This window comes from Argiope bruennichi, chromosome 2, assembly GCF_947563725.1.
Source record: "Argiope bruennichi chromosome 2, qqArgBrue1.1, whole genome shotgun sequence".
NCBI lineage: Eukaryota > Metazoa > Arthropoda > Arachnida > Araneae > Araneidae > Argiope > Argiope bruennichi.
Window position 1 is genome coordinate 112549591 of NC_079152.1, and position 144179 is coordinate 112693769.

A 144179-nucleotide genomic window follows, 5' to 3' on the forward strand; every position below is an offset into this window, starting at 1 on the left:
TAGAAAAAAGTCATTATGTAAACAACCAAAAAAAAAAAAAAAAGGGTTTTAATTGAAATACATCATATCTGTTTTAAACCATCTAAGCTACCTTTTGTTTTTATAACTATTTAGTTAAATATTTTGTTTTGCTAAGGATATAAGATTTGACACTGTGCATATCAAAGTGACATTTTACATCAAATTTAAATAGGTTAACAACAAACAAACAAACAAAAAAAAAAAAACGTTTAGTAATGAAACCAGGTTTATTTATTTAAATAAATACATAAATACAAAATTTACATTACACTGCAAAGAAAATCAAGACTTTGAAATAAGACCTTCCTCCAACAGCAGGTCATAAATTTTACGTGTTTTGTTGACATCTATCTTAATAACACTTCTAGCATTAGCAAGACGTAGGCTCCCAAGTTTACGATATTCGTTTATAAGCGTAGATTTATATTGAAGAAAAGATGATGGTATTATCCTCAAACTTGAGCAGAGCTGAGGGTAAGAAACAAAATATAAAGATATTAAAAAATAGCAAAGAAACTTAATAACCCCCTTTAATAAATAAATAAATAAAATCCATAAAAATATATATAATAAAGGACAATTGTTGATTAAGCAAAAATTAAAGGTATTCTCGATCAATACTAACTGGGAATCAACACCAGGAATTTTCTTTAATTTCCCCCTTTGTAATTTATCAAAGCAATAAATTCCAATCCTTGTAATTAGCATCAATGTACCCAGGGTCTATTGACCTTGTCAGCAGCGGATTTGGATATTATGAAGTTTCTCTTTTAATAAAATGGTCAATTTGATTTAACATTACAGCATATTTTTAACACGTTAATAAACAAGTTAGGTTAATAATTTTTTTTTATTTTCATAGCATTATGAATATATATTTGTTTTTAATTATATTTTATGATTCTAGATTTCCGGCATCCACGTTTGTCCCCAATATTAACTGAATTGGCGATACAGTGCTAAGTGAACATAATGAAACATATAAGAATCTATCTCACTATCTTTGATAAAGTATGTGTTAATATTATCCTAATACCCTATTGATCATAAAATTTATAATGATTTAATAAAGAATTAATTATAATTTTTGCAAATTTATATTTTTGGCGATTAAGAAAATAAAACTTTTTATTTTTATTGAACTGCTTGTGGTCCCTTCTAAGCTTAGTGACCATAGGCAACTGCCTAGTAAGAAATCCGCTGTTGTTCGGTTTCGGGATTGAAGGCTTCGGATGGTCCAACAAGTATGTGCACTTGTATGTGCCCAACAAGTAGTGATGCATGTTACACTTGCTATCATAGATATAAAAAAAGATTATACCCCCCCCAAATGAAATTGAATCTTCGCATTAGATAATAGGCAGACTATCAATGAATATATTGAGACTAATGAGATTTTAAAATAACAGAAACCACACCACATGGTGGTTGAGGCTCGGTGTTACTATCAAAAGGTTTGCGACCCAGTTTCATAGAAGATGCATTGCACAAATGAGTTTGGTGCACATTAAATCTATAGTCTTTTCTTTAACATGGAAATTAGAAGTGGGGAGTATCATTCTTATTACCTGTTAATAGTTCAAAATTATAAAGACTGTCCTGTAATAATCCACATGTAATCTTGAAATTGCAAAATGGTAACCTCACTAATGCTTCCAACGCTGCTAATACATATTTTTATATATTTCTTTACAAATCAACAGAAGAATTACTACTTATTACAATTGAATATTGTTTTTGCCATTCCTTAAGTTCGTTGGCCACAGCTGAATTTTATTAAATCAAAATAAGAGTAGAAGAATAGTTAATATACTAAATGCAATTTAGTAATTTGAAGAAACTGAATAATTTTAAATCTCTTTAAAGTGAATTTGATATGCATAGCTAATGAAATATTTAATAAAAATTTTATAAACATTTAAAAAATTATTTTGAGGATTGTTCATTGCCATACACGCATACTAAAAATATATATATTACAAGAAATAGAAATATGAAATACTCACATCTCTTTCTTTACTTGTAAGCTTATCAAACCCAAGCATAGTAGCAATATTCAGAGGAGGAGCAGGTCGCCGACCTAAAATGAGAATTTGTAAACATCAAAAACATAAAACGTGTGCTCTAAAATATACTGGTGTTTAAATTTTACTATGGGTAGGGTATGGACTATTTACAAATTTGCTCTTTCTTCCTTTTTTTTACTGTGCCATAGAACAGATATAAAAAAATGGAAGGGGAAAAGTTAATGATGATGAAAATTAAACCAATCTATAAAAGAGAATTTCAGCATAGAGATATTGAATTATAAGAATTCATAAACTTTTAAAAATTGATTTATTTGTTCCGGTTATATAAATTATTCATTGTACAATAGAAAATAATCCAGTTCAATGAGCACAATTCTTCACGAAATAATAATGAAAACCAATCATAATAAGAAAAATCTGAATCATTAGATGAAAAAATATAACTGAAAATGTCTGCAAAAAAAGTGAGTTGATCGAAAAGTAGATGTTTTAATAAAAGAACATATATATTTTCATTGATATAAAAAATTTTTATAAAAAAACATACTGTTAATTTTCTTTGATTTCATTTTGTTGCCTTTTAAATAATTCAATGCTTCCATAGGCATAACCTATTGCCTTTTGTAACAAATTTTTTTTTAACAATAATTTAATTTTATAACTTTAAATGAGCAATTCATGTGTATATTATAAATGTAAATATACAATTACACACACACATATAAATATGGTATTTTACACACATATCCACACAAAATAAATTTTTTTTTATAACTAACTATTACAGCCTTTTTCTATTTGCTCTCGTGCTGATAATGTCATATAGCGCCATCTCGTTAATTTGGGTGGTACTTGCATTGTTATCATAGGATGATAATCTACTAATAGTTCAAAATTTTGTGAAATGGCACAGATGAATGTGAGGTGAGGAGTACAGAGAAATATTCATATGTAATCGGTATGCGATATGTATCGAAATATTTTCTCCAAGGGGGGGGGACCTGTGGAGTAAAGCTTGGTTTCTCAGATATTACTCTAGAAAGCTAGGAAGTCTCACGGATTCAATAGTTGACAGGGAATAAAACAAATGATAGGTGGCTGGTGATAGGTCTGAACAATACAACAGACTTGGAAACATTATTTCATCCAAGTTATACTAATTTCTTTATGGTGGATATGGATTTTGTACATGGTATAGCACTATTATGGAGACAGAAGTATGCTTTCTTCTCATGGCATGAATTTATTTCTCAGACTGATGGCAATATAACATGGATTAATGATTTAGTTCCTCCAAAGCAATACAAATTATATAATTTCCAGGGAAGGTTTTCTAAACAAACATCATAACTTTTTGCTGGGGAATAAATGTTTTTGAAATGCTTCAAATAGATTTGTTATGCTTGCTTCACAATTACCCATATTTCAAATTGTCATATATCAAGGATTTGGAAATAATGGATTTTTAGCAATGACTATATTGCTCTAAAGTAAATTTGCAAATGAAAATAAAATGAGCTCAGTTCAATTTATAAAATCTTTTTTTTAATGTAAGTCTCACAAAATTTTAATACATTAAGGACTGTTATTTATGCATAAAAATTACATATCATGCTTATGTATTATTGAAAAGGTACACCCTTTCAAGTAAAAGACATTTGTAGATAGAAATTTTTTTTCGCGAAACCGTATGGCCGTACTCGCACATGTTCAGCTTGCAATTTCACTATTTTTCTATTCTAGTCTACATTTTTGAGTGTGTGTGTGTGTGAAACCTTTTTCTAAGATGAGTTTCTTAAACATAAAGTTAGAAGTCAAATTAAAAATCCAGCTTCGAATTGAACATTAAAATGAAAATTTCTATTTTTACTATTTTATGCATGATATACAAATTTTTTCAAGAAATGTAAACTCGTCACTGAATTAACAAAATAATTTTTTTCATGGCCTTTTCTTGATAAAATTGTAAAATTAATGCAACCATTTTTGATTCTTTTATTAGAACAAAATTTATTATTTATGTATTATGTATTATTTATATATCTCAAATAATTTCTAAATAGTTGTTAAGGATAAGTTTGGTTCCATGTGTCTGTAAAGATCACAGATTTTTGGTACGATAATCCATATTCATTAAATACTAGATGCTTTAAAAAGAAGTAGTGTTTCACAAAAAGCAACATAATTGCAATATTTTTAAAGAGAATAATTTCCTTGAGATCTACTAGTGCTCAGGAAATTTTGCAAGTTTATGGACATAAACTTGCAAACACATCTAAGTTTATTTTTATTTCAGAATATTTAGCAGTCTTTCATGTTCAAAATTTATGCCTTTATTTTGCAATCAACAAGAGAAAGACTTAATTGAAATGTACGCTTTTCTTTTTTGAAATATTTATAATCAAATCAAGTATGATGCAAGCATAATTTTAAAACAGTTTCATGAAACATATCACACAACTTCTTAAGAGCATATTAGCAATATTTGTTTTTACTCTCTTTTAATCTGTCTTTACTAATAAAGATGAATGTATGCCTTGGGGCTCTACAGCTAGACCATTTGACTTGATATATATTGGATGATGAGAATGCACTTATAAAAGAGATTTTTTTTAAAAAAAATAATTTAAAATTAGAATTATTTAAAATAAAAGAAATGTTGGCCTTTTTTGCTAAACTTCCAAAAATATTACAGTGCTAAAATAATTTTTAAATTTTCTTAAAATTCAAAAAATTGTCTTTGCAAAGATAAGGATGATTTTTATTGTATAAGTTTTTCTCTATTTTTAATCAGCTTTTAAACATATTTTAAATGTATTTTATACAATATATTTCATTGTTGAAATAAAATTCATATCGTTTTCAATGTTGTTATTAATTCTGGTATACTAATATTTATCCTGGTATAATTCTAATATTTTATCCTAGAATTTTTTTTTCCATTGTTGATGACCAAATTATGAAGATTTGGTTCATTTTTTCAAGTTCAGAATATCTTAGTATGAGGCATGCTTGGTAAAATTTTTGAATATTTTAGCAGTTATAACTAAAGTTTAACTTTAGAAAAAAGAAATGATGGATATTTAATTTTTGTGCATTTTAAAACACTTTTAAATTGTTGCTCTTTTAGCTAGAGATTTTGCTTTCTTGTTGTAGTATTATATATGTGTGTGTGCTATTTTTTACAAATAGCTTTGATACAGCTATTTGTAAAACTGGATTAAATGAAGCTTAATTACTTTTTTTTTCAAACTGAAGTACACATTTTTTCAAGATTACAGAAAATTAAGGAATAGCACAGCACTATGGACAAAATGGTGTCCTAAAATAGTACAAGTTACATGACTATCAAAATTTGAAGTTAAAAAATACTTTGCTGGGAAAGTCATCAAGAATTATTTATATATAAACGATTCGATTACCTTTTTACGTACCCAATAATTCCAGGAAATTAGTTGGTCAACAAAGGTGGCTAGTGAGTAATAAAGTAAAATGTGATGAGCATATTTTTATGCTTTTATATTTAGAAATCTGAAATCATGTCATGTGAATGATGAAATCGTATGTTTTCTTTTTTGTGTACTGCTCTTATTGTGGATATACCAAACTACTAAAAAAATAAAACACATCACTTACATTTTAGCCAATCCAATTATATAATTTCATTATTTTTATCTATATGTTTAATTTAATAAATATTTAAAAATTTTGTAATAAAAAAGAGAAGTTTTTTTTTTTTAAACAAAATTATGCAGTGAAACATAATTTGCTTTTAAGCTCTCAATAACATTAGAAATTTTTGTATTATGCTCAGCCTAATTCTAGTTGCCTATCATTTCCTAAAACTTGTTTTCATCAATTTTACTTCGGTTATATACTATAGTGAATGCTGAAAATATAGCACTTATATTTTTTATAAAGGCCGCTTTTAACAATCATCTATTCACCCACCACCAATGTCTTTAAAATAACTGGCAAACCCCTCCAAAAGCATTTGGTTGCAACTCCTTCTCTACGCCATTCTCCATTTTAAAAAGAAATTAAAGAAAAAAAAAACTTTACTACTTTATAGTGAATTCTCTATAGGGAAAAATCTTGATAGAATCCAAACCCTTCCCTCCCCACCACAATCAATGTGCTGATTTTGCAAGTTTTTACTTTACATGCAAATTAATAATACCTAAATACATTACCAATGATTTCCTGTTTTTCACCTCCATTCCATTTTCGAAAGAAATCTCAAAAACTCTATTTCACAGTACATTCTCAGAAGAGAAAGCTTTTAAAAAATAGCATTATAGATCAAAAGTTATAAAATTGTTTTGTTGAAAAGATGCTATGTCCTACAACATATATTTCTTCTTTAAGTTTTTCAGACCCAAAATTTTTACTTACGAAATCTTTTTTATTTGATGCCACCGAAATCCTATTTTTAGAATAGAATTTTTTTAGACCCATAAATAACTTTTTTTTTTTTTTTTTTTTTTAAAATTTGGTGCAAATTTTGAAAATTTTTCAAGGATTTTTCATGGATTCAAAGCAAAAGCAAGCAATTTTCTGGGGGACTCGAGTGCAACAAAATAAAATTCATGAAATTTTCAAGGATCTTCAAGAACCATTAGAACCTTGTAAAACATTTTCATTCTAATTGCAAAATAATAAGAATCTAAAGGTGACACTGAAGTGCGAAGTATTGCCTGTTATAAAGTAAATATAATTGCTATTAAAATAACAGCATCATCAGAAAATTTCTAAATTTTCTGTTAATACTGTTATTTCTAATGTTAATTACAGATTAATGGTGTAATTTTTAATATTAACTACAGATCAATACTTTTATAATCAATAATTTCAACAAGATATAGTAATTTAGACTTTATAATTAAGATATTTAACTACTACCAAAACCAGAGTAAAGGTATAAATATTTAAATAAAGGCGACTGATAAATATATAGTATTTTAGTTTGACCTAAGTTAATTACATGGAAATAATTATTTTACCTGGTCCCCCTTCTATAGGTCCATCCTTTAAAACTTGTTTCCGAATCAAACTATGACAAGAGCCTTCATCCTGTTGGACATTGTTATTATTAATAAAGACAGATTCATATTTATTAAAATGAATACTATTATTATATTACTTTCTGTTTTAAATAGATATATGCTAATTTCATATTTGTTAAACAGGTTGCACTAAGAGTCCTCGACAAGTTTCAAAATAAAATATAAAATCAATTAGAATGAATATATAAAAGTAGGTTTGCATCACAGTTCTTTTGATATAAAATCCTCTCTGTAAATAAATTTTTATAAAATCAGTTCCGAATTTAGATGGTATAGTACATTAAAAAAAACAATGCAGAAATTAAAGGAGTTATTTCAACTGCAGCATATGATCCTGCTGTGTGCAGCTCTAGGAAAAGTCCTATGGCAGCAATTGGCAATATTTATATTAATTTTCCTTCTGTAAAAAGACCAAGAATTTCTCACTCTGTTGCCAGTCTGGTGGATTAAAGTTTTTCAGAATTATTTCTGTTTTGGCCTTAGACAGCTACAATGTGAAATTTTCAGTTTTTTTTGGAAAATAATTCATCAAAATTGTTAATTAAGTCAGACCCCATAGAAAGGCACATGCAACATAAATCCATTCAAGTTCTCTATTCCCCCCATAAATAATCAAAATATTATTTCATTATCAATAATTAGATCCTAACAATTAATAAATAATTATACAAAATTTCATGACGTTAGAGCTTTATGTTTATGTGCTTGTCTAAACTAGTTTCAATTAATTTTAATCTTTCCCTTAAACTTTTAAATTATATTTGTTACTTCAAATTATGATGTGGAAGTGTTCATGACCACTTTGTAATACTGCGGAACTCTAAAACATCACGCCATTGCCGTTACCGTATTTTAACTTCTGCACTTTTATTTATGTCCCAGAGACTCCTTGAACCACATTCAAACAATATTCCAGTCCAATCCACGTATTTGCTTGCAATGAAATGATTGTGGATGAGAATAGATTGTATTTGTAAATCAAGTAATCTTAGGATGTGCGGGGTCCTTTTGGAGACGATACAAGCCTGGTTTTCAGTAAACTCGCACAGCAGAATTTTCACCCCCATCTTTGCTTATTTCAAAAAAAAAAAAAAAAAAAAAAAAAAAATCTGAAACAGGAAAATAAAGTAGACTAAAAATTTCTTTTTATAGTTTTTAAATATCTTCTATTATAATCAGCCGATTTTCGTTTATCGTGATACAGTATTAAAAAAAAAGAAGAAACAATTAAAATAAAATTAAAAAAGAAATGACTAAGCTGACACAAGATTATTGTCGAATCTGATTCAGGTACACGAAAATCGATAAGCATAATTTCAGATTTAAGTGCTTCATTTATCTTGATTATTTTCTTGGCTTGCATATGTTTATAAAAATCCATAAATTTCATATTACTGAACTTTGTCATTAAATCTTAATCACACTTGAATATTAAATATCTTAATTTAATTTTAAAAAATGCATTCATTTTTCTGAATATGGATGCATTGTAAGAATTATTAATATGGATTATTACATGGATGCATTTAATTTACTGTCAAACACAAAATAAGAAAAGAAAAATATACTTTCAAACATTGTTTTACCTTGATCCGGCTCAATACTTCATCTAAAGCAGTTCGTTTATTTCTTCTTTTATTTTCGTCTTGTTTCCTTTTTAATCTCAAATAAGTAGATATGCTATGAGAACGAGTTATGCCAGCAGATCGGCATTCTTGTAGCAGCTGAATTCTTTGTTTTGCTTTATGCTCCCCTAAAATATATTTTTTTCAACCATTGCTTCATCTTTATAAATGAAATATGAAATGCATTTCATCTTTACAAATAAAATTTAAAATAATTAAGTTTAAATATACAAAAATAAATAATGAGAAGTTTAATACATAAAAATAATTAATATTCTTAATATACAAAGTAAGACCATATAAATAATAATAATATAAAAAAAAACTCACAAAGAATCCCTTCCATAAATTTGTAAAATTTATGAGGTTTAAATAAATGTATCAGTGGTTTCATGGTATCTAAAAAGGTACTTCCAAGAATTGCATATCTCTTTGAGTCTTCAAGATTGCGTTTCGTATTGAGTAATCCATATTCCTTTATTAACCACTTTCGACGACATCTCTCTTTCAAGCGAGATTGGTAAATATCTAATACAGCCATTTGCAAATCTACAATAAAAATATTTAAAATTCTTAAATGGCATTAAATTAAAGATATATGTAGCATAAATTGATTTAGAATAATTATTGATATTCATATTGAATAAAAAATATGCAAAAAAATATTAATGTCTTATAATGATAAAATATGAATAAATTTGCACCTATAATAAAATTTACGTTTCACAAATAAACATGTTTCATCAAGAATATACAGTGCCAAATAAAATATATAAAACATTTTTATGAACATATTTACAGTATTTGTTTGGATGTATACTGAGACAAGAACATTTTTTTCTTTATGTATTACAGCAAAATTGAAACAATTATTTCCCTATTTTAAGCAATGTTTATTAAAAAAAATATATAATTTCTAATTGAAAAATCTTTTGTCAACTGTTAATGAAATAGTTACTTGGAATATATATATATGTATAACCAAAGAAAAATTTTCTTCATAACCTATAGAAAAATTAAATAATCATTTTCCAACTTTAATTGACTTTCATTAGAAAAAATTAATTAATTGTTAATTAGTAACCTATTCCTATTTTTTTTTTGGCCAAGCCATTATTTGAATAGTTAAGAATTTTTGGATGAATAACTAACTTTAATTGCTTTTTCCCACTACCTTTCAAAGCTAATTTTAGACCATTAATAAAATACTAATGAGACAAATGGTACATAGAAGATATAAAGTAGACTCTATAAAAACTTTATTTCAATTGATTGATTCAATTTTTATAAAATCATTAATAAACCATATGTTCAAATGCTGTTAGAATTATAGTCAATGCTTTTTAGTGGTATCCGTTTTCCTCTCTTCTTTTCATTTGCTAGCTTTTATAAATCAAAGCTTAAAAATCTCACATCAATAATAATAATAATAATAATAAATATTTCCTAATTTTCTACTGGATTTTCAAAATCCAGCAGAAAATTAAGGAGGTATGGTATTCTTGAAAGGTCAGTCATCAACTAAATATCAAAAATGAATGAAGCTAAAAAAAAAAATAAGTGAAATTTTTTTTGAACCACCGATTAAACCCCCCCCCCCCCAAAAAAAAAGAAAATCAAACCCATGACAGTAAGAACTAAGAAAATTGTTATAAAATATAGCATAATGTAACAGGTAAATGGGAAAAGTAACTGAGAAATTTCTGTGTTATGAATGAATTTATGACCAAAATAAAAGATGGTAGAGTCAAAAACCTGGATTCAGCTATAATCACAAAGAATTCAAGTTGACAGTATACTGAAAGCTACAAATAATCCTGCCTACATGATGCAATCTTTATTTTCAAGTATATTAGGGCAATAAGAACTTTGTGTTATTTAACAACTTTTATTCTAAAAATGGGCAATGAAATGACATATAACCAATATACTGATTATTGATATTTAAAATTCAATTCTGTTAAAATATGTAACATTTATAAAATAATTCTACAGATATATCTTCTAGAAGTTGCAGTTATCAATAAATTTAAACTATTAGTATATTTTCATATTTAGTAAACTACTTGGAAATGTGCAGATAAAATCTCAGTTCTCAAGATTATGCTGATTGAAACAAAAAAATTTCAAAAATCAATATGACAACATTCATTTTCATGCAGTACTAATATATGAATAGAATGAAAATTTTTAAATGGAATTGAAATGATGACCCATTGCACAATATGCACTTAAGTCAATGACAAAAAGTGATAAATAATAAAGATAGAAAAACAATATTAAAGCAAAATTCTTTCATTAGCTTCATTATATGTCCATATAATGATACTTGATTGGCAGGAGATGATGGACAACAATGAATCAAGAACTGAGTGATGGATATTGAACATGCAAATTATATTGGGTTCAAAATAAAAATCACCAGACATACATTTTAACAACTATTTTTGCAAAGATTTGAACTTCATTATTGTCAAATTTCATTAACATTCAATATAGTTGTGCAAATAGGGGCCTATATGTTAGTAAGGTTATTTTATGGCTACTATGTATATCAATTACTTTGAAATTAATCATAACCATAATTAAAACCATTTAACAGGATATAACAACACAATTTGTGGCTTTCCCTGTTCTATCAATTTGAGTAATTCATATACATAAAAAAAAGAAAAGCTTATATTCTGGACACTCAAAAAGCTCTAGAATTTATTTTGGAAAAATGCATGCAAATAAATAGAAGCAAACAAAAAGCTTATTTCATTTGGTTCCGTTCAAAATAACTATCCTGTGCATATAAAGGTGTAAATATGATTTACAAGTCTGTTTTTACTACATTTTTGAGTATTATTGTTAAAATGTACTTTTTGGAAACTTCAGAATTATGCTCCTAATGGAAATTCATTCAAGGAAAAAGTCACATGGGAAGGGGGGATCACATGAGATGAGGAAATAAGCTGACAATGAAAGCACATAAAAATGTTTTGATAGATAGTCTGACTGCAAGATAGAATTGTGAACTGGCATCTTATCTTCATGGAATCATGACTGGAAGTTGAATACTTATAATTAAGAGCTATATGTGTATGTACCATATATATATTTGAGTAGGAAGAAAACTGTGCTGATTAGTCAGTCATGTGAAATTCTTTATTTGCTCCACAGATGGTGAAAGTTATATAAACACAGGAAATATTTTAAAAGTTCCAGAAATTTTAGAATGTAGTAGTATAAGAGAATAAATCTCTATATAATTGATATTCACCATTCCATAATGGATCATCATCTTCAAAAGCTAATTCTTTAATATCCAGTTCTGCAAAGTCATCATGCTCATATGAAAAGTCTCCACGAGATGGCATATAACCTGCCATTTCTTGATACATTGTGGATCCCACAACTGGTCGAGGAGGATCTTGAGAAAAATCTGAAAATGTAAATAAATTAATTAAATTTTGATTTAAAAAATATAATAAAATATAAATTAAAGAATTCTATTCACAAAAATCATTTGACAAAGAAAAGAGTAGAACCCTCCTCTTGAATTATAGACTTTGTGAAAGATATTTTGAATTTTTTAAAACTATTTTTAATTCACAATTGCATTGGTAGAATAGGTCCTAAACAGTGCAAAAGATGTCTTTTTTTAATAACATGAACATTTTATTTTCATGTTTCAACAAATTTTAAACTTATTAATGATTTATTTTAAGTTAATCTATTCTATTACTTCATGAAATTGCATATGTTTTCATTTATCTACTATGTTTCTAAACTGTTCATCATTGATATTTATAAACAATACTATTGAAGCATATATTTGATGTTAATAAAATACTATTAATAAAGTAAATGTAATGTAATACTATTAACAAAGGACAGGTAATACCCTATTTATTATACTGATAAACTGTTAATATTATTCTAAGAATTTATAACTCGTTGAATTTGTAATTTTTACAAATTTATTTATTTAGCAACTATGAAAATAAAGTATTTTAATGGACTTTCATGTGGCTCTGACTCAGCGTAATGATTCTGAGTAGCAGAAAATCAGAAATCAAACACTGCATAAATGCAATATTTTAGTTTTTTTGTAATACTTTCATCAGGTTCTGATGAAAGTACAGCAAAAAAATTAATGAAGAAATACAACATTAAATATTTAAATATTTTTGTCAGGATTAACAAATATTTTATAATAATCATATTTTAAAGTTAAATAGCATCCTAAAAGAGATTTATCAAAAAGTAATTTTCAAAATAGGATTCTGAAGTGATATAGAAGATATTAGTAAATTAATAATATAAAACAACAAGAAAATGCTGGATTTTAAAATGCAAAATCCAGCATATTCAATAATATATTGGGAAGAGGATTTATGACATGGACACATATCTTAAAAGGTGCCATTGGGGCAACAATTTAAAAAATTTCTTTTACATTTTTAACACCAGAAGTTGATGAAAGAGAGAGTGAGGAAACAAGATATAAATAAAAGTCATTGTACCGTTAACCTTTATTACATCACTAAACAATATAATGAATCATTTTCAAATCAATGATTTATAAATTCTCAAATTTTATTGTAATTACTCTCATTGCATTATTGAGTGAGATAGCATGACTTAGGACTATAGCATTGTTTAGGACAAAGCAATTTATAAATTTCAGATTTTCTAAGAACAATAATATAATAATTATTATTCTCTAAGTGCAATAATATACACACACACACACACATATATATATATTGAAATAAATATTAAGCTTGAGGATAAGTTTCAAGATGAACAATAGTAAAAATAAGCTTACTTGTACATGCTACAGGTGTTGGATGATAAATTTCACCAGATGGCTCTTCAAGTTGAATTTCTATTAAAAATATTTAGAATGAATTTAGGCAATTTATGTTCATACGAATTTTAATACAAAAATATTGAGCATAAGAGATTTGAAAGTAAAGTTATTATACTCTAAAAGATGATGCAAAATTAGAAGATAACCTGAACAATTACATTATTGGCATTATGATATCATGGGACCTATTTCAATTAGGATGGTTAGATTTCGGATTTTTCCACAAAAATTTCTAAAAAATAATTTTAAACAGAACTGATTTCTATAGCAATTTATATTATAAAAGAAAACTTTAATAAATGAAATTTCTTCCAAAATGTTGGCAATTTTTTTGCATACTTTTCAGCAATCGATTTCATTGTTGTGATGATGTTCAATCGTTCCATCAAATATTTAATCAGGAGATTTTCTTTTGTTTCTGAAAGCTAATGATTAAACATTCTGTTCATTATCTTCCCAATTTACAAGAGGAAACAAAAAGTTGAACTATTTTATTACAAAACACAATGTAAAATTTGATACATATCTCCAGACATTAATGTTTCCAATGGCACTATGATGTCATGGTGCCATTGAAAACACCATCCCACCAAAACACCCACCAGTACCCACTAAAATTACAACTCCATTTAGAAGTTATGTACATAATAAACAAAATAAGTGTAAAACTAAAACAACAACATTGCTTTAATTTTTATCACATTTTGATCCATAAAAGTACTCTTCTGAAGGAATCATGAAAATCATGGTATTAATAATAGATTTAACTGAATTTAAACATAATGAATTCTGAGCAGACAAGCTGATAGTGCAAAATGGCTAGTTATTAATATAATCTACTATTTAAATTTTGTTACGCATAAATTATGTCAGAAATGGATATACACCTTTCAAAATGAAAAATAATTATGAAAAAAAAAATCATTCCTTATGCAATAATCTAATAAATAATTATATCGAACCTGGTAATGGAGAAACAGGATTATAAATGTAATGCTGAAGATAGTGTTCTTCACATTCTATTTTATTTCTGGTACCAACATCCTTTGCAATTTCTGACCTGCAATAATAGTTTTATTATTAAAATGAGTAATAATTTGCATATACAAATACTGTTTTTAAATTTTGGTGTATGAATAATTAAATATTAATATCTAATACTCACCAATCATAGAATAACTTAAATAAAGAAGCACAAAATACAAAAAAAAATAAATTATATAGAGCTATTTAATTATCCTAAAAATGAGTACTCATTTTCAGTATATACTTAATATGAAAGAAAAGTGGACATAAACTGTGGGATAAGGAAATGCAACTTTATGCAGTGGGTCAGTAGAGTTAAGATAACAAAAATATTATCAAGGACAAACCACGATCTTTGTAATACAAGGCCTCACAACTCCCAACGCTTTCAGCCTGTGACGTCATGAGGTTGGATGAGTTCTGTAGAAAACGATAGTCGTTATCGTAGTGAAGAATGGGAAATGTGTTATTGGCTCTTTTGGTAGTTTTCTGATCTTTTTGCATATTAATTTTAATTTATCGTAATGAAGATGCCTAGTGCGTGCTGTGTTCCCAATTGTAAAAGTAATTACACAAAAAATAGCTCCAATGTTTCTGTATTTTCATTTCCAAATGATGAAAACACTAGAAGAGCATGGATCTCTGCAATAAAGCAGGACGATTTCGTACCAACAAAATATAGTAAGGCAAGTTTGATTTTTTTTGTACAATTTTCTGTTAATTAATTCTTTTGAAATACGAAACATTTAAAATTATGTATAACTTCCATTTATCTTCTGTCATTTTTGTTTGCTCTACATTTAGTTACTTATGCTTCCAATTACTTTGGTATTGTTTGCTTGAGCTAAATAAAAAACTTCTTTGTTTTATTGTTACTTTTCATAGTCTTTTGTTTATTTGTTCCTAATATTTAAAATGTTTTGTTTCTGTATCTTTTTAATTATACTTCATACATATTTTTTAAAATCTGATTCAGGCCTAATATTTGTTGCTAACATTTAGGTCTGTGCTAAACATTTTCAAGAAAATCAGTTTTTAACAGTTAGAGAAGCATTTAATACTAGTACAGGAGAACTTATTCAAGTACCACTAGAATGTAAAAGGCAATTTTTTTAGAAATTTTTAATAATTATCATCAAAATCTTACAAAATACTTAAGTGATTTATTATTATTATGCTCTTATAAAAAAAGTTTAAAATCCTCTAATGAATAATAAAACTTAATTTTTAATTATATATATCATGACTATAGATTGTAGCAGATTAAACTTATATTTTATCCTAAACTATTATGCAAAAAAGTTAGATATAGTTGTAAAAACAATATGAATTGCATGCTCATATATGTTTAGAAAATGTAGTTTTTATATGTTTATCTATAAATCATCAGATTTTATATAAAACAATTAGTATTTATTATTATTTTTAAATATCATTAGCTATGCACAATCTTTAATTATAAATGAAGGCAACTTTTACAAAATATCTGAAACTGTTTTTAAAAGTAATGAAAAGTTACTGTTTATAAATCCATTTTTCATACCGTGTAAAATCAATTGATTAATTCATGTAGAATATTGTATTACTTGAATGGTAGTATAAATAATTACTATAGATATTCCAACATAATATTGAACTAGGTATTTATTTTGGATGAATGAATGTTTCTGTTGATTTTAAATTTTATTTTTTAATACTCAATAAGATTTTATTTAATACTGTCCAACATGCGTTAGCTTATAGTTTATGTATTAAGAAAATATCTATACAGTTTTTGATTTTGTTTTAATAAATCACTAATTTTTTTTAATCTAAAGAATTCCACTTTTTTTTCTTTCTTTTTTTCTAGACTTGTATCTGATGCTGTACCTTCGATTTTCCCTAATTTACCCTCCTACTTTTCCTCAGAATCAAAAGAAAGAAGAGAAACTCCAATGGATAGGGCAACACATAAAAAAATGGGGAAAACTTAAAGGAGCTTTAAATAGCAGTCTCCAGGACATAGTAAAAAGAGAGGAGATAGAAAAAATCTACACTTTTTCTGATTTGATTTTAAAATTTAAAAACTTTAAATCAAATACATGGAGTATAATCAAAAAAGCAAACAAAATAATTTTTAATTGTCTAGGCACTTCTCAAGCTCCTAAAGTAAGTAATTCTTTTTTAATTTCTTCCAAATTAGAAGTAATTTGTAAGTTTGTATTTTAACTTTATTTAATATTATAATTATTTTCATTTGTCTGTGTGAAATTTATATTAAAGTTAGGAAACAAAATGTATTTTTTTATTGTCTCTCTGAAAATAAAATGTTATGATTCAAATAGTGTGTGATTTTTTTTGTGTGTGTTTTCTTTTACTGTTTCTACAGATTGAATTGAAATTAATTATAAATGCATTGAAATGTAAAATCAGATATATAATAAAAGCTAGTTTATTAAATTGTATGAATTACTAATATATTAAATGAAAACAATTCTTCATGTGAAAAAACAAGCTGTGAAAGTAATTCTTTTTTATCAACAGATTTAGTTTTAGTAAAATTTAAATTTTATATTAAATACATTAATATTTTATTTGAAAGTTCATAAGTAATTTGAGAAGTAAACAATTTTACGTTAACTTATAAAATACATGTATTACCTGTCACTACAATAAAAAAAATCACCAAAAGCTTTAAAAAGTATTAATTTAATTTTAAACTTTAAAAAATATTTTCAGGGAAAAAACAAAACGATTTTTAATAAAATAAAAACGAAAATCTCCATTAAAACAAGAAAAACTAACAATAATACCCCAATGTATATATCTAATAAATTTACATTGTGATTTAAATGTTATTAAATGAAGTTTGAATGTTATGAAATGATCAATAAGCTATAGAGGACCTTAAGATTTTCTTCCATGCAGTTTCTTTTATTCACACAGGGAAAAAATAAATAATTTTGAATTTTATGCAAGGTAAATGTCTTAATATTAATAATAAGTTATTTTTAAGTGGATTTAAAATATACCTAAACATCAAGGAAGAATGCGGGATTCTGCTCATGGCAGCCAATCATCCTACTCGTGTGACGTCACAAATAAGTTGTGAGGCCTTGTTTTACGAAGGTCGTGGACAAACTCATTGATTGTTTTATTGCCATTAGAAAGTAATATTTCATGAGCATTACATAACAAATAGTATGAAATGTGAAGTAAAAATCAAGCAACTTACACATCCCTTGCAAAATTATTGACAAGATATTAAAGAGTATTTTAGGAGTACTCATTTTCAGAGACTTTAATTCTAAGATTTTATCTCAGCTGCAAAGGAAGTGATATAATAGTTGAATTTTAATTTGAAAGAGTTTTATCATAATTTATACAAAAATAAAATATACAATATTAAGGAACTTATGTCTAAGAAAATAATTTGTCTCCTACCATTCAATAATTTTTAATCTATTTGAAAATGATAACTAATTTTATAAAGTACATTTTAAATGTTTTTCTTTTAGGTTTAGATTAATAAATAACTCATGGTTGAAAAATAAATGTCATCACCCTTTAAAAATTTATAGACATAAAAAAAAATTCTGATAAATATCTATATTTGATTTTCATAATCTTTTTATGATGAGCATTCAATTGAAATCTTCAGTCTTTAACAAAAATATATAGAACAAAAATTAGAGATATTAAAAACACAAAATAAAATAATAAGTGCATCATACCAGTTTCCAATTCCATGATCCGCAACAGCATTCAGTAATTTAATTTCTTCATATGCCAACCAATCAGAATCCAGAAGAGTAAAATTGTTCCTCTATAAAAAAACAGCAAAAGTATATTTTAACTTAAATCATAAATGTTTGTACTCAATACAAATTTCATATATAACAATAATCACAATTCCACATACCTAACAATTCTTAAATATTATGAAATAAATCAGAAATTATGCCACAAACGGATAATTCAAGTGAAGGATTTATTATGACTTTCACATACAGTTTTTGTTTTTTCTTATTAAAAAAAAAACCCTTCTAGAGAGAATTTTTAACTGCAGGCATTAATGACAGATAGAGATTATAAAGTATAAATACCCAGCATCCTATTTACAAGATATTTATATTTAACTTCAGTGAGTAAACCAAATGCATTTCAGTGCTCTTTCTTCCTTTTTTTTTCTTTGACTAACAAATTGATATATATTTCCAGATTCCAAAATAATTTTTAAATGGATTGCATTATCAATCAGAAAATTTTTTGAAACCAAAGTATCGCCATTTAAAATTTTTCACTATGATTTATTTTCACAATAAAGTAAGGAATCAAAAGATATTTTTTAATTTTTGAAACTTTTACTATATTTTAAATATCTTTTTATATATATCTATAAACAGTTTTATAGATATAGCTTAATTTTAGTATGATAAGTTTTTCCCAAAAATTTATTTTCAAAATTTAACTTTACATCACAATTTGCTTAATCTTTAAATTATTAACAAAATTTTTAAAAAACTTATTGAAATATTTATTTTGAAATAAATTGACTTTAATTAGTTAAAGTCATATATAATTAGAGAAGAAAAAAGTTTTCTGATAATTAACTTGGAAAATTATTAAATATTTTATGACATAATTTTAGAGTAAATTAATAGATATTATCCAAAGCAACAACAGAAAATTTAACAATAACAAAGAAAGATTTAGTTAAGATTAGAATTTTAACTTTTATGTTTTTCCTTATTATCTTTCTTAATTTCACTTCATTATTAATAACATAATGATTGCTAGAATAATAGATATCACTCTTTATATTAATTTCTTGTTTTATTATTTTTACAAAAATAAGATCAATATATTAAAGTCATTATATGGCCTATATTAAAGTCTTAATAGTCAACATTTATTTATACACAAATTCTGGTGCAATTTAACAGCCATATTATTGACCATACACATTTATTTCTAAGAAGCTGAAAGTTCTGCCAGACTATAGAAATAGTGTTTCCTGAGTTTTCTATAGTGTTTCCTAAGAGGTGTTTACTGCATTGATGCATCACATAATGCTCTTCATTAAGGGGGGAAAAATCAATGTTTACCATTACAGTATATGAATGATTATTCTTGTGATTTTCATATTCACGTCCTTTAGCAAAACATTGAAGACAAAAAGAGTGATGACATTCCACACATCGTATATACGGCTCTTGGAGGAAGATACCACAAATTGGACACACAATTGATTCTTCCATATTTTAATTCCAATTTTCTGACTAAAAAATAAATAATATATTATAAATATGCAAACAAATATAGTTCAATTATAAAATAGATAGCAATGCAAATAAGCTCAGTAATTCAGTAAGTTGCTATTTAAACTGAATACTTCAAGAAAATATATGGAATATTTTTATTTTCTAGGAAATAGAAAGACCTAACAGATGGATTGTTGATCTAGAAAGACTAAGAGGTTAATATTTAACTTTTCACAACAAAATTTAGTTTAAATAAATTTTTAAAAAATAAAACAATCATAATAAATATACAAGTTAAATAATTTTATTTAAAAAAATCACAGAGTATAATTTTGTAAATCAAATAAATTAACACTATTTGTTAGACATTTACTATTTTTTTCATTAATAACAAGCATTTTTGCCTTTTTGAAGTCCTCATTGCTCAGTTTAATATCATAAAAAAATTTCCATATTTATTAGCAACACCAGTGTTTTTATATTGTTAGAACGAGATTCTATTTGTTTTTCCTATCCATGCTAAAAACTCTTTCACAACCAGTATAGCTGTGTGCAAAGAGTTAGTAAGAGTGCCTTTTTGTGTTTTTTAAAAGTTTTCTGTATTTACATATTAAACTGTAGTTTTCCACATCTATAGCTCTGCAGTTTTCACTAGAAATTCTGTAGCTGTCGGAGGATATGCTGTTATAATAAAATCAAGACAAAAATATTGCGAAAATAAAAAAGTCATCAGTTCATGCCAAATTTCCACTAAACAAAAAGGCATGGGACTGATATCTATTTAGCTGTCACATATCAAGTGGTGATCCTGTTTTATAGAAAGCTTTAAACATTTTTGCTTTCCATTGATAAAATTGGGAAAAAAAGAAAAAAAAAAAAAATTGCACCAGTTTACAATTTGTAGGGTTTTGAAAATTTTTGACTGAATTTCAAGGGACACACAGCTTCTGAGTATGGATTTCAATACTGGTATACCGAATACCGGTATTTTGAGCTCTTTGTGCAATTTTGTAATACCGGTATTCACAAGTTTAAATACCGGTTTTTCGGTATTTACTAGAAATTTTTAAAAGTATCTCCACTATATGTTCAGGGATCTCCAACATAGCAAAATAGTATTCGTTTTTGTTTTTATGTCTCCCTAATGGGTGAAAATTAGCTAATTAATTGCTTAAATCTCAATTAGGAAAACATGGATTATCCTTGAAATATATTGTATACATAATGACTAATGGAGCAACAGTTATGAAAAAAGTTGGAAAGTTGTTTGGTGCAAATCAGCAATTGTGCTATGCTCATGGTATTGAATTAGGAGTAATTGATATATTATACCAAAAAAATAAAGAACATAAGAATCTAAATACTGTGGATATAGAAACTTCGGATTCTGACTTGGAAGAGAGTGATATTGACAATGAAGATAACGACAATGTAATTGTTGAAGACAATATTGCTAATAAGGATGAAATATTGACCCATCAAGAATTGCTTCCTATAATTTATAAAGTTTGAAAAATTGTTAAGATATTTAAACGTCCCTCTACAAAAAATGCCATATTACAAAAATATATACTAACTGAAAATAAAACAGAATATCTGTTAATATTAGATTCTAAAACACGTTGGAACAGTTTACTCCTAATGATGGAATGATTTTTGAAACTGAGAAATCCAATCCAAAAAACAATAATCGACATAAACCTTGAAATGAATTTTTCAGAGAGTGAATTCGACTTAATATCCAGAATTGTATCAGCTCTACTTCCAATAAAACTGACTACATTACAATTGAGAGATTCTAATTTATTAACAGCTAATGCAACAAATTTCATGCTGCAGTCACTGAAAGAACAGCACACATCACTATCTGTAGAATTATATATTACATTGAAAAATCGCACAGAAGAAAGGCATACCGAAATAGAAAATGTCTTATGGTATTTACATAATTATAATGATTTTAAAAATGAATATGGAAAATAAGAAAAGAAAATAACCAATTCAAATCTGATTACCTATCCACATTCAGAAGTGTTCAGTTCAGTTAACGAAGATTATGATGATACTAATGTCGATAATGAAAAGGAAATGCCTCTTGAACAAAAATTAGAATTAGCGATAAATAAAAAAAATTCAATGAACCAAAATACAGTACAGAAATCAGCTATATCCAAAATCATCCAACGAGAAATCGATTTATTTGAAGATGAGGGATTTAGGGGTAAATACTTGGAAAAAGTATATCGTGCATTGCTAAGAGTACCACCAACTAGCGTTGATGCTGAAAGAGCATTTTCGACAGCTGGTAATTTTTGCACAAAATTACTTTTCAGGTTTAATGACAGTACAATTGATGCATTATGTTTTTTAAGATCACTTTTTAAAAATTTGTCATAGTACCACAGACTGAATAGTGATATTTACACTTTTTTGTGATTTAAATAAATAAGATGTCCCTTTGCTTTTTTGTGATTCTTTATATACTGTTATAATTTATAGGCTGCAAATTATTTTTTTTTGTGATATTTACACTCTCTATTAAAACTGGCAAATAAAATGAAGAAACACCTGTGTTTTCTTTCTTTTTCTAAAATTTCTAATACCGGTATTAAGATCTAATAAATACCGAATACCGGTATTGAAATTTTGGTCCGATATTGCAATCCCTACTTCTGAGGTCCACATGAAATGTAGAGACAAATAAATGTAGTTTTGCTTTTTATTAAGAAGACAATTATTCTCAATCAATTTAAATCGTTGTTTTTTTTAAATTATTTAAAAAAAATTATTAATACTATATTTTTATATGTTCATAATTAAAAAATTATAATAATTTAACAAAAGAATTATGCAATAATAACAATAAAAATACAATAGTTTTAAAGTTGATGTTTACTGTTGACTTCCTTAAACAACATTGATGAATTATAATAAAATTATCTGTTCCATAGCAAAAAGAATATATAGATGTTTAAATTCTTCGAGAATAGAGCACATTAAAATGTCTATATATAAGAAATTACTAGAAATAATAATTTCTTATACAAAAAAAAATTTCATATACTAATTTCATAGAAAGAAGCTTTATCATAATATATATTTAACCCTTATTGTGGCAAAATTGCTTTTTTGAAGAAAAGAAAAAAAAAATGTATATAGGTAGCTTCTTTATGCTATAAAAAGATCAAAAAATAAATAACAAAAATCATGTAATAAAAATCGTTTAATAAAACTAAGTTAAAATTATTTTATAGTGGTAGTATATTTTTATAAAGTTGTATGTATGGTATACTATACAAAATGAACATAAGGGCTAAAAAAGAAAATTATTAAAAAAAAAATTGAATTTGTAATTTTAAATATCTTACCAATAAGAGTATGATTCTGAAAACAGTTTTTATAAAATTTATTTTATTTTCTTATAATTACTCAAATCTGCAAATTAGTTGGGTACTAGATCTATTCAAAATTATATCCAATTGCACTCTGAACATTTTAAAGCTAGTTCTGATTATTTGGAGGAGAGAAGGGAGAAAAAACATTTCATTAATTATTTTTTTAATTCTTGATTCTGAATCATTTAAGGGATAGTAAATTTTTATTTTATTTGTATAACCTTAGTTTTTAACCTACTGCTGTGTAAACTATGTTAAAAATGAACAAATATAAACAATTTAAAATATGAAGAAAAAACTGCATGCCAATATTTTTAGCTTCTGCGTTAGTATCATTCACAAAAACATTAGATTAAATGAAAACTATGGGGATGGCAAGCAAATCCTTTCCCCTAATAATATAAAAACAAATGATTTATTTTATACAAATTAATTTTAAAAAATTGCCCCTCCCTATTTTCTAAGCCATACTTTAAGACTGGGTACTGTTGATAATATGAAAGCAAATCAAAGCATATCAATATTTGGCCATTTTATTTTGCCAAGAAGATTGCAAGTCATACAAATTTCTTCAATATATAATGATAAATATTGACACATTCCAGACAGCTTGCAGTGAAACTAATGCTAAATTTCAGTTTTTTCATACTGTGAGTATCTTCTTTCAAATCAATGAAATGCAGTTATTTACATTTATAGCTGCATCAAAAGAACTTTAAATAGAAAAACTGACCATTTAGTACAAAGTATTTTTAAAATTCAAGCAAAGCATTTTCAGAATAAAATAATAATATTAGGGGGAAAAAATCTTAAAAATTATGAACACATTATAATATCCATATTAAAATATTCTTATCAAAAATATTTTCTTCTATCTATCATTTCCGATTTGATAATAACAATGGTATATTTTTAATATTCTAAAACAATTCAATTAAAAATTTAAAAAAATATCTTTTTCGTGCACTGTATACAATATAAAATATATATATATATACAATTGTAATCTTCATTTTATCGTTAGTGTACTCTGTCATATGCTATTCTTTACGCATTTAAAAAAATGAAATTATTAAAAAGTTTTAACAACTAACGAATAACTCCTTAGTCAAAAAATTTAAAAAATATATATTGGGAGTAGTATCAAAATAGGTAAGAATTATAAAAATCTACAATTAAATTTAAATAACTTATTTTAAAAGTCTAAGTATTATTCTGCAAAGAAATGTATGAGTTTAAAATGAAATAATGATTAAAAGCATTCTGCATGTTACCGTGAAATCAGTTTTTGTTACAGTGGAAACATAAATGATATGGTTTTATCATCCGGAAAATAGTTTACTAGCATATAAAATGAATTACAAGCGAAAGAAAAAAAAAATGACAGCAACTTGACTACGAAACCGGGTTTTTATTTATTTACATTGCAATCTAGTAAATATGATCTCTTCATTTCATATCTTAAATATAATAACCATCGATGCACTACTCATTAGTTTATTTATAGTTTTGAATAAACTGAACAAATTATTTAAATTTAATACTATACTATTATATCATTATTTATTTACCATAAAAATACATAATTAATCATTTAAAATATTCTTATGTTTTTAATTGAAATAGATGATAATCCATTAGAGGCGAAGTCGATTCTACTAATCCTGCATCGTGTAACGGATTAAACAAATATTTAGGACTATCTCATTTGTTTACTTTTCAAGTATAGGGCAAAATATTTGTTCGTGTTGTGTTTCAAGAAATATTGTTTCAGTTTTCATCCGTGGTGACCTTAAAAATTTTATATAAAAATTTCGTAGTGTAGTGCATTATACATAAGTGAAATATCTTAAGTAAGATTTGTATTTGAAATCATGTTCAGTTTACTGAATTGTTCTTGGATTTTTAGATAATAGGAAATAAAAGCAAACTAAGATTAAATATACCTTTTTAATGATTATTTATTGAATAACATTAAATAAAATAATTGAATAAAGATTAAAAAATAGCCTCATAAAACAAGTCTTTATGGGATTATTTTTTACTAGTTTAATATCTAATATAACATTTTGGGAAATAAAAATCCTACTCCGCATATGGGGCAGTGAAAAAAGATATTGAATTACTAGATGTATAATTTCTGTGTAAAGGAAGGAATAATTTCTGTTGTTTCATGTGTATATATTTAAAAAAAATTTGAGTCAAAAAAGTTTTACATTTTTATGACTATTTTTTATATGTCCAGTTATGTGGCTATTCAGTCATTTAAATATGGAATGAAAGAAAATGATATTGTATTTTATTATGTTGTGGATTTTTCTTAGTTTTTATATAGAATTTTAATTAATGTGATAATTACTTTGATATGTTAATATGAATGCTATTGTTATTACTTGATCAAATTTTAAACTCCCCTTCAGTATATATAATTAAAAGAAGTGAACAGTATAGCAAGATTAATTATACAATAAAATTATAAAGTAATTTCTAATGGAATAAAGAGATGGATGTTAAAATTTTGTTTTGTTTGCAGTTTATACTATGTCATTAGTATGTTATGGAAGCAGTGACAGTGAAGAAGAATCTGAAGAAATCAAATCCACTTCTGAATCTGACAAATTAAGTCTTCAATCATCTGAGGAGAAAAATATTTCCAAATATGAGGAGCAAAATTTTAATAAAGCTGGAGAAAGAAATATTCCAAATTTTGATTCCATTCCCAAGCCTGCTGCTAAAAAAGGAAGAGAAACTGTAAAAATTACTATTCCATCATTGGATCAGGTTTGTCTTTCTATTATATACTTTAAATTCTTAAAATTTTCATAATAGCAGCATAATTATTTTCAAAAACTGTTTATCTCTAATTGTTTATGGATATTGTCTCTAGGATAGTATTCTCTAATTGTCTTTTGATCAACTTATTTCTATAGCAAAAACATTTCTTGAACCCAACTGTGAATCAAAACCTAATACTTCACTTGAATATATTTAAAATAAAAGAGCAAAATATGAAAATTAAACTGTCATTAATAAAAAAATAGCTTAGTGAAATGTGTTAAATAAAGATGCTTTTTAAGTATATATATATATATATATATTAAAATCTGTTTTGAAAAAGAAATTTATTAGTGTTTTAATAAGTCCCAAATTGATTTGTGTGGTCTCTGTATAATAATATATAATTTAAATACTACTGGTTTAATCAATGTTTTCATAATTTAAACTAAAATAAAAGCATTGTACTTTCAAGACTTGAGATAAATATAGTTGTCATTAAGAAATTGTGCCTTATATATATATATGTAATGATATTTTAAAATTTAATTTAATCCTAGTTAATTTCCTAATTTTTTAGCCTAATGCAGTCCATGTCAAAGTCATTCTAAAATATTCTCTTATTTCCTGATCCCATTCCACTATTTCTTTTGAATTAATTTAACTGACACTTTGTAAAAATAATTGTGTCAGCAATTCCCACATGCCGAGTGAAGGCATAGAGAATCGCTGATGTAAACAAATTCTTGTAAAGGATCCCTCTGTTTCTCTTGTCAAGGTCGCAAATATGTGAGAAATTCCAATCAAATTGACATATGTCAGAAATCTCATATTATATAAGACAGGGATAATTTGTTTCTCACTCTTTTGCCTCTCTTCTTACCTAATATGTTGATGTGAATGAACGTGCCTTGTCTGCATCACCTCTTGTAAATAAATTATGCCTTCCCGGGATAGATTAAAGAGAATAATTTAAACTTAAAAATGCAAAGTGTCTTCTCTATCGTCTACTTTCAAAAAATTATGTTTACATATATATATATATAATCTTTTAACTAAAAATCTTGTTGATATAAGCTTATTTTGAGGTCTGCCTAGATTCATTTTTATATATTTCTGGTTCTGCAATAATCTGAATTAAAATGTTGGTACTTGTCAGTTTTAACAGTGACTCAAAAGTGGCAAGAAAATTTTTTACCAAATGATAAAAATATACTCAAGTGCATACATATATACATAATAAATATATGCATAAATATAGATCAAATCACATGCAGTCAATTGAAATCTCCAAATTGGCAAAAAAAAAAAAAAATTTCATGGTGCTTTTTGGTCACTTATAACCAACAAGTACCAAAATGTTAATATTAATAGTGCTATGGAATTTTTTATACTTATTTTATTTTATTTTAACTAAATAAAAAAATTGTGTTAAGAATTTTGATTATTTTGCATGGTAAATGGAACTATTTACATCAAATTTTTGAAGAAATTTAAATTTTGCTGTTGGGATTAAGCATATTTAAAAAATATCAATAGGAATGTAATGCTTATTGTTATTACTTGAAAGTAATAATAATATTTGATGGTTATTGAAGAATTATTTTGATTTTGTTTTTCAATATATTGCATTGTTTTATTAAGTTTCTTTCAAATGCAATTTTTTTTCTTGCAGACTTAAGTGAAAAAAAAATTTAAATTACAAATTAGCTTAATTCATAAAATATTCTAGTTTTTTTTTGTTTTTTTTTCCCCATGTTTAACTATACATTTAAGTATTCAGTACTTCTTATGGATCATGAATTTATATTGTTCATTATCTTTTTTTTTTTTTCTAGTTTTAATCAATTTTTTTTAAAGGATTTTGCAAGATATTATTATGAGCTAATTTCTGATGTAATATTTATATATATATATGAATTACTAAGTAATTATATCTATATATATATATTAATTACTTTACAAAATATATATCATCATTGAATCATATTTCATCACATAATTTAATATCCATATCAATTAATTTAATTTGTATTTTGTTTTTGTATATTTAATGATGAAGTGTAAATAACATTTTCTTGTCATCAAGTGATATTTCAATTTTACTTATTTTTATTTGGCATATTTAATATTTTAAAATCATATGAAAGCGACTAACAAATTTTTTAATAAAATGTCATTGAAGTGTAATGAATTTTAACTGTCCATTTTCTTGTCAACATAAAACCACACATACACAAAATAATAAATAACTAAATAAAATGTAATTTTGAGTTGTTTTTTTTGTTCTGTTCACAGTATAAACAGTAGTGTAAAGATGTATAGTTTTTATCTCACATACAATAATTAATATATATAGAGATGAAATTTTTATTTTTGTTATTAAATTTTTATATTCCATTTGAATGAAAATACTAAAGAGAAATAATATATATATATATATATATATATATACGACTTGTGATTAATTCATCTTTCTACCTTTTCTACCTGTCAGTTAGAATGGAATTTGATTTTTGTAGAGAAGATTCTTCTTTTGACATAAAAATACTGTAAATATATGTATAATGAACACATAGACTATTAATATATAAATCTTATATTATTATAAGATTTATATGTTAAAAACTAGCATTGTAGCAACATGATTACATGAATATTTTTATTTTGTATTGCATTTGATTAGTTAAAAAATCATTTTATTTCTGAAATAATCTATGCTCATAAGACTTATTTTAAATTTGAATTTCTTTTTTATTCTTTTAATCCATAGTTTAAAGATGAGGATATCAAAATAGAATCGAAGGCAAAGCCAGCATTTAAGGTTTGTATGTGATAGTAATATTTTTAGTTTTTAAGTGTAATTTTTAAAGTATAAATGTATGTGTAAGTTTTATATTCATTTGAAATTTAATGATTGATTCCTAAGAAATTGAATATTATTAGTTTAAAAATTGAAATTAAATTATTGCAAAATTTTCCTTATATTAAAGAAATATTTGAGATTAAATACAAAAAGGAATGCTTAAAAAATTATGAATTATAAAGCATTCAATGTAATGAAAATTATGTTGAATGATTAATACTACACATTTTTTGTACAATTATGTATTTTTTGCTGCTACCTAGAATATTTTAATCAGTGGCCTACTCTATACCATATCCGTTTGAGATAAAGAGTAAATAGAGAGTGGTTAAAATCTTTATAATGTTGAAGGCAAATTAATTTATTCAAAAATTGATGTAAAATAATTAAACAAGACTTAAGTTTATATGAGTAACTTATATTCATAATCTTTTAGGATACTCAAATAGCACTCCATGACCTTTTATGAAAATATTGAATTGTTTCAGTAATTTGGTTAGAAAAAGATTTATGTATGCTTATTTTTAAGAGTTCTTAATTCACAGGAACAATTAGTATTTCCTAAGAATAAATTTTAATTAAACATAAAAATTTAATTTTTTTTTATATTAAGGATTTTAAAAACTTTTAAGATTATAAAAAGTGATTCTAAATTTACTGTTTTTTGTTTTTTTTGAATTTGATAAAAGTGTGTCTACTTTTTAAATAGATTTTAATAGAGAATATTAGTTTTTATGCAATATGATGAATTTCTAAATGAATATATCTCTTCTGTGAAGTCTATTGTTATTATTCTGGCTCCTTTAACACATTGCGTACAACGCTCAATGCGCTCCCAAGGCCTGCATATTTTTGAATGCTCTAGAAGCATGTTTGGCAAGGAATAGATGCATATATGCACATTTTTAATTTGCATTTGGTATTATATTTACATAAAGTATTCTTAAATATTACTATCTATTTTATGCATTTATATGTTATGTAAGATTTTTACATTTTAAAAAGCGGTTTCCTTACAAATTAAAACACAAACTTTGAAATAACAAAATGTACAATAATAAAACACTTTTTAAGGTATGGTGAATGATCGACACAGATCTGCTGTCATAGTAGCTATACTTACTGATTGTTTCCGCATTTTCGGAATATCGACATTCAGTTATTTTGCTTATCATTTGTCATAAGAATGCGTAAGACTTTGTTACCCTGGTAACGTAACAAAAATATTTGCCTCTGGTTGGTTATGCATCACTTAAGCTGAAAAAACAGGAAAACGAGATGTTTTGTGACCCGGCCACAGCATCTGGCCTGTTAAAAACAAGAAATCTCATGATCTGACCGCAATGTTCGGCCTAATAAAAATGAGAAATCTCGTGACCCGTACACAATGTGTTAACATTATTTCTATAAGATGCTTATGAGATGTTAATAAAAAATTGTATTGATATTCACATATCAATTTACTAATGTACTAAAAAAATTTTTAGGGGGGTTCTGGATTACTGAGTATGCTTCCACCTCCTAAATATTCTAGCTCAGTTACACAGCGGGGTCTTACACCTTATATACTCACAAAACAAAAGAATGCTGAAAAGAAAACACCAGAAATCAAACCTGTGCCCAAGAAATCTTCATCAAGTGGAAGTATTAATCGTGTTTCTGTTTCAAAAGCAGAGCATTCTTCTGAAAATATTTCTACAAATAATGATGAAGATGGTGATGATTCAGCTACATTTGACTTCTTTTCACTAGAATCTGCTAATAAAAAAACTGAAATTGAAGAAAATAATGTGTTGAATACTCAGCTTCCTAATAAGAGCTCACTTTTTTCATCTTTACCTGAACCTACCCAAAGTGCATCTCATACTATAACACCAATTTATCAAGAAGAAGCTGCATCAGGACCTTTTACTTCATATTCATCTTCTCAGAGTGAAAACTATTCAGGAAATTATGAATGGAATGAAAATGTTCAAACTGCATATACTAGTGATCAAACTGGTTGGAGTGTGAATTACCAAAGTGTTCAGGATGTCGATCAGACTGATGTTGAAACACAATTTTTAAAAGATGAAAGTGTAAGTATATTTATTTATTTAAAATTAATAACTATCCTTGTAATATTTAAAAAACAAAATTATTTATTTTTGCTGTATTTTTGAATAAGCACTTATTAAAAATTTATTAAAGATCATATGAATTTGTCCTTTAATTTGAAAATCTACAACATAATTTGATTCTGTATTATCTATTTATATAAGATTTATTCTTTCTCATCTGATTTTAGTAATCTTTGATGAATAAATTTTCATAAAGTTTTTTTTTATTGCTATTGCTATTACATAATTAAAGGTTTTTCTGGGCTTTAAAATGAAATTAAGCATTTCCATTAGATAAAACAGCAAAATTGTGCATAAAAAGATTTTAATCCCAAGAAATGTATTTATATTAATTACTTAATGATAAAAATTTGATCAGAAATTTAGACTAGGTCATGGAATGTATTTTATAGTTGTATCTGATAAGATGTATTCCATCACAATGAACATTACTTCAAAAATATCTTATATTCTTTGAAGAAATACTCTATGCTGTGAGATTTACTAGTTATATATATAGAAATAATATTTTTCTTATAAAACGTTTTATTAATTTGGAGTATCTGTTTAAGTGTCCATATTTATTAAAAATCTTTTTGATTTGTGGTTTAAATATTTAGTTGACTTTAGGCAAAACAACACAAAGAATAAATGATATATTCTTTAATATAAAGTAATTTTAGCTTTTATTTATTTACAAATTGTTTTGAATGAATTTTTTAAAAAGATGTATGAATTTTCTTTGAAAGATGTATGAAAATGAGTTTGGTGTTTGAGAACTTGAATATTTGACTAACAGTTTTTTCTATTCAGTTTAAAAAAATGCTAGGCCGGAAGAAAGAAGAGGTACAGATTATTGATGTCAATGCTGATGATCAGCTTACAGGAAAAGAACAATGGTTGATGCAGTCTTTAACAGAGGAAAAAATTCATCGTCCTTCAAAAAGAAAAGGTGAAATGCCTACACAACAACAAAAACGTAAACATCAAATAACATATTTAGCTTTTCAGGTAAGTACTTTTTTTTCAGATTTTGATGAATTCACTCCATACTTCCCGTTCATCTGTTTTGAATAAATTTTGTTCACATCATCTTTCTTTTTCTAAATGTTCTTGAAGTTTATTGAATATTCATTAAATTAATTTTTAAAAATTCACCTTTTTCATTATTAGAGTTGTTATTACCAAGGTTTGTCTTCTTTGGATTAATTCACTGCCAAATTTTGACTTTCCTGAGGATGGAAATTATACACTTTTAAAAATAAGATTTTGAATTCAAACTCGTTGAATGAAAAGATTTTTATTTCATTGATAAGTTTGGTGTAGTGAAATATTTTTGCAGGTCAGATTTAAATTAATGCTTTTATAATATGGTAACTATATATATTTCCTTTTAGACATTATAGCAGAAAAGAAAAAAGAAAAAAAAATGTAAAAATGTATTCTTTCAATAATTTAATATTTAAAAAATTTTGATGCAGGGTTCTTATTTGTAAACATATTTCTCATGTCAGTACATTTAGAGATTTAGCTAAATTTTCAAATTATTTCAGTTTGTTTGCCAAAGCATCATATCAACGTAACATTTTGACATAAACAGGGGTGTTTGTGCTCCGGGGAAACCCCGGAATTCCGGGGATTTTGAACTTCGATACCCGGAAATTCCGGGGATCGTCATTCAAAAGGAAGTAGGAATAATAATGAATTATTTATTTTGATCTGGGTAATTTTGTTTGCTTTGAAAGCAGAAAACGCAAGGTCAGTGTGTGTGGTGAAAACTTTTCCTTACTTTCTCCAAAGGCAGTGATAATGCGTGAAAAGGGGGAAAAAACTTCTTTTTTGTTCTTTCCTTATTGCGAGTTATGACTCATTCCCCCGGTTCTCGGACATTCTCTTCTGGATTCTTTTCGGCAAGTAGGCGCGGCAGAAAAAAAAGGGAGAGACTTCGTTCGACCAGATGTGCGATCACGTGACCTGGGTTCAAAGGTCTTAATTTTGCAAAAAAAGTAATTCATTGAACTTTTATAATTAGGTCATTCAATACTTCATAATTGTAATTTTTCATTTCTCCCCCCCCCCTTCTCGAAACTCCAAAATGTCGGTAGTAAGTCCGTAAAAGTTTCAGGGGATTTTTTGGGGTCCCACAAACACCCCTGTCATAAACATTTTTTAATTTTTCTGATCTCCTTGCTGAATCTGATCATGTATTGATATTTAATATAAATCATTTATATTAGTTGCTTTTATTTCAAAATCATGCCTATAAATTGATAAATATTTTTCATATAAATCTCAATTTCTATTAAATTGATTTTTTTTTAAAGAAATATCTTATCAATGAAGAGGAATTTTTAAGGAATAATGCTTTTCTTATTAATAGTTTAACAGACAGGATAGCCTTTATTCTGGCGAAACACTTTGACAATTTTAAAACAGCTAGTAATTAATATTTGTATACTTTTTTACTGATAATAAAGATGAATGTGTGTATATGTTAGCACTTTGCAGGTTGGACTTTTTGGCCTATATCTACCAAATTTGGCACTATATAGTTTGGAGGGCATAAATGTGCACTTCAGAGTAACTTAAAAATTTTTTTAAAATTGAAATCTTAATTAATTAAAAATTAAGCTGAATTTTGTTATTTTTCTGCAATAATTTCTGAAAATATTATTGCACTAAAATACATTTTAGAATTACTGTAAAATTACTTTTTCAAAGTTTAAAAAAAATGGACTTTCTAATGAAACCAATTTAATAGTCATAAATTTTTTTCCCCGAGTTTCTTAAAAATATATTTTTGCCTGATTTCCAATAACAATATATTACATTGTTGCTCTGAAATTCAAATTATTTGCATTGTTACATCAAATATCTAATCACTTGAGCAAATCAATCTTCCATTGTTGAATTAAATTACTCTAAAATTTAAAAGATAATTTTTCAGTGTATTTGTATTTTTAATAGAGCCGTGATATCATGGGGCTGCTCTCCATTATAAAATTTCATATACACAATGAATGCAGCATATATAAGACAATTAAAGGAATACATCTTTAATGCCTGGCAAATTCGTGATATCATGGGTATGAAATTATATTTAAAGAATTTAATTGAAATCAAAGATAATCAATATCCTTTTCAAATCAGTTGGTCACCAAATGCAATTTGTTTTTAATAAAGCTTAATGTATAATCCTTTGTTTATGTAAAAAAATAAATAGAAGTTTGAATTTTGTGCCAAATGATATTTGAATTCATTATTAATTTACAAATGGGGATATTTCAATTGACATCTAGTCTTCTGAAATAATAAGACTTATAAAAATCATTCATTCTATTATGAATGACTTTTATCATTAAATATCCAGAATCTAATTGAATTTCTAGTTTCAGCTCACATCAAAATTTACATATTTCATATAAAAGTACTATAGATTTTATTTTTAATAGTTTCTGTTATTTAAGAATACTTATAAGTAAACTTATTAATAAATCTGTGCCTCCAGTATATGGATGATGCTAAAATTGATTGTTTACTATTAATTATAGGCAAAAGAAAGAGAGTTGGATTTAAAGAACCAGTGGTCTTTGAACAGAAGTACACGTCGTGAAACTCAAGCAAAATATGGATTTTAGCCTTTTATATTTTTGCTGTATTATTAAAAATTTTTGAAATTGTATGAATCATAGTAATTATTTTGTATATAAAAAAAGTATAGTATTTTTTCTTCTTTTCTATCTCTTATCATTGTCACAATAAATAAATAAAGGGGAAAAAAATCAAAAAATATTTTCTTTTCTTAGCTTTTTATTTTATACTACAGTGTTTTGCTTCCACTGATATTTTTCATACCAGTGGTATGCTGTGCAAATTCTGCTAGTATTTAATTTCTAAAGTTCGTGTCAGTATCCTACTCAGTTGGAAAAAAAGAAATTATTTTAGTCACAGAATGAAATGTGAAAAGAATTGTGCAAAAAGTGTTCTTTTTTGTGTGTGAAAGAATGTATCCCATAAATGCAGCAGACTGAATATGAAAATGTAGATGTTACACAAGTTTATTATATATATTTTAAAATTTTTACACAATATTCACACATAATACAAGAAATAAACAAAAATATGATTATAAGCACAAGTGAATACTTTTTTCTTTCATCACCTAATTTTTTTCTTACCATAGTCACACAGCATATTTAATATTTTTACAAATCTTTAATTAAACTACACTTTTATTTATAAAATGAAGAATTCATTTCTATGTTGTATAATGGTTACTTACACAAGAAAGTTTTCACAACATTTTATATTTTGTTCAAATATGTTTAATATGTAAGTCAGCTTTGAAAAAAAAAAAAAGTATTTTAACTTAAGCATTTACATGAAAAAAAGATGTATTTAAAATAAATATATAGATATGAAATGCTTCTTTGATCGCTTATATTATCTTAGATTCAAGAATACAGAGGCATGGTTAATTTGAATTTTTCAAGTGATTATTCACCATATTTCTAATAAATTTCCATACAGTAACAATCATCATTTATAATGATTGACTAAAGTGTCGTTGTTCTGATGATAACACTATATCGTGTTTTTATACTGTATCATGGACCAAAATTATTTAATGATTTTTATTTAACAACTTGCTATTTTTAAGAAATAGTTTGGATTTAAATTTGTTTTTTTAAGATTATTTTGCATTTTTGAATTATACGAATCGAAACTACTTACTGGGTGTCTATGAGACCTACTATAATATCAAATTAATCAAAATCAATCTGCTTAAAAATTTGGCCTGGTGGAAAAGATAGGTACTTAAAATTGTATAAAGTTAAATGCATATATTTGGCAATTTATAAAAAGAAAAAAGACTATTTCACATTAAGATAGCAATATAAATATATTTTCTGTTTCTCCTCAGAAAATTTTACAGCTAACTACACGCTTCATGATTTCATTTGCGTATTTTCTGCTTATAATTGTTATCAAAACTTCTGAAAGCAGAGCACCAACTATTTCAAATTCGATGGTACACATTAAAAAATAGGTTGCTTTTAAAAAAACCGTTGGCAGCGCAATAAATCATTGTACTCTGTCAATAATATATGCTTTTGCTCTCTGCAATTCCACAACTTACGATGGTCCAGTTGAATGTTTTGCAACTTCGTTTTGAGTTGCCATGTTCTGTGTATTTGGTTCTTCGCTGTCTTCTTTTGAATCTTGGGGTGAAGGGGAAGGCTCTGGTGATGCCTTTGGTGGCAGTACATTGCTGGCTGTGCTAGTTTTTGGACGTCCTAAGTCGAAACCTTTGACCACAGTGTCCAAAATGTAGCGAATGGTGATTTTATAGATGTTTTCCATGTTGTCCGTGTATCGATCACCTAATGTGTCTTGAACTGCTGCCAGAAAAGGTTTTTCAATTCTCTGTAAAAAAAAAAAATCTTCTCAATGATAATGATTAATTCTCAAAAAGGATTAGACACCAGGAAAAAAATAATTGTTAGGACGATGAATAATCTTTGAAATAATAAAAAGCAACTATGTGCATTGATACACTGTTCAGTAACAGACCAGTTAACTTAAGGCCACCAAATTAGGTACAAGGATACTTTCGAGGGTGGCAATTTTTGCCTTGATTGATTTGTGTTTGCCCTGTATTTTTCCTATTTGAAAAATCCTTTCATTATCAGTTGGGTATTAACTTATGTTTGTAAGTCTTGTGTTATATTTGTTTGTATGCAAAGAGCTTAAATAATAATAATTATAAAAATGCTTGCCTGGAAGTGATTTTTGGAATTTTTTATGTATTGAAAATCAAACTAGTTATTAGCATTTCTGGAAATATCATAAAAAATTGTTCTTTCACCACCTGTAAAACTTCTCTTTATTTCATCCTGGAAGGCATGAATTATTCTATACTATATTTAATTCTATACTATATTTAATTATATACTATATATAATTATATATATATATATATATATATATATATTTATAATTGATATGTTACATTTAATATTTAATTTTGTTTGATAATTTATTCATAATAATAACATTTTAATACAAATGAGATTGTGTGATATCTAAACAGAATGTAAATTACATGGTCATCATTAAAAATGAATTCATTTTAAAATTTTATTTTTAATTTTGGCCTTTTCAGTATCGATCTTGCAATGAAAAGTTAATGAAGTAACAAGGTTTATTCAAAATAAATTTATTATTTGCTAACTATTTCTGGCAACCAGCTGAATCGCTGGCTGACTAATTGATTGATTCGCTCATATATAAGCTAAATGATTAAGCTTATTTCAACTAAGTAGTTTGAAAAATAAATTGTAATAGACATTTAAGCTGTGTTAATTAGCTATTATTTATTTTTGTGCAATATTTGCAACTATGGATTGTGACCATTTTTATTGTTCCTACAACTATTACCATTATTTGAGAGGTAAGAAATGACGATGACGATTTTGTTTATTTATTTACTTTTTTCCATTCTTTGATAGTATAGCATAATGATTTTTTTAAATTTTATTTTAACAATTTTTTAATGAAATTTATCAGCAAAACGCTCATAAGATATTATGTAACGTAACTGATTTTTTTAAAGATTGTACGTGGGGCTTTGGACCCGAAGGGTTTCATGCTCGAGTTCCGATTCTACCGAAGAACCGTCGGGTAAGCGGGTCTGGTGTACCTTAAATCTGTTGGGGCTAAACGTCCTCCTTCTAATGTAGTGCGGAAGTTCGGAGAAGGGGTGGCGGCTCAGGTGTAGTCCTCGTCATTTGACCGTGTTCAAAATTACGAGATTCATCCCAAAATAACCATAGTGTTGTTTTAAATACGGAACGTTAATATGAACTGAACTTAGGAACGTCAGTACTGAATGTAAGTTCAGTTAATATGAACTGAACTTAGTTCAGTTCAGTACTGACTGTACTTGATAATTTTCAATTTTTGTTTTATTGGCATGTTTCAGTTTCATTAACATGCAGTTAGGTGGTTTCATATAACAAATTTTCAATGCCCCGTTTCTTTTTAAAATAGAAATATACTGCACATTTAAAATTTGAATGAAGAAAATAAAATTGCAGCGTGAGATGTATTTAGATTTTAGATGAACGTAACATCTAAAACCATTTTAGATGAATGTAATCAGGTCACATTTGTATGTGACATGCATGAAAAACGGAGCTGTAAATGTAAATAATTCAACATCTATCATGTTATGTTATGCATAAGAGATTTAATCGAAACTAAACGTAGTCAATATTTTCAGAGTTGCCAACAGACAAAGGCATCTAAATAGTAGTAAGGGTGGCCATAAAATCTTTCTCTAATGACAGAAATTATTGCGAAATAACCACTTAATGTAATATAGAATTTTTATTATAGAATAATCATGCTAATTTTTTTAGTATTACTGATAACGCAACTAGAGAAGAAATAGTGATTTTTACTTTCGATTTTCATCAAAATGGCGTCAACGAAATAAAGAAATTCTGGGGGTTCTTTGTTTCCGTGAATTCAAAATGATCATTACTGTTCAATGTCAATTTTGGACGGTCAGGGTGTTTTGCTTTTGGTTAGGTCTCAGATGCTGAGTCTAATGTGACAGCCGAAATGTCGGACAATACTTGGTAACAGTAAGAATACCCTCTTGGCATTTTTTGAGTTGCCAAAGATGCTCACATTGAAATTTACTGATTTAAGTAGTTTTATTAAAATTTTTAGAAATGTATTTATTGTACATCAAAACAATCATATGCCAAATTGTAATAAGTTTTTTTTTGCAATAATCATTTATAATCGAAGGAAGACATAGAGATTACTTTGTACATTGTATGATTCATCAGCATACGTATTATTGATTCATAAAATTAACTTTTTAAAAAAAATCACTCAAGATGCTATACTTCTTTTATGGAATTTAAATTCACAAAATATTGTAACTAGAAAAAGAGCCATAATATAAAATTTCAGAACTCGAGTAATCTGGGGTTAGTACTTACGTGTTATCGCAACCATAGTGGCGACACTGAATTTCATTCAATGTCGCCAATATTAAAATTACTATTACAGCACATTAGAAACGTGCGAAATCGGGATTACCAATTTGGGGAGTTATCATGACAATTGGCATGGTTGCAATAGTATGTAAGTACCCTGGAGTGGAATAAAAAATTGGTAACAACGCTTCGTCTTTACGAATAAACGAAAGTAAAGTTTTTTTTAACACTAATGGCAATTTGTAGATGCTATGAAATGGAATTCCGGAAGTCGTGAAACTTATGGAGACAGTGGTTTCTGGTCGGTCGAGAAAAGACCAGTCAACAGCTTTGCTACTAACGTTATTCAAGTCTGAAATACGAATAAAAATGGCTTTTGTTAGTTCAGTAGAGTTACATTCAATGACATAAGTTAAATTCCCTGGACTTTTACTAAATTAAACGGACTAGATTTTAATTTCAACTCAGTTATATTAAAAGAATATATATATGTAATGATATTTTTAAATCTTATTCAAATCCTAATTAATTTCTTAATTTTTATCTTAATTTAGCCCATATAAACTTCATTCTAATATATTCTTTTATTTCCTGATTCAATTGCACCTTTTCATTTAATTAATGCTACACGCGCTATAGAAAACTGTAAAATTAGCGGTTCCCACGCTCCGAGTGAAAGAATAAAAATCCTTAATGCTTTGCAATATTCTTTTAGAGATGTTTTAATTCCCTTACCAAAATCGACACTTGTAAAAGAAATCTCTATCAGAATCTCATAGCATAAAATCACTGGGGAAAAATATTTCTGTCTCTTTTCGCTCTTTTGCTCTTCTCTTGTGTCGTGGACTGACGTATCTCGTCGCTTCTTGTTTGTACATAAATTATGTCTCCCGGGATGGAATAAAGCGAAGTTTAAAATTTCAAAAGTGTCTTCACTTCTCGGATGCGAAACTGCTTAATATATATATATATATATATATATATATATATATCTTAACCTACAGAAAAATAAATAAATACGGTAACTATTGCTTAGTATAAACAATTCGGGATTTCAGAATTTTGATAAAAAAATTCTTTTTTAATTCGAAATTGAGTAAAATCAACTATATTTTTATCATATCAAGAAGAATGGGGAGAAAAACTGACACTTATCTTAGGTCTTGCTATAATTTATTTCAAAAATATGAATTAAAAATCTATTAAATGGTTACTTATCGACAATTATTCCTTAACGGCTTATTTATGAATTATTTACTTGTATTATCTTTTAAGAAAACATAATTTTTGCCGAATGATGATTTCGGGTTTCAAAATATCAAATGCTTGCCGTATTTTGGAGTTTCGTTAAAGATTTCTTTCAACATATTCGTTCCTGTTGAAATCAGCAGCGTTTGTTGCTTTGTTTTGCTCACAAAAAAACCCAAAAAACTCCCGATTTTTGAAATTTTACAAAGAAGCTATGAAACTTTGAACTGCTCCGCAACGTTGCATTGACTAATTTTAAATAAATTTTTATGTCGTTTAACAATTTCAATTTTTTTTCTTTAACTCTCAAATTACTTCTTTTTTTTATATAATCTATCTGGCTTTCGTAATTGAATAGCACGCAATAATGGTTTATGACTGCTCAATAGATTTCAAACTAGACCTGGCAGCGTTGCTGTCGGTTTAAATCAATCCAGATCGCTCTAATCTAGATTAAAGAATGTGAACATCACCCCAATGAGAAAATGATTCCTAGATATCTCCTTATAAATGATGCAAGGAATTCTACGAACATCAATCATTAACACTAATTGAAACTGAAGGATTGGTGAATTATCTATTACAAAACTGATAACACTGAACGATATAGGATCGTACTAAACGAATAATTTTATATAGTTTTGAATACGTCAGTTACGAAGATAATAATAATTAATTGAAGCAATAATTATTTAGACTAAAATGTGTCTTGCGCGAATATTCTAGCTCTATCAATGCTTAAAGAATTTTTTTTCTCACCATAGCAGGTAATATATATATATATATATATATATATATATATATATATATATATACTGACTGACAATAGCCTCAATAGCAATTTCCCTTGGGATTTTTCTAAGTAATCAATCTCGTTTTTCATAATACGATTATAGTATTTCTTTGAAAACGTTTTCGTCAAAACATCATATTTTCGATATAGTAAAAAAAGGGTAAAGATACATATGTTCAAGATATATAAAGATAAATATACTTTTAAAATAATTTGTTGAATACGAATTTAGTAGAAAGCATATCAGATTTCAAAGTATAGGATTATAAGAAAAATTAATTTCCTTGATCGATTCATTTAGTTCGTAGAAAAGTGCACTATACAAAGGAGGCATTTTGATTTAATAGAGATCATATGAATAGAAAAAAAAATCAGAAGAAAGCCGAAATCTCTTGTCCATTAAATGGTAATACACTTTGTCATATGATTTGAAGAATTGAAATAACAATTAAGGAGAATACTTAAAATTTCTTGGAACATCCTACTTATTCAACCAGCAGAACTTAACTTTAATTGTTATCTATTTCACACGAAGTATCTAAAAATTATTCCATTTATTGAGCTTAAATATTATTTAGCGCAATTTCCGAAATATGAAACATATCCATTTTTCACCTTTCATTTTGTAAATTTTGAGGAAAACAAAAATCTCTGAATCCTAACTAACAATGGCCAATGTGGCAGCAGCCATAAGAGCTGATTTAAGAAAGGGAGGGGGAGTAAAATAAGAATATATTTCTGAATGATGAAAATTAAAATAAATGCTGAAAGGGGCGCATTTGCATTCATTTCAGACATTCATTTAAGCATTAGAAATATTCTTTTGTGCAAAAATTTATTAACAAAATTTATTATTAAAAGGCAACAATGCATTATTAATATATTATAGGTATAAATCAGAAACTCTTGTATAATACATTTACATTACACTCCCGAGTATCCGGCTTCCGTATAATATCGGGTCTAGTTTTCTTTTATCGGAACTAAATTAGGAAGGCAAGGCTTGCACTGGCATTGGAAGCGGGCGTCTGGTACGATCCTCCATATGTGTCGTTCCTGTCAAAATATAAATTGTGACAGGAAAAGAGCAGCGTTCTGCTCGTTGCTTATTGTTTCGCCAGTGTGTAACGGATCTCAATTGTTACCGCTGTTTCTGATTATAACTGCACAGCACGTACTGTATTCATAAATAGTTCTTGGGGTATGTTTTTTTTAAGTGCACCACAGTGAAGATTTCAAAATGGGTGATAAAGGAAGAAAAATTGTGACCATGGAGGAGAAATTACGCGTTATATAGCGACTCCTGTGTAACCGGCAAAACCGGCAACTGCTTCTATAATACACCCGGCCGCGTTCACATTCTACTTGGCTTGAGATAAATGAAGGGCTTAGTACTCCATAAAGAGTGATAAAATGCGTATTATAACAGTGAGTTTTGGTATAAAAACTTTGTCTTCTGGTATTGGTGTACAAAGAAATAGAACTCCGGCCTATCCAGCCTGCCCTTTCTCCACATTAGGCCAGATACTCGGAAGTGTACTTATTATTATTTTAACCAAATTATTTACAGTTAAAATTTTCCCAGTTTCCTTAATATATAATTTGTGTGTGTGCATAGGCAGGTAAATAGAAGAAAATTTGACTCACGCCTTTAATGAATTGGCGATAAGCTTATTTATTTCTTCTTTAAACTTCCCAGGAAAAATATCCATATTGATATGTTTCATTTGCATGTTATTAATTATAATAAAGACAGTAGAAACAAACACTAACTGATCACTCGCTTTTATTGATGTGCTACGTACAAACGAGCTACTGCATTTCGTGTGTTATGATTTGCTCGTTTCTCTTTAAGGGGAATTACTGAAATTCGATAAGAAAAGACGAGGCGATCTTCCGCTTTGGTGAGAAAGCCACAAAGAACACCAATTTGTTGAGGTAGACCAATCTGAAAAATCGTGGCAGAATAGAAAGCGAATTCTTTGCTCGGCTGCCTTCGTACCTCCATGTTTTGTACGTTCGGCAAAACCGGGGTTGTGGTTTCTTTAACAAAGCAATTTTAAGTTTCGAATTATGAAACATATTTAATACGTTTATATTTAATTGCCCTGCATTTGTTTTTCTCATCTTTTAAATAAATGCACTAAATGGACTGGAGTAAGTGTCTGCTTCATCTGGTCGCTTTAACAAAGCTCAACAGCTTACAGAGCTCAGTGGTGCGAGAGAAATTCGATATTTCATAACAAAAACACAATAAAAAATTTCTGCTCTTATGGTTCGATGAAAATACCCATGTAATAAACTAATGGAGGTTCAAAAAAAATTTCATGCTTTAAAAGTTTCAGTTAACATTTCGCAGTTATGCGAATCGGTGCTTTTCGAAACTATAATTTATATTATACCTAGCCGCCTTTGGCGACCAGCTGGTTCGCCAATCTTAATGTTCGTTAAAATTTTAATAATTAAATATTTTATGCAATTCCTACTTTAATAGCTTCTTCATCAAAATATTTTAAAACTTCAAATTTTGATATATAATTCACTCATAATATTATAAACATATCTCTCTAATTTTCTGTTAGTTCCCGTAGAATTCATACTATAAATTAAAGTGGAAAGGATTAATCTGCAATTAATATAATAATATTTTTTACTGAAAAAAAGTATTTTTTTGTAATATGATTACTGAAAACAGTCACTGAGCGTTTAAACTTTATGGGCACTAAAGAATATCTTTCCTAATTTATGTAATATTTCAAGAATTTGTCAACAAAATATTCTCAGATTCATCATGACCAGAACGATTAATTAACAATATTTAATTTTAAATGCATCAAACACTGAGAAAATAAAACGAATCGTTTAAAATAATCGGTTGAAAACAGGTTTAAAAAAAACTACTTAAAAAACGATGTACTTAAAACTATAAGCGTATACAAAAAATATATAACTAACATTAATACAATTTAATTACAAAAACATACAACTAACCTAAAATTAATTTAAATCATCCGTTGATAATGGTTGTCATGTCAACAATCAGAACACAATGCGCATGCGTGAATTTTCAACCCAGTTACGGTAACGCAAATGCGTGAGTTTTTCTACGCCAGTTGGGGTAACGCTATGTAGATTAGAAATTTTTAATTTCCTTTATTCTGTTTTATTTTAATTCAAAAGTACTTCAGAATGAATCTGAAAGATCGATTCATTAACAATGTTTAATTTTAAATGCATCAAATATTAGGAAAATGAATAGAATCGTTTCAAATAATCAGCCGAAAAATCTTAAGCCTAGCCTCATAACTGTTGGGAAAAAAAACCTGAAGCCGTACTCATTTGGCGGTGAGGAAAATGAAGATTTTTTTGGCTGGAAAGTTAGTTTTTAATTAATAATTAAAATTCTAATTAAAAATTCAAAAAACGGGCTATCCTATCTTTTAAGTTAGATCAAACTGCACACGGTGTGCCAATTTGATTAAAATCGGTTAAGTAGTTTAGGAGTCCATCGCGGACAAACAACGTGACACGTAATTTATATATATTAAGATTCTAAATAGTTATTTAATAAAAAACCATATTACGTTTAATATTTAAATTAATGCAATTAAACATATACAAATACTTTGCACTTTATTTAGTATTTTAAAATTTATTTGATATAAGAATTGAATTTATATTATACAAAAGTATTGCTCAATTAAATATATTTTATAGATTTAGATAACACAATATATAAATATAATAATAATATTAATATTATGTAAGCACTTCGCACTTTATTTAAATTAACACACACACACACACACACACACACACACACACACACACACACGCGCACACACACACACACACACACACACACACACACACACACACACACACACACACACACACGCACACACACACATCAATTTGCAGGAGAGAGACTTCACACAATTATTTGCGTCTCTTGATCATCTGCTACTGTCCACTTAAACTGAACATTCAACTGCCAACTCACTATTGACTCAATATTCGTTTCATTATTGATTGACTTCAACTCTTAGTTTCCATGACAAGACAAAGAAGATGGTAGATCATCATAATTCGAGTCCTAATGATACTATCGTGAAGCTTATTGCTGTTTAGGGAACCTTCAATTGTTCGCCAAGTAGCCAAGACCGGGATCATTGATTCGGCATCTATTCAGCAACCATGAGAGCTATCTTCCTTACGAAGCTGGGAAGCAACGTTATAAATTTGTAACACTTTCTTTCTATCATAAATTAGTTTTAGAATAAATTAAATATAATATATTCTCATTCTAATTTTGTATTAAATTAAAGAATATTTGTAATTTTCTCCATATAATTTTTGTTATGAATGGAAACTTCATAAAATTATTAAAATTTCACTCGAATCTCATCAGTCTCGGAAATGTCTCTGTAGCCTTGAAAAAAATTCTTTACTCATATTTTGTTCACTCCAATGTTCTCTTGTTGCTTGATAATTGTTGCTTCACGACATTTTACTTTACCACTCTTATTATTCTCTAGCTAAAATTAGAAAGAAAATTAATTTAATTTTAGAACTGTTAACTCGTAAGCATCACGTAATTAATGAAAGCATTTCCATGAAAAGGCCTTTATTATTCCCAGCAATGCAAATTTGAGATAAACAAATTTAATTATGTTAGCGTTGTTTCCCTTTACGGTTTGGCTGTGCTAGTAATTAAAAGTTGTTCTTTTCAACAGTGAAAAAAGAACACATTAATATATGGCTCTTTTTCATCATTTTTATATCATTTTTTATCTGATGAGTAAAAAACACTTGCATCTCTGATAACGGTGGAAACGTTTTTTTTTTTTTTTTTTTCATTTAATCCTGCTTTTTGTTTATTGATATGAATTTATGGCATTTTAAATAATTAAACTAATTAATTTTCATACTTTTAAATAAATGAAAAAAATATTTTCCTTTTGTTTGCTTCTTACTTGAATTTATTAGTCGGTTATTATTAAGACTAGTCTGTAAATGTGATGAATCTATTAATCATTTTTTCTTGTCCTTAATAATAATAACCGATTAATTACATTAATCGCAACATTACTATGATACATGAACGACAATGCAACGACATCCTAAGATTCTCAATCCAACATCTGGTAACCACCAATGTAATCCTGGGAGTATGGTGCTTTTTGCCAAAAGTTGTTTTTAGAACACTTGGTTTTAGTTATATATATATATATATATAAAGAAAAACGAGGTAAATCTTCGTTTCCCTAGCATGTTAATGTTAAAAACGTAATCGAAGCATGGAATAATCGAAGCAAGAGAAGAAAAACATTTATAGCGGGGCTTACTCACTATGAAATGAAGTCACAATCAGGAGTGATCAAGAAAAAGCATTTACACACGTATGCTTTGAATAATTAACAGAGAGAATTATAGTACACGTGCATAGAGAAATTCTGAGAATCCAAATCCCCGAAATGGGTATTGTATGGAAAGGAATGCTTAACAACAGAAGGGACCTACAGGGAGTTTGCTGAAGTGACAAGTGTGATCGAAAATTCTTCATAAAGATTCGGCTTTCCAGAAGTGATGGGGCTAAAAAAAACTGTGATGGTAGCTTCATAAGCCAGTTAACAGCATCCAAACAAGGGTGATCATATTTGTCTAGTGGTTTTGTTACGCGGCTACGGACCACAATGGCGCGGGTTCTGTCCTCGCGAACACATTGGTAACCTTCACTCGGAACTAAAAAAAATGCAACTTTCGTGCAACTGTCGTGGCGTCATTCACCCGTAAAAAAAAAAAAAAAAAAAAAAAAAAAAGCAACCAACGCAAGTCTACAAACTCACTTGACGCAGCAAACAAAAACTCGTCAGACTTACTTGGCGCAACAGTGAACATCACCACTTAACAGCAACAACTCACACACGCTCACCATACCCTTGGCGCGATAATACCGTTCGTTTCTTCGCCGACTCTCTGGTAGGGGAGTATTCATAAGCCTGTTAACAGTCTCTGGAAAAGAGTGATCACTTTTGTCTAGTGATTATGTTACGCGGCTATGGACCCTAAAGTAGCGGGTTATGTCCTCGGGAATGCAATCTCCACAAAACAACACGATGATATGCAAAATTGAGAAGAACGATGATTTTGTTTAATTTTGAGGATGGCGAGTTATCTAGATTAGAATTAAATTTGGTGACGGAGAAAGGAGAGTTGCTTTATATTATTATGTATGAGACTGCCGAAATTAAAGGAAAACGACGACTTAAATAGAGGCGATTTATTGAGGTTTTAGTGTATTGTGCGCAATTTTTATTTAGACCATGTGTGGTTATTTTAATAATTTCCTGGAAAAAGTTACACTACATTTTATAATAGCCTTTACTAAGTTTTTAGTTAAGCTTTAACATAAAATCTTTTTTTTTAATTATAAGTGAATTTTTTGAAAATATGATGTAACAATATTTTTGTTTCTCGCACACTTTATGTTAAGTATAAAGATTGCTACACAGCTGATTTGCTACATATAAAAAATCAGAGTATTTCCCTGATCCATGAAATAATAAAGGTTTAATAATCCATGAATATTCCTTTTAATATACAACAATTTTATAGATATATTTAATGTTGTTAAAATGTTAACATTTTCAAAATACTAAAAAAGAATTTCAATGCTGAAAAAAAAAATCAGATGGGTTTAAATTTTTGTTATTTTAAGAAAGAATGAAATTTATTGACCCTAAAAGAAATAAAAATTTTGATTTGAGCAATTCTGAACTAATTTTAAGCAATTGTTGTGAAATTGAAGATATATGTGTGTTGGCCAAGTAGTAAAGCGTCACTAAATTTATCCATTATTATCATGCTATTTCTTTATCTTCATGTGCTATCCAGCTGATTTAGTTGATATTTGAGGTCATACACCTATGTGATTTTGTGCATTTAACCTGTGTTTTAGTTCTATTCCATCTCTCGGAAGTTTGTCAGTTGAGTTTTAAATATCACTGTATGTATAAGAATCAAGAAAGCGTTAGTATAATTATCATATTTGATTGGAAAGAATATCACAACAAATGTAAAGAAAATGATCCATAATTCATACCAATGAAGAGTAATCTATTTTAAATAGTACACCTTTTTTATAAATTGAATTCATAGAATTTTTCCCTCCAAGTAATCTTTCTGTAACGGCTTTATACTAGAAATGACGGAATCATGCTGACGACTAACTGAAAATTTTGGCATTACAAATTTTAAAATTAATGTAAGACGATCATTCAAAAACTCTAAACGATTATTGAGTTAAAGAAAATTATTAGTACCCAGAAATATTCTCTTTTGAATCCTGGTATTTTCGTATGAAGTTTCCCGACGGAATGTAGATAGTCCATGAAGTAGTCGACGTTGCCAAGCTTTTTTATGCTCTCGTCCAGAGTGCTCATCACGATGCCGGCATGCTGAGCCAGCTCCATGCTGTCTCTGTGGAGTTCGATGAATCTCTTGTGCTGGAATTTCTGGAACAGATGGAGGATGTCTTCGTTTTCTTCGAAGAGTCTAGAAGGGAATAAAAAAAAAGTGTTCTTGAATTGTTTGAAGGAAAAAGAATGGGGGCATGTGTTACACACCAAAACAAACGCTATAAGTAATGTTGAAGAATATGTTTATACTTTTATTCTCAGCGTGTTTTGTTCTGTATTTTCAATTGTTTCATATTAATTTACAATATCATCAAAACTTTTTATAAGATATTTATTTTGAGCATCGCAGTGTCTTAAGAGGCGTACGTTTGCATAACTATGTATTCATTTTCAATACAAGGAAAACAGCATATTTAAGGGTAAGTTTAGTCCAATTATATTAGCGTCTCGTTTTAAATCAATACTAGGGTTATTTCTGGATGGGTCTCGTAGTTTTGAACCTCGGTCAGACGACGAGGATGACAGCTGAAGCACCCCCTTACCAAACTTCCATGCCACACCAGCGGGATGACGTTTGGCCCCGGTGGATTTAATGTGCCCCAGACCCGCTTACACTACGGTTCTTCGGTGGAATCCGATCTCGAACCTCAAACCCACCGGTTCCGCAGCCGAGACCTTACCACCAGGCCACCTTGGCCCCTACTGGAGGGTAAGAGAGGTTGTAAAATTCCCGAGCGCTAGTCACAGGGGATGTTATGTAGACAAAAGATTAGCGTATTTACTTTAAAGGGAGAAAAATAAATAACGCCATGCCTTGGGTGCTACTTATCTGTGCCATTAATATGGTTGAAAACCCTATTTTGTACCCTGACACAACTTACTTTTCTTTGTCGAGTCACTACTGTAAGTCAATGATAGATAAGTTTCTACTATAAGTCAAAGAACAATGATTGATTTGCTTTGGTAAAACAGAAATTTTAAGAAATTAAAATCAGCATTACTGATAGTTTTCATTTTAGTTTCGAAACTACAGCTAGTAAATAAATTTATTTAAATTATTAAAATAGGTGATTAAAAGGAATTTCACATTATTTTGAATAAAGTAAATTTAAGTAAAAGTTTAAGCTATACATTTAGACTTCATGTAATTTCTCATAAATTAAATTATAACTATTAGTATAATTTAAGTTATGAGTTAAGAGTAGTTTATATAATTCATAGTATTGTCCGAAACTTCATAAACCCGGAAAGTTCCATAAAAGTCATGGCATAAAATTCTTCTCAAATAACTTTGGTCCCATAACTCGAAACAATGTCATTGTCTCTTAGCTAATGGTTAAGCAGGCTACTAATGAGGTTCAAATTTAGGTAAGCAGCAGATTCTACTTCCATTATACTGGCATGATATAACGACTTAATTAAATAATTAGATTTTAAGTCTTATTTTACGCAATTTAATTTCTGAGAATCAAAATTAATTGATTAAGTGATGGGAATTAAACCGACTATGGATCGAAATGAGAGGGTAAAAGAGAATTAGTCATTATGTTATTATGGAAATAGATTAGTTAATTACATAAATTGTATATAAGTTGATTTGCATACAGAAATTAAGTTAATGAACGAAATTACTTTTAAAGTTTGGATCGATATATTTTCCTTCTTCTTTTAAATTTTAAATTAAATGCATATACAGAAATGTCGTAACTTTTTTTTACTAATTCCAGTAACATAATGTATGGCAAATGCAATAGATTTTTTAAAAGAATTATAACTATATTAACAGATTCTACAACAAATTTTAATTATTTATACAATTAAATTTTTTAATTAAAACTAGAATTAAAATTTCAAAAAATCTCTCCAAGATGCGCATTACCATTTTTCAAAGTATATATATGTGCCAAATTTGAAGTTCCAGGTCAAATAACCTAACATGTAGAGAACCAACACATGCACACTTTTATTTTAATTGTAAGTAATGATAAGATTATCATTTTTGTTGTAATAAGGCAAATTTAATCAAAAGTTGTCTCACACGATTAAATTACTCTTATGAACCAGGCTTTTTGACGATCATATTAATGAGATTAATATAGTCGGGTCGATAAACCAAGAATACATTTTATCGAAATAAAAGAACTATTTTTAAATTATGATTGCTTTATAATAGGAACCATGCGGATTAGTTATCAATGCTTACAAAGTGGAAGAATTAATTGGCCACTAAAATCGGTGTAAACAGTCGATTTGGGGAGTTTGGAATCTCCATCACAGTTTTATTTTGCAATTTCTCTCAAAAATGGATGTGTGTGTGTAGAGTTGAGGTGGGAGGCAGATGACTCTTGACAGCATATCATTAGATCATAAGCCTTCAAACGAAATAAAATTTTGCAAAATTAGTACATTAGATATTTTATTTAGTGACGGTAACTGCCAAATTTTGTCAAAGATTTTTCAAACAAAGAATGAGCAATAAATAACTTTTTTGAAACTTCTGTCAAAAACGGATGGCAGTTGAGAGAAGGAATTAATTTGACAATAATCCATATAATTAGTAATAATATTAATTTAATATGAATTAAAAATTGGCGAAATTGGTGCAGTGTTTCGACTGGGGGGGTGATTCTTTGGTTTTCCCAGTTATTTTAAATATGTAGAAAATGAATCGCTAAAAGAGGCAGCTTTTGAGTAATTTTAATAATACTAATAAACTAGCTGACCCGGCAAACGTTGTTCTTCCATATAAATTATTTCTAGTGAATATTTTGGTTGTTAATTAAAAAATAACGAATGTATTGTAAATGTGTGGGGATGGGATCTATGAAAGAAAGAGGAATGGAGCGCTGTAGACGATGATCGCAGATAAAAACAAAAAAAACACCAACCATTCATTTTCTCAATACAACGTATTTCATTAACGTAACGAACATATACATTGTTTGATCTCTTAAAAGTTAAACGTAAAGTGAAAAAAGTAATACATTTGTTATCCTAAAGTATAAAAATGAAATAAAGAAAATCAATATTCATTTCGAAGAGCAATTTAGTGTAAGATATTTTTTTTTAGCCAACACAAATAAACTCGATGATTTGCCCACGCGAGAACATGCCACGTGAAAAACATGGTGTGCCCAAATCTAAGCTGCAAACAGACATCGTTTGGCTTTGCAACTTATTGATTGTCATTGCGAATGCCACTCTAATAGGAAATTGAACGCGTTTGAATTCAATTGGCACGTTTGTGAGAATCATTGGAATTCGTAGCAGCAAAACATTTTCGGCTCGGAATTTGCCATTCAAAATGGTGGCTTCAATAACGTTTTTTCTATCAATTTTTTAATGACCAATCGCGTGCCATTGCACAGCCGTGGTGGGTTCAAATTCCGAAGTAAAATAACCGGAGATCCAACTTTCAGTCGTAGAAGGTGTGGTGACATGCCTAGCAAATCCAGAGTTCAAAAACCCTGTTAGATAATTTATAGCTTCGTTAGCATCGCGCAAACTGTATCGATTGATTTGTATGATACCAAGTCGCCTGGCAACGACTGCTGTACCTTGAAGTTTAAATCGTCGACGTCCACATTTTTTTCTGCCAAAATGGCTCTTCCTGCCAGCCACGCATCATTTATGTATTGTGTGCGTACATAGGGAAATATTTGCGAAGCAACGATAGTGCAGAAATGAGTGTACAATTTTATACATCCAGTATTTTCATAGGCAGCAACTTTCCCATCGCCGATATCTAACAATTGGTCCGAGAATGTGTCAGCAGATGGATCTTGTAGCATTTGGACGCGCATGTTCGACGGGTTAATTATTTGGATATAGTTCATTCAAAAATACTAAAATCGCGATTAAAAAATGGGTAAGTGGGGGTAGGAGGGTGAAAATTTGGGGTTATATATATTTTTTGATGCCAAATAAAAAAAATAATACAAAGAAAAGTTTAGTCAAAAAAATAGAAAAAAATTCTGGATAAGGGCACCCTAATTACCTAGCGTTATAAAATATACTTTACGACCTATTCTCATACCTATCAAATACACATTAAAATTTTCATAAAAATCGGTCGAGCCGTTTCGGAGGTGTACGAACACAAACACCGTGACACGAGATTTTTATAAGATATGTTATGTTTCAAAATTATGTTTCAAAACCCATAATGTAAATCAGGATAATGCGTTGTTTTGTTTATTTTTATTTCAATTATGTCACAACTTTTCTTATAATGAGCAAGCTATGACTTTTCAAATGTATATATATTTTTAATCCTACAGTTCTCGAACTTTGCCAGCATGTAATGGATTCACGGAGTGTTTGAACTTAAAGGTTATTATCTCCTGACTTGCTATAGCTGGAAGAAAATGATATCACAATTTCAAGTAATTCTTACATATGGAAGTGCATTTATTAAGGTAAATAAGAGCATAGTAAGATATTATATATTATTTATTTTTCAAGATATTATAATGATAAGATGTGGGAAAAAGAGCTGAGAATTGGCATAAAAAATTTAGAACTGTTTAACTTCGTTTGTATCCACAAATTTACTTTCTTATAAAGTCATATTGGTGTGGTGGGAAATTAAGTTTTGAGGGAGTTACTTATTGTGTAATATTCTGGGTCCTCTTTTACTTTTTGGTTTATTACTACATTTATAAATAAATGAAGATGTATATCTATAATTTTTAAAAACAAAATTCTAAATATAAATCCAATAGAAGAGATTTCGGTATTTATATCAGTGATTTTTGGTCGAAGCGGTAGTTTCTATTATTTGTTAGATCAGCTAAGCTGAAAAACTTTTGCTGTTTATACCGCCTTATTTTGAGCGAAGCACCCGTCGGTCTTTCTTTACGAACAATTGGCGGAATTACTGGCTTCATCTATCATTACTGTGAAGTGGGCGTGGGTCACCGTCCCCTGGGTAACATTGATGGGTGGGACGAGTGATTGAAAAGTGCCATACCATAACAAAGACACTATTTTCGAAAAGAGGACAGAGAGAAGAGAATATCTATAGAATGCTTATTTGGAAGGAAGCACATGAAAGTTTATTAACATTAAGAATTTATTGATCAAAAGGCCAATATTATTTCACAATTTTCCTTATTTATAAGAAGTGACTTCTATAAATTCACAAGAGAAAAACTGTTTGATATCATGATGAGTTTTGAGCCCTACAAATTTTAACATGCGGGATCTTATTTCGAATGTTATAGTCGTTCAGTGGCAGCTTATGTGATATTATTTAGGGGTGCTTTAAGTTTTCATTTTTTAATACGCAATGATTCACATTTGATCTGAAGACAATCTTGAGAAAAATGCATGTTTTTTAGCAGAAAAACTTTTAATAGATAAATTTTACTATTGGAATTACATTTATTTTATTAAATCATTTAAGTGATTTATTCATTTACTCTTTTGTTTATATGTTTTTGCTTTTGAAATAATTCGTTCGTTTGAAAGTAGGTAATCCATTTTCTTTAAATGTTGACTTATATCTATAAATGAGGCCAAAATAGCATTTAAATTTTATTGGAATGCATTGAAATGCTTCCTTTATTTTAAATATTAATTTTGTATAGAATTTTTTTTCCCTCTAAGTAAATGACAATGAAAATTTATGATGCAACTGGCAAGGCATACATTTTTCAAACGATTTTAAACATTCAAATTGATGCTATATATTTGTTCAGAATGGAAATAAATAGCCAACCAGCATGCACAGAATCAGATATCAGGAATTCTTGAAAATAAACAGCTTCTTTTCTGAAATGACATTGCTTTCAAAACTGGATGCACATTGACAAAATTAATTCCCGATGGCGGAATAAGTGACGTCTGAAATTGAAAAAATTTTGTCAGCTGTAATTTACTACTGTCAACATCATCAGTTCCAGTTTCGGACAGAGTTTGTTTTGTTAAACGACATCATTTTACGTCCGTCCAAGAAAAGAAAAAAGTTAAAGCTTATTTAAAGATGATTGATTTTCTGAAAAGCGAGAAGGCTCGTCAAAGGATTGTTTGAAATTTACCGCATTCTTTCTCATTCATATAGTATTTCAAGTTGAAGTATATTTTTGAAATTTTCATGATTAAATTGCACTCATATCTATAAAAAGAAATTGTTTTTTTTATTTATTTCATAAAAAATATATTTAGGCGCACACAAAATTGCTTTTATTTTCGGCAACATTTTCAGAAAAATATAATATAATTTTATATTACTCTGTAGTATAACAAGAAAAACAAACCAACCGGACTGGTCTCCCCAAAACTTTCTCAGATACTCTATAGATGCTCTAGAGAATGTCTTGCATGGCATTGGCGTTTAATAGTTACGAAGTATTAACTTTTGGCATGCATTTAGAATTTTTACTGGATCTATCATGTCATTCTCGGCGAGTTTTTTGGCGATTAATCCCTGGCATACGGTTAATAGTATCCGAAAATGGAATCTATGTTTTAGACACGTTTTTTCTCAACCAAAGGGTTGTATACCAAATTTCATGTATTTAAGTTACTGCATTTTTAAATTATCACGTTTACATGTTTCTGAAAGTACAGCCAGATAGACAATTAACCCGAAGTTGGATTTGGCTCACAATTTGACAGGTGTCTACACTATAGATGTTAAATCTGTGTACCGAATCTTATATATCTAGCTTTCTACTTTTGTAGTTCTCGTGTTAACTTATAGTCGAAAAGCCGGACAGACTGACTTCCTCCAAACAGATTTTACTCGAAATTTGATAGAAATCTGAAAATTTGGTGTAAAGACCGTATACGAAATTTCAGTCGTTTAATTCAAAGCGTTTTTGAGTTATCTTTGTCGCAGACAGACAGACGGACATTTCCCAAAAATGTGTTTTTCGAACTCAGGGAGATCTAAAATATAGAGATTTATCAAAATATCGAATTAGAATTTTTTGACAATTACTAAACTTTCTCTATACTATGCACACGAGAAAGTAAAAATATATGGCAGATTCCCATGTATTAGGCACTGTTGGCCATGAGAAAATGAAATGCTCTGAAAGGAATCCATTGAAACTTTGATAAGAATCTACAAATTTGATCTTAACTCCATATACCAAATTTCATCAGTTTAGCTCAAAGTGTTGTTGAGTTATTTCAAAACCCTTCAGTTTTGACAGATGGACAGATGTGTTTTTCTAATTCAAGGAGGACAGAAACGTGGAGATTCGCCATAATCTCAAGTTCGAATTTTTTGACGTGGATATATTATGCTATGCGGATTCATAATACGTGGATATATTTACTTGAATACATTATACTTTCTCTATACTACGTGTAAGAGAAAGTAAAAACACACACAAAAAGTGTTTACTAACGAATGAACATAAATGCATTCCCATTTGTAAAATATTATTATTGTAAACCAATTTAATTATAAAATTTGAGACATGTATAGACATATTTGAGACATATATAGCATTTGTATATATTCTATAAAGCCCCATACCTTTCAAATTTATTCGTTATTTCCAATTGCTTCGAAATCATTGTAATGATCTTCGTTTATACGTTGTAAACTCACTTGGGATTGTCTTTTTAGGCGCCTTTAGTGTTGAAGAAAATTGAAATCTCTTGAAAAAATTGAAAGTGCAATTTTCTCTTAATCTCTTAAAGGCAATTTTCGAGGAATATGTGAACTGGGATATTGATGTTATTATTTCGGAATTATTTACAACAAATAAATTAACGGAAGATACAATTAAATAATCATAAAAAAAGAATGCAAAGAAATTGCTCTACTTTTTGTTTAAGACACAATGGAATCTATTACATGATATGGATATCGCATGATGGTGTACACACAAATGACGAGAAAAAGAAAAAATTAATAAAATGTGAAAATGAATATAATACATGGAAAACTGTTGACTAATAAGTAATTAAATTACTTAAAGAAGTTTAAACATTAATACATAATTTTTGGATTATTGCATTTACATATTCCTGTTTTTATTTTACTTTTGAAAGTTAGTTTTGATAATTTTTGTGTCAGCAATCCTTGTCCAAAAATCTAATTGTGATAAATCAATTAGGAAACATATAAAACAATTAAAGAATCAAAAACTTAAAAAAACAGAAACATAGATTTCATAAAATTTATTTTTATTTTTGCGATGATCTGATTTCTACAGTTTTGAATTAAAAAATTTGAATAATACTTTTTAAAATAATGATTTATTAATTATAAAAGCATCCTACATATAAAAAAAGTGTGTACATGCTTTTAAAAGAATAACGATAAAAAAAATGTGAAAGAATAATACCTTTAAAAATGCAGTTCAGGATTTTTTAAAAATAATTTAATAAATCAAAGAATACAAAATGTCTCATTTGGTACACTTTTGCTTCTATAGAGGATAATCAAATTCATTTGTGTCAAAAATTAACTAAGAATTCTAGTAAAAAAAATATTACTTTTTTTATACTCTGAATTATTTTTCATATTATTAAAAGAAACATTTTACTAAAAATCCCCCCTCCAAAAAAAAAAAAAAAAAAAAAAAGTCCAAATTCTACAAAATTTTATTCTGCAAATAGCAAAATTATTTTGACAAAAAATTAATCTTAACGAATGATCCGATTAACAAATGATTACCAGCTTCTTTTAATTTTGCACACTTAAGAATAAAAGTATCAAAAACCGTTTTTGTCAAAGCTTCCTTTTTTTTAGTTAAAAAGAATGATCGCCATTTTCTTTAAAAAAAAAATGATTACTTTTTCGATTGTTACTATGGTAACACACTCATAACAATAGCTTTTTATAAAAATATCTTTCAAAAATATATTATTAACTAAAACATCTGAATTCGATTTTCTTGTTTGTTATTTATTGAATTTTTTAAAATATTGTGAAAACTATTGCAAATGCTCCAATTTATCGTGGTTTTGCTACAAAGTAAAAAAAAAAAAAAGTGCACTATCTTGAAAAAGGGAGAATTCTATACTAAGTGGATGCTTATAGAAATAATATTTATGGCGTAGATGCGGGAACTTATCTTAAACAGAAACTAAACTGTCAATATTGTTCGTTGAATAAACCTTAAAATGCCAAATAAATCATGTATTTAAGAATGTTATTTTTTATATTCTACAATCGACAGAGGAATAATAAATATGGAATATGCAACTAAAGTTAAGTGAAATAGTTTACGAAAATTTTATGTATAAACGATACTTTTTAAAGCATAATATGGGCATTTTTTTAGAGAATAAACAGAATTCTCTTTAAAATTCCAGTTATGTGCGAAGACAACAATAGACATCAATAAGATGGTTGCATTTTGCATTTTCTTGCTATTCGTTTGTCTTTAAAAGTTATTTTTTTGTGGCATTAAATTGATTAATGCAAAAAAGAATAAAAACACACACACACAAATATTTTAATCCATTTCATTTTATGTTGGAAAGTAATTTTTAAAACTTTAAACATTTGATTTTAGAAAATATGGAGATGCTACATAAATTCAAATGTTTTGTCTAAACTTGCTATTGCGTCTAAAATTTCTTATGAAGTTGAAGACGAAGTTAATGAAACGTTAAATTTACTTACTAATGTTTGCATCTTAATTTTGTTGAAGAAATTTTTAAATTTATTTTCTATCTAGAATTATTTTGGTGAAATTCACACAAATCCATTTAAAATTCTATTCGTAAGTCTTCTATTCGAATTTAACATAGAAAGAAAAAATGGCTTATCTTTAATTTAATCTTTTTAAATTATGATTCTCTGTTCAATTATAATTTTAATTATAATGCTTTCTGTCTAGAATTTTTTAATGAAATTAATTTAAAATTCCGTTCGTAAAAAGTTTATTCGAATTTAGCATAGAATTGTGTACATAGAATAGAATACATATTGTGTTCTCTTTAATTATAAAGTTCTCTATAAAAATATTTACTTTGAACCAAAATATTAGAAAACTACAAAATGTTTTGTTTGTGTGACAAAAAATTTCTGAATCAACTGTATTATAAATAGCTTTGAATAAATGTACTATTCAGGATTATTGGACAATAAAAATACTAAGATTGATAAATAAAGTGGTTTTTATATTTTACTGAAACTCGGCTTAATATCTCAAAAAGAATCCCTTTACGCGTGTCCAGAAGCAAAGATTTGCATAATAAATCAGATAGATGAATGTATTTAACTCCCTTATCTTAGCAAAAGGCAGGGGAAAAGGGAACCTGTTTTCTACTTTGTAAATAAAGCTTCTAGGATAAGCTAAGAGAGCTTAGCTTATCCTAGAGTGCTTCATCACTGTGAATAACTTTCATTGAATAAAGTGAGAGACGTGCAACAAGTCTCGGAGCAGAGATAATGTTATCTTCAGACTGCATTTCGGGAGATAAAAATAATAAAATAAAAACCAAAGGCATGATGCGAAGAGAATCATTTTCTGTGAAGATGGCTTAGTGTTGACTTTTAAAATATTTACAAGAAAGTCATCGTTTATATTAAGAAATACATTGTAATAGAATTTGTGATATTGAGTTATATACTCTATAATAAAAATAACTGAATTTGGAATTTTTCTGCCCCAGACTCTGCAAGTTATGATGTGCTTCATTTTAATAACCGATCAATTTACTTTTACATCAGTTACCACCTTAGTTGCATTTAATGTTTTGCATTTAAAAAAGCTTTTAACTTAAAATATAAATAACTTATTTTAATTATTTTTATTGTAATATATATATATATATATATATATATATATATATATATATATATATATATATATATATATATATATATATATATATATATATATATATATATATATAATAGAAAAAAATGAGTAAAAAAATAAAATACTTGAAAAATTAACCACGATTATAATTTAATAGCTTTCCTTACTTACAAGCAAAAGCATTTAATTATAATGATACATTATAAGGAAATAGTAAATCTCAAATAAATATAAAGCAAATATAATATTAAAAATTATTATTTTGCTGTATTTATGAAATGGAATATAGCGTAAACAGTTGAATGAAAATTGATATATTATAAAATTCTAATACATTACAAATATGTAATTCATTTACTTAATTTAATTTATTTAATAATGAATTTAATAATTCAATCTAAACAAAAATAGTAGCCTTAATATTTTATAATTCAAAGAATTTGTGTTTCTTAGCCATTTATTTATATGATAAGTAGGTTAATGATATTTTTTTAATTGGTCTCCCTGAAGCATCCCTCAGTTCAGTGGCGTAGCAGGAAATCTGAAATTGCTGATGAGATTGGAGAGCTATAAAAACTTTTAGATTTTTGTGACTTGTTCAGTAGTCACATAAAAACAGTTCCATTTAAAGCACCTATTATTTCCGTTAGGAAGTATACGCCAATTTTAAAGTTTAAAAATTATAAGGTGGACAACCAGTATGTATTTAGTTTTTAAAGATCTAAGCAATTGTAAATCTAAAGAAAAAGAAACCCGAATCAGTAAAAGAAAAATCAAGCATATACTATGAATAAAAAATTACAAAAAAAGGAATAAAAATGTCACAAATTCTTAAAAAAAAAAAAAATGCTGTTGCCATTTTGAAAAATATTCTAGAAGACAAAAATAATTTGCTTAAGACAATGAAATGTAACTACGTGACTAAAAAAGAATATCTTACTGAAAACAAATTGTTTGTCTTTATGCTAATTAAAATATTAATCTTTCAAAATGTTTTTAAAAACAAGATTGGCTTGTACGACGAAATAAATTATTTACTAGAAATATTCAAGATGTAATTAATTTGCTTATTAGATATCTAAAGGTAAGAAATTTTTTTAAATAAGTAAGTATAAAGTTAAACAGAAGAAAAATAACATATCAACATTTCAAAATCAGCTCATAAGAATAAGATCTAGAGAGCTGTAATTGGTTATAAACATTGATTGATAACTTGAAATGTCGGATACTAAGAAAAGGAAAACTGAAAAGATTGAAAGCTTCATATTAGGATTTTAAGATTTTTAAAATAATTCATGGTTTGTTTTGAAAATTATATTGTAATAAAAATTGCAATATTTAGCTAAAAATGACATACAAACTCATGTGTGTTATTTCCTTAAATACACGAAAATATATAAAAATCGTTTTCTAAAAATAAGCCAAACTACACAATGAAAATAATTCACTTTTTGCAAAGAAATCCATATAACAACTTTTTTAATTTTTAAAAAAAGCACTAATGAAAAAATAATTAACTAAATGCAACACTTTGTGATGTAAATTATTACGTATTTAAATATTTTAAAACAGAGAAATTGAAAATTAAAATAAGAAGTTTTGTAAAAAGATAGTGAAAAATCACTTTTGCACAATACAAAAAATTAGTCATTTTTTTAAAAAAAACAAAAACAAAACTAGGTATAAGCTAACATTATGTTTAGTAATAACGTAAAAAATGGAACATGAAAAAACAAATATCGAAAATTTATATAGTGATTTACGATTGTAAAATATTTTAGCTTAGTTTGAAACCTTTTCTTTTGCATTATCGAAGTGTTTTTCTATTTCTCTATGAGTATCTTAAATTCAATGAACCATAAAATAAATTTTTGGAACATTTCTTTGTCGTTATGCTCCTCATAAACTTGATAAGAAAACTGCTCGAAAGCCTTCTGGTTTTAGTTACACAGTTTACATATGTTCCAAAAGAATCCACTTTGCAATGGATACTTCTTGAATTCTTTTAGTCATTTCGAGCCTTTCAAAGTATAAAATATTCATCAAAACATGCTTTATCTTGACAACTGAGGACTAAGAAAGCAATGAAAATATTTTACGACTCTAAAAGAACAAACATTATCACAAATAACTGAAAAAGCAATGAAATTCAAAGAAGTCTGGGCTTCTAGAAATGCATAGGTTTAGTTTTCCCTCTATTATGCGAAAAAGAATAAAAATATTCAACATGAACTTTCACCAAATTTAATACTATCACTGCTGCAAATAGCTTGAAATAAGAATCGGTAAATTCATTAGGATTTAAGAATTTTAATTTTTTTTCAAAGAAACTTAGGAAACAATGAATAATGAAAAAATGCTATCATTAAACAACAGTATCTTGCGCTTTTAAATCGGCATGTAACATCATTATACATTCAGGAAAAGCTTACGTGATTTATAAGTAGCGAATGTAAGTCGAATTAATGAATAAAAAAATACCCCAAAAATAAATAAAAAACATAATGTTTTATATATTTACATAAATAATAAAAAGTAGTGAATAATTTGTAAAAGTTCATGTAATTCAAGTCAGAGTTCATATTTCAACCAAACTTTTTTTTCCTTTTTACTTTCTTGTATACGTAGTATAAAGAAAGTATAGTAATTGTCAAAAAATTCGAACTTGAGATTTTGACGAACCTCCAAGTTTTAGACCTCCCTGAATTAGAAAAACATATTTTTGGAAAATGTCCGTCTGTCTGTCTATGACAATGATAACTCAAAACCGCTTTCAGCTAGAAGGATGAAATTAGGTATGTGATCCTTACTCAAAATTTGTAGATTTCTATCAAATTTTCAGTAAAATCCGTTCATAGAAAGTCTGTCTGTCCTGCAGTTCGAATGTTATTTAACAAGATAACCACGAAACGAAGAGAGCTAGGTATATAAGATTCGGTATACCGATTTAATATCCATTGTGTAGACACTTATCAAATTTTGAACCAAATCTAATGAGGGTTTGACCGTCTGACGGTTTGTACTTCCAGAAACATAATTCAAACAGGCAAAAAATTAAATATATCAAATTTGGTATGTAATTTTGTGACTATTAGTGTAGTTTTGTATCAAAAGTTTTTTTCAATCGGTTGAGAAAAACGCTTCTAAATCCCAAATTCAGTTTTCCGATGTTATTAACCATATAGCAGGATTAATCGCCAAATAATTAGCTAAAGTTCACACGATAGATTCAATAAAAAATGCTAAATTCCAAAGGTTAATATTTCATAACTATTGTACGTCAGTGCCATACAAGCCGTTCTCTGATATAACACTTTCATTAGAGAATATGCGAAAAATATTTGGGAAGACCCCTCCCTCTGGTCTCCTGTACTGATTAAGAAGATAATATTTTTTTCACCATTCTCAAAATATTCATGAAATATCTATTACTATCACAGAAAGAGGAATACTTAACACGATCTTGTTGTTCAGTGCCTTTCAACATTATATTTATTTATAGCACGGTTCATAATATATGCATCATAATATCATCAGTTCATATTTATATAAACATATCTTATTCATATTTATATAAGCAGATCAATTTCTATATAAGAACGAGCAGATAAAACGGATGTTTTTGAAACATCCGATCCATTATGAACAATGGGGACATTCTGTTATACGGTTCAAAGAGTTGTCACTTCAAACGGCGAGAAGACCTTTGCTAACAATTATTTTGTGAGGAATGGTGTATCTATTATCTCGTTTCAGCTGAGTTTCGCTGCAGATTGAAAATTCATTGAAATAATTCTGCTCCATTTCCCAATTTAATTTTATGTTATGCTTATTTCCGTTCAAAGAGTTCATAAATGAAAACTGATACACGTAGTAATTCAGGTAAGGTGCGTATTCCTAAAAATTGGAAAGGGTTTTAAAATAACGATATTATGAAATCCGTCAAGCTTCGCTCGGAGCCATTCGGTAGAAATTCACTGCATAAGTGAAGATAGTCATCATTTGTAATATGTGACATTTCATTCCTAAATATCATTAAATACTATATAATTTCTAATGTTGATCTGCTAATCATTATCGCTTTTCTTGCTAAAATTAAAAAAATTGTGATTATTTTAAAAACATCATATTAATATATTTGACCTTATATAAATGTGCCCAACTATTTACAAATAAAAAAAATTAGAACAAAATTTTTCAAATTCTTTGAACATTTTAATATTTTTTGCATATAAATAGTGAAAATTCAAAATTATCTATACTAAACTATCTCAAATAATCTATAATTTCGTCAATCTTCTTTAAAATTCGGGTATGCAAAACTATTTTGGGCCCTCTTCATAGAATCAGAATCTGTTTTATCAATAAGAAACCTAATTTCCTAATATTTGTGCCTTTTATTCTTTCGTAAACTATCTATCAAATTAAAATGAAAATTCCTATATTATATTATAAAAAAACAGCTTGCAAATGTATAAGAAAAATAAGTTAATGCATTATTTAAGAAATATATCCCTAAGTTGCTGGGTCAGATCAACAGCTTATCGATTTCCGCAATAATGATAACTTAATTACCACACTTATTCTCTTAATTACTAACAGTATTTCTCACATATAATTCGCTAAATACATTTAGATACAAACGGCAGCAAAGAGTAAAAAATAACTAAATCATTTGTGAATAATTAATTCGCGAATTGTACTCAGTTATTAACCTCATGAGGCAGAACAGAGAGTTTTTAATAGTATACATCATTGTGTGGACTTATATATTTTTTTATTTTTGCGAATTGAGAAAGAAATTTAAACCCAAAATTAATCGTTATAATAGAAAAAATCTGGATGTTATCATAAAGAGTGGTTATCGTATAAAAGCTTTAGTGGTAATTTGATGGAGCAATATACATCCTATGTCATTTGGCACCCAAATCAAATTGTCTTATATTCCTTTATCCTTATAGAATCCTTTTTTTCATCACTACTGCTACCAAGATTTTTCGAACATCTTTGAAGTTATATTTTTAGAAATTGGACTTTGATGACCATACCGCAGTCAAGTGTTTTATTGGAATCCAAGAGCTTATGGAAAACTTTGACATCCTAATTTACTTTTATATTTTCAAGGAAGTTTTGAATAGTGGCTTTAATGGTAATCAAGCTTTCGTTTCCAATTTTGACATTGACTCATATATTATTAAATTTTAATATACTGCCGATTCTTAGGACCATTAAACACACTAAACTTAATTTTTTCAAAAGATAGGCTAGAAAATGTCTTAATCATCATGTTGAAATCATCTTTGCAAGCGCTTTAATAAACTGCTTCATATAATTTCCAATCATATAATTTGATTCAACAGAATTGAGGGTCGATCCTCGGGCCAGTTATTTCCCACCCAATCCTTCTCTCATGCTCTGTTATCTCATATGCAAAGATAACAGGGTTATTTTGTGCCAAGCTAGCATACGCAACCCAATAATGTGTGCAAATATTGTAACAGCTCAATGAATTTCATTATATTCCCTTATTTTTCACAAAAAGTAAAAATAAAAAATATCAGTTTTTTATTCAGACATGCTCAGAAAAAGACATGCTTAAATCACCTATCTGAGCTACCGAAGAGAAGTCATCATTCATTTATACTATGCTTTCCTTAATAAATGAGAGTGGCAAGATACAAAACCACTATCATTTCTCTGTAGGAATTCACTTTTTATGGTTCAAAAGTACGATATTTTCGTTCTTTTTACAAACAAGTATTTTTGAAGCAGTTTCAATGTGAGCAGTTCAGAAGCCTACTTTGATACTCCGAAATAGAGTGCTAAATTATTCAATTCGTGCTGATCATATCTCTTACGAACAAAGTCATTTTCAATTACAAAATCGCTGTTGTCAGACACTTCATCACCTTTATCATGTACTTCAAGACGGGGATGTGTAACGAAAACCGGCAGTGGAATTTTAACTGAACAGGACTGTAGGCGTATATGTGACGGAAAATGTAGGATATGGTATATTAAATGTATTTTTCTTATTATAACCTGACGGCTTAAATATGAGGTTCGAGTTCCTGGTTCAGGCATGGTTGTTCTTTACCCTGTTTTCTAGCTGTGAGGTGTGTGAAAGAGCCTTCCTGTAAAAAGGGGTTGTGCAAGCGATTATGTGAGTGTCTTCTTCATATGAGCTAGAAATCAGACTTCTGCCCTCGGGTACTTAGGAGTCTTTACCCCCAGGAGCTACTGCACGAATTTGGCTTAAAATCGCCGACTTCGTCAGCGGGCTTATCTATGACAAGTGCCATAAATAATAACAACAGCAAATAATTTTGGAGTATATTAAATACAATAACCCAACAACTTTTTAAAAGATTCATCTTGATAAGTTTTAAATGTAAATGTAATGGGATCAGCTCATCCCCATGTGACACACGTCAGGAGCCGAATTAATATTGGCATTCAATGTTCATCTTGCCAGATGGAAGGAAAACAAAGGGTATATATAAAAAAATGCGTCAAACAATGATTAAAAAATTAGATGACATGCGCCGTTACGTTTTTGAGACAACTATAACGTCAAGTGAAATGATGCCAACGGATACATACATTTTACATGTATTGTTAGATACACACCTATTTGCAAATGCACAAAGGTGATACTGGCAATAGACAAAAAAAGGGGGGAGGGTAATACATAGATAATGAAAGTGGAATAACATTAATTAAAATTTATCAAATCTTTCTTAAGGGCGATTTTTTTTAGTAATCGCCCTATGCGCTCGAATAAACTAGAATCAAAATTAAAATATGATTATTTTGTTCTTCAACTGATGTTTCTGACGGATCCTTTTATTAAGTCTTTTCGACCTCTAAATCTCATCTTGTGGGTTTTCAAACTTTTAGGCTAAAACAAAACAAACAAAAACAACAACAACAATGGCAGCTGAAAATTCTTTAAGCGAAAAGTGACGGTAAAGACAGATTAATAATGCAAGCCGCATAAGATAATAAAGCAAGGACAGCAAATTTTCTGCTTGGGTTTGCAGCCATCACGCATCCTTTGACTTAATGAGATTTATTATTGCACTATATTTCTTACCTTAATGAACTAATTAGTGAGAAGTCTTGACATTTTAAAGCTAATTAATTATTGGGTCCTATTTTTACAAGAGGTTTTCTATATATTGTACAAAAAATTCTTTACATACTAATTGCGTGTTTTTTTTTCAAAAATTCGAGTTAATTTATAGCATGAAATATGTGCAGTTATGTTAAAAATACAATCTAATATTTATTATTAAAATATTTATGTTGTTATTTTAACTATGCCTGTTTGTTAGTATGAAAATAGTTAACAAGGAAATAAATTAATGTGCAACGGATAAATGCCATATTTCTAAGTGTATCACAATACTATAAACAGGCAGTAATTTTGTATATTTTACTTTTTAATTATACATTTTCGGTTCACTAATGACTTATACTGAGAAGAAAGCTTAATGAATGCACTTCTTTATGAAATATGAAAGTTGTATTAAAAATTCTTTATAGAATTTTTGTTATAGTTTTTCTATCACTTTTATCCATTTTTTTAACCAATTTTGAACATTTTCATAAAAGAACAGTTAAGGTACAGGGGTACACTTACCAAATAACTTCTCTTTCTTTTGAACCGAGCTAATTATCATTTTGTAATAGAAAACATGTTTTCTTTTAAAGCTAGGCCAAATAAGTTTTATTTAACCTTTAAAATAGAAAACAGAACTTGTCAAAAATTTAACTTGCAATATTTTTTAAATATGATGACCAGATCAGTTTTTCAAAAATTATGGAATGGTTCACTCTAAATCTTAATACCTCATACGAAAGAAAAAAAGAAGAAAGTTGACTTCGTTGTATATTTGAAAGAAAAAAAATGGACAGATCAGAGAGAAGTACAATATTACTTGTGGATAGAAAATGATGATTTCACATAGGAAATTATGAATGCCCTCAAACACACCTCACATTCTTGATTATGAAACTAATAATTTGGTACCAAAATGATCGATAAAGTCACGCAGATCGATAAGGTCTATCAAATACTGTTATAAAATGTGCTATCTATATGGCTTCTGCTCTAACATCCCCCCCCCCTCCTCTTGCTTTCTGAATAACATGTTTCTATGAAGGAATCCCTTCAAGTAAAGGTTTCAATACGTTTCATCATGGCCTGTTGCTCCCTCATTCACGAGTGCTTGGAATACTTACTCTTCGAGTAAGAAATGAAGCTTCTGGAATAGGAAAATAAACCAAGACCCACAATGATCCGTGAAGCTATAAATAATTCTTCAATGGTTATCTTTCACTTAAAGTGGGAAATGATGGGAATGGTCGATAATCCAGTGCTTTATTTTCCGTAGCACTGTTTTGCAACTATTTTAAAATGACAGGTGTATCAGCATAGGCAAACAGAGTTCTCAAAGAAGTGCTTCTATAAAAGGAAAGTTATAAATAAATTGTAAAAATATGAAAGAGATTCTTAGTAGGATAAGTATGCTTATTTATAGTATAAGAGAAATGAGGATGTTGATGAATATGTGAAATAACGTTCACGTGTAAAATTGAAAAAAAAAAATGTTTCGGAGCTGAAATCTTTTGTTAAAAGTCTTTTACTGTAACTTCAAAATAAGTCAAAACTTTTAACAACTCCCTCATAAATAAAGTTCTAATGGATTCTGCAATCAAGCCTTAAATACAATTTTTCTTCATTCAATTTCAAAACTTTTTTTTTAAACTTTTGGGTTGAGGAAAATTTTATAAGCATTGGTAGGCTTATGAATTGAGGTTATCATTGGGTTCATAAAAATGATACCCAATGATAAGCTCACTTTGTCGATAATTATATGATTTTTTTTTTATTTTAAATGCTCAAAAATCACGCCAAACTAATCAAAACAAAATTAAAGTTTATCACATATAAATACAGAAGAGTTACGTTTAAGCACTAACTTACTAATTAAAATATATCATTTCAATTAAATTATCGCTTTTTTTATGTTTAACTAGGGTCGATTAACTATGATCTCTTTATTGCAACAACAAAATTAAGATGAGACAAAAATGTCATTTTGGATTAAACCAACAAAAATATTTTTCCCTGCTATCATTACAATATAATACATTTGGCATTTAGCTTTATATTATAATTATGCATTTTTTACCTTTGCCGAAATTGTAGATTAGTTCCAATATTTGACACAAATCAACTATTTCTTGATCAAGATTTCATATGAAATTCGATTTCTCTTTGTTGTGGTCTTTTGATTCATCTTATTGACATACATAAGGACAGACTACCTACTGATGGATTAGTTCCAATATTTGACACAAATCAACAATTTCTTGATCAAGATTTCATATGAAATTCGATTTCTCTTTGTTGTGGTCTTTTGATTCATCTTATTGACATACATAAGGACAGACTACCTACTGATGGATTAGTTCCAATATTTGACACAAATCAACAATTTCTTGATCAAGATTTCATATGAAATTCGATTTCTCTTTGTTGTGGTCTTTTGATTCATCTTATTGACATACATAAGGACAGACTACCTACTGATGGATTAGTTCCAATATTTGACACAAATCAACAATTTCTTGATCAAGATTTCATATGAAATTCGATTTCTCTTTGTTGTGGTCTTTTGATTCATCTTATTGACATACATAAGGACAGACTACCTACTGATGGATTAGTTCCAATATTTGACACAAATCAACAATTTCTTGATCAAGATTTCATATGAAATTCGATTTCTCTTTGTTGTGGTCTTTTGATTCATCTTATTGACATACATACGGACAGACTACCTACTGATGGATTTAGTCCAATATTGGACACAGGCCTATAATTTGGCTGCAAAGATTATGCATTAAAATTCATTTACTGTTGCTGCGGTTTTGATTCACTCACGAAAAAACAGATGATTCGATTGATATTCACTTAGCTGAGAAATTCTATTAAAAAATTGAATGCAAATCTATAACTCACTTTTTAATATTACACTTCATATTTCACTTATCTAAATAGTTAGGTTTTTGAGTTATCGTGCTCTTAGGAACAAGAATGGGGATACTTCCCATCAATGACTTTAGTCCAAAATTTAATAAAAAATCATTATTTCGGTGTTCTTATTCCCTATCCTGTTGTTCATAAGCAGACAAAATTCCAAAAATTGTTTTCCTTGCTCACTGAGATCTGAGACATGGAGACGTATCAAAATGTTACATTTTTTTTTCTTACAATACTGTCTTTTCGTATACTTAGTAAATGAGAAAGTAATAAAAAAATAGTTACTTTCTTTATATTATCTCTTACATGATGCATGACATTAAAGGAGTAAATAATTATGCCATCCATGAAGTTTGAATTATAACCTAGCATTTTCGAGTTGGCACAAATATGCTTAATGCTTTAAAGCTTTCAAAAAGAAACTTTGATATAAAATCATTCAGATCTGAATTTATATCTTTATTTAAGTGCAATATTATTTATAAAAGAAGCATATAAATAAAACCCGAAAAAAAATCGATCCATCAGCTAAGAAAATATTCTTTCAACTAGCCACTGCATCTTCGGTAGAATCGATTATCCCTTAAAAAAATAGAAGCTTGAAAAATTGAAGAGATGCATTATGTTTCAATGATTGCTTTAAAAGTAGCTGAAAATCAATATTTAAATCTGAATAAAAAAATTGGACTTTTTAGCATGAAGATAATAGAAAAATGTTCTCGCTCAAGTGGCGATAAAGCTATATTTGTCACTGTATTTGCATTTATATCAAACATCTAATATCGCATTTTCTAAATATGATTACATTTGAAATGTATTTTTATACTGGAGTTGAAAAGGAACGAGTAAAAATAAAATCAGACCATTTTTGGCGCACTAAGATGTAGGCGAGTATATTTAAATAAAAAATATAGAAGTGAAAGCAAAAATCATAAAAACATCAGTTTTTGATACAGTTAGACTCTTACAAACTGGAGCCTTACCTTTGATCTCAGACAGACGAGTGTATTTACTGAGGGAGAAAGTATGAAATGCAGAAATAATAAAATTGTGATATATTGTACCTACTGAAATATTATAGTATTGAACGTGGCGTATTTTTGCTCCTACTCCTTTCTCGTCATTCATATAACTTTTATCAAATTTTAACGGTAACGGTATATATATACAGTGGCTCCCAAAATTGAGTATACACTATACTCTTTCTTCTTTAATTTTATTCTTTTTGACCTTAAAATCCCTATTTATGGCTGATATTTATAAGAATGACAAAATATACATTAACAAATGTATTAGGCTAAAAAACAAAACGGAGGAATCAATAATATTTTTATTACAGTAATTTTTATGTCAAAGTTGCAAATTCCAAAGTCACAAAATTGAGTATACACTATACTCTTTCTTCTTTAATTTTATTCTTTTTGACCTTAAAATCCCTATTTATGGCTGATATTTATAAGAATGACAAAATATACATTAACAAATGTATTAGGCTAAAAAACAAAACGGAGGAATCAATAATATTTTTATTACAGTAATTTTTATGTCAAAGTTGCAAATTCCAAAGTCACAAAATTGAGTATACACTATACTCTTTCTTCTTTAATTTTATTCTTTTTGACCTTAAAATCCCTATTTATGGCTGATATTTATAAGAACGACAAAATATACATTAACAAATGTATTAGGCTAAAAAACAAAACGGAGGAATCAATAATATTTTTATTACAGTAATTTTTATGTCAAAGTTGCAAATTCCAAAGTCACAAAATTGAGTATACACTATACTCTTTCTTCTTTAATTTTATTCTTTTTGACCTTAAAATCCCTATTTATGGCTGATATTTATAAGAACGACAAAATATACATTAACAAATGTATTAGGCTAAAAAACAAAACGGAGGAATCAATAATATTTTTATTACAGTAATTTTTATGTCAAAGTTGCAAATTCCAAAGTCACAAAATTGAGTATACACTATACTCTTTCTTCTTTAATTTTATTCTTTTTGACCTTAAAATCCCTATTTATGGCTGATATTTATAAGAACGACAAAATATACATTAACAAATGTATTAGGCTAAAAAACAAAACGGAGGAATCAATAATATTTTTATTACAGTAATTTTTATGTCAAAGTTGCAAATTCCAAAGTCACAAAATTGAGTATACACTATACTCTTTCTTCTTTAATTTTATTCTTTTTGACCTTAAAATCCCTATTTATGGCTGATATTTATAAGAACGACAAAATATACATTAAAAAATGTATTAGGCTAAAAAACAAAACGGAGGAATCAATAATATTTTTATTACAGTAATTTTTATGTCAAAGTTGCAAATTCCAAAGTCACAAAATTGAGTATACACTATACTCTTTCTTCTTTAATTTTATTCTTTTTGACCTTAAAATCCCTATTTATGGCTGATATTTATAAGAACGACAAAATATACATTAACAAATGTATTAGGCTAAAAAAAAAACGGAGGAATCAATAATATTTTTATTACAGTAATTTTTATGTCAAAGTTGCAAATTCCAAAGTCACAAAATTGAGTATACACTATACTCTTTCTTCTTTAATTTTATTCTTTTTGACCTTAAAATCCCTATTTATGGCTGATATTTATAAGAACGACAAAATATACATTAACAAATGTATTAGGCTAAAAAACAAAACGGAGGAATCAATAATATTTTTATTACAGTAATTTTTATGTCAAAGTTGCAAATTCCAAAGTCACAAAATTGAGTATACACTATACTCTTTCTTCTTTAATTTTATTCTTTTTGACCTTAAAATCCCTATTTATGGCTGATATTTATAAGAACGACAAAATATACATTAACAAATGTATTAGGCTAAAAAACAAAACGGAGGAATCAATAATATTTTTATTACAGTAATTTTTATGTCAAAGTTGCAAATTCCAAAGTCACAAAATTGAGTATACACTATACTCTTTCTTCTTTAATTTTATTCTTTTTGACCTTAAAATCCCTATTTATGGCTGATATTTATAAGAACGACAAAATATACATTAACAAATGTATTAGGCTAAAAAACAAAACGGAGGAATCAATAATATTTTTATTACAGTAATTTTTATGTCAAAGTTGCAAATTCCAAAGTCACAAAATTGAGTATACACTATACTCTTTCTTCTTTAATTTTATTCTTTTTGACCTTAAAATCCCTATTTATGGCTGATATTTATAAGAACGACAAAATATACATTAACAAATGTATTAGGCTAAAAAACAAAACGGAGGAATCAATAATATTTTTATTACAGTAATTTTTATGTCAAAGTTGCAAATTCCAAAGTCACAAAATTGAGTATACACTATACTCTTTCTTCTTTAATTTTATTCTTTTTGACCTTAAAATCCCTATTTATGGCTGATATTTATAAGAACGACAAAATATACATTAACAAATGTATTAGGCTAAAAAACAAAACGGTGGAATCAATAATATTTTTATTACAGTAATTTTTATGTCAAAGTTGCAAATTCCAAAGTCACAAAATTGAGTATACACTATACTCTTTCTTCTTTAATTTTATTCTTTTTGACCTTAAAATCCCTATTTATGGCTGATATTTATAAGAACGACAAAATATACATTAACAAATGTATTAGGCTAAAAAACAAAACGGAGGAATCAATAATATTTTTATTACAGTAATTTTTATGTCAAAGTTGCAAATTCCAAAGTCACAAATTTGAGTATACACTATACTCTTTCTTCTTTAATTTTATTCTTTTTGACCTTAAAATCCCTATTTATGGCTGATATTTATAAGAACGATAAAATATACATTAACAAATGTATTAGGCTAAAAAACAAAACGGAGGAATCAATAATATTTTTATTACAGTAATTTTTATGTCAAAGTTGCAAATTCCAAAGTCACAAAATTGAGTATACACCTTATAAAATATGCGGCTTGACTACCATTTTTTTTCAAGTGAATAAGTAAAATAGTTTTGTTACTTTAATTGGCAGTCATTGATTTCCAAGCGAAAACAAACTTTTTGGTTTTCATAATGAGCTCCAGAAATGAAACAAATGTTGAAATTTGGAAACTTGTTATTCGATTGTCTGAAGATGGTACATATCTACGAGAAATTGCAAGGAAAATTCAACGCAGTCACGGATGCGTTCAAAAAATTATCCAGAAGTATAAAATGTATGGACAAATTACTAATAAACTTGGAAAAGGAAGAAAAGAAATCCTGAGTGAAAAAGAAAAGAGTTATTCGAAAGGTAACAAACAATCCTAAGGTGAGTGCTACAAAAATTGCTACATCTACTTCAAGAACAATTGGAAAGTGTGTTTCTGCAAAAACAATTCGAAGAGTAATCCAAAAAGCAAATTATAATGGTCGCGTAACCAGAACAAAACCATTCATTTCCAAAGTAAATCGAGAGAAAAGAATTTCATTTGCTAAAAGTCATATTTCAAAGCCCCCTGACTTTTGGAATGAAGTAATATTCAGTGACAAAAGTAAGTTCAATATTTTTGGTAGTGATGGTCGATGTTATGTTTGGAGAAAGCCCAATTCTGAACTTTTTCCTAAAAACACCAATCCTTCTGTCAAGCATGGAGGTAGTTCACTTCTTGTATGGGGCTGTATGTCTGCAAAAGGAGTGGGAAATTTAGTTTTCATTGATGGAATGATGGACAAAATTAAATATTTGGATATATTGAAGAACAATTTTAAACCAAGTGCCCAGAATTTGGGTTTAGGGTCAAGTTTTCTGTTTCAACAAAATAATGACCCAAAGCATACAGTTAAAATAGTTAAGTTATGGTTGTTGTATAATTGTAAAATGCAATTGCATACCCCACCTCAATCTCCAGATCTCAATGTGATTGAAAGTTTGTGGGCATAATTAGGAAAATCAGTTCAAAAACACGATATTAGGGGCAAGGAACACTTAAAAAGAGTATTACAAGAAGAATGGTCGAAAATATCCGGCGAAAAAACTCAAACTCTTGTCAACTCAATGCCACACCATTTACAAGCTGTTCTAAATGCAAATAGATATGCAACAAAATATTAATTTATCTTTTTCTCTCTTTGTTGACAGATTTTGCTAGATGTATACTCAATTTTGTGACTTTGGAATTTGCAACTTTGACATAAAAATTACTGTATTAAAAATATTATTGATTCCTCCGTTTTGTTTTTTAGGCTAATACTTTTGTTAATGTATATTTTGTCGTTCTTATAAATATTAGCCATAAATAGGGATGTTAAGGTCAAAAAGAATAAAATTAAAGAAGAAAGAGTATAGTGTATACTCAATTTTGGGAGCCACTGTATATATATATATATATATATATATATATATATATATATATATATATATATATATATATATATATATATATGTTTCTATCTATCTCTATCTATATACATATATATATATAACAAATAACAGTTTGTTTCTTTATAAAAATATTTGAATTCATTCATAAGCGGTGTATCTGATTAGCTAAAAATTGAGCTGATATGAAATATTAAATAAGCAATCACTCAAGTAAAAACATGAGTGCCATTTTTCTAAATTAAATATTTACAAATATAGCAATGAAAAAAAATAAAAATATCTCAAATTGAAATTAATTAAAAATAATATTTTTGGAGAAAAACCTGCTAAAAAGGCTTAAGAATAATAATAGTTAAAGATGATACAACAATTATATAAAACAACAGAAGGGAAATGCAAAGTTAAAAAGAAACGTCAATATAAAAAGAATTTAAAATTCGTAAAAGGTTTTATTGAATAAGGAGGAAGGGCCTCTCCGTTTTTTTAGTATATTCTCTAATAAATAAATGTACTTGTGAATTATTAATTTCATGCCATTGACGAACAATAGTTATGGATGAGCCTATTAGCGCACGCCATTCGGCGTTTTCTGGTCGATTTATTGGTAGGATAAATATGCAAGTTTTTTCTTGAATATCTTCAGTGTTTCTAATTCCGATTGATTGAAACTAAAATTTGACACAGAAATACAACTGTAGCTGCCAAATTTCATTAATTTAAAGCACTGTACTTTTGAATTATCACATTTACATGTTTGTGAAAGCACACACCATCAGATGATTAAATAATTGATGAATTTTGTTCCAAATTTGATGCAGATCTACATTTGAAATGTTAAATCCGCGTACCGAATTTTACCCTTCTAGCTGTCTTAGTTTTGCTGTTATGCTATATTTGGACAGCCGGACTGACAGTCTTCCTCTGAATGGATTTCCTTCAACATTTGAAAGAAATATACAAATTTGATGTAAATGCCATATACCAAATTTCATGCGTCAGTTATTTTTGAGTTATGGTGTCCACAAATAGACAGAAATAATTTCAAAAATGTGTTTTTAGAATTCAGAGAAGCTTGAAATGCGGAAATTCGTCATGGAATTGAAATTTTTTGAAGATTGCAATATTATATTTTTATTTATTTCGTTTACGAGAAAACAAAAAAGAAAGAAAATGAGATGAACTCTTGAATTAGCATGCAAAACATTTCCTATTCTTTCGCACGAATCTTTAAGTAAGACAATTCAATAGTTTTAAAGATTTAATTAAATCCATGAAATCGATGGAATGCTTAGAGATACACAAATAAGAAATATCAAACACGATTAATAATTTCTATGCTAATTTATTATGCCAAAGAAATTCGGCTACACATTTAAGAATGGAAATGATATGGCCTAAGTTTATAATTTAACATCTCTTTCCAAAAACGAACATAAACTGTTTATCTTTTCTCCAACAAAATGCGGAAAATAAAACTAGGAAGCAGTTTCTAAGATTTAATCAAATAAAGAAAGTTAATTAGAATTAGAGATAAACGAATAAGAATGAACAAATGTTACATAACCTCTCCATTAATTATTGGGCCATAGAACGTTCACCAGGACTTGTAAGAACAGATTTCTGATAACACTCGCCAAGTAAATGAACTGAACAAGTCTTTCTTAAAAGCGAAGATAAATTATTTATATTTGCCTTTTCCGGTACAATGCAGGAAATAAGAATATTTAAGAATTCTTAAAATTTAATTACACAAAGAAAGCTATAGAAAAATATTAGAGATAAATATAAAACAACAAAATGTTTAATAACTTCTCTACTAATTTTATTGTGTCATAGAACATATACCAAGACTTAGAAGAACGGAAGCAATGTTAATATGGGAAAAATCGATAAACTCAGTAATTTCTTTCTAAGCGAACATAAACTATTTATATTTACTTTACCCGCACAAAGCGGTTCCATCTGAAAAAAAAACTCTTTAACTCTTGAGAATAGAGAAACCGCCGTTATTAAGAAATAGAACCTCGCTTTAACTTCATTTACAGCGGAATTCCAGATGAATTATGGCGATAAGAAAAGTAATATGTTGTAGTCTGTCAGGCAGTTTGTGGCGCGGAGAAAGGAACCTTATAAAGGAAAGGGTGAAAATGAAACATCATTTCGCCATTTTCAGGGCGTATAATGAATTCATTGTATCATTTCCGTCGGTGCGCTGTTGAATTTTGAATCCGATGCAACAAAAGTATTCTTTGTTATCGTTCTCTTTTCTTGATCTTTGTGTGTACCGATTCCATTATGGGAAATAGGTCCGATATCAATCACTTCCAGAAGTTATAAAATAAGTTCTTATGTCTTCCCTAACAGCGTACTGGCAGACCTGGTCTTGCAGGCACCAGTCAGCCTCTACAAATCTTGGCAAAGGACCAAAAGACATTAAATTGGTTAAATCTGAACCGGAGTGGAAGGAAGATTTAAAGAACCTTTCCTGTCAAAGATTACTGCTTTTTGATTTGATACGTGCATTCTTAAAAGGTTATCAGATCAGAGTGAAATTGAAAGTAAAAAAAAAAAAAATGTTTTATTTGTTGCAGTTTGTATCGCTTTTTATATTGCTCTTTTTAAAACGAAACATCATTCAGATGATAGATTATGTTAACAAGAATTATGATCGGTAGTCTGAAAATTCTTGTTATCAAAAAAGATTCCATATTTTCTTAAGAATAAATTAGCAATATCTTCTGAAGAAGACATTGATAATTAAAAAAAATATTCTATTTTAATTCATTTTTTTGTTTTCAAAATGGTGATTCGTAGTTCCTTCTGAACCAAATTATTCACAAAATTTATCAATCCCGGATTATTCCAAAATTTTAATAAAATGTCCCATATTGTGCCGAATTTACTTATTAGTAAAAAGTTCATATTATAAGAGAGTTAAACTCAATTAATTTTTAAAAAGTTAGATAAAAATTAATTTTAAGTTCCAATATTTGCAGTAAGCATAAAAGCATAAAAATTCCCGGGAAAGTAGGGACGATATCGATATTTAATTATTTATACTATAATGAAATATTGCACCGAATTTGAATTATTTCTTACGTATCAGTCAGGAATAATTCAAACCAATCAAATTTTTTATATAATAAGTAGTTTATATAAAAATGATTTGTTAGATATTAATTTTTTAAAAATTAATTCTCAAAGAACTATCTTTCCTGTCTTTTATTATATAGAGAGTATGGCCATTTTAATATGTTCCAGTGTGGATAAATCTAGTTGAAGTTAAAGCAGTAGAACAAATTATTTATCACCTTTTTTATTCTCCTCGAATTTCTTCATAGTGAAATATTTTATGGATTAAAATTCAAAATTTAGTTAAGATTTAATCACTTAGGATCAGTTTTAATTAACAGGACTATTTATGCTGAAAAATGTTTTGAGCAGTATCTATCGAAATAAAAAAAAAGAACGCGTTAGAAAGAAATTCTTAGGAAATCATGAGCATTTGCATTATTCAAAATAATTTGAATATGTCTCTCAATTTTTATGAATTTTAAAATATTACCGAAGCCAGTAAATAATGAAAATAAAAGCAGTTTAATTAATTCAGGAATTACTATTCAAATCTCGTTTCCGACGAACATAAAAACGTGTTTGAATATTTCGCTGTTTAATGAAGAAACATTCAGTAATGATCAAAGCATTAATCTCAACTCGATCGCAATGACAAAGAAAATGCACCGAAATCTTTAATCAAAGAATGTTTTTAAGCATTTAATTGAGGACAACCAATCAAATATTTGAGCTTCAAAAAACAGTAATTAAAATACACAGAAAACTTTTGCTTATAAATTATACATAAGCAGGGGATATATAGCATATAGGGATACAGTGAATAAGCATTTAGAAACTGCAGCATCCCAGTATTTTTCAGAGTATAAATTTAACCACCAATTTATTTCATTTTATGAGCAATATTGAAATTCATCATTAATTATCTAAGAAGTCTTGGTTTAGAATAAAATAGCTTGTTGTAATAAGATTCTTGAATAATATGATTATTAACTATAATACCCTTATTTCAAAATATCGTAAGACATCTTGAGGCAGGTATATAATTATAAATTGATAATTTTTTCGCCTGTTTAATTTCTATGACTATATGAAAATCTGAACTCTGTTTTTCAGACAAATAATATAATTTCTTGAGAAGTTTTATTAATTAAGATAGGCTATACTAATTTAAGATGATTTAAATGGATAAGTCCTTTTTTTCAATAATCGTGAAAAAATCAAAGTAAATGTCAATTGTTAAACTGTAACCGAAAAAAAAACTTTATTAATCTTATTAAATCAGCTATATTTTTAAATAAAACTTATCAAAACTTGTATCATAAACTTTTTGTTAACATTTTTATTGGAATTAAGAATACAGTCGTCATATTCCATCTGATTTTTTAAATCAGATATAATTTTCCCCTTTTAAATGTATCCGTGGTACAACATAGCCAGATGTGCCCTTTCTGCTTTGAAAATCAATTCAATAACATTTCTTTCTGACATTTCAATATTCATTCTCCACAATTCAATGACATTTTTTTGCAAATAAAACAAATAAATGAAAAAAATTATTTCGTTTAAAGTATTTTTTTTATATTAACCTTACAACTCATATTATTTTTATTGTTCAGCCATAGTCATATAGAGCTTTATAAATAATAAAGAATCCAAATTAATATGGAACTACAAATTTTGTACTTATAATAATAGAAAAAAAATTATATACTTTATGTAAACTGCCAAAAGCAAATTATTTTATTAACTCAATGTTGAATAATCGAAGATTAATATAAAAAATAAAAATCCAAGCAGTACAAATATATATATCAATGCGATTAAGTGAAAAATATCTTCTCAAATGAATTAGAATACCCTGCTGATTTTAACTTTCATTTTTTTTTATTATTGAGCGCGGTATTTATCACGAAAGAGATTTTAAGTCTTATTTATATCGTAGTTACTATATGAGCATGCCACGATTATGCTATGCATATTTTCCTATCCTCCACCAAGTATCCTTCATAAAATTACGATTCCAGTTACGACACATTTTACGGAATTTTGTACTATTAGAATCAATTTACTCTCAAAACATTTATCTTTTTTAAAATATTAATTCAGAAATAGAAATCAGCTTGAATTGGCATTTATATTGCGTGCCTTAAAATTTCAAGATACTTTTTCTGTTGAGAATATCATTCATCAACTAATTTTAATATCATTCACTGGTCCCCTTTGGCTATCAGCTAGCACCGAGAATATTGGTTATATTTAATTTCAATTAAATTGTTTCAATACCATTCATGTCCATGATTCCGCCAAACTGTCAGGCATGAAAGCCGTGTTGTTTTAACTGTCTTATATTCTGTTCATTTTGCACATGAGCTTTTCTAAAGGAGATTATCTTATGCCATCAAAGCATTATACAAACATAAATGTGCTGTTAGTCTATCTTTTATATTTCCCGGTATTTATTCACTTTTCCTTTCATCTTGTTATCTCCTCAGATATTAAACGGGATAATTCCTTTTTAGCTTTCAACAATGGAAGAAAATCAAGCGATAGAATATTTGACAAAGCAATGAAAACGATTTGAACTTCAGAACAACTATGTAATTGTTGAAAATTAGGCGGAAAATATTTTTTTTTAAATGCAAAAAATACAGGAAAAATTTATTTGACAATTAAATTGTTATCATTAAAGAGACAATTTTTAAAATTTTAAAATTGTATGAAATTTATTTTTGTGTGTAATAATATTTTCAGAATTTATCGCGGAAATATGCAAATGTACAAAAACGAATTAATTTAATTTCTAATTGAAATTTAAAAAGCATCGCGCAGAGATGCATATTCGAACTTTCTAAGAGCTATACGTGGCACACATACAAACGCCCGCATGCACACACACACACACACACACACACACACACACACACACACACACACACACACACACACACACACACACACACACACACACACACACACACATGGACATGGACTAATATCTGATTTGCATGGGACGAAATATACCACTCGCACATGGCCATGGCTTAGTCGTGAATGGATCTATACAATCCATTGATGACTAGTTTTCAACATGTGACATGAAAACGCAAGCACACTTTTTATATATCTAAACATAAAAAGAGAGTGCGGATTGATGACAACCAAATTATATCAAACCGGAAATGAAATTCTCTGTTAAAGGAAATACAATATTAATCATTTGTTTATTCAACTTTTTCAACGTGTTTATGATGATTGTCGAACTAGTTCACTTATATAAGAAAGTCGTAATTAAAAAAAAAAATGGATCAATTTTGACTCTGAAAAGTGTAACAGAAAGAATATTTCTTGGATCTACATTTTAAAATTAAGGTATTCAAAGTTATATACAACAATTAAATGAGTTTCTAAAATATCCTTAGTTCACATTTCCGATACAACACATTTCCTTAACAGAAGATATCAGTTAACTAATTAATAGAGAAAACTGAACAATTAGGTAAATATTAGTAATAATTTTTAGAATTTAAATTTAGCTTATGATTACTAAAATTACCCTAATCTGAAGAGATATTTAACCGTCTCTTGTTTTCTTTTGCTCTGGTGAAAGTGCCATTATCCGTAACAAGGTAGACAGACTGCATTCTTTTTGAATTTGAATGAAAACAGCCTAGGGCGGATACAGTTCCTTCAATTCAACAAGTATGCAGTTATCTTTCGTCAGTTTTCCCCGCACTTTTCTGGTGAAGTGTCATCTTTACCGTTAAGGTTTTGAAGGTCACTGAAGGGTTGCGGCAGCAGCTGGGAGAAAGAACTTCCGAGCAATTGAATTTCATCTTCAGCTCATTAAGGGAACCTCAAGAAGCACTTTCCTGCGTCACTTTATTACTGTTCGGCGGAAAAAAGAAAGAACCCACTTCGTACTTGGTGGCCGCAAAGTTGTTTTAAGAGATCAATTCCTTCCGGTTCAGGTTTTCTCCCCCTCATAAGAGTTTCAAGTCTCAACTACTCTTTTAAAGCTCGTTCAGTCGTGGTTCAGCGAATTTTAATTAAAGCATAGGTGTATCATGCGTAGAAAATTGATGATGAGAGATATTTTTCGGAGATATCTGCTGGCGTAGAAAGAAAAGATAAGGAAATAATTGGGAATTTAATATTTTGGATTAAAGAGATGGAAATATTTCTTATTGATTTTCGAATTTTTTCCGTGATAAATATTTTTTTTAATACTCGAAACTATCCGCTCCAAAGCCTCAAAATTGCTAGTTACATAAATGTTAGTTATTAATTGATGATTACATAAATAATTAACAAAAAGTGAAAATTCTCGAGAAATGTGAGATTGACGAATTGTATAAATGATGATATCTCAAATAAAGAATGTAATTGAATAAATAAATAAATCTGCATCTACCTTTTTAAACAATTTATATCTTACTATCACCAACTAACACATCGAAAATAAAGATCGCTTGTAGATTTCTCTTAGAAATTCCTTTTTATTGAGACGATGAATACATTTCTTTATACAGAAGAGAAATCGAAATTTTTGAAATACCATCCCCTCCCAAATATTAAGCGTAAAAAAAATCAGTGATTCATTTAATACAGAATTAGGATTAGTTAAAGTAATTGGGATGAATTCTGTGGATTTTGTCATTTTCTTCGATTTGGAATGATCTTATGAGATTGAAAACAGGCCTATGAGTTATATGTGCATAATCATGTTAAAGAGGGCTCATTAAACAATGATTTTTTCCATATTAACTTATTAATTCGCCAGTCTTAGTTACAGCGACATTCATATTTACCCCGGTATGTTCCCAATTATCCCGTAGTCCCTGGGGTAATTGGGAGCACCTGTTTTGGCTTCTGATTACAATAATGAGCTGATGAGAATGTATTTATTATGATATGAAATTAGAGCTTACCATCGCATCTATATTCCTTTTCATACAATATTGAAAACAACCTACCATAATTGTTTAATATCGTCAATTTAGAGTACTTTATAATCATTCTATCCCAAAAATTTGTCCAGGAAAGTCTAGGAATTAACCTTTATAAAAACAGAAATGAGTGAACATTATGAGATTCAAGAAGGAAATAAATACCTAAGACTTAGAAAAGCTCTTAAACTGAGTAAGTGGTAATAGCATAGTTTTTATCTGATTCCCGAAAATCTCAAATCGACATTGATTTCCAAAGAAAATCCTGATTTAGTGAAATGAGTGATCTTCAGATCTTTTTTACTCTGATAACAACCTTAAATTCTATCCATCTCTTGGACTTAGGAATAAAGGACTTTTATTCTGATCCCTTCAACATTATCTATCAAAATATACAAATTTATTGAAAAATCAACCTTGCATAGTCTGAGGAAAGTTGCTTGCAACATCTTCATAACCCCCCATTTCTTACTGATAAGAATCAAACTCGCCCTTTTCAATCATCATCCCTCAGCATAATATTTTTTTCCCCTCGAAGTTAGTTTTCTCCCCTACTTGAAGTTAAACAGCCTCAAATCTTTATGCTTAGGGGCTAAGATTCCTTACCGTATTTTTAAAGCCTCATTCAGTGATTGAATATTCTAAATAATTCACAGCAGAAAGAAAAATTAAAGAATTAAAGTATCACTCTTCTGAACACACTAAAAAGCAGGCTTTCTTTTCCTTTTATCCACGATTCCAGATTTTCATTTACAATTCATACCATAAAATTCTTTCATATATGTTACATTGCAACAATAGAGTTTGAAGTTTTAGATTGCATTTAATAATAAAAGTAGTTGAAAACTTCCTACTTCCGAAAGATACGAAGGGGAGAAATGACAGTAATAAAAGGGATCAAGAGGGATTTTCAGCTCTCTGCTTTCAATTATTTTTTATCTTTTAGAGTGGCGAAAAAAGAGAATCAATTTCTTTAGTGCTTTTTAGTCTCGATAAAAGGCTTAACAACTTGCATTGCCAGTTCAAAACGTCTTTTAGAAAAAATAAAATCTTTGATCATAATAGATCCTTTATTCTTTAAAACGTTTGTATATAGTTTATTATTACATATAAATAAGATATCCATATATTAGTTGCTAATAAAGAGTAAAAATATAAAGTAAGTATTAATAGTAATATAAAGTATAAAAATATAAAGTAAGTATTAATAGTAATCTTCGTATTGGATTTTATTTACTAACTTTAGAATATTTTTTTTACAAGAAATTGTTTTCAACATGAAAAGTTTTTAGCACACTCCAACAAGAATATCATTAAACTAGTTGGACAAAATCATAGCACTCCTTTTGCATTGCTATACTAATCATCCATATTTCTTACGCATTAGGCGAATAATTCTTATGATATAGAAGATGCCGATGAGAAAACGTCGTGTAAAATTTGATATTTCAAGAATCCTTTCACTTCCTTTTATTTATTTATTCTAAACAGTAACCAATATAAACTTTCATAATATAAGCCAGTGAGAGTGTTCTAGTCCAAAATTTTCTCGCATACTCTCTAACGAATTTGTCATCCCATAAAACATCTTGCATGACACTGGCGTACAATAGTTACGAAATATTAACCTTTGGCATGCAATCTTAGCATTTTTATTGAATCTGTCATGTCATCCTTGGCGAGTTATTTGGCAATTAATCCCTGGCATGCTGCTAATGGTGTCCGAAAATCGAATTTGTGTTTTAGATACATTTTTTCCCCAACCGTTTGAAATAAAAATTTGACACGAATCTACACTTGTAGTCACAAAATCCCATACTAGATTTGATATATTTAAGTATTTCCGTTTTTGAGTTATCGCGTTAACATGTTTCTAAAAGTACAGACTGACAGACAATCAGCCCATAGTTAGATTTGGCTCAAAATATGACAAATGTCTGCATTATAGATGTTAAATCTGTGTTTTATTTATCTAGCTTTCTTTGTTTTGTAGTTATCGTCTTACATCAAATTCGAACAGACGGACTTTCTCTGAACAGATTTTACTCTAAATTTGACAGAAATAGGCAAATTTGGTGTAAGGACCATAAACCAATTTTTACACGTCTAGCCCAAAGCGTTTTTGAGTTATCTTTGTCGCAGAGAGACAGACAGACATTTTCTAAAAAGGTGTTTTTCGAACTCCGGGAGGCATAAAATGTGTAGATTCATCAAGATCTCGAGTTCGAATTTTTTGACTATTACTATGCTTTCTCTATACTATGCACACGAGAAAGTAAAAATATATGGCTGATTCCCATGTATTAGGCACTGTTGGCCATGAGGTACGTATACGAGAAAGTAAGAGTACATGGCAGATTTCCAATGCATTAGGGCCTGTATTTGTAATACCACTTCTTTCTGTTATTAACAATGGGCAAAGGTTAAAAACCATCGAGTTGAAAAATTTAATTCATCTACCACTCTGCTTTTCTTTAAATAGTGACATTAAATAAATGAAAATAAAATAAAGTTTTCCATTTTTGCCGCTTGCGGCAATTGAATTCTCTGAAACTACTGCATGCATTGATGAAAATTGTTTACACATACTTTTAATCTAAAAGGAATTCCACAATTAAATATCTATAAATTTAGTGATTAGTTTATAGACATTGTTCAGATTTGGTCAAAGATATTTTAAAGAGTGAAGAAATGTGATTAAAATGAATACAATTTCTGAAAATGTGTTTCATTTTTCAAAACATAACTTTCCCTTAAAATCCAATTTATTTTCAATAAATACTTCAAACATTAAATAAATATAACATCTGTCTGAACATAAATTAATTTATAATATTCAATACCTCAAAAGTTTCTCTTAAAAATACTTCATATAGATAGTCAGTAAGAGAATTTTAATGGTTCATTGCATCATGTGAGAAACGAAAGTCAACATCTACTGGAATGTCAGGAAGACAAAATTTAAATAGAATTTCAAATTCTTCTCAAAGCAAATATAAATCTCTCTTGCAAAGAGATTCGAAAAGTTTAGTAAAGCATTCATTCGAAATCCCAGCTCAACAGGATTCCGTCCAACAGGCCTTTGATTAAATCGTGGAAGATTTATTGAAGCACAATTATCTAGAACTTAGAAAACGTTAGTTTCGCACTTTTGAATAGAGAGAGATGAAAAGCTTCAAATGACAGCCATATATTTAAACTACGAACAGTTTCGCGGAAAAGGTATTCGAACATAATTCAGATTGCAATACAGATATTCGAAGGATTTGTTATGGTAATTTATTAGACAGAATATTGAGGTTTAAAAATTATTAATTTATTAATTTTTTAATAATATAAAGATAACTGTGTCGAACAGGATAATTTAATATAACTTTCTTACACGCGTAATTTTGAAATGCTATAAAAATTATAAGCAGTTTTTTTTTCTATAATGTTTCAAATACTTTTTGAAAAAAGTCAGCTGTCATTTGAATATTTCTTAACACCAAGATTATCATTTGCGACAAATTCATTCCGTATTAACAATTTCATTTTGCTATATATATGTCATTTTAATTTAAAGCTGCATTAAAAATAATTAAAAAATGCGTAACAAAACATTAATTTTTTTTCCTTCTCGTTCTTTCCTGGGTTACTTAATTTACAAAGGAAATAATTTTCATAAAACAGGTAGGAAACCAATTTAAGAAAAGGAAAATGAATATACTTATAAAATAAGGCGTGATACACAGCGCAAATTGGATAAAGTGTCCTTAAAGTAATTATAATAATAGAAAAAAAAACAAATGCAGTATTTAAGCAAATTTAGAACAATATTCAAAATATTATAGTTAATAAGTTGCAAACAATTTTTAGTGCACTCTTTGTATTTTAACCATGAATTTCCACCAATTTCCTTTTCGCTTCTGTAGTGTTTATACAAATCTTTCAGACAAAATATCATCAAACTATCAATTTATCAACCTGTACTTCAACTGTCAGTTTGTAGCGATCTCAGGCAGGGTGATAAATGCATGAAGATTAGAATAAAAATATTTAAAAAAAAATCAAGAGTTATTATGTGAGAACATTATTATTTTTGAAGTCATTAACAAGTTTAAACCGTTTTGAAACAATCACGTGACTATCAGATTACATATGAGTCGATATTTAGAAAAACATGGTCTTTTTTCATCGGAAAATTGTTTGAGCTCCAAGACTTTATTTCGTGGCCAGATTTTTTTTTTTTTTTTTTTTTTTTTGAGAAAACCCAGTTTAAATTGATTTGGAATGATTGTGTGACTACCGTATTGGGCAATTGTTATCTTTCAGAAAAAGCTATGGTCCCCCCCCCCCATCTCAACCCCCCGGGGGCACTTCGAAATGAGGATGAGATGCTTCCGGTATGGTGGTTGGATCTCGCCAACCTGGTGGGTACAGAAAGAAGTGGGGGACCTGGTCCCTCCTATATCGATGACGGGACGTACTGCTTTCGGGAAGGGTTGTACCGTGGTCGGTGATGGTTCTTACGACTCAACCACAGTTCCCGCCAATGTTGCTATTGCGGCGGTCCGGTCATTCAGTATTCTTTATCCGTGTGCCTTCGGGCGGGTCGGAGAGTCAGTGGTATGACTTCCCCACCCCAAAATTGTTCAGAACTTTTTGTACCAGCTTGAAAAATTGAATATATATATATGTATATATATATTCTTCGAGCGATAACTTCTTATGACCCTGCCCCTTATTGGCCAGGCAAGAGAATCGGGTACATGTAACTTTTTGTTGGTGATAAGACGCCAATTGTTACAACCTTCTTTATCATTTTCTAATAACCCTAAAGGCGAAAAATTGATGCCTCAAAAATGATAAATCACCAATTTTCTGTCCGCCCTTCTTGTGGCTTCTAAAATCTCAAACCAAAACAACATCATGCTCTCACATGAAAAAAATATTTTACAGTAAAAAATTAAGTATTAATTTAAAGCGCATAAATTAATATTTAAAATATAAAGAAAATGTTTCATTAAATAAAAATTTATGACTGTTTCTTCGGATAATTCATAAAATATCAATATAATCAAACAAAAAATTTTGCATGTTTAGATGGATTCAGCAACTATTTATCTCAAAGTAACTAAGTTGTTTATCCAATATCACATCCTAATTATATTTTGCGTACAAATGTTTATTATCTTTTAGCACAATTTGATATAAATTAATATTTCTGCTTCTTTAAAACTTTTTATAACTTCTCGAAAGCGGCGAAAAAAAGATTTTTTTACAAATGCTCCTATTCCTTCACATATGTTCCAATAATTGGCAGTTTCATAAAATCTCTGCTCAATTTAACAAAAAATTTAATCGTTCTGTTCTTGACATTTCTAATTGGATTGTTTCAAGTGTCAACGTCACAGATCGATCCTTAATGGTTGTAATGAAATTTGTTCTGTACGTTAAAGTATTATTGACAGTTAACTCACTTAGTTCTTTATTAACTTTACTTGTCTTCTAGATGATGAGAGGCAGAAATAAAAATGGGTTGCTCTAGAAAAGCTTTTAAGAAAATGAAGTTTTTAATATTTTGAGTCTGAAATTTTATAACTCTCGGTAAAGTTATTTCTTCAGATTTCTGTGAATAAATGCGTGCATTTTTTGAAATTTTAAATATGACATAAAAGGACAAGAATTCTCATAAAAAATTCATAACTGCAAATAAAGTTTTAGAAGCTGCCGTGGAAAAGTGACGGGTAACCAGTATTTGTTTTTAGGTTCTTCCCCCCGACTTATTTTTGCGCTGCTTTTCTTGTTTAAACCAACTTCAAATTCTAAGTGGCATTTCAGCAAACATTTAAAAATTCATATTAAAATAAAAGTTGTTGAACCATAAATTAAATAATCTTAAAATTCTTCGTTGACGTCTTGTAGTTACTAAAATACAACTTTGAGCTCAAACGAATCCCTTGACATGATACCAAAGTCACAAGACAGAAATAACTATTTATGTCAACACCTAGCAGCAAACTGTCCGATGCCTCTCCTCTTGCAAGACATGCTATAGATTACAAAATTAAATTAGTGTCATGTATTCGATGCATTCATGTAAGCCAATTGATTCTATCATAATTCGAAGACGGACGATATTAAACAATTAAATGACCATCTACAACTGGACACAATTATTCTATAGAGACTGACATAATTATGTATCGATCTTGAAGATGGATTTCGGTTGTACATAATCCGAAATGTATTTAGGTTACAGACTCAAATTTTTTTCGTGAAAACATATTAAGACAAATGAATTACACTATGAACTGATTGCATGCCAATTAGTGCTCTCTTTATTTGAAAATAATATTTTATTTATTGAATAAAAAAAACAACAACAGGAAGTTAATATCTTTGTTAATCTTATTTTAATGATTTTTTAGAAAAAATATATGAAGACACTTTTCTGTCAATCACAATCCACACGGTTTTTATACAGCAACAACACTCATTTAGATATGATATAAAATTCTGAACTTTATATCCAAAAAATTGTGTGGTTGCATATTGCATGCATCCAAATGCAAAATAGAGAGTATAGAATTTCCTTATGGAATTCTGAGCAGCACAGTTTCCATCTTTTAAAAATAAAAACTGAAGTTCTGTAAAATTTTAATAGGTATGTATAAAAACCTTCGTTTCTTTATTTTTATTTAAGGCAATCGAAAGCTTTAGGATGCTTAACGCATGAGCATAAGCATTTTTAATCACAGGTTGCAAATAAAAGTCTTTTGTAGAATTCAAAAGGAAATGGAGGGGAGAAACTTTCCCAATTTCGTTTATATATTTGAATGAGGTACATTGGTACTAGGGTTTGCGTTTCTTTTAAATTCACGAGAATGTTCCCTTCAAACTTCGAAAAATAAAATTAACCATGGTTTGATAAGGAATAAAGAATCTGGAGAAACGACTTAAGTACACACACACACGGATAAACACACACGCACGCACACACACACACACACACACGCACACACACACACACAATATTACTGATCCCGTTATATAATACAATGAGCTTGATATTTATATATACTCACAACACGGACGGAAATGTGCATATGCGTTGAAAGAGCTTTCTTAATTTTCGAATATTTTCTCTAGATTTATGAGATCTTAAGAGTGTAATAACGATTAATTCTAGACTTAGTGTGAAGTTCCTAGTTTCAAGTCTTTGTTTCCGATCGAATGAATGTCCTATATTTATTCTGAATTTGATAAAAAAAAGTCCTGTATTATTATTTATATTAGTTTAATAATATTGAATTAACATTAAAAATGCTTAAGCAGAGTTAAGATTTCAGAAGTTAGCTACAGAAAAATTTCTTTTTCTAATTTTTTACTGCGCATGAGCTAGCCAATATGTAAATCTATTTCAAAGAAAAGAGCTAAAATTATAGCAAAATATATAATTTATGGTTCTTCATCTCTTCTTGCATGAAATAATATAACTTTAAAATCAGTCATTTCATGGTCTCAGCATTTAAAAATTAGTTTTATTTATCTATTTTTAGATTTTATCCAATAATTTCTCCCTTCAGTTGGGATCCCGGGATCCAGCGTGTGTTGAATCGAAATTTAAAAAAAATAGAGCTTCGTAATTTATGCTTGATTGAATAAAGTTTATTTAATTTTTATAATATATGATAAATGCAAAGAATAGATGTGAAACCAAATATTAATTTTGGTCATGAAAGAGAATCGTACTCCTTGAGCTAATTTAAAACATTCAGTAACACATTTTGAAACATAATACAGGGTGTTTCAGTGAACTGTTTCAGAACTTCTAAGAGGGATAGGGTACATCCTGACGAACCAAAATCATATACCCATGGGCAGCCAGAAATGCTTTCCTGACGCGGTAGATGGCGTTTTGCGAAAAGTCCGAGCTTTCGTGCAGGGAATCTTCATTTCGCACAAGAACGCCAAGTTAGTAGGATGGATGATTACACGATTGCAGAATTACACGTCGTACAGCGCAGAATCGATTTTCGGTCAATGTATGGGTCGTATTGTGGGAGATCACCTCATCGGACCTTACCTGTTACCGGGTCGTCTAACCAGACCTACGTATTTGCTCTTTCTGCAGAGCCCATTTTGCCACAACTTTTGAGAGATGAACAGATTTTTGTATTGACGCAACAGACAACGTGGTTCCAACACGATGGAGCCCCTGCTCATTATAGCGGAGATGTTCGTAACTACCTGGATGTCACATTTGGTCAACGGTGGATCGGACGTGGGAGTCCCGTGCGTTGGCCTGCTCGGTCACCCGACTTATCATGTCTTGATTTTTATTTCTGGGGTGATATGAAATCACTAGTTTATGACACTTCTGTTCACACTGCTGAGGAGCTCGCTGCAAGAATCGCAGTAGCTGCCGAAGAGATTCGAGATATGCTTGGAGTATTCCAGAATGTTCGGATGTCCATGCGTCGGAGACGTGAGGCGTGCATTGTAGCCCGTGGAAGAAACTTCGAACATTTACTTTAATCCATGTACCTTTTGCTTCTTTTCATGTATTATTAAAACGATTTCTCATTTATGGTCTCTGTTCTTTATGGTGCTTCTGTGTACAACACCGCTTCAGGAAAGCATTTCCGACCCTGCATTGCTATATGATTTCGAGTTGTCAGGATGTACCCTATCCCTCTTAGAAGTTCTGAAACACCATGTATATTTAATAAAAAAACCTTTATTTAAAAATTAATTATTTGAGCTAAACTTTTTATTAACTTTATTAAACTTTTTATTAAGTTAATTATTATTAAATTTAATTATTGGAGATTAAAATAAAATTTATTTATAAAAAGATGAATTTGTCTTTATTTTTCTAGATTTTATTTGGAAAATTCATTTTCATTCGCCTCATTGCAAGCAATATTTTTAAAGCTATGGTTCTCAGTTAAAGTTAAAGGAGTTCTAAACTAATATTTCTGTGACTGCCGTGCAAAAATATTTTAAATACAAATAAACTTTTGTTTTCACATTCATAAACCCATTGATGATGTATTAAAAAAGTGCTTTCAAAAGATATAAATAATATCAGAATTCTTCAACAACCGCCAACTGATTTGACACAAACCGTTTTTTAAATCGCAAATTGAATGCATTGAAATTACGAATTGAAAATTCAGGATAAAAATGAGAAATTATATAATTTTTTATATGAATGAGATATTAGAATAGGAATTATTTGCTTTTTTTGGAGAATATAATTCTAGGCATTTCATTTTTTATACATTTTTATATATCTTGAGTTGTTTTCATATTTCTAACTGTTTAATTTCATGATCGATTGTCTGCTGACTTCTTAATTTGCTATAGTTTTGTCCTTTAATATAACAGTGCATTCTCGATTACCATACACTATTTTAATCCTTTCATTTCTTTTTCTTGATTGAAGCAAATTTTTATTTTGCACAAGTTCATTTTCTTGCTGATGGCTGAGAAATAGGTATTTTAATAATCCACAGTATTTGTTAATACGAATAATGGTACTTGTCACCTAATTAAAAAAAAATTAATTATAAAATTCCGTAATATTTATAATAATAACATATATTAAGGACTAAAAATAAAAGAAATGCGTAAAAATTAAAAATAGCAAATCTCAATATGTTAATAAAGGTTTGTTTTAATAAACCTTTTCATTTTGTTTATTATATCACAAAATATATTGCCCTCATTGGTGTTTTTATAGTCAAAATTTAGGAAAGCACATTTGAAAATATAAAGAACTTAAATTAAATAACCCGCAAAAAGTATGGATTTACTGTTGTTTATGTTTGATGAAAATGTTAAAAATTCGTTCCAGAAAGACCCCCCCCCCTCCATTGATGCATCAAAATCCATATTATACATTCTGTGTTCACTATTCGTTTCAATTTACCTCCTCGTTTGCTGGATACTGCTGTTAACCTTTATGAATTCCACTTTTATTTGCTCAATTCTCCTAAAGTGGCTAAAGAGATGACTATAAAATGTTGTTTTGTAAACATATACAAAGTATGATTATCTGTGAGACGTCCGTTACTCAAGTGATTGGCTAACTTGTTTGCAATATTCATTAATCAATCAGTCTACGCATTTCTCAAAATGAAGAATACTACGAAACATAAATAAATGGTAAAATAATGTCGTTAATTTACATTTTAGTAGATTTTTATTTTAAATAATTATGCATTCATTGATTTAAACATTTTGTTTTTCCACCTGAAAAACAGAAATAATATACTAAAATCAGTAAAAAAACATGTAATAATAATATCATTTATTAACATGATTTCCACCGAGTCCCTTATCACTTTGGAAACAATTGCAGAGTACACGAATTCATTCTATAGCTTACCCTCTCCAATTTAGATGGCCGTATTTAGAGGGTTAGCAAATTGAATAATTTAATGATGACTCTCTGATCACAAACTAGTTCAGGAGCTTTCTAATGCTTTCACTAATAGACCCTTGTATTTATAGCCGTAGTAAGTGCGCAATGGTTGAGCTAAATCAGGATAATATATAAAGAATATATAAAAATATTTCAATGAGTGATATTTTGGCTCTATTTATAAGTTCTGTTAATAGAAAGTTTATTCCTGCATTATTCAAATTGATATTTGTTGGACTCGTCTAAGTCACGGAGAAAATAATTTTAAATCCTTGAAGAAATATTTATTAATTTAGAAACTTACTTGTTTATAATTCTATTAATTAATATATTAATTAAAAAAAGTTTTATTAGCAGTTAGATATTGACAAGCAATAATTCGGAAAATATTAGAAAATTGTTTAAAAATGAATATTTTATCAAGTATCGCTATGTTCTTTTTAAGTTTCATATTTAATCGATAGAAGAATAAGAAAATATAGCACAATAATTTAATTTTTTTGTTTATCATTTTTCCTTTAAAGCTACAATTGCGAAGAAATTATTTCTGTTATTGAAGTGGATTTTATTGGTTATTAAATTGTAACAAAGTGTTTTGTAAAAGTGTTTAATGTTAATATAGTTCAGTTAAAAATTTCGGAATTACAAAAATAATAATAATAATAATATTTGATTCATTACTTTTCTATGTATTAATCTCTATTTTTTTACCCTATTTAAAAAATACTTTTATATTAATTCAATATAATAAATAATTTTTAATTAATATTAATCAATTAAAATTGTTTTTATATTATAATAATAAAAATATTAAGCATTTTGATTTATTTAGCTGAAATTCTATTAAATTTTAATACCAGAATATTACAAAAAAATTATATTTTTAAAAATATTATCCTACTTTTTTATCAATTAACATCACCATTATACTTTTTTTTATTGTTCCATTATGACAAAAAAATGTAGACTTTTGGGGATATTATTGAACCATATTTTACCGAAAAGTATTACCGAAGTATTAATTACCAAAAAACAATTGTATAGTAAAATAAAAAGATATTGCCGTTTGAAAACACTTATGGGAATATGAGCAAATTAAATTTATCATATAAAAACAGTAACTTGTCCATAAAGCTTTCCACAATGCCAATTGCAACTGTCTCAAAAATTGTTTTTTATTCTAATTTCAGAAATATCGAACACAATTTTATGAAACTTTAATATAACGATATTATCAAAAATGAATCAATTATTTAAAAATATTTACATTAACAAAACGATGTCATAATTTTAGAAGATTATTAAATAACAACCTGATTAAAAATTAATTAATTTTCTCAAAATCAATTTTATATTTAAAGTAAGCATGTTTGAGAACATAATTTGTCATCGCCAGCAAATTGGAAACAAAGTTACTACAAAACAGGTAATCTCTCCATAACATAAAGGGGCAACAAATTCAGATAAAAAAAGTATAACCCAATCTTATGCCATAATACATTGCGTTTAGATCTGCACTTAAGACTGTGAATGGTCTTAGAGAAACTGATGTAATTTTAGAGAACTCTTTAGCGTCTCCAGATGAAAATAAATTATAACTGAATAGCTCTCATAAGAGGAATGACGCTTTGTGGGAACCTTGATATGACGCTTTGTGTGTAAAAGGTGTATTACAAGTAAATTATATCTAGGTTGAGTATTCAGGGGATGAATATTATATACTTTTACTTATTACTTTAATCCAACAGAAGCCACAATATGCAAGTGGAATGGATATCGCTCGCACAGTTTTCTCTTCTAAAATGAACTGAGTTTTTATTTCTTACATTGTTATTTTATCCATGTATAAATAGATATTGAGCGAAAATCGATATTAAATTTTAAGCAGAAAGCAATTCGCTTCTCTGCAGACACTAATCCGGTCGAGGTTAAATAAATGGAAAGAGCATTTCTGTTGTTTTCCCTCAGAAAATGAAAGTATTATTGCTAATCCAATATTAGTGAATTACTAGCTTATGAGCCGGCAGTTCCGTGAAAGATATTTATCAATGTTTAGAATGCAAAAACAAAAAAAAGTTTTCTTATCTTTACAATAGATGCTATATTTCTTTAACATCTATGAAGAAAATGAATAGCAAAAGAAATGAAAGAAGTTTAATATTAGAAATTTATTGTAAATATAAATCTATAAGAGCTTCTTTAGTAAGACTGTCTCTAGCTGTGATAATCTAATGGCAAATTTTAGGTTTGGTGTCCAAGTTCGAAATTCGTTTTCAATAGAGTTTAGTCATGTACTATATGTTTCAAACACACTTTAAAACTGACATCATTACTCTCCAATTCGGGAAGTGTGGAAAAAGCTGGATAAAGCGCTATCCTTGTCAATTGATTATAGTTCTAAATGAAGAGTCCTTTTCCAAATTGTTTTTTTTTTTTACTTTAAAGTAGGATACTAATATAATTAAACTAATCTTAGGCTAAATTAATTGATCCGAGTTTAGAACTGGTTAAAATAGACAAATATTAATCCTAGGCAAGGACAACCAAAGAAATAGCTAAATGATCCATATCCAACTGGCATTCCAATAAAATGAAATTTGGATGTTGTAACAATTATATCATCTGACAAAGAGAAAAAAATAGAACACAGAGATCAAGCGAACGAAAAAGAGAGAGTGGAAAAGAGCATAGTCAATGCTTGGTGGGATTCCTCCATGTTGATGGTTTCCATTAGCGTTTAGCTGGATTAATTTTCTTTTTTAGCATTTTGATCTAAGTATCTGTATCTATTAGCCTTGCCCAAGTGGACTGCCTGCATTCATACAGAATAAAAAAATGTTTAAAAGCTCATGGAAACGGTCTTGTACTCTTCCATATCCCAAGACATTACAATAAGTTGTAGCTCAGTTGGGAGGAGAAAAACTTCAGGAGAAAAACTGAATTTCTTCCTCTATAAGCAGGGATCGAGTTTCTCTAAAAATTGGGAAGTTTACTGGCTATTTCATTAACGTTGAAGTTTTAGTCAACTTCATACTGAGGTCTATTATTGTACTTCATACTGAAGTCTATTTCATAATGAAAGTGTTGTTTCTGTGTAAGTTAACAATGAATTTAATAAAATATGCGATTTTTTTCCAATCGTGGGGCAGTTGCTAATTTATAAACCGTTAGAGATAAGTACATAATTTCAATTGATAAAATGCTCTGAATGACGTAATAAAAGTATTTTATGTTTCTGCAATCAATAAAACTTTATTTTTCATTATTTCAGAGCAAATTCGAAATGAATCAACAGAAAAGGAAACTGCACGCATTGATTGGTGAATCTTCCTTTAGGTGGTCATTGAAATGGTCTAAAATCCTCCAAAATAATAATGTCCAAAACTTCCGATTCCTTCAATTTTAATTACAGTAGAGTGGAATTTTTTTAAAAAAATTTATTCGCCTTAAGCGATGTATCTTTTGTATGAAAAGAAACAAATTTGGTTATTTATTTCTATCTGACTTTCTCAAATCGATGTAGCAATGATAATGTTTATGGTTTTTTCCTGAGAAAGTGACGGCTTTTCGATTAGTCTAGATGTCTAGAGGCTCTAGGCTTAGAGGGGAGTCTCAGGTCGATAGGTTAAATAATTTATCTTTTAAAGTTGCCAAATAAATAGGTTTGCAGAAAATTACCAATTCTATGAATGATAAGACATTAGAATACGTTTATACTTTATCATGTATGATTCCTATAGATTTCAATATATCATTTAGGATGTATTATTATTTTTCATTAAGATATATTAACACTTTACCATGATTCCTACATGTTTCATTTCGTCCACTTAGTTATTAGAATATTTATAAACACTGGGAATTTGTCTCCATAAATTAAAATAAATATATTTACACAAAATTAATTAAATAAAAATATACATTTAAAATAAAATAAAAGTTGTTAAGGCGTGAAATTAACTTGTTAGACGCCTGATTATTAATAAACTTAATCAGTTTATTAATAATCAGGCGTCATACTGCACATTGTTTTGGGAATCAAAATATCTAAATTCACCATTACTTAAAGATGATCTCATTTAAATCACAAAACAATATTTTTATGAAGTATTCTAGAGTTAATTAATAATTTAATTATCCATGTTTTTTTCGTTTGTTAATGGTGAAAATAAATTAATTAAAAAAGAATAAAAATAATTCATTTTTTTACATGGTAATTATTGTTAGCACGAACTTTCAGAGGAATTTTTAGTTGATATAGCATGCAGAGATAAAAATTTAGAGGGAAAAAACAAAACAAACCTCAGCAGATTTTTCCAAATTTCGTTTTGACCGACAAGTTTTTAACATCAGATACAGATGTTTTCATTTTAAATTAAGTTTCCAAATATATTTTTAAAATATTCAATGCTGCAAAATATTAGGTCCTTTATTTTATATGAAAAATATCTGAAGTTATTTCTTATGCATATTTTATTTTATGAAAATCAAGAATGGAATTCTCTAATAAAATAAATATTTAGAAAAATGCCAAGGAAAAAGATAATCTTTAGTAATTATAGATTGGTATGGAAATGAAAAAATATTTGTCAACAAACAGGAATTAAAAAAAAATTATTCGTGTTTTTAGGAATAAATCTTTCTTTTGGAAGGAAAATAATTAAAGTTCCATTTTAAACAAAAAATTTAATGTTGGAAATCATTTTTTCTCATTCTTCTGAAATTTTGGCAACATATTTTTCTTGCCCGCTGGCCTGCTAATTTTTTAAAATCAGACTTTAAAAAAGTAATCAAATTGTAATGTTAAATAATAGACTTGTTATGATCGTTCCTCCCGGGGAAGCTGAAACTTTACGTAACGGCTTTCCTCATCTACATTGTCTGCTATTCTTTCTCTTTTGCAATAAAACATTACATCGTTTCAATTTACGGAGTTACGAGTAAAGCTTAACACGATACTACTGTTGAAAGCACATTAAAATATTCCAGAATATATTTTATCTATTCTCAGATTATAAAAAATTTGTGGAAATGGTTAGACATGAATTTTCAGTACTGTGTTCTTCAGAGATGGGAAAAAACAAAACAGAATACCATTTTAAAAGCTTCACTCAATTAAATCAGACTGCTGTATCATTTTCATTTTTCTGTCTTCACTTTGAAAATAAATACGGTTCCTTAAAGCTTAAAAGGAATTCTTTAAAAGAATTCAAATGATATATCATGCACTTAAAGAAAATTGGGAAAACGAGGAAATTTTTTTTCAGAGAAGCTCGTAATCATAATGTATTCTAAATCCGCTATATTTCTTTCAAACAATTTCCATTCTTTTAATGCTTTAAAAGGGTAGTTGAAAATATAATTTATAGCTCATCAAAATAATTTGAAAAAATATATTTTTGAAATTTCACAAACACATAATTTGCGGGCCATCAGAAGGAAAGGCATTATTAATTATCTGCCATCTTCGCATTACATTACTATAAGCTATCATACATGTATAGAGTATGGTGAAGTATTTAAAGTTCTTGTATCATAAAGTTTAGTTAACATTTGAAAATATACAGGGTGATTCAAAAAGGTACCGATGGATTGAAAATGCAGGCCAGACTTGTCGAAACAAAATTTTTGAACATAAGAACAATAAGAACAATATACTAGAGTACACTAATTGCATCAAATGAGTTGAAAGAAACACGACGTCATTATTCAAATCTAACATAAAGTGGGATGGAATCACACAAAAAGGTTTTGATGACAAACCGTATTTAATATATATAGGGCAATTCATAGTAATAATCTAGCAGATGTGCTTTTTGTGTTAGATTTCAACTAATATGTTTCGAAAATACCAGAGGGTACTTTTTCAATTATATGGCTTTTCAAGAACGAGACTTTCATCTGATCATCAGGATTTTCAAACGTCTAAAGAATATTTTACAAAAGTTTTATGTATGAACTTTAATAACTTCGTGAGACGACCTTTTGGTTAAATTTCTTTTTAATCAACAGCATGTGTCCTGGTTTATTTGAATTTTGTTACCAAAATATAATTCAACGTTATGAGGTGCATTACGGATGTCGGTATGTGCACATCGTTTTTAATACGCCTCTTTTGTAAATAAGGACTACTTTAAATTATTTTTCATTCTTCTCACTCAACGGAGAAAATTTTACGTCCTGACTCATGCAAAAGAATATGTACATATGTAAAAATAGTTTTTATTTGGTATGCTTATCTTCTTTTTCAGATTTACCAGAATCAAATCGAATTACTCTACCTAATAAAATCTTTTCAACAGTTCCTCCTTTAAATTTTAAACAAAATATGTTTACTTAAATTTCTTAGCTATGATTAATTATAATTTGAGTTACTACTACTCTGAGTTATTAATAGAGATATTAATAAATTTTTAGAAGTAAAAGTTGGAAATAATTTTGAGAAAACTTAAATATTTCTGCATATATTTCAAGATAAAGAGAGAGAGAGAGAGGGAGTTTCCTAATAAGTCCTTGTTTCGGATATAATGAAATTACTCTATTTTTTTTATGAAAACGCCTGTAACTTCTCTGTTTAAGATGCTTAATTTAAACGATGATTGGTGGAAAGAACTTTTTTTTCCAGCTAAAAAAGCGAGCAACTGGGCAGTAAATTGTGCATGGAAAATTGATTGTGAAGCAAGAGCAATTCGCAGTAATAATTTGAAACGATGTGCATATTTTTTTGTCAGTTATTCCATTTTATATTATTATGTTTTAATTTTTCTTTATTTAAAGTCATCGATCTAACAGAAATTTTAAAGAATGCTATTAATTTTTTTTATAGTCTATTGACTCATAATACTCAGACAAAACATGTGAAGAAGCGCCAAATGACTGATTTCTGAGAATTTTCGATGAAAATGGTTTTCAAAAGAAATTTTAGGATTGGTCTACATTTTTTTCTCGTGTAAATAAATCAGGAAAAACCACTTTTCAATTAGTATAGCTTCAGCAATTTTTTATAAGTTCACGAGCTACTTATTGTTATCTAAACGATTGCGATTAATACCGAACTGAAATCTTCGTGCTAATAATAATAAATTCGGAGAACGAGTGCCTCTTTATTACTATTGTATTTGAATCCTTCGAAACTATTAGCTTTTATTTTAATTTCAAAATTGTATATTTAGCCAATTGATTAAAAATCAGTTCAATCAATGAATATGACGGATTTTTTTCTTCTTCTGCACAGTAGGAACTTTTCTTACTTGTTGTAGACATGGTCATATGGTAATTTATAAATACGCCATGTACGGCAATCAATTAATTGTCAATTTGGTATAAGCCATGATAAAAGTCTTGTAAATGTTTTATTAATTCTAACTATCTTGAATTTATCAAAAAAAAAAACCCTTCAAAATTTACTAATTTTTTACTTTTAACGACAGTGATAAAATTTCTGTTTTCTTTTGGTTGCTTTCTAAAATTCTCGCAAAATCAAATAGAAAGATAAGCACAGTCCTCGAGAAATTTCGACTTTTATTGATCTTTTTCAGGATTGCAAAGATAGATTTTTGTAATTAATTTTTCACTTACTTCCTGGTAGATTTGAGGAACGGAATTTTGTGCACTTATATAATTTCGATGATAATATACTATTTTAATATCTTTAAACCTTAATGAGCAATTAAATGGAAATTTGATTCAATACTTGTGGCGCCATCTGAGGATGAATTTATGAAACAATGGACCTCAAGATTAAAACATTGAAAATAATTGCAGTACAATTTTTTGCATCAACAAAAATGTTTAAAAAAATATTTCTATTTAAATTTCAATTAATTTATTATTCTTTGAGATATGCAATTCAAATTTTAATATTCAATTGTGATTTAAAAAATAAATTCTATCTTACTGGTGTTACGTAATAAAAAATAGTTTAAAATAATTTTTTTTATAACTAGGCTCTAGCAAGATACCACCCTCTTACCATTTATATAGAAATCTTTTAGAACGAAGTTTCAAGAAATATTTTATGGAAGAATTTTGCTTTTCTGGAAAGAATAAATTATTAAATATAGATTACCCGCTTTGGGAAATAATACTCTGCAATTAGTCATATAAAAACTTAGTTAAAAAAAAAAGAGAAGCCGTTATTACTTTATTGTTTTATTTATAACCGAAAATTACTTTTTAAGATTAATATTTTGTACTAGTTACAAAGGTATTTTTTTACTGTCACTCTTTCTTCCTTTCAGAGAAAAAAAGTTTTCAATAAACGACAAGGACATCAAGATTGGTAATCTTTGCTCTTCGTAACATAATCTTAATGTGCATCGCGTCAAAGTAATTTATGTAAAGAAGTTATTTTAACTTGATGGCTTTTAAAATTATTTCTATACGTTGCTCCGTCAGTACTTTATTGTATAGAAACTGATAAGTTATTCTATAAAAACAAAACTGATACTCTGAGATGACAGAAGTTTTAATATCTTAAGAAGACTCATTCACCATTAGAATCACATATTTTTAAAAGTCAGAAAGTACTAAAAAGCCTTGAAGTAAAAAAGCAGCAACAATGTAAAATTATTCTTAACTATCATCATCTTTCATTCATATTAAATAAATAAAAGCATTATGCATAGAAAATGAAGTGGGGAAAAATAATCCAGTTGGTAACTTTAAATACAGGAAAAAAGACGAATATTTCTCAATTTGAGAGGTTGGAGTTGTTTAGATTATGTATGAAACTGCCCAGAAAAAAAATTATTTGTATTACTAATCTGTTCATTGATTTTAATATGGAATTTTTTTTAAAGCTAACACACTTTCTGTAAATTACATTACATAAAAATCAAGCCAGACGAATGAAGTCTTAGACAGTATCATGCAATGACGTTTCGGGAAGAGGTTCGCATCGCTTCTATTTTTTTTTTAATCACAAAAGCTAGTATTTTGCTTTACAGTTTAAACTAATAAGCGGCGAAGGAAATATTTATAAGACAAATCATAAATTTGCAATCCAGTTATAACCAGGGCAACCAAATATAATATGGTAGAGTTGGAAGGGATAGTCCCTGAAGATTGTACTTGAGCTGGTATCCCGCTCTCTGAACTTCTAAACCAAGTCTGTTGAAAAACATTTGGCGCTAAAAATACACTAAAGTGCTTTAGTACCTTTTCACCGAAGAATGTGATATATTACGATTTTTTATTTTTAAATTGTCAGGTTTTTATCAATGTTCAAAACTGTCAGTTTCAAATTAATTAAGATCTTCACAATTTTTCCTTCAATAAATTGCAATTTATGCATGAACATTAAAAAAAGTTAACTGAAATCGGAAGGGCTAATTAACCTTCAATAACAAAGGCGTATATATGAGTAAACAGAAAACAAATAATAGCTGTGTGAATTTGTTGCATGCAAAATGAAGTGTCATACAGTGATAAAGCGCTCGGGTATCTGACAGAGACTTCACAAGAGATAAGAATATTTTGATTTTTCTGTATCGTATACGAATTCAATGAACTCAAATGTCGCTTAGAAACTTAACGGAAAAAGAGCAAAAAGAATTGGTACTGTTACATATGTCGAAATCAGGAGAGATAATTATTATGTTTACAGAACAGGAAAAGGAAAAGGAGAATTGTTATGTCTGCATATTTTGAAAATGTAAAATAGTCAGCTTTAAAAAGAGTCCGCTGTTACGAAGTTGCTAATTATTTTAAGATGCCGGGAGAAAAAACCTCAAACTTCTATAAGTACAAAACCAAAACCTCTATAAGTATAAATATTTACAAGATGGATAAGAAAAAAACTGATGAGATAGTAGGGAAGGAAGATACAGTATGAAATATTTATAAAAATTAATATAAAACACAATTAAAAGATTTTAAGCAAATGTTAATAAAATCATTCGATTTTCAACTTGAATTGATTTTTTTGTAAAAATGGGATTTTGTTATCGAATTTTAAATAACCTACTCCCTTTTAACTATCCTAAATTTTCTGAATTTATATAATTTACTGAATTCTGAATTTTTATATAATCATGTATTCCTGATGTCAATATATTATTTTTTTATATTTTATATTTTAATTAGAATAATTAATGCAATTCAATTATTCATATTAATTAAAATATAACTGTATATGTAGGAAAGCTATATGATAATGAACCTAAGAAAAATATTGATTAAAATATTCTTTAACAAATATAATATTAAATTATGCAATATATTAAAGATTAAAAGATGAAAGTAATTTTTTTAAATCGCGCTTTTATTAATGTATTAAAAAGCAGATTTTTAAAAAATCATAAATATAGAAGCATGCAATGCATGAAGCTACATGCAATACAATAAGTATATCATTGACTTAATGAAGTGATATAAGAATGCCCCATTGATATTCTTTAAAAATGAAAAATTATGTTTAAATTCTTTTACTAGACAATTTTTAACAGCATCTTAATCATTTTCAATTTTGTTATAGCTTCCAAATTTTTAATTAAAATATATTAATATTTCCAGCATTGTAAATATTTGTTGCATTATTTAAAAAGATCTCTATAATTTTATTGTTTTATTTATTTCTTATTACTACGGTTGTAAAAGTGATCAGATAAAGAACATTCGAAAAATTCCTCGGCCCTAATATTTGATCACGTGACCTACTTTGGAGGGATACAAGCGCTGATTTAATTTATAGCTTTAAAATTGTTTCTTAACGCCCGTTTCTACTATAGCATGAAAAATACTTTAAGATTCCGCCTTCTTCTAAAAAATTCCTAATGAAATTTGAGTATAAACATAAGAAATGAATAATAAAAGAGCCATCTAATAAAATGAACCAAAATGAAAAAAACTGCTTAGAAAATTATTTATTGAAGTGTTTTAAATTCGAATTGTTTTCTGAACAACTTTTCATTTCCTATTATTAAAGAATTTAATAAATGCAAGCCGTGTAAATATTTTTCGCAATTTATAAACTGAACTACACACGATCCTGTCATTAGTTATTCATATAAAAAATATTTTATGTCTATTATTTTTGTGAAAGGAAAACATTATCTGACTTGATTAACTAAAAGTCCTAAATTGATATTCGAATTTGAAAAATAAATCTAAATTACGGAGGAAAGCTGGCATCAACAAAACTTTCTTTCGAAATATTTAATCAATTACATTCTTTTATGCATCATCTGGAATGATCGTAAATAAAATATAAAAAAAAAGAGAACATATAGATATCCTTAAAAAAGAATGAAAAATTCTTATGTTTTAGATATTTTTATTCGCAATATCATTTTTTTTCAAAATTTTCTTTAAGAATTCCGAAATACATTTTTTTAAATTATACGCAGTCACCCCGTTGCCACAGAACTAAATTCCAAAATAAGAAAAATAAAATAAAATATTCAAACGAAGCAACGAATAACAAATGCTAAAAACAATTTGAGTGAATCTAACAATCAGATAAATTTAAACGAAGCTTAAAATCGTAGACATTTTTTAAATTGTTAGCTGCAGGTTTTCAAAGAATAGTTTATGAATTAGTATAACTTTAAATCTTTTGTAATCCTAAATTATGAATTTAATATTAAAAAAAATTATGTTTATAAAATTACAGTAAATAAATAGAAGAATTGAAATGGGATACGGATAATAAATATGACATATTATAATTGAACATATTGTATTGATATATTATTGACATATTATAAAATATATAATATATTTCTGAGGATGTTTAAAAATATTCATTCTCCTCGATTTACGACCATATGCACTTACAATGCGAAAAATAAATTTAAAATTTTGAAAAATTTTGACAGTTTTATGATGTGAAAAATTTTGCATTTTATACGCTATTAACAATTTTAAACAGAAATCAATTTTCTTAGGTAAATAAAAAATTTCATACACATTAATTAATGCACAATCTGGGTAATAATATGTTACTTCCATATTTTCTATAACATCTTTATATATTTTTCCAGATTTACTTTTCCATATTTATTATCACATATTTATATAATTTTTTTCAGATTTACTTTTACTTCCATATTTGTTATTATGCATTTATACATTTTTTTTCTAGATTTATTTCTCTATTTTTACTATCACATATTTATATAATTTTTTTTCAGATTTTTTTTTATTTCCATATTTGTTATCACATACTCATATATTTTTTTCCAGATTTGCTTTTCAATATTTATTATCACATATTAAATTTTTTCATGCTTTAAACTCGAAGGAATAAAAAGCAAATACAACTGATAAATAAAACTGATTTCTTATATAATATATTTCGTTACTTTTATTGTTTTTTTAAAATTAAAGCTAAACAAGAAATAAAATTGAATAGTTGAGAAAGAATGTAGAAAAGTAAGCTCATTTACAATTATGCATTTATATTGCTTTTCAGACTTTATAATTGAAACTTTTTAATTATTCGAATTATTTATGAATATAAATAATTTTCGCTCACTTCACAAACATGGTAATCCCAGTGGGCTCCATGGCCCTTGCAATTCCTTTCCATGACTTGGTGATGCAAAAGAGTTGCCGGGCGTTCAGGGGTAGGCGAGGGTCCGTCTCCGGAGGTGTTGGGGGGTCCGACAGAGGTGGCGGCGCAGCCCCTTCCGCCACCCCTTTCTTCTGGATGACCGACAAAGCCTTTCCCAAACTGCCTCCCATGTGCTCTAGTCAGTGTGTGCGTCTGTTTACTGCCCGGCTCTAGAACCGACGACGGTCCAAATCGATGTGGAGAGGAAGAGGAGTCAGGGATTCGGTGCGCATGCCCCATGGAAGATCTGAATGAACAGAACAGGAGGGAAAGATGAAGTATTAAAAAAAGACTGAGCGGATATCGAATGTTTTGGGAAGAGTTTTTGTTTCTGTTTTTCTTCCTCCCGTTCTGTTTTTGTATAAGGGCGCTTTCTAAGTGCTATGGGTGCGTTTGGCGGGGTGTTTGATACCATAGTAGTATTCAAAACACGGAAAATAAACTTCTGCGTTGTTTCCCTCGGGGTACTTTGCAGCTCGATTCTGGAATGAAATTTGTTGTTAGATCGCGTGGGAGACTTTCATAAAGAAACAAGTAAATATGAAGCGATAGGTTATATATTATTTCTGTACATAAGTTGTTTCAAAAAAATAATGTAAGAACTGTTCCTTATTGAACCAAATGTTTGAAATAAAGAGAATACTCCATTAATCATGAAGTCAGAAACGAAAGCATTCAATAAAAAGAAAAGAAAATTAGTTTATTCCACGAAAAATGTTTAGGGTTATTCAGAAATAAAAAAAAAAAAAAAGAAAAGGAAAAGTTACCAGGTATGTTCTTTTGCCGGCTTTTTCATATATTTTCATATTACAGTGTCATTTATAATATTGGTTAAAAATTATACGCTATATTACTAGGAATTCTAAATTGGCATTAACCAAAATATTTTATATTTTACCATAAATACCTTTTCTACTGTAGTTTTGTCATTGTTGTCATAAATATCTTCATTTTAATGTTTACTCACAGTAACTTCAGAAAAACATTTTTAATGCTATCTTAACCTAAAAATATATTTATTTAGTGCACTATAAACATAAATATAATTTAAAATCACAGAATGTGAAAATAGTAATAATTTTGTTTTTGTAGTAGATTGCATTTGAGAAGAAGATGCATAGATTTTTCTGAATTAATTTTCAAACAGGATTTTGATTCAAATGATTTAATTTCAGCTTCTGTAGTACTTTTGTTAAAATACACAATCACCAAACCGTAAAAAGTAACTCTTCAGATACTTTTTAATTAGAACACTTTGTTATTTCTAATTTCATATGCATAAAATTAAATTAAATTTTTATATGTTTGTAAAGATAGAAGTTTTTGATCGATTTTTTTATTCACTTCCTGATGCTCTTATTAGAGTTTAGAATTGTTTTGAGATTAAGTGCCGCCCAATACAAAATAGTATTTTGATGCGTTTAGAATATTGTCAATTAAAAAAACGACTTTGGTCGTAAATATAAGAAAAAGAATGTTTATAAAATTTTATGATAATTACGCAGTATATAAAGATTAAAAATCAGAAATAATCAATAAAAATCGTTAAAACACGCTTTTATAATAAGTGATAGAAAATATTTTTTCAAAAATTTGGAGGTCAAAATGAAATCGTAACACATGAACCTCTGAAAATAATTATATCTGGAAACCGAGACGTAAAGAATAACATAAGAGTTATACTTCAAATTATTCAATATAAATTGATTAATTTATAGATATGATTAAAACCAAATTTCTATTAGTGCGTTATACTTTTATTATTTTGTTTGGAGTTCTCTATATTTGATAAAATTTCCCCCCTGATTTTTAGTACTCTTTTAAAGAGTATTAAAAAATACTTACAATTTTTATTATTCGTTGCAGCCTTGATTGCTATGAAAACATAAAATATTTACAATGTACAATCCATAATTTTCTCAAATTTCAAATTTCATTCGTATTTTTAGATTACATCGCAATATCAATGAAATGCAATTATGCTAGAATTCTGTCAGCTTAGATGAAAAAACGATTAGTAGGTGCTTCGTGTAGGTGAATATAATGTCGTTGAAAAGCAGTTTATTTTTTATTAGTCATCTTGCTCAATTCGTCATATTTGGATTTTAAAAATTAATGTAAAAAATATCCACCATCGCTTATTTCTGTGATCCAATCTAAGAGAAGAGCTGGTGGAATTTCCATGCACGTTGAACCTGCAGATTTCATGCTGGAATTGCTTTGAATAGTGGACTTTCAATCCCGTTTTGTAGGAATCTGAACATTTTTCAGTCTTGACGTTTTATATCTAGTGAATAATTTTTCAGAACCTCGTATGGGTTATCCTATCCCTTTTGACCAACTCTATTTCTCTACCAACCAAGGAGTTCAAACTTGCTTCGTCATTATGTTTTTTATAGGGTGTATCTGAAAACATAATCAATCAATGCCAGAATAATAAGTATGCAGCAATTGTGGTACTTGGAGAAAAGATGTTTGAATAAAGAACTGGCCAGAAATCCCGAGTTTCTTCCAACTGTTATCTATCATATGTATTGATAAATGAACAACAACAACAACAAAAATCGTAACGTGATGCATAATTTTGCGATATGTTAAATATATGTGAATATCGTTTTGTCTTGAGCATTTCTTTCCAGTTTTCTTTAATCGATCCAATTATGTCACAATAGCTGACGCCCGTTCTTTTGCTGTTATTTGAAAAAGCTACGGCACCGAATCGGAAATCTTATTTTTACTTCTTGCTATAACAATGTATTTCATCTTTGACATTATCATGCCATTAGAAATGAAAACGCTATGTGAATTCAACATATTCAGTTATTCCATGTCTTTCTCTCTACTTCTTTTTCTTCTCCTTTTTTTTAAAAAGCTTAATTCAAAATTCAGAATTCTACTTTTCAAAGGTTGTGTTTCAGATATCTTCCCAACTCATCTTTATTTGAGTTTCATTTAATTTTTACCATATATCAAAATCTCACTTCTTCAATCAAATTGTGCTTGTTATTACTCTTATTATTCATTACTGTTGTGACTTACAGGGAAAAGTATTTTGTTTCAGTAGATGTGCGAATAAATAGATACTGGTGAAGTTGAAAAATTCATCTACGAACTATGATGACATCATTTCAGCGAATATTTCCCCAATAGAGAAAAGGCTCAGAATTACCAGACCAATGGAAACAAGAAATTTCATCGTTTTCATTTTGAGTTTACATTACATCCTATGAAAACCATCATACTATCTGCTGTAATTTTTATGAATTCGTTTTAATTCCTTTACGATATTGAAGATACAATATCATAATATAGATTCTTTTTTCTCACTTTTTAAATAACACTTTTCTGTGTTCCAGCATGTCAATTAATTTACTAAAACATGATCCCGTGGCCATTGAATTAGTGGTCGCACTCAAGAATTGTACTCAGTTAAAAAAAATTATGAAAAAAAAGAGAGAGAGAGATAATTTTGAGAAAAAATACGATTACAAAATGTTGCATCACGTTAAATATATTTGCGAAAGAAATTAAACGAGGACAATTAACAAATTTTGTAGAACAACTTAAAATAAAAGCTATAAAATTAAGATTCAAAGAATTTTCTTGAAAAAAATGCATAAGTTAGAAACATGCATTATAATTATTACTGGTTTATGGAAAAAGGATTTGATCTTTCTCACAATTATAAGGGTTGAAAAGAACAAGCGAAACTTTTCTAAAGAGAAAATATTGATTCTGTCTAAACTTCCATACTAGTTTTAAAATACTTGTTCAAAAGACATAGTAGAAATACATCTATTCTTAATTTAGTTGTTGAGTCTATTCTTAGAGTTGTTCAATAGAATTAATCTGAGAGATCTGTACTTTACATTCCTTTGAGATTTTCATTTTCAAATTATTCTTGCATTAGTTGAAAGAGTTGCTCATTACATTTTAAAATGGAATTCGTTGCAACAACTTTCAAGAATATCTTTTTTTAAAGTAATAGCATTTTATTTCCGCTAGAATGTTCTTGAACCACTGCATTATAAATGCTATCAACGTAGAGTTTTCTCTACGTTAAAATTTAAGACATTTAGTAAGAATATTTTTTGCTGTTACTGTTATTTTTCTTCTTTTTCTTACAATTCTAACCTGTCAGCAATTCTATTCCGAACTGTTTATTTTACCCGAACTCGAATTTATTTTAATAAAGAAAATAATTTAGAAATCACGAATGACGTATGCATCAAATTTATAGACATTGTGCCATACAAAGATTATCTTTACCTGTCAAATAAAATTAATACAACAATATAATATAAATATTTATTTAATGATTTTGAATAAGTGTGACAGCTATTGAGGACAGGTATCGAAATTTTGAATCATGATCAGATGACCATGGTAATAAAACTAATAATTTCTCTATAAGACAAAGCAACTAAAGATCTTTTGAAATTTAACTTATCCTATCCCATGCTGGAAGTGAGTCTCGAGATTGAAGCTTTTGGATTTTGATGCCTAGGCATTGCTATTAAGGAACCGATGTTACACAGAAGTTTTAAGAAAAAAAATTAATACTTCAGCATGTTTTTAATCCTTCTAAAGATACATAATTATAACGATAGTTTATAAATTACCAATTACTAGTCCAGTTGCTCTCAGACTATCTTTATTAAAGACTTATCCGTTTCTCTAAGATGGCGAATGAAGAAAATAGAGTTAAATAATAATAGTAGTGGCTTAGAACAAATCTGGCTAATGTCTTGATGAAGCCACATTTGACGATATTTTGCATATTTCAAAATTTGGCGATAAAAGAATGCTTTAAGAACCTTGAAATAGATTTGTTAGCTCAAGATGTTACCAGTTTAAAATGTTATTTCGAAAATTATCGGGGGTTCCAAGCTTTACATATCATAACTTAACTGACATTTTTAGAAGTTTTGATGATGAGTTAAAACAGTTTATTGTCAAGTTTTGTCAACAAGAGGAATAACATATTTGTGGAAATTATTTGCTTTGTTATTTTTTTTATATTGATATGCTTGCACTACACAGATATTTGCGAATTTGCATCTATGGATAACTTACATCCTGTATTCTGTTCTCTTTTGTGCATAAATTTTTATGTTTATCTATTTTACGGATTTTCAGTTCTTGGTGTTCCAAACCAAAATATATTAAAATATTAAACACAGATATTACAGTAAATACAGACACTGAAATTCAACATCGAATAAAAAATAATTTTTTCAATCTCATAATTTTCTACAATTTCTGTAGCGAAATGTTAAGGCTTTAACTAAATAGGAGAAATCCAAACGATGTTTTCTAGAATTAATTAGAAAAAGAGAAAATGGGTGAAGAGAAATGAAAGAGAAATGAACGTAGAATAAATTTAAAGATAAATTATGCATATAAAAGGAAATAGCAATGAAGATGTCATTAAAATTACTTTGCGATATTGAAAAACTTTTCATTGAATAACAACTTTTGTATATGTTTTTTTTTTAGTATGCTATTTTTTTAAGCTGTTTTTCTCTGAAAATGTAAAAGATATTAAATATAAAATTTCTGAAGAAAAAAATGATATGGCGCATAGAAATAAAAATTGAGATAATGAGAAAACGATTTTTTGTAATTGATATTTGATATAAAAATTAAAAAAAGTTATCTGAAATAAATATACGTAGGCATTCTAATATAAATTGAACGAAATATTATCATTCTATGAGGAAGGTAAAATGTTCGCTATAAACAATTTGAAAGAAACATCTTTTTTTTTTTTTTCTGAAATTTCTACAGAATTGCTGTTGAATATTAGTTCCTTTTCTTTATGTGTGCATGTATGGAAAAACTCTTTTTATTTTATGTGATCGATTTTTAACAAATAAGATATCAGAAAATAGATAATATCTCTATCATTTGTATAGCTAATGACTCTTTCATAAATTGCACTAAGAATGTAAGATTAGATCTGAACCTAATGCTTATCTATTTCTAGAGTAAAATCTAAAACAAAATGTCGATAATGCAATTATTGTCGACGTATGAAATTATTTATCAAGGTCTAATTAATAAGATTAAAAACTAAAAATGAGGTAAGGGAAGCAAATACTTTATTTTACTGTCGATGTAAAAAATTTTTCAATAACTACTATGGATGTAATATGAGAGAACACTTTAATTGCGAATATTTTCCTAAAAAATTTCGAAAGCATATTTACATTGAGAAAACAAAATCTGAATTAATTATACCATGTGGAGTCGAGTTGCAACTGGTATGACGCTTGCAGTCGATTTTATCGTGCTAAATTTTTGCAAATTATATTATGTGCTTAATTCCTGCTTTTTTACTTGAAATTTAAAATAATAATTTTATTTGACTCATAAATAATAATAAAAAAACCTCTCTTACCTGTGCTGTTATCTTTCATCAATTTGCATTTTGTTGAAAAAGAAAGAAGTTTTTAAGGCGATTTTATAACTAATGTGAACATGTAATTTCTGCTTTTTTACTTGAAATTTAAAATAATAATTTTATTTGACTCATAAATAATAATAATAAAAAACTCTCTTACCTGTGCTGTTATCTTTCACCAATTCGCATTTTGTTGAAAAAGAAAGAAGTTTTTAAGGCGATTTTATAACTAATGTGAGCATGTCAATTCTCCTTTAACAATTTTATTAAAATATATTTACATTTTCAAAGACTAAGATATTAGATAAATACATAATCATTTTAACTATCATAATTAATTTTTAATCATTATAGCCAATGAATCAACATATTATTCGTTAAATTAATGGATTGATATATTATTTAAGAGCTAAAACCTAGTTGCTATATATAAAAATGCTTTATTTTGTATATTGATAATATTAATGCTATATTTTGTATATTGATAATATTAATGCTATATTTTGTATATTGATAATATTAATACTATATTTGTATACTGATATGAACAAATATTCTAATTGCATGTTGTTACTGTAATAGCCGCAATATAATCTTTTAATATTAATCGAATTTCATAATAATAATAATTGAATTGCAGTAGAATCATGCTTTCACAGTCTAATAAAGATAATAAATAGAAACCCCATTCTGAAAGTTTCTCTCCATCGATGAAACTGTGCTTTTACATTATTTTCTATTCATTTTTCATAATAAATTGACCTATTTTTGTTGCAAAGATTTTGGTAAACCCATTCTTCTTTAAGGGTCGCAATGTTTTCGATTCATCGACTGCTAAGTAATTTTTTCTAAAGCATTGTTATTATTATTAAAATGGATAAATTGGAATTTTTAGCAGCAAAGCTTGTCTCCCTCTTATGCCTGAGAGGCACAGTTAATAGATGTCAAAAAGCTTTAGCAAACGAAAACATTTGTACTAGATAACGTTTATGAAAGCCAGTTTTTTAGATAAAAAATTTAAAGGACGAAATTTCTCTGTGATTAATAAATATTTCTTTGAGCTTACTCTAAAGGTGTGTTCTGTGAGTTGAATATGTCAAATATTCATATAGGGTTTCCACAAACTATTCTGCTTTAAGCCATATGCCTCAGCGAAAGCAGATGAATATTGTGCTTTTTCGCTTTTTTAAGTTCTAAATCTCGGTTTAATTTTTTTTATTTTTGATAATAAAGATATATTTAATAACTTTACAATTGATTTTTAAAACAACGGATTTTTATTTATTACTAGTGAGTTCACTTTTTAAAAATATGTGAAATAGTACGTACCATTTTCGGACATTCGTTTCGAGTCTTCTTTCCTGGTAAAAAAAAAGACTTGATTGATCTATCTTCCTTTCTGGATTAATAACGTATCGTATTTTGCAGTTAGAAATTCCAATATCATATATTCTCACAATGTTTTAAATAAGGAATAGAAATATTTCTCTTCGGAAAGAACGAAAACATATAGTTTAGCTCATCGCCTTTTACACACACAACATTTTGAAAGAAGAATAAATTCAAAGTTAGCAGACGATATTTTACATTTCAGGATAATAAACTGTTGCCAGGAAGTGTATTCTAAAATATTTGCTTTTAAAACTATTTTTCATCGAAAATGTGTAAACTCTCTGTATTTTGAAAATATCTTAAGCAATATACTTTAATAAAACTATCCAATTTTAAACAGCGTTGGCATTTGAAGATCTGATTTTCAATAATTACCATTCGATAAATAATTAGAAATAGAAAGATAATCCTCAAGTATCTGAAATACTTTTCCGTCACTAATTAGTTTGTATAAAGAAGTATCTTGACAGTAATTCCAAAAACATTTACGCAGTCAAATCACGCAAAATCATGCCCACATTTTCTTCGAAGAACTAGCATATTTGGCAACAGCTGCAGCACAAAATAAGCGGGGAATATCTCATCTAATTTCTTTACTTTTTTTTTTTTCAATCGATGGGAGTATCGACTATCGCATCGTGTGGAGAGGTAGGATTGTTGATTCATTTGATAAGAAACAGGTGCAAGTGTCATTGACGTCGATATAAGGAAGGCAGAAATAATAAGGATCGCATAAATTTTCGACAGCAGTAGTTCTCGGGAAATTTGCTGATCGCGAAATACTCGTAGTTAGATCTGATTATGGCCACATGAATATTTTTATAACACGAAGATATGCTGATCTTGTACTAAGGAATAGTTAGGATTAATAATAAATAACTATATGTTTTCGGTACACAAAATAGTAAATGAAAGGGATATAACAATATATGTTGTCTAAATTACATATATGTGTAAAATATTCTTAGAGTTCTTTATATTCTTAGAGAAACACGAAAACATTTAAATTTAATACAAGCAACAATAATAATTTATTTACAGGGAAAAAAAAGAATCTACGAAACTGGAGTAAGAAAATTTAATTAATAATGCAGAGTTCAAAGATTTTTTTAATACCCGTGAGCTGAAATAGGAATTGAATCATTGCCAGCCAGGTAAACAGAAATTTCTCTTTGAAATAACAAAAGGAAAAAAAAAAGGTTAATACAACTGGCAATAAATAAATGATAAAGTTTTTTGGGTTCAAAAACATGTTATTGTTTAAAATTTTCCAAGCAGTTTGTTTTGTTTTGTTTAAATTTCTTTTTACCGTGACTTAATTTTTATTTTGGCCAATAGAAATGAATTAAAAGAAAATTGAATAATTCTTTTATGTTTTTCAGTAATGGGAAAACAACCTATTTCTTTTTTATGTTTTCTTTTTCATAATGTTTGTAATGCTTTTTAGGAAAAATGTAAACTGGCTGACAATTATTAATATTTCTTATTTTCAAATTCACGTGTTTCAAACAATTGCATGGTATTTTATGTTAATGGAATCTTCATTCCGATGGCTGATCACAAACTCATTACGAGAGCACTTACTGTAGGAAGATGCATTTGTGGAAATCATTCTTTGATGATTCATTCAATCATTGGAAAAATGCACCTTTTAAACTAAATTCTCAATTTGCTATATCTTTACCATATAAGCCACAAATAATAAATAACTGACATGTAATAAAAATACTATTATCCTGCTTTCCAACATGAAAGAGTAGAATAAGATAAGCAGCTACACTGGTTACTTCGCCCCCCCCCCAAATAAAGGCATTCGGATTAAATTTCAATGACTGGACCGCCACGACAGCATTAGCGGGAACTAAAATTGGGTCCTAAAGGCCATCACCGGCTACGGTACAACTCTTCCCGTGTGATGCATTGATAGGAGGTAGCCGATCCTCACCATTTCTGTATTAACCAGGGTGGCGAGAACCAACCACCATACCGGAAAATTCTCATCCTCATTTCTGAGGTGCCCTCCGGTGGGAGAGGGTCGAAGAAGAGAAGTAAATACGAGGTAAAACAGAAAAAAAATACATTATCACCGTTTAAAGATGAGGCTATAAGGTAAAGCATTGCAGAAAAACTAAAAAATACGAACTACTATTTTATTATTAAAATATAAAAGAACATAAAACTCCTTCCTGGTGGAATAAAATAATTGTATATAAAAACATGCGTCCAAAAACGTTTCTTAAGTTCTTCTTAAGTTTAGAAAGGTCAATACGATAGCAACTATTTAAAATAGTCCAATTCTGAAAATATGGTCCAACGAGACCATATTATATTATCGTGGAAGATTGCTTTTTCGAGTTACATCGTAGATTCTTTGGCTGTGTGGTCTTTCGAATAATAAATATGCTTAAGATTCTAATATTTTCATATTACTATAATGTGACAATTTATAGAGTTATCCCTTCCATTCCATGTGAAGCCTGGGGTTGTTGAATAACTGCCGACATGATTGCTTGGAAGAGGGAAAAAAGGTTAAATCCTGATGGCAATCTGCAACTGGCATTTGTTAAAAAACTGCCCATGGTATACCACGGTACAATCCCTTCTGAAGGAAAGCGCATTCCATCGTTGAAATTGAAATAACTCGAACTCACAGTCTTCATATACCGACACGGAAAGCCTCTTTTACAGGAAGCCTCTCTTTCCCAAATCTTTAGGTGAACTTATTTAGGAAGACGAAGATTATCACCCGTTATTGATCGAAATAATGAGGTTTCTTCTAAAGGACTGCTTTGCCGGATTATCAAGTAGGCAAAGTCGGTAACTAAAGAGCTTGCAACTTTGATGAGTGGATCTCAATGCCTTTTTTGCTTTATTATGATTGTAATTTAGTTTTAATTTTGTTTCCATTTGATTTGCGAGAGCCATGTACTTAAATTTATTAAGAATAATATCAAATACCGTTTAAATTTCAAAACATTATACTGAGGTTTTTCATTTTTTTTTTCTAATTCCACATTCTTGCCAATTTATTTTATAGTATCCTGGTAATTTGTGTTTTAGAGTGTTTAAATTACATTAAATTTTTTTACAATTTTACTTTTAGAAATATTGGCATCGGCTTTTTTAAAGGCGACCAGCTGTTAAATGGTTTTTTGTTTTAGTTTTCTAGAATATTTGTTATTTAAAAATTGCTTATATAAAGACGAAATATAGTTTTAAAAATGGCAGGAAGGAATGTAGCTTCCAAAACTTGCATTGTATGTAGACCTTAACAATCGGGCCCTGAAGGATTTGATACATAGTTTAAAAACATGATATTAAAGGAAAGAAGTAAAATCAAATATACTTTGTATTGTGCAGAATTCCTAGAAAATTCAATGAATTTCTATTCATGCACTCGTCACATATTACATTATTACTTGTTGAATTTATAATTGCATAATTTAAATCAACTTTCTAATTATAACACTATTTTTATTCTAAAACTTCACAGATTATAAACATTTGAGCTTTGAAGCTTATTAAATCTAAACGATTAAAGAGAATATCTATGTTTCGTTAATTTGACAAGTATATCTTTGAACGCATTGAAAATCCATACATTGTAATCAAACCACCTCATTATCAACAGCGCTGACCTTTGAATATCTCATCTTCATCAGATACAATTAGGCACAACTAGTTCTAAAATTATTCCTGTTGGAAATCTAATCCTTCAGTTTCTAGGATTCTCTTCCTGTACTAATTAGCGACTACGAAATGGTGTCTTGACGGCAATTCTAAAGTCGTTTGTACATCCAAATCGAGCACGAATCGGATGTCTTGTTTACAGATGTCTACAACTAGTTAGGAGTTGTATCGAATTCTGAGACAGCTGGAATGAAAAACATGAGAGGAATATCTAATCTTACTTAATCTAATTTTTTTTTGTTTTCAATCGATGGAGAGTATCGATTATCGATCTTTGAGAGGAAGAGATTTAACATCCATGTAAAGATAGTTGAAATAAAAAAAGTTTGTAGGAAATTCCAGCTACAGTTCTTATTCAGCTGTTTGAGAAAATTTCGTATGGTTTTCTTGCATGCTAAATGATTAGCTATAGTTATGGCTTGGATATTTTATATCGCAAATATTCACTGATTATTCAATGATTTACAATATTGACTACTTGGGAAAAATATAGAAAAATATTTTAGCTGTTGAAGAATATATGGATAAGACTTAGACGATAATGTTTTATTAAATACAAAGGGATTACAAGAAATTCTTTTAATATAAACTTTCCCAAGTGATTTTTTTTGTTTCTTTTATTTATTCCATTTGAAATTCTCTTCAATCGAAAATTAAATAGAGAAATATATTTTCATACGTCAGAAATAAAGTAAAATTTCATTTCATCTTCAGCTTCACGATTCTGGTAGTTCTATCGATGACTAAAATTACTATAAAGTAATTACCGACTTTTAATATTATTATTTCCATTATAATAACAATTAAAAATTTCCTAAATATGTGAAAAATATGAAATGAATTACATTGTGTTAATTTAAACTAATATTCTTAAAGTTTTCAAAATTTAAACATTGTGAAATGCAAAAACAAGGTGCAAAATGGAAGTGCAAATAACATAAGTAATTGTTTTTGCAAGAGCCTGTTTAAAATAACTGAACATCAGTTGTCCAAATTACGAATAGCGATGTATCTCTTTATCATTTCTTTCTTTCCGTTTTTTTTTTCCAACTATACGAAAGAAAACTGATACTTGTGTTATTTAAATTTTTTCCTGTTTGGCATCTTTTGTTGTGTAAATATAGTAAAAGATGAAATATCTGTGTCATGCTGGTAATGTAATTTTTTTTTTTTTTGAATTCGGCGCGTGGCGGATTTTTTTTCTCGGATTAAGACCAGAATAAAAAGATTGCCTTCAATAGTTCTCATGTTGCTTTGAACAGAAAGAAAACATTCATCTTCATGCTATATATTTGTGCGCACTTTTACTATACATTTATGTGTATAGTAAAAGCAGAGAATAATCCAGGCAGAACCAAAAATTTTTAATTTATATTGAACGCTATACTTGTCGGAAAGTGAATAAGATATGTATCCATTTGATTCGTGAAATTATGTAGCTATTTACAAAAGTTGTATCAGCACAAATGAAAGTATATGCTATACAATAAGACCACTCTTTAGAAAAGAATACATCTGCATTTATACTATATATTTATATGTACTTTTACTATACATTTATGTGTAAAATAAAAGGTGAGAATAACCCAGATATGAAAAACTAAGTGTTCACATCACGAAATCTGTTGGGGATATGGTGGGAAAGCCAATTAAAATCTCCTGTTCCGCATTGTCTATTTACTAAGGAAAAATACTTCAAATGCACGAATAAAGAAAATAGAAAACAAAAAAGGTGAATTTCATTTGGTGCTGTTTACATTGTAGTTTCTGAATATCTTCTGGAGCTGATATCTCTACACCGATATCAGCCGCAGGATCGATATGAATCGTATATATTTCGCTTCGTGGATTGAGGCTCATGGAATGCCATTTCCCACTAAATTAGATATTTTAATTTCTCAATTTAATTTTCCTCCCATATCTTAAATAGGTTTCGAGATACGATCTCTAATTTCTGCCATAATAGGAAAGGAGCACAGCGTCCATTTGCGTATATGTCTCTTGCATATCTCTAGTTACATCCGTGGCTGCATACACTCCAAGTGGATGCAAAGTCTTACATTCTGTATCGCCATTTATAGAAATTCATTGCAGAATTTCATATAAGTAATTATAATCCAGTTCTAATTCAAAATGTACAAGTAAACTTCAAAGATAAGCCATTATTTGAATGATTAAAGTGATGTAACATTTCCAGTTAATCTGACATTTAAGGTCTTAGAGGTATTGTTAATCTATTTACTAATTAAATGCAACCACACAATTAATAGCAGAACCAGCCTTTCAATATTTTATCTTCAGCATTTATCATTGGGTGTAACTCCTACTTAATCCCAGTTCAAAATATAATCCTCCAGTTTCTGACATTATCTACCACTTCGAGATAATTCATATGAAGCGATACCTCGACAATAAATTCTAAAGACGTTTATTAGACAAACTGAGTATCCATTCTATCTATTGTTCATAGAGATTAATAATTAGCAGCAGAGGATGTTGGATTTTACGACAAATGGAATGAAAAACATAACTCGTATATATATTTTTAATATCAGTGGAAAATATCGCTTATCGCCTCTTCAAGAAATAAGGACTGCTGACACTGGTGAAAACAAACAGGTGTAAGTGTCAGTGGTGTCAATATAAGGATAGAAGAACTAATAAGAATCGCATAAATTTTCGATACCAGTAGTTATTATGCTGTTTGGGAAAATTTGTTTGTGGGGTACGCGTGATCGTAAAATAGTTAGGAATGATTATGCCCAGAAAATGAAGCTTCTTTATGGAACAAAAATATGCTGACGCTGCCAAGGTTTATAGCAGATGTAATAATATCCAGAGAGACTGGTTCAGGCATATTCAAGTAACGCGGATAATTTTTCTTAATATATGAAAGAAATACATAGGGGAATATATTAATAACTTCCATTTAAATACATTTTCTATTCTGTTACTATGAGTAAATATGAAGTTGGTTGAAATTTGGTCTTAGTGATTCAACAACTTTAGTGAGAAAACTCTTTTATCGACTGAGGAAAAGTGTTTTAAAAATATATTTTGATGTTTTATTTGACTAACTAACTAAACGCGTAAAAGGTTTCAACTTTTAAAATTCTTATGACCATGATGATGCACTATTTTAGCATTATTAGAATAATCAGTAAATAAATTAATTTATTAAATTTCGATTTCATGGAAATGGTGCCACTTGATAGTGAATTTTAGAGTTAAATAGTTCGAAGACTTAATATTTTCTTCCAGATAATAGTTTTTGAAATTAATACTAGAAAACATCAAGCATACTTAATCCAAAAAGTGATAGTAAAAACCAATTAATGACATTTTTTTTGGATAATTCTTGGGAATTTTTATTGTGGCCAGTGGAGGAAATCAGTGGGGGAGTACTGTCATTCTTAATGTAAGAAACATGAGAAAATCAAAGAAAGAAAGTAAAATTTTTAAAATTTATTGAAACTTTCCCATTTTAGAATATGCATATAATGTTTCTATTTTTGATCGATGCATTTCATGATTACATGATCTTCTTTTCTTAAAAGCATTACTTGATTTTCAAAAGTAATTGCAAATATTCTGCCTAAACTTAAAATCCTCTTTTTTTGTTAAAATGGAAGAATCTCTTAATCTGCAGAGTAATTTTTCAATATGCTCCCAGAAAAATAAAAGATAAAAACTGTTTGGCTCACAGCCAGAAAAATGGAAGGGCATTCTAAAGGTAGGAACTCAATAGGAAAAAAAAATTATTCATAAGGGGGAAAAAAAACTAATTTTCTTTATAAATGTTTCGCCATTTTATTTTCTGGTAAAAAGAGCTAGCTACTTATTTCTTATTCGAAAACAAATTCCTTATCTGAAGAGAAAATATAAATAAAATAAAATTTCTGTATTTTCTATTATTTCTGAGAAATTAGTTGCATGCTTCGATGCTATGAACTAAATTTTTTAAGTTTAGTGCCAAAAAAAAAAAATAACTACAAGATACAATGTTTAGTTAATATCTCAAGAAACTGATTTTTCAGCTATCACCATTTATAAATTAAAATGTTTTACGACAACATTCATGAAATCAGAATCTTGGGGACACTAAGACCGAGTATTCAAATTATTATTGTTTTATTCAAGTTTGACATTATTATTTAATGGGTTTATTTTCGAGTGGTGAAATAATAGTGACAAACAACAACAACGAATTCATTGAAAAAATACTTGAGCAAAGAAAAAAAAATTGAAGAAAGATAAAAGAGATTTTCATAAAAGATTTTGTCATAGATGGCATTAATATAAACAAAATGTGTAATTTACTATCAATACTTTCTTAGCAATAAGTTCTGCAAGGGGCTTTAAAATTTGGTAATTGACCTTTAGCTGAAGCAATAATAAATTAATTTTTGAAAATTGAATGAGCCATAATAAGCTATTGGTGCAAATTAGTCTTTTTAATCAGAATTATTTCCAAATTCTTCTTATTGTCTACCACTGTTTAATTATGTAAATAACTATTAACTGAAAGATAAGAGGTTAGATTTCTTAGCAATAAATATACCTAATCACGATTACTAACAGTACTTGAAAACTATTAGGAAATATTAAATATGGTTTGACGTTAGCTAACCCTACCAGAGATAGACAATAGCATTTAGCGTCTAGAAAGTTGCACGTATACTCCTTCTAGAAAGCTGCTTCTAAGTCTAATCTAAGAAGTCTAATTGAATCATATGTCTGTCATATTTGAAATTTATCACAAACATAAAACAACATATGTTTTTTTAAATTTTAATATTTACAAGGAGATTAAAGGCTTGTTACTAACTATACTATGTTTTAAATTATTCCTTAATAAAAAAGCTATTTTTAAAATTGGGAGGAGGAAGGTTTCAAAATCATTGATTCCATATGTTATATATTATCCTAATGATCCACTCATCGAAAGTTCATTTTTTTTTTATTTTGACATGCATATTTATCTTTTTTCCCTTTTTCTAGATTTTATTTTGCTCATAATCATCTTTTTCTTATTTTTTAATTCTTCAGACAACTTTTATCGATTTCCCCTTCTTTTTTTCTAAATTATTTCACTATCTTGTTTTTTATAGATTTAATATTACAATATCTTGTTTTATTTGGTTAATCGAGTGTGTTCCAAAATGAAAGCAAGATTTGAATTTGCCACCATTCGTGCAGTAAAGTATTGGCAACTTTATTAGAAAAAACCATTTGATAGCTGAAAGTTTAGGGTTAGTAAAAATGGAGCATTACATGATAGAACAACGTGTTTTCCTTGTTGAACAATATTTCAAAACTAATGAAAGTATAGCGGCAACAGTTCCAAAATGGGAGAATTGGCCCCCTAGATCGCGTTATTTAACACCATTGGATTTCCTATTATGGGGTTATTTGAAGTCAAAGGTCTATACCAACATTCCCACAAGTACGCGTGCATTGAAGGAGGAAATTCAACGCTGCATCTACGAAATTCAGCCACATTTATACAAAATGGTCAGGCAAAATTTCGACAAATGAGAACGTATGTGCCAGCAAAGCCACGGAGGCCATTTGTCCTATGTGTTATTCCATACATAACCCTATCTTATGCATTTTGATTCAATAAAAACAACTTAAATAAAAAGAAATTGTGTTTTTTATTCAATTAAAATCTTGCATTCACACGTTCTATGGTATGACGCTCCATTTTTACTAACCTTAAACTATCAGCTGTCAAAAGGTTATCTTTAATAAGGTTGCCAATACTTTACTGCTCGAATGGTGACAAATTCAAATTTTGAGCTAATTTTGGTACACACTTTATACGCATATATGCATGCTACATCTTGTTTTTTGAAACAAATTATATATCAAATTGTATTTTTTTAGTTTATGACACTTTTATTTTGGTATTTCAATTATAAAAGATTTTTGTCGAATTGAAATAACTTTGTAAAAATGGTTTAATTATTTTTGCCACTCATGCATTCCTTAAATTTTTATTATGCCAATTTGTGCTATATAATAAACAGCAAAATGCTACAATAAATTATTATTTTACTATACGAAATATGTTTAAAATCCCTACAAGTAAAATTCCCACCAGTATTCGGGCCGATCCTAAATTTGAGGCTTCAAATAAAAAAGGCTGAACTCGGTGAACTTGAGAATCGTCAGACTATGATTTTTTAGACATTAGATACATTTGCATAAGAAATTCTTCTATTTATTCGATTAAGTTGGGAATTTTTCAACTCCAACAAATAATAAAAAAATAAACAAATTATTGTTCAAAACAATCGAAAACTCTTCAAATAATTTATCTGATTCTTTTTCTAACATTCTCTTTTGCTTTTTTCTAGATTAAGAGGAATGAAAATTCAAAATAATGTCAATCGATGAACCACAAAACCATTTTCTTCTTTATCACCACATTTTTGAATGATATTGGATATCGCATTTAGTTTCAAACCATCTAAAATCCAAATATTCCATACTTCAATTTAAAATAAAATAATTTTATCTCTAAAGTAGTTGTTCTTCATTCGGGTTATTACAATTCTGGCATAAAATAAATTTTATGCGTAGCTATTAAGGATGACACGTCTGCCTGGTTTAAAATATAAGAAAAAAGTTATGTCCAACTAAAGAATTATTAGTCTAGACTGAAATCTAATCTCCTTCAAAACACGGAAACTTGAAAAAAAATGAATTTTATGAATTCGAAAATGAATGTAAAATAGAAATACTAAAATTGCGTTGCACAAATTTGCAAGTAAATGCATTTAGGATTCTTTATTGTGATAGCTTTCAAATTACTCTTTGGTATAGTATTAACATATTAAAATTATTGAACTAATGAATTTTTAAAATTAAGAATGAAAAATTCACAAAGGTTTTCAGTAATAAGAGAAACTAAAACAGAATTATAATTAGATTTTGAGATTCAAATATCGATTCAATTTAGAATTTCCAATTCTTGATTGCAAAGTTGGGATGATGAATTCCAATGAAATGCTTAAATTCGAAATCAGAAAATTCTATTCGAAATGCTTCAGTAACAAAGTTTTAATTAAGCCTGGAATGCGTATTAATTCCATTTGAGCGAACGTGTCACGCTAGATGCATCAATTAACGCTCCGCTTAATTATTTAATGAAAAGACGGAAAGGCAATAGATCGAATTAGCATACTACAATATTTTTTTTAAAAATTAGTATCTTATTTAAATTTATTATCATTTATTGTCACAAAACAAAGGATAATAAAAATTTATCTTACCAATGAAGTTTTACATTTACTTTTAGTTGATGATTTCTTGTATTATATATTTTAGAAAATCAAATATTATAAGATAATTGATAAATATTATAAGTAATTTTACCAATTCTTCCTCAAGCGACACTCTCAAACTCGTAGCTTGAACTTAAGTCAATATGCGTGCCATGCGTAATTACATTTATGTGACAATAATGTTAAAGATGACATTGCTTCACTTGTAGAGAAACATGCGAATTAAAAATCATTCGGGCAATTTAATTTATATTTCCCTCTTTTGAAATATTATTTACAGTTTTTTTTTAAATTCTGTTTCATATAATTTATAGAATATGGCATTTTATTTACATTTGTATTCTTTTAGCGCTTTAGATTTCAAGGTATATGCAAAACAAAATAATGAAATAAATTTATAAAAATGATTTAATTAATGCTGATGAATTAAAAACTTTTTTAATTAAAACTAGGTATAAAATTCATCCAAAGTGTTTGTAATAGAAGCCGAATTTTTCATCGAACATCTTGTTCTCTCTTAAATTCAAATTAAAATCTAATGTGGATAATATGATACAAATCTAAACTCAGATGGCACAATGAACGAAGTCATCATAATGTTCCGCTCTGAACAATTTTAAAGTTAGAGTTACAAGATTAGTTTAAAAGCCCATTCATATTCTACAATATGATTTAAAAGCAGTAGTAATAGAAATATCACTGAAAGTCCTTATTTTGGTACATTATTTTACCAGTTATACTAACCCAGACAAAATAATCATTTAATCAGGTTGCACTTTTCCAAAATGTACTCTGAAACTATTCAGCATTGCATTCAGTTTGTGATATTTATAAATGACATATCAAAAACACTTCAGATTATTCAGTTAGACTCAACATTAAATTTATTTTGTATAGAAACAATTATTTTAAATTAGTACAGATATTTAATATATTATGATATTACTAGCAAAAGTTCATCTGCCATATAAATTATTTCTAGTGAATATTTTGGTTGTTAATTAAAAAATAACGAATGTATTGTAAGTGTGTGGGTATGGGATCTAGGACAGAAACAGGAATGGAGCGCTGTAGACGATGATCGCCGATAAAAACAAAAAAAACACCAGCCTTTAATTTTCTCATTACAATGATTACATCTCAATTCATTAACGTAACGAACATATACATTGTTTGATCTCTTAAAAGTTAAACGTAAAGTGAAAAAAGTAATATATTTTTTATTCTGATATATAAAATGAATCAAGAAAATCAATATTCATTTCGAAGAACAATTGAGTGCACGATATTTTTTCTGAGTCCATCTTTAGCCAACATAAATAAGCTCGATGGTTTGCCCACGCGAGAACATGCCACGTATAATTAATTGTCCTTGTGAAAACATGGTGTGCCCAAATCTAAGCCGCAAACAGACATCGTTTGAATTCAATTGGCACGTCTGTGAGAATCATTGGGATTCGTGGCAGCAAAACATATTCGGCTCAGAATTTGCCATTCAAAATGGTGGCTTGGATAACGTTTTTCATCAATTTTTTAATGACCAATCGCGTGCCATTGCACAGCCGTGGTGGGTTCAAATTCCGAAGTAAAATAACTCGAGATCCAACTTTCAGTCGTAGAAGGTGTGGTAACATGCCTGGCAAATGTAGTGAGTTCAAAAACTCTGTTGGATAATTTACAGTTCCGTTAGCATCGCAAACTGTATCGATCGATTTGTATAATACCAAGTCGCCTGGCAGCGACTACTGTATCTTGAAGTTTAAATCGTCGTCGTCCACATTTTTTGCTGCCAATATGGCTCTTTCTGTCAGCCACCCATGATTTATGTATTGTGTGTGTACATCGGGAAATATGCGGTCATTGAGAGCATTTTGCGAATCAACGATAGTGCAGAAATGAGTGGGCAATTTTATGCATCCAGTACTGTCATAGACAGCAACTTTTCCATCGCCGATATCTAACAATTGGTCCGAGAATGTGTCAGTAGATAGATCTTGTAGCATTTGGACGCGCATGTTTATTTTTAGCTGGACTTTTTCAACATTACGCCACAGTGGCGATGATTTCAAACAAGTGTTGATCCCATCAGCGCACATTGAACGTGGAATGACGGGAAGTGTTTGTCTGAAATCACCTGAAAGGAGTAACAGAGTGCCGCCAAATAGTTTGTTGTTGTTTTTTATATCTTTGAATGTTCTGTTCAACGCCCCAAGAGAATGTTTGTGTGCCATAGTGCATTCATCCCAGATGATAATTTTACATTTTTTCAGTAACGACCATGGACGATTTTTTTTATGCTGCACACTGTGCCTGGGTTATTTTGAATATATGAAAGGCAGCTTAAATACCCAATAAGCTGTTCTGCCTCCATCCAATAAAGTTGCTGCAATGCCAGATGATGCCATTATTAGATCGTATTTTGGCGAGAATTAGAGAAATGAGAAATGTTTTGCCACTTCCACCTGGTGCATCCGATTAAAAAACCGCGATTAAAAAAATGGGATTGGGGTAGGAAGGTGAAAATTTGGGGTTATAAGTATTTTTTGATGCCAAATAAAAAAGATACAAAAAATTGTTTTTTGTCAAAGAAATAGAAAAAAAATCTGGATAGGGACACCCTAATTACCTAACGTTATGAAATATATTTTACGACCTATTCTGATACCTACCAAATGCACATAAAAAATTTCATAAAAATCGGTCGAGTCGTTTCGGAGGAATACGAACACAAACACCGTGACACGAGATTTTTATATATTAGATAAATACATAATCGACCTCAAAAGTTAAATTTAGTTAAAGCGAGCTGGTAAGCAAATGGAGAAAAAAAATGAAAAGTTTGAAAAAATGTGACTTTGGTAGATTTTGATATAATTGAATAAAACAAAAAGCCTGCATTTGAATTAGTACGGAGTAAAGTACATTTTAAAAACATTATTCTTTTAATCTGAAATTTGGTGATACAACACATGTCTGTCACCAAATTATTTAAGTGGATCCAAATGTCCATTTCGGCTATTTCCCTTAATTTTTTAAGGAAGTTTATCAAATTATAATTAAATTGAAGTTTTTCAACTTGAAAGAATAGCTTCAAATAAAAAGAAGCTTATTTTATGCAGAGCAGGAAAGAAAATCGGGCAACTGTTTTTTCTTTTGAAATTCAGTTGAGAAAGGCGAAAATGCAGTTTAATTTCTTTGTATTTTTTTATTATATTCATCATTCGAAAAAATTCCCATTGAGCTATATTTGAAAGGAATCATTCCATAAATATTTATGGTATAGTTCCCTCAACACATAAGTTTTGATAGTCGTTAATTTTCGCACCATACTTAACTTTGTCTATCTTCTCCATATTATTTATAAATAGTTCTTCCTGTAACTACAAATTTTGGAACATTACTGTTGGCATAAAACATTATAGAAAAATTTATAACACTGCATTTTCTAAGTTAACCAATGACTTATAATTTATGTGTTGTGTACTTTTTTTTTAATCATATGAGCACATGAAAAATGTTTTGTTGTGAGGTTTTTGAAGCCTTAAAATGTACGGGCAGAAAAAATTGACGATTTATCGTTTTTGAGGCATCAATTTTTCCCTTTTAGAGTTATTACAAAATGATAATGAAGGTTGTCATATGTGGCAAATTATCGCCAACAAAAAATTACAACTTGGCGCGAATACCCGCCATGTACCTAATTCTCCTGTCTGGCCAATAAAAAGCAGGGTCCTGAGAAATTATCGCCCAAAGAATCACAGAGAAGAAAAGGGGAATGAACAGGATGAAGTGAAGTTTAAAAAAACAATAACCATCGTTTTTTAAATATTGACGAATGCTTATTCTGATAGTCACGTGATGGTTTCAAACCGGTTTAAACTGGTTAATGACAAAAATTAATTATGACAAATTATGATTTAAAAAAATAATAATGTTCTCACATGATAACATGAAATTTACGATAGCAGACTTCAATTTTTAAAAATTTTGTTTTTATGCATTGTCTAACTATTTGTTGTGTATTCGTGAATTGTAAGTTACAGCTGGTTGTATTTTGTATTGTAAATCAAACTTACAGGTACTTTGCAATAATAAATCCCTCCTCCGCATAATGGTAGTTATTTCGGTAGATTAAATAACTCAGTTCCATTTATTTTAGGACGTTTAGTTTGGAACACAAATTTAATCGAACTCTAGTTCGTTGCACAGACTACTTATAGCACAATAATTAGTTTGGAAAGAAATATAACATTAGAATTTCTTTTGCAATATTTTTCACAAATAACTATATAATATGTTCTAAATTATACAGTCGAGTCTATATTATTACAAGATCTATGATAAAATGTATGGAACCTTAAGCTATGAATTACTTTTAGATCAGATTAAAATATGTTAAGCAAAAGTAATTAATATGTAATAAAGATGTTTGAAAAGATTTAGTATAGTTAAAAGAATGTCTAAATATTGCTCAGAGATATAAATATTGCACAATAAGGATACTTTACGCAATAAGGATACGACAAATTCTCCTTTGTCGAAAATTTCCCAACCACCCCAAAGAGCTCCCAATCCCTTTTTAATGGCGACCCTTTCAGAGATTCCAACATAACCGATCCATTTCAGAATAAATTGAAAGCTTCGAAGATAGGAAAATAACGCGGTCGTAAAGCTCTCGAATCTTTGGCGGCTGCATAAATGAGCTGCAGCAACAATTCAGCGACCCCTCTTATCCGCCATGATTTAGTCCATAACCGAAGAGTGTATTTCATCTTTACGACTGACCACTTGGACGTTTCTTTTGGAGGGGAGGGGAGATTCACCGGAAAGGTTTCGCTGGAATAGACCGTGTTATAAATTTACTTTATCAGAAATTGGCTTTCTATTTGCTTATTTTATTCCTTGGGCTCCCTTTCTTCATTTTGTCCAGATGTCAGTTTCCGTAGTTATCAACTAAATGATCCATAACTTAATGTACTGCTAGCAAGACGTTAAGTTGGGAGGATATGAGGAGAGACGCTTAGTTGTTACTTCGTAAAAATTAGATTCTTTGTATCGATTTGTATTGGCCTATCCTTATTTGTATCGATTTGTATGTATGATATAGAAATGAATACACTTCATACTTTCGTAGTTTTTCGATGGGGAGTAGTCATTTATTTATCAAAAATGACACAAAATTTATAGAAATTTAGAATTATTTATAGAAATATTTAGTTCTATTAAAGAAGTCCGTAATTTCTATTTAATTTTTTTTAGAATCAGCATTAAAATGTCTAAATTCGAAGTTTAAATATTAATTAAATGTTTTATTCACTATTTATTCAATTATATTAATTTCCATATTATAAATGGCTGTAAAATGTAGCAATGTTTTTATTTATTGTATACAAAGTACGGAGAAGTTATTGTAATTATCAAAAAATTCGAACTCGAAATTTTAACGAATCTTCATGTTTTAGACTTTCCTGAATTCGGAAAACACATTTCTAGTATTTTTGTGTGTCGGTCTATCTGTCTGTGAACACGATAATTCAAAAATGCTTTGAGCTAGGCGGACGAAATTTGGTATATGGTCTTTACACTACATTTAAAGATTTTTGTCAAATTTTTAGAAAAATCCTTTAAAAGGAAGTCTATCTGTCTGGCTGTTCGATTACAAGTGAAATGGATTGCTACAAAATGCAAAGAGCTCAGGCGATAAAATTTGATTCAAAGATTTAACGCCTGAAGTGTAGATTTCATCAAATTTGGGAGAAATCTGTCCAAAGGGTTCACCGTCTGTACTTTCAGAAACATATAAATTGATAACCCTGAAAAAGGCACGACTTAATATCATTATTTTGGTATGTGACTTTGACTACAATTGCAGCTCGGTCTCAAATTTTGGCTTCAATCGGTTGGTAAAAACGTGTCTAAAACACGAATTAGATTTTCGTGCATTATTAGCCACATGCCAGAGATTAATCGCCAAATATCTCACGATAGATTCAGAAAATTCGCCAAATCTGTCAAACGGTTGACCGTTTATCGACCTGAACTTCCGTATCTTATAAACGCAAAAACTCAAAATCGCTATGACTTAAATAAATTAAATTTAGTATGTGAATTTGAGATTAAGATTTGTAGTTCTATGGAAAGTTTAGGTTTCAATCGGCCGGGAAGAAAAGCGTCCAAAACGCATATCCAGTTTTTGGACACCTGAGTATTTATCACAAATTAGAGAATAATCACCAAAAAATGCGTGATAGATTCAGTAAAAATATTAGTTTCACGATTTTTTGATTATTTTTCGCCAATGCCATGCAAACTATTCGTGGCCTTATCCAAAGTCTATAATTTTATGCCGGAGAGGGGATTACACTTTTATTAGAATGTATGGGAAAAAGTTTAAGGAAGGCCATTCCCATTGATGTACAGTAGCATTTCGAATATTATATCCTGATTAAATGCACACTAGTTTGAGATATTCATGCCTAAGAAACAAGACAACTTGTTGTAGTTATGCAATTAGGAATCAACTTCCAAATGCTAATTTTAAGATGTAGCTGATTTTCGTATCACAAAATAAATAAATAAACCTAATGCGTAATTTTTCAAATATTAATTCATTCATTATATAAATAATCTATTTTACAACGTATTTTAAAGGATTAAATTTAACATATGAAGTCAAAGCAAAGAATAAAATATTGTGTACAAAATTACCATTAGCTTATTCCTAATTATATAATTAATTAGTACAATTAAGTTTCTGAACTAGAGACATAAAAAATAAGCAGAATATTGGTGCAGTCACTGAACATATTTAAGGGGAAAATATTATCCGGGAGGGTTACAGGTAGGTTATAATACCAAAATATATGAAGAAAAAAATGACACAATTTATCCTGTGTTTGTAACAGAGTATTTGAAACGAGAAAAAATTAATATCGAAAATAAACTGCTAAATTAGAAGGCATTAGTATTTTAATCCTAGAAACTGTGATGGTTATCTCTCAGTTGAAACTTTTTAAAATGATCAATTATTAGGCAAAATAGAATAATATATGAATGAAATTGATAAGCCTTTTTTTTTCTATGTTTATCCGAATCATAGAACTAAGATTTTTTACTTAAGAAAGATACTTGTTGTTTCACATAGCATACACATGGAATAAACAAGTCTGATAGAAAAGAAGTTCACCGTTACAACATAAGTCTCATGAATTCGTAAATCCACCTTCCATACACTTCATACATATTCTATGTTTTATCGTGAAACTCGCCGAAAAACAAAATGCATTTTCTTTCGTAGTATAGGGACAAAGAAGGAAGTTTCTAGACATTATTCAGCTGAGATCTTAATTTTTTTTTATTGATTGCATATGAATATGAGGTAATATGAAAATTTTTTAATATTTCATGGTGAAATTAGTCTCCGAGAAAAAAAAATTGCTTTATTTAAGAATTTTGATGTCTATTTATATTATGTTTTTCTTTCGCACTGATTCATTTATTACTAATGCAAAACTAAGGAGCCTTTATTGTATATATATCCAAAAAATATTAAGTAACAGATTTTTTTAGGTTCAAATATTGTAAACGTTTTAAAAATATGAACTTTTTTAATAAGTTCATGGTAAATCTAAACAATATCTAGGATTCGAAAACTGGAACAATCTCGGCAAAGTGAAGATATTTATTCATAAAGAAAATTTTTGAAAGAATTAACCATGTTTTATATATGTTACCAGGAAGCTTATAATTTACAAATATTATTTTATTTCAATTTTAAATTATAGTTTAATTTTTTCCATAGGCTTGACGCAGTATAGTCGTAATGGCACTTATGCCATAAAATTCCATAAATCAATTAATCAATCCATTTTTATTTTACTTTTATTTAAAATTAGCTAATTTAAATAGCTTTTTTCAATTTAATCTTACCTAATCAGTTTAATATCAGCCATTTACTTATAACTAAAATTTGAGATAATCCGTATTTTTTATTTCAAATCGGGATAAATATGATAAAAAGAGACAATATTCAGTGCTTTTTCGATTGATCCAGAGTGTCTAAAGATGCATTCGAATCAATATGAACAAGTGAAGATTTGTACTATTATTCTTATTCTTAGATAAATAATTCTCTTTGCTTTCATCTCAGCCACTACTCCCACTGACGTTAGCATCATTTGAGAACAATAATTAAACATGTGACGTGACAGGAAAAACTGATTTAGAATCGAGATTACTTCTACTGTAAGCGAGAGAGGCACTTATCAAAAGAGTGCGGCGGTCACTTCAAATTATGAGTCAGATCCAATAGGGAAACGATTGATAAAACTGATGACGGCTAAAAATTTCTCATCTTTTTCAATCAATTACCGAAATTCATTGTTGAATTTTTTCAAAGCCAATCATAATTAATGTAGTTCAGGTATTATTCTTTTGGTAAAAGAATTTAAAAAGAAATGGCTCAAATTATTAAATAAAGTTCAGGTCATAAAGCAGATGGTGAATACTTAAAAAAAAAAGTCTCACAGAGTTCAATGACATGGCACCTTATCTTTTGAATGATGCTCTGTTGTTGGATGTTAATTGGGTCTTAAAATTACTTCAAACTGAAGAGCAAAGTAAACACACTGCGTGAAGAAGGTTTAATAATTGCTGTTTTTATATGAGACGAAAATACTTTAAATGACATAAAATATCATCAACAGGCATCCTCAAATTAAAAAAAAAAGGTAATACGCTGTAAGAAAAGTTTACCCTGATATAATTAAGTGCATGTAGCTTCCGGATGCATATGATGACTAACTTAATTTGACAAAGTCAATTTGCTTTCCTTTTTCTTTAGTAGGAAAAAGAAAGATTTTTTAAAATAGAAATAAAGGTGATTACATTTAAAAATTCGAATTTACAGTGCTGTAAATTAAGATACCTATCCTAGAAAAGATTGAATTGAAATTTGATCGGAATGTACTCGAATCTATAGGGTTTGTTTGATGAAAGAAAAGTATAAATTACTCAAAATTTTACAGATGGTTATCGCTGCGATAATATCTAAATAATATAAATTTTAAACATATTATTGTGATAATATACATCATAAAGAAACCTATATCAGATAGAAGATTAGATGCACAATGAATGTAAAAAGAACTCCGAGGTGAAAAAAAAGGCTCCTGGAAGGGAACCATTTTTTTTCTAACGTCTAATAACGGGTTTAACACTCTTATCACACACCTGATTTTAACCGGGTAAATTATTAATGTCAAAAGATTAGAGGAGAGATACATGATCTCATAGTGCACTAATAATAGCCGGATATTGCACACTAACCCCTCATATATACTACTCAAAGCTATGATTTTGATTCTGTTCCGGTATCGGGAGGAAATGCTTAGGTTGGTTGGTTGTATTTTATTGGCGCAAGAGCCATGTTTTGACTAAACTGCGCCAGTCAAATGGTTAAAATTATTTCAATACCAGTTTAAAAGTGAGAAAAAAAAATTGATTTTTTCTAAACGTTTTTAAATTTAATATGTAAAATTGATGAATAAAACAAGAAATTGGATCAGAGACGATTTAAAAACGCAATAAAATCTAAATAGAGTGATAAAATCCAATGATTTTTAAGAAGTGAAAAATATTCTTGTGGGGATATTCACCCACTAAATCTAGAAGAGTTAACGGTGTCGTCGAAGGAAACAAATGATTACGATGATGATTAAAAGAGGGACATTGTATTAAAATGTGTAAAACGGTAAAATCTACACGGCATGTCGGGCACATTGGTCATTGGTGCCCAAACAACAAATGTTTATGAGTAAAACGGGTGTGCCTTATGCGAAGACGAGTCAAATGCTTAGGAAAAGGGTTGCTGATTACTTTACCAGCATCGCAAGATGGACAGTAGCGACAACATTAAATATAGATCACGTTGCTAGTTATTCTTACTTCATTTTAACAGTAACGATTTGCCTTGTTAAAATCGGATGTGTTTATTGGACTTACTGAGATGTAAACGTGTAATCCAATAATATCCCAAATAATCAAATATTCTCTTCCCTAGGCTTAAGAAAGAAACTGAATCAGTATAAAGGAATTTTTATTATAATGCTGTTTTAGCGATGTCAGTAACCATTAATAGTAACATATCACTTCAGTAGATAAGTCCACTGTTCCTTTCGCGGATTGAAAATCCTTCATTCGCAAATGCCATGACAGATAGCTGAAAAGAGAATGAATAGAGATAAGATAAACGATACGGAATGAATTGGATCTCTATTTAATATATTTCCAAACGGTAATTGCCAGTAAAGAGTAAAAATTAATTAAACATTCCTCAAATCTGGCCTACAATCAAATTTTATATCGTCTGAATGAAAAAAAAAACATTCATTTTTTTAAAGAAAGCAAAATTTATGTTGATTTAAAATAGTATAATGTTAAAAATTTTTAACTAATTGCAGTATTATAATAGCCGTTAAAGCTCGTGGTTTAAATGTCATATACGATCCCTCAAAAAAGGGGCATTGCAAATCGGCAGAGAGAATTTTACAATTTTTGTGAATATTTCGAAACCTATTAGTGGTATGAATATAATTTTAACGTGTCATATTTGCTCTTATGCAAAAATTTTATTTTGTTACAATTCACTTTTTTTTTTGCACATTAAGATTTCTGAATTTAATTTCTGAAGATGTTATAGTAAAAAAAAAAAAAATTATAGTAGTGTTCATTTTTTTTTTTTTGTGGATGATTGTACCAAGTGTCGAGAAAGATACTGGATAAAGATAGTGAACGTAGATTAGATTCACATCAAGATATTGTGTTACTAAAGAACGTTGAAAGCAAGAGGATCTTTCGAATTCAGTTTATTATTGGAAAAGGGATACTAAATCTCGTGCTATATTAAGATGTAAATATCGTACATTCTGCTCATATTAAAAGATATTTAGGCATCTTTGAAGGTTTTTTTTTCTTTTTCCCCGCAGAGCGAAAGGAATTGAAGTTCTCTTTTTTCATGTTTTTTCAACAAGCAAACACTATCTCATTTTAATTTAAGCTATTAAATATGTGCCGTAAGATTTCAATTGACCGAATGAAAATTAATTTTCAGAAATTAAGCACCAATTAAATTAAAAGATATATATAAAGTTAGTGATCCATTCCTAAATTTGATAAAAGGAAAAGCAGGGACGAAGTGGAATCCATATAGATCGAGAACGTCAGAATTTATGGCTTTTAGACAAATATTACAAACGTATTGGTTTCCAACTCATATATTAAAAGTCAGCTCTCGACAATTTTATAAGTCCTTTGCGAGAGGGAATTTCTAATGTCAGATGATTTAATTATACTAATAATATTTTTGGAAGACAATTTTTAAATCTTATGATACTTAATGACAGAATAATTCAGACTATATAATTCCGTTGTAATATCTTTGAGAGTGGGAATTTCTAACGTCATGTGATTTAATTGTATGAATAGTAATTTTTGAAAGCAATTTTTAAATTTTATATGATATGCAATGATATAATAATAAAGACTATATAATAGAACCTGAAAATCATCTTAAAATAATTTCTTTAATTCTCAAAGATAGTCAGGAATCTAATTTAAAATTAACAGAAGCAAAAAGCAAATATGTGATTCGCAACTCTTTGATTAAAAAACTATCCCCATTTACCCAGAATTCAGAACAGAAGAACAACACGTTGCTTGCCTCGTTTTACAGTAAAAAATAATTCTGGTAGAAAACAGTTCAGTATTTGATACGAATACGAGAGGAAATGGCATTTGATGCGCAAGTTGAAAGTTTCTATTTTACTTTCGGATGTCATTTCTCATTATAGGAAAATTCTAGATATTTTCCATATGGAGAAAGATAAATGGAGTTTTGTATTGAGAAAGACATAAACATGGATTGCATAATTCATTGATAATATGCCACAAAAAGTTATAATTGTTCTAAAGATAGAAAACGAATATCTTGCACATGCACACTTTACCTTTTTTTCATTTAGTGAATCTTTTGATTTAGGAATATGACGAGTTACATTCCTTTAATACTAAACAGTTGGTTCGTCAAGAATATTGATAATTTTTGATCAATTAAATCTCGCATACAAAAGTTTATATTTACAATTTAATGAGTAAAACATAAAAATTTCTTTTAATTAAAAAAAATCGTACCGAAATACGCATTTTTAGTAGCTTTACATCAACTAGTCTAGATTTTAGAACGCCAACATGTACGCAAACACACACATTCCTTTTTATTTTAAGTCAAGGTAGAGATAAAGGGAATCTTCATTTCTTGACTCCTAGCAAATAATGGTAAATATTAAATATTTGACAAAACAATAAAAACGAATTGCATTTCTTTGTAACAATGAAAAGTATTGGCGCAAATTTTGCTTTAAAATATACTTAAAAATTATTGAAATTAAAGAAATAAATATAAAAAAATAAAACTGGTATCATCCAAAAGATATACATGATATAAATTTTAAAATAATATATATTAAAGAAATTATTATAAAACATGCTAAATTTTCTTTTAATTAAAAAAAATCCTGGTTGCACATTTCCACCCTCCTTGTACCAAACTTGCTAAATATGGAAAAATATAAATTAAAAAGAATAATAATTCTTTGTTATAATAACATATAATAAAAGTGAAAAGAAATAATATTTTATTACTCTTTTGTTTTCGGATATGGTATCAATTTAAATACTCAGTTTTTAAACAATGGGTTTTTATTTGTGGAAAAAGTAATTGAGTTTTTTAATTTCAATAAGATATAGTATATATTAATTTTCATTTAATTCTATTTTTATACGATTTTCCATATGTGATTTTAAACAATATTGATAAGTTAACGAAATATTTTCTTATGTTTTTATCATGCAAGGTTGCATTTACTTTGGAAATTCAAAGACTGTTTAAAATTCCTTTTTACTAAAAACTGTTATATTAATAGAACATGTTTCTGAAGTCTGTTACACTAAAAAAATCATCTTAAGAAAAGTATATTTGCATCCATTTTTAAATCTGATAATTCTTTCAAGAACAGGAAGTTCAGTTTACTAAAAATTTAACAAACATGCCTTTGAGGTATAACCCAGACGAACATTGTTTCATTTCTTATTCAACCGAGATTGTTGAAAGGATTAAGCTCATTTATCCTGTGAGCTAATGTTGCTAAAATTAGGCTGGATAGTGTGAAAAAGAAGGAACGATTCAAATTTCTAGGAAGAGACATTAATGGAAAGTAAATTTGCAAATATTTGCCCATCCCAATACTTATAAGAATATGCATGCATCAGAAAAGAAGTAATGAAACCTCTGTCGCTGAAAGTACTTATTTTATGCTTGCTTTATATTCAGTTTCGCTTTTTAACTCTTTTCATATGTCCAATGAATTTGCGAACTAAACACGTTTTCAAGCATCATTTTTGAAGCTATGATACATATGTAGGGTTAAAAATTGTTTATGATTATTTTGCTCATTCTTTTGAATTCTGCATATCCAAAAATTCTTTTAATAATTATAGAAAGGTAATAGAACACAGAAAATGAACAATTTTTGATGTGAGAAAAATTTTTTATACAATAGAATCAGAAACACATCATACACAATAGCTTAGCTTCTTCTTTAAATAGTTTTGAATATAATTCTGAAGTGAAACAAAATTGTTGGACATACCTGAATAAACCACTAATAGCATGAAAGTATTTATCGCCTAATTCTACTAACATCGAATGTTAATCGTATAACTTTAAACAAGGAATTATTGCATATGTATTTATTTATTTTGTGTATTTTGGAAACGGCTCTAATTTTGAATCAAATTTTATATTTAGATAAGGTTTTGCTTTTTAAATTTATCTATATAGGTGTCTTTAATAAAAAAACGAGATTTTACCCAGAAAAAAATTATAACTAACTATTAGAATAACTATATTCAGCTTTCGCAGCAAAGTATGAGCAGTGCGGTATAGTGGTCAGAGCACTGTGAAATGAGATCGTATTGCGAGTCCTCGGTTCGAGTCGCGCTTTTGGCTTTACTTTTTTTTACTTATGTATTTATATTTAATCTTATTGATTTTTAAGTTTATCTATACAGATGTCTTTCATAAGAAAACGCGATTTTTAAAAAAAGAAAAAAAAATACTTTTTTATAACTAACTATTAGAGCTTTTTTCTATCTGCTTTTCTGCTGACAATGCCCTACATCGCCATCTCGGATCCGATTTCACCATGGTAAGACTGAGTGTAACTTCAAAATATAAATATTGATAGATAAGCTGTAAAATGAATATAGTAATTTAGCAGATTGTTTCGAATAACATGTTAAACAAAATGCATTCATGATTTTTTTTATTTTATTTAAAGGACTTCAGGTTCAGGTATTAAAGGTTCATATATATGTAAGATATATATTCATATGTAATGAGTATGTGATTCGTATCTAAATATTTTCTGAAAAAAAATTCACGATTTTACAAAATAAATAAATAAATAAAATAAATAAATAAACTGCCGAGAGAAGCTGGGTCTTCCAGATATTTAAAGTAAATATATGGTACACAAAGCAGCGGTAGAAATTGGAGGATATGCTTAAAAGCGGTAAATGCTTCCATGTTTTCTAAATCTAAACTTATTATTTATCTTCTTTTAGACTGGATTTAGTTAATCAGAAGTAGATGCATAAAAGGTAGGCTTGACATATGGTGGATATCCCATGGATTCAGGTCTTGAACCTGCGATTTTTCGGTTCCGAAATTGAGATCCTGCCACGAGACTTTCCATGAGCCTGAAATCCTATAAATAGTAGTGCCAGAAATTCTTACGTATAAAATAGAGAAGTGTGGTTTTTGAATGCTTTCTAGAAAACTACCCGTTTTCTTAGGCTTCAAAATATAGCTTGCAGAGCATCTTAAATTCTTAAAACTAAAATAATACTCCAAGCAATTTAGAATTCCATCGGCTTGTTTATTCTTTCAACATAACAGCGTATCTTACAAACATTGCCCGATTCCAGAAGGTTTACAAATGATCATCAGCTATTATACAAAAAATAAACGAAATAATATTAACAAAATATGTTTATCAAAGAAAAAATCGTTTGCTTTTACTTTTTAATAATATTTTAACAAAATAAAAATAGTAGCAGTTATAAAATGTCTGAAAAGGAATAGTCTGCTAAATGTCTATTAACAGATTTAGATTATGATATTTACCGAATATGTGGTATTTATCTAAAAAAATTAATAATATCAATTATCCATTTACTAAATTTAAAAAGTTAATGTTTTATAGATTTAAAATTGGGTATGGAAATTCCATTTGACATTTTTGTTTTATTAATAAATGATAAAAGCATTCTCACATTTATTTTCTATCATCAATAAATTCCAATAATTATGATGGAGAAAACTGATTTATGATTAAAAATAGAGATATGCTTATACAAAACAAAGGATATAATTGCTCATCTAAACTAAAAGTGTCTCATTACTTGTTATATTACTCCGTTTTACATCAGATAACATTTCCCAAATGTTGTTTTCATTCCCAGTTATTCTGTACTCTCACATACGTCGTTACTTCCATACCGATAGTCTTTCTTTCTATTTTTTTTCATTACTTTAATTATAACTCTTTTAAGTTTCGAACAACAGGACACTCGAAAAAAACAGAAGCGCCAGTATATTTCAATATTTAAATTCTCTGAACAATTAAGTGCTTTCGGGGAGTCAGAAACACTATCTCACAGTAGTCTGGTATTAAAAATAAGACCTCAGTCAAAGAGCGATGTTGTTCTGTTGTCAACAAAGAATGTCTGTTGTACGTGAAAGAGTTTTTGTTTCGTTAAACTATTCTCAAGCAACTCGGCTTCCGTTCCTTTTTCTTTGTTTATCGTGATTTATAGCCATGGCCAATAAAAGAACATTTCCACGAGTTCTTTTTACATAAACTTTTTGCGCTGATGACATTGGATTTTGTGTGTGTTTTTTTAACTCCAGGAAACTTATTCGTCCATAGGACTACAATCGACGATTATTAATCTTGCCTAATTAGTGCTACAAGACGTACACAAAATGTAATGGGTTATCCTTTATTTCAGAACTAATTTAATTCCAGAATACTATAGCGGCTTAAATTCAATTTATCTTAGTTCAACATTTTCTGTTACTAAGTAAGAACGAAGAAGTTTTCTGTTATTTGAAATAGTTGTAAATTTTTATCATTAGTCTTGAATGTTCCTTTTGTTTCTAATGCGTTAAAACATCAATTTAAGTCGGAAGTTAAGAATGAATATATTAAAGATAAAAGGAAAACTATTTTTTAAATTTGCTTTTCTTTGAATGCAAAATTTTAATGAATAAGGAATAAAGTTAAAAATAAAATATTACGAATCAGCAAAACTTTTATACTGCAATTTCAAATTATGGACAGAGTACATTTTGCAAAGAAAACTGTTGCAGCAATACATTTTATTGCAACGAAAAAGATGCAGCTACAAGCAGTATTTAAGAATTACTTTAAAAATACTGTAATTATAAACAAAACATGATAACTTTTGAAATTCAAAAGCTTTTATATTCTTACGTTTGTGCACATAAACTGAAATAACTTTTATGCTTTTTTTAAAAGCGCTGTTTAAAATTTGCTAATATAAAGAAATCTGTTTGATTTTTACTGCAACAATAAAAGAAACTGTCTCAAGATGCTGTTAAAAATATTTTTTTAAAAAAATTAAAATAAGGCGAAAAATCACTCTGGAACTAATATGTTATTGTTAAAAAGATAAGTATTTGAATTTTAAGATAGCTTAAAACCAATTTTTGGGCAATTATACATTTTTAGAGAACTTTAAAACTTATTTACATGTTAATTAACTCACATTTTAAATTAAAATTCTAAAACATCGCTCCAAACTATCTATTCTGACCCTCCTAAGTTACTAAAGCCAAATTTTGGATCTCTATGTCCAAAGGTCTACTTCATAGAGTGCATAAAGCAGATTCATTTGTTTTTAATATCACTAAGTATATATTATAATTCAAAATTATTTTAATGTAAGGTGCAACATAACAGAATTCTATTCTAGATATTACATTTTCTGTCGAAAATCCGATTGAAAGTTTGATTGCATGATCTTAATAATATTAAATATAATATGAATTTATAATGAAATTTATTTTAATAATTTAAATTATTTAGAAAAAAATTCCATAAATTTTAATAGTATTTATAAGTATTTATATATGTGTTGGGCATGAATAGGTTTCAAGGTTAAAAGATCGAACTTCTTCGAAACTCAGTCACCTGACAACTTTATGATTATTTTTATCGTATCACAAAGTAAGTATTTGCTTAAATTTTTATAGATTATTCAGAAGGACGGCAAATAGTACTAAAACAATTTTTTTTAATTATTATTTTAAATATATCTTTGGGAAATAAGTTGATATAAAGCAACATTCAAAATAGGAAGGCTTCAATTACTGAAAAAGGACTGTTCTTTTTTTAAATAAAGATTTATGCAATGTTTCAAAGAAAGAACTTATTTATTGAAGCATAAATTCCAATGTTAAATTCTATTTCTAAAATATTTCCCTGTTTATAGAACTGGATTCCTACATTCCTTTCATCGTTCTAAAAATTTATTTAAACAATTTATTCAATATCCAATTTCCAAAAATTCTGCTTTGTGAAGCATAAAAAGAGATTGAATTTGGTTTCAGATGTAAAGTAAAATAAAGTAAATGAGAGTTTTTTCCCCCCTTAGATTCTACAATCGAAGCTTTAAAAATAGTTTGTGTTCTTAAGGGCTACAATTTCCCAAAGGAGAAATCTGTTTTTGACATGATTTATTGGATATTTTCTGCTGAATTTATTATACAGATTTTCTCATCTTAAAATAGCTATAATTTGTTGATACTTCCAAGTCCTTAGACAGAAAAAGAACCGAAAAGATTAGAATCGTAAATATTCTTAGTTTTCGTGTTCTTTTTTCTTCCAAGAAGACATAGTAAAAATGTCTCAAGTTGTAGCTTACATAAAAAAAAAAAAAAAAAAAAAAAAAACAGATATCAAAATACTAAGTGCGCAAAAATTTGAATAATATTTGTTAAGGAAAAATAGTTAAGTTCAAGTATATGACAGAAAGGCTTACAAAATATATAAAAAAAGAAAAAAAAATGTTTTGATGTTTTTACCATCTTGTATAGGAAATATGTAAAGGAAAAGTATTGTAATTGTCAAATAGTTCGACCTCCATATTTTCGAAGCATTTTCATGCTGTAGAAATCCAAGACTCCAAAAATAAAATGAATGTAAGAACAAGGCAGGAGAAAGGATTTTGATATGGGATTTTAATATCAAAATTTTATATTTATATTTCAGTATCGATGAAATTTTTTCTCAGAAAATTCGAACATGTGTCTTCCTGGGCGCAAGACAAAATAATGGTTGAAACACCTAATGAGATATTTAGAAAAAAAATTACAAATGGTTTTATTACCAGAATTGTAAAATCTCATATATTTTGTACCACATTTGTTGGAAAGTAGATTGTTTGTCTGTCTTTTTGAGTCTATGTGAACGCGATAGCTCAAAAAACACGATGAGCTGATAAATGAAATAGATGTTCTTGCCACTCCAACTGTGGACCTTTGCCTAATTTTGTGTATATTAGTCATACAAATATATACTATATTCTTAACACTATACTACGAAAATAAACATTGAATGTTCCAAATTGATTGAATACATAAGAAAGTAGACGGAAAAAACTCCACTATTTGAAATACTGATCAAAAGTTTGAAATAATATATGTTTGGTACTATAAAAAATATTTAATTCTTTTTGTCACTTAAACGAAATGATTTTTTTTTTCTCTTTTTACATCTAGTATGTAAAAAAAGTAAATTTTTCCTATTCAGAATATATTTTTACTTTTTAATTATTGTTTGTATTCTGATAGAACTGCAATTCGGTTAAGATTTATTTTTGTGAAATGATGTTTTTTTGGAATAAAAAATGCTGCTTTTTATATAAAAAGATTAAACAACTTTTATTTTTATAAATTATGTCGCATTCATTTCTTCTGTAGATCTTTTTGAGCAGTTTAAGGTATTTAAACATTTAAAGGTTCCCGTGAATTTTATCTTACTTGATGCTGTTTTTACAATATATGTGAATAATTTAAGAATTTTATGTGTATTAGCTTCGTACTTCCATCTGATACACTGAGCTACCATCTTCATAATTGATGCTCCATATTTACAGCTGAGTTAATGGGTATATTATGTGCTGTATAGAAAATTTCACCTTCCACTCAGCGAAAATTCATTATTTATACCGACAGCATGAATGCATTGGAAGGACTTTTCCATTATCATAATCGGATGCATCCGATAGCTATACAAATTTTGTTCACTTTGCGTCTCTTGCAAAACAAGGGTTTTCAAATAAATTTTTGTTGGGTCCCTAGTCAGTCCGCATCTCTAGACATGAAATGGCTGATTCAGTGGCAAAATCAGCAACTAATTTTTTGTCCCAGGGGCTTTCTTATTGCGATGTCAAAAAGGCCTTGGTGAAACACATTTTCTCTACTTGGCAATTAACGAGGGACCTGAGGACTCAAAATAAATTGCATTCCATCAAACCAACTATTGGTTTGTGGTTTGTTCTCCCTATACGCGAGACTGACGTAAAATTGACTCGTTTGCGTATAGGTCATACGTGCTATACACACCGATATCTCAT

At 28.3% G+C, this 144179-nt stretch overlaps 3 protein-coding genes across 4 annotated transcripts; 1 reads left to right on the forward strand and 2 right to left on the reverse strand.

The window, feature by feature from the left end:
- Positions 1–247: 247 nt before the first annotated feature.
- On the reverse strand, positions 248–24695 carry LOC129962038 (transcriptional adapter 2-alpha-like). 2 transcript variants are annotated; one of them, XM_056075724.1, is made up of 11 exons: positions 24542–24695; positions 19717–19890; positions 18343–18434; positions 14566–14663; positions 13559–13618; positions 12008–12169; positions 9073–9291; positions 8704–8870; positions 7055–7124; positions 2028–2101; positions 248–489 (listed from the first exon to the last, which is right to left on the reverse strand). In XM_056075724.1, exons 2-11 carry the CDS (start codon positions 19867–19869, stop codon positions 304–306), a joined length of 1281 nt encoding a protein of 426 aa, XP_055931699.1. In that variant the 5' UTR covers positions 19870–19890; positions 24542–24695; the 3' UTR covers positions 248–303. The 2 variants fall into 2 exon arrangements, with proteins under 2 accessions (XP_055931699.1, XP_055931700.1); XM_056075725.1 differs by lacking the exon at positions 24542–24695 and adding an exon at positions 23241–23428.
- Positions 24696–24915: 220 nt separating this feature from the next.
- On the forward strand, positions 24916–34800 carry LOC129961737 (proline-rich protein PRCC-like). The gene is made up of 6 exons (XM_056075288.1): positions 24916–25120; positions 25801–26048; positions 28816–28866; positions 30396–30986; positions 31821–32018; positions 34559–34800. Exons 2-6 carry the CDS (start codon positions 25809–25811, stop codon positions 34643–34645), a joined length of 1167 nt encoding a protein of 388 aa, XP_055931263.1. The 5' UTR covers positions 24916–25120; positions 25801–25808; the 3' UTR covers positions 34646–34800.
- A 270-nt stretch (positions 34801–35070) lies between these two features.
- LOC129961739 (neuroglobin-like) lies at positions 35071–105832 on the reverse strand. Its single transcript, XM_056075289.1, has 3 exons — positions 105540–105832; positions 48389–48620; positions 35071–36434 (listed from the first exon to the last, which is right to left on the reverse strand). The coding sequence occupies exons 1-3, from the start codon at positions 105746–105748 to the stop codon at positions 36144–36146; spliced, it is 732 nt and encodes a 243-aa protein (XP_055931264.1). The 5' UTR covers positions 105749–105832; the 3' UTR covers positions 35071–36143.
- Between the last annotated feature and the right edge of the window lie 38347 nt (positions 105833–144179).

Coding starts and splice junctions, on each gene's coding strand:
- LOC129961737 (XM_056075288.1), top strand. CDS start 25,809: ATGTCATTAGTATGTTATGGAAGCAGTGACAGTGAAGAAGAATCTGAA. Junction 26,049..28,815: donor CTATTCCATCATTGGATCAG/GTTTGTCTTTCT, acceptor TTTAATCCATAG/TTTAAAGATGAGGATATCAA. Junction 32,019..34,558: donor TAACATATTTAGCTTTTCAG/GTAAGTACTTTT, acceptor TATTAATTATAG/GCAAAAGAAAGAGAGTTGGA.
- LOC129962038 (XM_056075724.1), bottom strand. CDS start 19,869: ATGGAAGAATCAATTGTGTGTCCAATTTGTGGTATCTTCCTCCAAGAG. Junction 8,871..9,072: donor ATTTATGGAAGGGATTCTTT/GTGAGTTTTTTT, acceptor AATATATTTTAG/GGGAGCATAAAGCAAAACAA. Junction 490..2,027: donor TTACAAGTAAAGAAAGAGAT/GTGAGTATTTCA, acceptor TCTTACCCTCAG/CTCTGCTCAAGTTTGAGGAT.
- LOC129961739 (XM_056075289.1), bottom strand. CDS start 105,748: ATGGGAGGCAGTTTGGGAAAGGCTTTGTCGGTCATCCAGAAGAAAGGG. Junction 48,621..105,539: donor GGGATTACCATGTTTGTGAA/GTGAGCGAAAAT, acceptor ATTCCCTTCTAG/ACTCTTCGAAGAAAACGAAG. Junction 36,435..48,388: donor TCAAAAGAGAATATTTCTGG/GTACTAATAATT, acceptor TTTTTTTTACAG/AGAATTGAAAAACCTTTTCT.